The sequence below is a fragment of the Eurosta solidaginis genome, chromosome 3, assembly GCF_040869045.1.
Source record: "Eurosta solidaginis isolate ZX-2024a chromosome 3, ASM4086904v1, whole genome shotgun sequence".
In the NCBI taxonomy this organism is placed as follows: domain Eukaryota; kingdom Metazoa; phylum Arthropoda; class Insecta; order Diptera; family Tephritidae; genus Eurosta; species Eurosta solidaginis.
The window spans coordinates 274,884,138-275,015,995 of NC_090321.1; the positions used below are offsets into that span (position 1 = coordinate 274,884,138).

General features: G+C 38.4%; 2 protein-coding genes across 22 annotated transcripts; one reads left to right on the forward strand and one right to left on the reverse strand.

The window, feature by feature from the left end:
* Positions 1-313: 313 nt before the first annotated feature.
* LOC137245606 (uncharacterized protein CG5098) lies at positions 314-96,565 on the forward strand. 20 transcript variants are annotated; one of them, XM_067776541.1, is made up of 12 exons: positions 21,329-21,551; positions 21,900-22,437; positions 28,743-28,915; positions 29,182-29,322; positions 36,653-36,945; positions 37,758-38,202; positions 38,277-38,427; positions 38,507-39,701; positions 40,647-41,595; positions 43,984-45,456; positions 52,599-53,159; positions 96,472-96,565. In XM_067776541.1, exons 3-11 carry the CDS (start codon positions 28,847-28,849, stop codon positions 53,148-53,150), a joined length of 5,268 nt encoding a protein of 1,755 aa, XP_067632642.1. In that variant the 5' UTR covers positions 21,329-21,551; positions 21,900-22,437; positions 28,743-28,846; the 3' UTR covers positions 53,151-53,159; positions 96,472-96,565. The 20 variants fall into 20 exon arrangements, with proteins under 20 accessions (XP_067632648.1, XP_067632642.1, XP_067632636.1 ...); XM_067776535.1 differs by lacking the exon at positions 96,472-96,565 and adding an exon at positions 22,514-22,771 and having other exon boundaries at positions 52,599-62,191; XM_067776534.1 differs by lacking the exon at positions 96,472-96,565 and adding an exon at positions 28,615-28,678 and having other exon boundaries at positions 52,599-62,191.
* Positions 64,576-108,164, reverse strand: LOC137245608 (serine-rich adhesin for platelets). Of its 2 annotated transcripts, none has more exons than XM_067776555.1 (8): positions 107,968-108,164; positions 107,700-107,796; positions 77,863-77,936; positions 77,689-77,782; positions 77,456-77,571; positions 73,742-74,757; positions 68,754-71,154; positions 64,576-68,527 (listed from the first exon to the last, which is right to left on the reverse strand). In XM_067776555.1, the coding sequence occupies exons 3-8, from the start codon at positions 77,882-77,884 to the stop codon at positions 67,428-67,430; spliced, it is 4,749 nt and encodes a 1,582-aa protein (XP_067632656.1). In that variant the 5' UTR covers positions 77,885-77,936; positions 107,700-107,796; positions 107,968-108,164; the 3' UTR covers positions 64,576-67,427. The 2 variants fall into 2 exon arrangements, with proteins under 2 accessions (XP_067632656.1, XP_067632655.1); XM_067776554.1 differs by having other exon boundaries at positions 77,456-77,574.
* Positions 108,165-131,858: the final 23,694 nt, after the last annotated feature.

Here is a 131,858-nt window from a genome sequence, read left to right on the forward strand (position 1 = left end):
CGCTAAATACTCACATCCCTAAGGATATCTTATAACAATTCTAGCATTGCCGTTGAAAACTTTCATTTTTCGACTCAGCAAAACGCTCTTAAGTTGATAGCGGGGAACATGATGCAATTACAAGGTGACTGACGTTGGCAGCTTCTCTTTCTAATCCGCCATTTTGAACTCCCACTCTGAAACTCAATTTGCCTCTTTGCTAAACTACTTTTTCATTCAGAAGATAAATTCTATTAAAAACCACACAAATCAATTTTTCTAGAGAATTATGCAACGGCATCACTTTTTTTCTCCAATTCCATTTTGTGTTGACTTTTCTATCATTCAAACTTGTGACAATTCTCAAAAAAATAGTTGTTTATTCAACAAAATTATTGAAATTTTACCTAATTTTCTGTGTTAAATGATGGTAAGATATTTTATAATTTTAATAACAGCGATATATATTGTTTTAAATATGTTTTCACAGCTTTATTTACTGGTCTTTGTAGGGATAACGCTTGAGACCCGACGTCGTGCCAACAGACGGGCACATAAACACAAAAACGACGTGCCACCAATTGCCATCACCTCCACAGAGATTGAAGAAGCCACCAAAAAGGCCAAGCCCGTTATATCAATAGGCCCAAACGTTATAGCCTTGTCAATACTAAAACACCTTTGCGATCAGAGTGTAGGCTACAAACCTTTCGTTGAATTCCTTTGCCATTCCCAACAGTGGAAAATGGTAAGAGTAATGCTATACGACAGCATGGCTCTCTTAATAATCGTCTAATGGGTATGGTGTCAAAAGACGTGTTTTCGTCCCAGGATCACTAATCTGAAATCGAAAAACAAAAATTGTCAGTAGTTCAAAACATATTAAAGGAAAACCCTTAAAATGACACCGGGTCTCTCCGAAACCGGGGGTGTTATTCATATTTTTTTTTATGCTGAGCACCTTTCTGCGTTCTGCGGTCCACCAACGGGTTTGGATTAAAACTAAATCCGTGCAAATCCCTTTGTACACAAAATATTTTCCTGTGTACAATATTACAACAGCCACATGAAAAGATTCAATTTCTTTTGCAAATATATCCTCATAGAAACTAAATTTTAATATTCGCGACCCTATGTCCAAAACGCAATGATAATTCCACTACTAAAGCCTGGGAAGCCAGATAATAAAGGTGAGTTATATCGACCGATATCACTCCATTCGCCAGTTGTGAAGACGACGGAACCCGTCCTTCTCCCTCATTTCACTGCGAATTTTCGCTTAGCCTCCCACCAGCATGGCTTCCGCAAAATGCATAGCACTACCGCCGCGCTAAACGCTATAAACACCCAGATAACGGACTGAACTAGAAATAACCCCATCAACCACGGCACGTCACTCCAAGATATAGAATGTTCATTCCTTCCCCTTTGTCTTAAAAGATGGACCGCAAATTATCTGAATGGTCAGCAAGCGGCGGTTCAATTACGGGATACACAACCGCAGCAAAATCCTCAAGTCGCTTGCCGGCGGCACTCGGTAAAGAGAGAAAGAAACTATGCTAACCAGTAAAAAGCAATCATGTGCTACGCGTTTGGTAGCCTTGTCTTAAAAACACACACTGGAAAAGGATGCAGGCCTGTCAAAATGCTGTACTCATAACTGCCACAGCATAACGAAATGCGGACAGTTTTTGCTTAGTTATCACAAACCTGGACACCCTAGCAAAGAACTGCTTGATCTAGCCCAACTGAAAGAGCTTTAAGGGAACATCTCCATAGCACTATGATGAGATCCGGCACCTGCCGACACATTCGTTTGATCCAGACGAGCATAAGCAAGCAATATTCACACAGAATTGGTAAACGCTTTTGCCAGGATGCGCCTGGCGAACCACGTTATGAGTATACACTATCCTACCCTTTCAGAAGAACAGAGCACCAGAGAGAGGTGCCGCATCAGGCACCACCAGCACGAAGGCTTTGAAAAATGAATTATGAATCAGCTTATTAAACTCGGGACGAGAGTTTTGCCCCCCAAATACAGACCAAGCGTGGCGGCGAAGTATCTTACCACGAAATTATGTCTATCTCTAGTAGGATAGGTGTATGTATCACTGCTGTAGCTTAAGTACTCTTTAAGGTAGTCCGGAAGTGCTTCTGCCTTAATGTTGTATATACATATATTTCATTGTGTGAAAGGAGAATAGCTGTTTTACGTTCAGCCATTTAAAAGTGTTCAGCATTGATGAAATACTTGTATCATACCGCGCGTTGAGTATATGTCTCATTGCTCTATTTTGCATTTTTTGTAACTTGTTTAATTGTTAGTCGGATGTGATAAACAAAACACAGGCGCAATATATCAAATGTGGTTCAATGACGGATTTATATACTAGTATTTTATATTTCCCTTTTAAATATTTCCATTTTATTTTCATAAATCCAAATTTCTTTGAGATTTTACTCACTACGTAGTCAACATTATCACAGAAATTTAGTTAGTTAGCAATCGAATTGTAGGTATCACTATCAAAGTAACAATGGTTGGTCAACTAATATCTCTGCTTAAGATAAAACACCAATTTTGCAATATATGTGACGTGGGTGACTTATGTCAAAGGTAGAAAATTGGTAAAGTATGACGGATGCGACGACTAAAACTTTACCCATAGCTGGCGCCAAGGCCTTGCTTGGAAATTATTAAGAAGAAGCAGTCACGAAATATTATAACACCAACCAGAACTGAGCTCGCTCCCCCAGCGGGTTAGGGGGCTAGAATATACCCGCGGTAGGTATGCCTGTCGTAAAAGGCGACTAAAGTACCAAATAGATTCAAGGGGTTGTGTAACGCAACCATGTGGTCATAACAAATCATTCCCGAGATGGTCGGGCTTGGTACCGGAACGTACCGGATCTGCATACGTCGAAGGACCATCAACATCGATAACACTCCCCAAGATCTTCGGGGAGTGTCCTTATGGCTACAACAACAACAACAACTATCTAGTCCGTAATTAACCACAAATCACACACAGAAGATTGCACATTCACGAGTTCAAAATTGCAATGCGCAATCTTGTGTGTGTGATTTGTGGTAATTAGCTATGAACAATAACCGGTAACTATGAATAAATTTTAGAGATGGGGATTTTTTTCCTATACCTAGGACCATCTCCAAGGTGTAATCTCCAAATGGAAGCACAAAATAAAAGAGTAACGTCAAAATTTGACAGCTAATGATATGTTCCAAAGAATGGGACATGAACGCCTAAATTTACTATTATGGATTTGTTGTAGATTAGTGCATGTGTAAACGTAGTCTTAAAGGCCAATTAATGATGACTTATAACCATAAAACCATAACCAGATAAAACAGCTGATCGAACCTACCTTATGGAAATCAATGTAATCCATTAATGGTGCAATACCATAACGCTAACGCCATAACCATACCATAGCCAACCAATTGATTTCTGGTTTTTCGCCATATCCATTACCTAAAAATATTTGAGTTGGTGAATTTACTAACTTTGTGTATACTTTATTTATTGTTTTGGATACGTTTTGACTAAGAGACTTATTTTCTGTGGAATATGTTTGTAAATGTTTGCGTTTTCTTCATTTTTATGAAATTTTCACGATTTTTTGGTTAAGGCACCATTAGTCTGGCGTTGGGGTTAAGGAAGTTTAATCAGTTGATTGCCTAGGCGTTCTTGTGTGCATGTTCCCTTGTTTAGTTAGCAGCAAGTGTGCGAAGCCGAACCATTTCAGCTATTTTCCGTGATTTTGAAATCTGTCTGATGTTTATGAAACTATAAAATATGATCACTTTTAAAATCTTGAACAAAATAATACAATTCTGATTTATATTCTTAAATTCCAGTTATTTCGAACTCGTCATGCATGCATATCTGTTTAATTATTTAAAACAACTAATTACTATTTCAGGATACCTAAAACTTGTTTTAAAAACAGTCCACCGTCACAAGTTTATCCAAGCTGCATTAGTGGAAAATGCATCTATATACAAATATTTTGTGATTTCACTTTGCTTTCTCTTCGTAAAACAACGCGCCATGAAGGTTTTACGTAATGTCGAAAAAGCACAGTATTTTTGTTAATTTGGTTATAATATGACAGCACTAACAAGTTTTATTGGGAAAAAATCTCTTTCTTTGCACAAATAAAAGTGTAGGCGCGTAGTGATAGTCCAAGTTTGCTACAGTTTTTTGTCATAATTTCCCATAAGCTGTCAAAAAAGCTGCAAAGAAAATTTAGAACCTTTTTTTTTTGACTACGACTATGCGCCAAAGTGATTCTAATGTGTCGCTTGTTCTGAAGCAGAGGAGGAATTTTAGTTCTGCGAAGCGGTGAAATGTAAAGAAATTCAAACAAAATTTTATGGTTTTTGTTTTTTATCGGCCTATTTATAACTGACTCATGAGCTGGAATCGAACCTTGAAAAATTTTATTAATATTATGCATTTGTTTGACACACAAATTTAATAGTGAATATATAGTTAATAAGGATAGTACATATTTTATTGCATAGATGGTGGATTTATTCTAAATTAGTGTATGTGTAAATTTGGTCTGAAACAGCTGCTTAGACTAAGTTTACACATGCCTAAAACTACAATAAATCTTCAAAAGATAATCTATGCTTTTACATATTGTAACGAATTTACTTGCATATCCTCTTATTTGCAACCTTCTGCTAAGTTCGAATCACTTAAACTGTTGAATAAATAACTCCAATATTTAATAATGCAAAATGGCCTTTATTAAAGTACTTCACAATAAATAACTCTACTATTGCCCGACAGATTGCCTGCTTAATCAAAACTGAATTCCAGCGCCTCTACATTTGCCGCCTTTTATACTCTCTGATTTCCTCGTTCGCATCTTCTAGGCGCTTCCATTTCCAGAATCTAGTAGTTGGCCATCAGCTATCAAATTTCTCAGCTGTAACTACAATTGCACGATTTTATAGCTTCTCTCATTGCATACTTTCGGGAGTATCTCAGATATATCCATGTGGTCGTGCGTTGCTCTCAGCTGCGTGTACCTACAGCGAGCTGCAATTATTCATCTTTTGAGGTTATTAGTGGACTTACAAAAAAATTAGTATTAGTGCGTACACAAACAAAGAATATCAAGCACTTATATTCATTAAAACACATTTACATAGTCATGCTTCGTAAAGTGAATAACCGCTCATAAGCCACGAAGCAGTTCAGTACTCAATTGTCTTATTGAGCAAGAAAATCAACTGTGTTATACGAAAACACTAATTGGAATCAGTAAGAATAACAGTGAAATGAAATGAATATAGTCATATCAGTCTTCTGACGCTAGCAACACAACCATGTACACGAAACTAAACTGAATACAGCGCTAAAGAAAAACCGATAATAAACGAAGTATACAGTGTATTACAAATGAAACCAACATGCTACTGAGTTAAAGCGACTATGATTTGATTAGTATTTGTCTGTACTTGACTAAGTACACATTTAGAAACAATTTTTTGGCTCATGACTAAGTGCACTAATTTTATTAGTACTCAAAGCAGATCTCTGGTAGCTACATATGTGTAGACATAATGATTGATTCGTTTATGTAGATACATAACGATTGATTTGTGGATGTGCATACAAGGCGCTGCTTAGCATCGGCTTAGAGATGGCGGCACCCCTTAGTGTTGCTAATATTCGTAACACTGCCCTCCACCTAAGTCTGATCGTCCCGATCTGACAAATCTCCCGATCTAAACGCTGCTAGCATCTCCAAATGTACCACTCTTCTACTCCGTAGTTTCCCAGTGGTTTATATGGGGTAGATGGTATCACTGATATTCTTGATCTTCTTCACAACTTTGTACGGGCCTTCCCAACTTGGATGGTCCACCTTTCCGCCGGTGAGAGTTGTATAACAGTACCAAATCTCCCTCCAAGAAACCTTCCGAATTATTGTTCTCATCGTACCTGCATTTCATCTTACTACTCATTATCCTTGATGGTTCCCTGTTGTTGTTGTTGTTGTAGCAGTGCTTCGCCCCACCTAACAGCCGCGACCGATCACAAATTGTCATCAATATCCTCTAACGGGAGTCCAAGGAAATTTGCTGTTTCGTTCCCTCGCACTCTGTTGTTTGGCCAATGAACTACTTTGAAGGGCTTGCTCTTGACGGATTGGCTTCACATACTCAGTATCGTTCCGACGTTTCCCAACAGTGGTGCGTCATGGCTTGAAACCACCCTTGTATTCTTTCTGAAAAATTCTTTCAGTCGTTTTAGTGCGTCCTTTAGGGTTTGTCAATGCCGTTATTTTTCTCGCAGATACTTTTAATTTCGCTTTATTTGGCCCATTCGATCCATCAACCTTTTCTTTTGACTTTCGTGGTCTTTGTCGAGTCTTCTCCACCATGACTCGATTACTACTGAACCCTTTCTCCGAACTGAAGTTAAGTGGTATATCCTGGTTCTCATAACGCATCACCCTTCTCTGCACATCGATCTTGATGTCATCGTCAACCAAGAATTCCACTCCCAATATGACTTCTTCAACGATCTCCGCCACAATGAATTTGTGTAGAACCATGACCTTCCCAATTAAGATTTCACAGATCACTTCTCCCTGGACTTGGTTATGCTCGCCTGTGACCGTACGCAACTTTGCTCCAGGTAAAGGTTTTACTCTCCTGTTGATCAAGTCAGATCGGATTAAGGAATGAGATGCGTCCGTATTTACAGTCAGTACACGCTCCTTGCCATCCAACTTTCCTTTGACGGCAAGACTGTTCGATTTTCTTCCAATTTGCAACACAGATATCACACGACATTCAATAGCTGGGGCCAGTTTTCGCTCTTTACATCTGACACGATCTTGCTCATCTCCTCCAGCTTTGCGTTTACGGCCACCCACATTGTTGGAACTATTAGGACTAGGACCAAGATCGCAATGACGTGAAATGTGACCGGGCTTCCCGCATTTGAAGCATTTGATAACTCTTTCACTCCGCTTTTGCGATCCTTTCAGCGCCTCCAATATTGCGTCTACCCACTCTGGCCTTTCTACTTCCACACGGCGTGCTTTTAAAACTGGCTTCCACAGAAGTGACGCTGTTTCCTGAATCAGAGCTTGTGACACCGTTTCTGCGAATGTTGGCTTTGGGTTTGCGTATGTAGCTCGCTTTATTTCAACGTCCCGTATGCCATTTATAAAGCTCTTGTAAAGTGGCATGCTGATGCCACTCAACTTTGGGCTCGCAGCCCCACGCACACACACACACAACAATAAAGTACTCTTTTCTTTGCTTAATTTAAACTTTTATTTTATTTGGTTTATGTTTGTTTTATTTAGTTTTTAATTTCCAATATATGTGTAGTTTTCGTTTGTTTGTTTATATAACTATTTTTAAACTTGTACACGTTCACTTAACTTTTAGTCTTTTAATTTATGTTCACAAATTTCTTTCTTTTACGTTTCATTTTTCGCGTGTTCGTGTCGTGCCGGCTCAATCCAAACTCTAAACTGTAGAAAAAATACTGACGCTTCAAAAGCAACTTTGCCGGTATGCAAAACGCATAACGGGAAAATCTTATGATGCGATGGCGTGATAGAGTCGACTAACGGAGGATTCAGCCAATCAGAATTCTCCGTCATTCGACTCTTTCACCCAGTAATGCCAAGTGCATACATGCATGGCTGCATCTTTTTTTATTAGAGGGGGAGTTGCCAGATTTAAATGCAGTGACCCAATTTGACACTACATCATCCCCCTTTAGAAAAGAAGAATTTGGCAAGGTGATCAGTCTTGCCACATTCTTCTTTAGGCTTTACTAGGGTTAAGATATAAATTTATAAGAAAATGAAATATGTAAAAAATAATGTTTTCAGTTTGAAGTGAACCGTTACTATTTATATGCTTATTAATAAATTGAGTAAATATATATTTATTAAGTATTTCAATCTAACATATGAATTTTGTACATTAGGCCGTATTAAGAATTAACATTAATAGTTTGTTTAGTTTGGCCTTCATTGGCGTGTTCTTAAAGTAGGTTTATATTTAAAGATTATTTTCGGCTATCAATTTAATTAATTTTTTGTATACGATTTTTGTGTACAATTTTTTCAATTTTATTAGTTTCATCAAAAATTTTTACATTTGGTCCATCGATATTCTTTATTATGTAGGGACCTTGATATATATTTCTATGTTTATTTCTCGGTTCTGTTTCCACTACAACCCTATCATTAATTTTAATTTCTAAAGGCTTAGCCGTTTTATCGTATAATTCTTTATTTCTAATTTTATGTTTATTAATCAAATTTCTTGCCATTTTATGAGATTTTTGCATTCTATATTTTAGTTCTTTTGTATAATTTTCTACATTATAGATCGGATCGATTTGTTCCTTTTGTAATTCATGTGGCATTGTAGATTTTCTGCCAAATATTAATTCGAAAGGAGTAAATTTATTATCAAAAACCGAACTACTTGTAGTATTATGTAAAAATGTAAAATACTTCAAATACGTATCCCAATCTGAATACGTTTCATCTAGATATGCACGTAAATATTCGTTAAAGACTCTATGGTTTCTTTCAACAGTACCAACAGTTTCGTGGTGATAAGCTGTTGAGAAATCATGATTAATTTTTAAAAGTTTTGTTAATTCCGAGAATAATTCATTTTTGTATTCCGTCCCTAAATCGGATCTAATGGCTCTCATTGTACCATATGTTAGTATAAAGGTTTCAAAAATAGCACATGCGATAGTTTTTGCTGATTTATCTGGTACAGCTACTGCTACCAGGTATTTAGAAAAGTCACAAATCATAGTAACAGCGAACTTGTTACCATAGTTTGATTCTGGAAGTGGACCTATTGTATCGATAATCACTATGTCAAATGGTTTACAGGGTGTGGGAGTAAGGACAAGATTTTCTTTTGTTTTTGGTCTCACTTTATTTAAAAGACATTTATTGCAATTTTTCACAAATTTCGCTATATCACGTGTCATGTTTTTCCAGTAATATTTAGTTCTTAATTTGGCATATAACCTTTTTGTTCCGCAATGGCCTCCTAACAGTGGATCTTCGTGATAAATTGTCATAAGTTTTTGTTTCTGTTCAATGTCTGTTACGGTCTCTACAGGGTCCGTCAATATTATTTGTAATGATTTTAAAATTTCATTTCCGCGGATCTTAAAATTCGTAATTGAAAAATTATTGAAAAATATATCATTTTTTGGCCATTCTAATTGTTTAATATTGTGATTGTCGGCTGCTTTTTCCAGCCTCGAAAGTAACTCATCTAAATTCGTTATTTCGTTAGCAGTCACGAATTTAAGTAAATTATATTTTTTATGTTTTAAATGCGCATAAATTTGTAAATTGGAGATCTCCTTATGTTTATTATATTGTATTGTTGATTTTACTCGCGGTATCTTTTTTGAAAAATCGTATGAAAATTTATCATAAACTTGTACTTTATTATCGTTAGAGGTCGTATCATTTAAACTTATTTTTTCATTTTGTAATTCTTGTTGTTTAGTTTGTGATCGCGTTTTAACGGCTAAAACGTGTTTTGTCGAATCTTTAATCTCGTCTATACTTATACGCGAAAGAGCATCAGCCACAACGTTCGATTTTCCTTTAATATATTCAATTGTAAAATTGTATTCTGCTAAATCTAATCTGATTCTAGAGAGTTTCGAGGAAGGATCTTTCATATTGAATAGATAAACTAATGGTCTATGGTCTGATTTTACCGTGAAATGTGTACCGTAGACATACGGCCGAAAATGTTTTATAGCAAAATGTATTGCTAAAAGTTCTAATTCTATGATTGCCTTTTTCTGTTCGGCTTTATTGAAAGATTTTGATGCAAAGCAAATCGGTAAGTCATTATCTCCATGCTTTTGGCTTAATATAGCGCCACAACCACTCTTAGATGCATCTACAGTGATAATAAATTCTTTTGAAAAATCAGGGTATTGTAATAATTGAGGAGACATTAATGATAATCTTAATTTTTCGAAAGCATTTTCGCAAGCATCATCCCAAACAAATTCAACTTTTTTCCGATTTAGACGATTTAAAGGGGCTGCCAGTGACGCAAAGTTAGGTATAAAACGCCTATAATAATTTGCAAATGCAACGAACCGCCTAACAGCGTCTTTGTCTTTTGGCTTATTGTATTTTTTAATTGCGTCTATTTTTGAGTCATCTGGCAGCAGGCCTTTGGAGGTGCATTTATGGCCTAAAAAAGTTACTTCAGAACGAAGGAAATTGCATTTGTTGGGATTTAACTTTAAATTGAATTTTCTACAAGTTTCGAAAACTTTTTCTAAATTTTTGAGGTGATGTGTCTCGCTACATCCGATGACGATAACATCGTCAATGTACATAAAAGCTTGATTTGGCGAAATGCCTGAAAATGCTAATGACATCATACGTGAAAAAGAGTTTGGTGCTATATTTAAACCGAAAGGTAAAACTTTCCAACGAAAAGCTCCTCGATCTGTACTGAAAGATGTAACGTCTCTAGAATTAACATGAAGTGGTATTTGGTGAAAACCAGAAAAAAGATCTAAAGTCGAAAAATATTTGGCTCTGCCAAGATTGTCGAGTATGTCGTCTACGCGTGCCAACGGAAATTTATCTGCGATAAGCTTTTTGTTGACTGCTCTGAAATCAACGCACATACGGTAAGACTTTTGGCCTGTAGGATCCTTTTTCGGCACCAAGATTAAAGGGCTGTTATAATTAGAAAAGCTGGGTTCTATTAAATCATTTCGCATTAAATTTTCGACTTGTTTATTAATTTCTTCACGTTGTGTATATGGTAAACGATAATTTTTTATATAGACTGGATTTTTATCAGTTAAACGTAGCTTTTGTTCGTAAAAGTTATTTAAAGTCATACGATCAGTTTTTAAAGCGAATACATCGGCATATTTTAAGCATAAATCTAGTAATTGTTTTTGAGCATAACTCGGCATTTGATTTTTCAAAATTTTCGTTAATTCCTCTAAGCGTTTTTGATCTTTTGAAGTTTCATTGATTTTGTAGACATTGTAGTTGGTGATATCTTCCGTTACGATATTGCAATTGTTGACATGTTTTACTTCGTCAGTAATATTTAAAATTTTTATAACTGGATTATTTGTGTCAACAATGCACTTTGCCGTAAAAACACCATTACAGATTTCTTGCGAGTCTACAAAAACAGGATTATCGCATTTTGGTAATTTAAATAACCGATAAACTTCACATCTCGGAGGAATAACTAAAGAATCGGTACTCGTGCCGTGTAAAATTGGTATATTTGCGTTATCTAATCCGGTATTAATGGTTATGCTATCGCTTGCGTAATTAATAATGCATTTATTAAATTTTAAAAAGTCTTTGCCGAGTATTCCGTCTGAAGGTATATTGAAATCGTCGTTAACTACATGTAAAGTATGCGGTATTAAGAATTTATATGCAATTAAGTTGGTTTTTAAGGTTCCTAAAGTTGAAATTGTTTCAGGCGTTACGCCTGTTATGTTTGTTATTTCGTTAGTATTAAAGTTACAATTTTGAGATAAACTTGAAATTTTGATTAAAGAAATATCTGCTTGAGAATCTACTAGAAAAGTACATGGTTTGTAGGAATCGCTACATTGAAGTTCAATAAAATCTGAATAATTAAGGTTCAAGCAGTAGATGGATTTTAATATTTTTGAAGAAGATTCGTTTAATTGTCTAAATCGTGATTCCGATCCCCCAGTGTTCGCTCCTGAGGGTCGTTCACGTTTAAAGCGCGTACATTGGCATTACTTCGTGAATTTGAACGTCTATTATTATTAGCCATATCGTTACTACTACTAGGCTGATTGTTTCTATTAGTGCTATATCTGTCATTATTACCTCTATTAGAATTATTGTACCCGTAATTATTATTGTTGTAAATATTTCTATTTTTATTGTTGAATCTCGCATTTGGATTGTTGTACCTATTATTGAAGTTATTACCTCTATAATTTCCTCGAAAACCTGTTTGCCAATTACCACGAGTACGGAATGCTAGTATTTGTCTTTCTTTTACCTCATTATTACGTTCGACTATCATTTTTGCAACTACGTCTTTTGAATCACTGAAGGTAGTTGAAGCCAGGATGGATTTGACCAATTCTGAACGAGTGTTCAACCTGCACACATTCACTGTTTGCTCTACGGCCATTTCATGTGCCTTGGCTTGTGTCATACCTTCAATAATCAAAGAACGTTCCAATGCGTCGGATAGTTCTTCAACGCGCTTAGCAAAGTCTGAGTAATTATTATTGATGACATGTAAAGACGCGATTTTACCAGAAACAACTTTCGAGTTGTCGGGTTTTATTCTATTTCTCAAGGCAGTCTTTATGTCATCGACTGAATTTATTACGGTTGGTAATGCTTCGCGTGCTTTTCCCTCAAGTTTGGATTTCAAAAATGCAATAAAAGTACTATTTAAATTTTCATCTGAGAAGATTTCAATTAATTTTATTTTGTCGATAAAAGATTCTAATGCCAGTGGATCGCCGCTGTAGTTGTCCCTAATAATTGAGGCGCAACTGGTAATGAACACCTTTTTCTGTTCTGAGGTTGCCATGATTGAAATATTGTTATTCGATTGTAAATCTGAAGAATTATTTGTTGAAGGCAAATTGGAAGAATTTGAAGTAGAGTGAGAATCGGAGAAGTCAGTTCCTGACTGAAAATTGGAAGTGCTAGTTAGTAGGTTGTCTGAATTATTAGACGAATTTGCTGAAGGCTGAGTGTTTATAATATTAGTTACTGACTGAAAATTTGAATTATTATTTCCTGCGATATCTGAGTCATTAAATCCTAAAAAATCTTCTTGACGAGCTAGTGAACACCTTCCTTTAGAGTTTGATTTATCGCTGGAATTGCCCTCAGAATCGGACATGTGTTTGAAACTGGGTAATTTTTTTGAAAATTATTTTAAAAGAAAAAAATTTTGTAAATCAGGTAAATATTTTGTAAATATTATTTGAAAATCCTGTTAATATTTGTCGCGTTTGGTATGAATTTTATAAAATGGTAAGTCTGGTTAAGAAAATTATATAATTTGTTTTTTTTTGAAAACAAAGGAACATCCGGTCTGCGGATTTTCTCTAAATTATATGCTAGAGAAATGCCTACCCCCCTTCCGTGCCGAACTTAGTCGGACTTACCGACTGTCCCCCACTAGGTTAGCCCCGCTAGCTAACCAATGGACAGGCTGTCCTAAAAAGGACACTTGGTCTGTGGTTTCTCGCCCCCCAGAATGGGCTTTGCAAAAGGAAATAGGCAAGCGTGTTCCGGTTTTCTTTTATTTTGTGAAAAACCGAAACAGGCTGGTATATTTTTTTGGACTATTGGAAAAAATATAAAAAACCGCACTTGTTTTCACAAGCCTAACCAAAATTTTTCCGAATATACGGCGATGTTTACGACCACATCGCTTTATATTGAAGGTATGAAAAGTATAACGTATATTATATCACGTACGCACCGCTTTTAATAAAATTTCCAAAATGTTTCTATAATTCCTATAGCAATCGAACGAAATGAATGAAAATATTTTATTGTTTCCAAGTTAAATTCAATTTTGTATATGAAGGCAAAAATTTCATTTCCTGGCATGTCAGAGGACGATTTTATTATAAAAATAATAAATTTTTGATTTAAAGAGGCTTAGAAACGGATTTGCTGTGATAAATTCAATATTATTTTAATTTTTCTCAAAACCATTTCGTAGGCGTTTCTAAATGACTTATAAACAAAAATGCACGGTTTTATAAGCTTAATGCAATTTCCATATTATTATAACCACTAAATTTCAAATATTTCCGAGAAGTAACTGGTTTAAATATTGCCAAAACACTAAAGTTTCAAGTAAATTTGCAACGCAAATCAATAGCTGAATATTTGTATCGTTAGGGCATTTGAAATTTATTAGTAGGCACCTTAAAATATATAGTTGTTTATTGCTATGATCGGCCTTATGGCAAAACGCAAAACTCGAAATTTTAAATTTAGTTTACTTTGAATTATTATTCAAATTTTAATCAATGTTGGTAGAAATATATGTAAGAATAATTAGAAATAGAAATAAATGGTTACATACATACATTTACGGCAGTTATCCCTTTCTGCTGCCGTTCTGGTACTGCTTTTTCATGGTGCTGCACTGCTGCCAATATACCTTCCGCTGCTGCTTTTTTTGTTGGAGATGCCTCTGTCGGCGTTTGCTATCCCGGATTTTTCTTTCTCTGCTGATAAAGTTGATTTCACGGCTTTAGCGCCGTTATTTATTCGCCGTTATATTAAATTGTTTCTGGCGTGATTATGTGCCGTTAACCATGCGATTGGCTTTAGCGCTTTTGTTTGCTGTACACACCAGCATATATGTATATGTATATAAGCCAAAACTGCCGTGGCTTTATTATATTTAAAAGTTTTACGAAAATTTGTTTGTAGATAATTTGTTAAGTAGTTTGTATAAATTTCGTGATATTTATGACATATTTGCATTTTTTTTTTTTTTTTTGCGTAGGGTTAAGTTTCCATGTATTTAGTTGAAAATGTCGAAATTTGTTAGGATTTAATATTAAGTAATGTAGTAAATTTTCGTAGTTTGAGTAGAAATTTTGATTTGTTTTCGCCAGTATTTCGAACTTGAACAATTTTTGTAATTTATTGATTTTATGCTTTTGTAGTAATTTTTTGAAAATGGTCCAATAAAGGAGTCCAATGATGAGGCATATACCCACACATTTTGGGTTTCACTCTACGGCACTTCATAGTGTTTTTTTTTTTAGCACATTTATTACAATCTTCACGCATTTTACATATGTAAAATTTTAGACTGTCCAGTTTTTCCACTATATTACAATCTGCAGATTGTGTCACGGTCGCCATGTAAAGTGGCATGCTGATGCCACTCAACTTTGGGCTCGCAGCCCCACGCACACACACACACAACAATAAAGTACTCTTTTCTTTGCTTAATTTAAACTTTTATTTTATTTGGTTTATGTTTGTTTTATTTAGTTTTTAATTTCCAATATATGTGTAGTTTTCGTTTGTTTGTTTATATAACTATTTTTAAACTTGTACACGTTCACTTAACTTTTAGTCTTTTAATTTATGTTCACAAATTTCTTTCTTTTACGTTTCATTTTTCGCGTGTTCGTGTCGTGCCGGCTCAATCCAAACTCTAAACTGTAGAAAAAATACTGACGCTTCAAAAGCAACTTTGCCGGTATGCAAAACGCATAACGGGAAAATCTTATGATGCGATGGCGTGATAGAGTCGACTAACGGAGGATTCAGCCAATCAGAATTCTCCGTCATTCGACTCTCTCACCCAGTAATGCCAAGTGCATACATGCATGGCTGCATCTTTTTTTATTAGAGGGGGAGTTGCCAGATTTAAATGCAGTGACCCAATTTGACACTACACTCTAACTCTTTACCCTTTCAGTATATTCCACGGGTGCGTCCGCATTCGCTAAATGTGCCAGCCTTTCAACATCCGACGCAAACTCTTGCAATGTCTCACCAGGCTTCTGGAAGCGGTTCAGTAGCTCAATTTGGTATATCTGTCTCCTGTGTTCGCTTCCGTATCGACGTTCTACAGAAGCCATCAATGCGTCATAATTGTACCGTTCGTACTCTGGAATAGTCTGTAAGATTTCGGCAGCTGGTCCTTTCAATGCTACGAAAAGTGCAGCAACTTTATCTTCCGCATTCCAATTGTTCACTGCTGCGGTCTTCTAAAACTGTAGCTTGAAGAACTGGAAAGGAAGAGAACCGTCAAAGGATGGTGCTTTTACCTCTGCTCCATACGACCCTTCAAATCATCGACTTCTGCCTGAAATTGCAGCAACTTTATCTTCCGCATTCCAATTGTTCACTGCTGCGGTCTTCTAAAACTGTAGCTTGAAGACCTGGAAAGGAAGAGAACCGTCAAAGGATGGTGCTTTTACCTCTGCTCCATACGACCCTTCAAATCATCGACTTCTGCCTGAAATTGAGCGATTTTTTCATCTTGCGCTTTGATGTTACCCTTGCTGTGCTCCTAACTGCGAAGATATGCGAGTTTCTTGTGCTTTCAACTGCTCAGCCATATATGTCTTCTGTTCTTCTAACTGTGTTTCCATCTTGATTGTTATCTGTGTCGACATTTCTGAAATAAACGTTTCTTGTGCTTCGATCTTTGATGTTATTCGTGTCTCTTGGGATTCCATCTTGGATGTTATACTGTTCTCTTGCGATTCCATATATGTCTTCTGTTCTGCCAGTTGAGATGACACTGTCGATGTTTGAGCAGATATTGCAGCTTCAAGCCTGTGCTCGTAACTGTCTGCGATGTTTCATTTTTCACTTAAATTTTTTTGTCTCCTCGCCATCAAGAGGAAAGACATACTCTTCCACGACATTTCTGAAATAAACGTTTCTTGTGCTTCGATCTTTGATGTTATTCGTGTCTCTTGGGATTCCATCTTGGATGTTATACTGTTCTCTTGCGATTCCATATATGTCTTCTGTTCTGCCAGTTGAGATGACACTGTCGATGTTTGAGCAGATATTGCAGCTTCAAGCCTGTGCTCGTAACTGTCTGCGATGTTTCATTTTTCACTTAAATTTTTTTGTCTCCTCGCCATCAAGAGGAAAGACATACTCTTCCACGTTAATTCCTTCTGCTTCCATTTCCTCTCGTAGTCGTGCCTGAAGTTCGAGTTTAATGTCGGTTGTATTCAATTCACGGCTCTCCAACTCCTTCTTCAGTTGCTGGATCTTCAATTTACTGAACTTTGCCATGTCCAAGTTGTATTTCCAATCTTCGGAATTTATTCAACAATTCCTCTTCTGACACCAATTGCAACGAATTTACTTGCAAATCCTCTTACTTGTAACCTTCTTCTAAGTTCGAATCACTTAAACTGTTGAATAAATAACTCCAATATTTAATAATGCAAAATGGCCTTTATTAAAGTACTTCACAATAAATAACTCTACTATTGCCCGACAGATTGCGTGCTTAATCAAAACTGAATTCCTCTACATTTGCTGCCTTTTATAATCTCTGATTTCCTCGTTCGCATCTGCTAGGCGCTTCCATTTCCAGAATTTACTAGTTGGCTATCAGCTATCAAATTTCTCAGCTGTAACTACATTTGCACGATTTTATAGCTTCTCTCATTGCATACTTTCGCGAGTATCTCAGATATATGCATGTGGTTCCGCGTTGCTCTCAGATGCGTGTACCTACATATGTGTAGACATAATGATTGATTCGTTTATTTAGATACATAATGATTGATTTATGGATGTGCATACAAGGCGCTGCTTAGCATCGGCTTGCAGTTGGCAGGACCCCTAAGTGTTGCTAATATTCGTAACAATATATTCCATCCCTGGCAACTAGTTTACTTCCCGTAAAACTTTTACGTTTCTATTTTATTTTGTGCTTCCAATTAGAGATTAGACTCTAGAGGTGGAAATTTCTAAGAAAAAAAAAATCCGCATCTCTAAAGCTTGCTCATATTTACCGATTATCGAAAATGAAGATAAACTCGTTATATGTAAACTAGGTCTTATGTGTTTTTTTCCCATCATTTTACACCAAAAACCAAATTTAAATTTAAATGTGAACTTTGAATTAGTACACACATTTTTCAAGCCCAACAGTTTATTCAGAATATTTTGTTATGGAAATGAAAATTGCAAAGGGTGTCGGAGTTTAATAATCGATTTTTATGAGTGTCCAATTGTAAACGCTGCGTTGCACAAAATGTAATGGGAAATTCACAAGGTCTCATATTCGCCGTATGTGCTTTACTTTAATCGAACTGCTCAAATCTAAAAATATTACTTTATGAGTAGATCAAATATTGCATCGTTTAAAAATTTTGGCTACCTTACAACTTTGTGTATTACAATTATTGTACATGCCTTAAGGGCCAATTAATGGTGACTTATAACCATAAAACCATAACCAGAAAAAACATCTGATCGAACCTACCTTATGGAAGTCAATGTAATCGATTAAAGATGTCATACCACAACGCTAACGCCATAACCGTATCACAGCGAACCAATTGGTTTTTGGTTTCTCGCCATATCCATAACTTAAAAGTATTTGAGTTGGTGAATTTAATAACTTTTTGTAGATTTTGTTCATTGTTTTGGGTACGTTATGACTAAGGGACTTATTTTTTGTGGAATATGTTTGCAATTTTTTGCGTTTTCATCATTTTTGTGAATTTTGACGATTTTTGGGTTAAGGCACCATTAATTGATCACAATGGAGATGGTTATGGTTACGACTATGGCTTTAAGGTGAAGGAAGCTTAATTGGTCCTTTAACGACATTAAATTTTCAGAAATCGAGAGCGAAATATATCAATAAATATCGTTTATGACCGAACCACAATGAACTATTTAATTTAGGTGCGTTCAACGCAGTTTTATGCATGACAGTAACATCGCCACAATTGCGCAAGATGGTGCGTTTGTATATATTAAGGAACTTCAGACTTGGCAACTGAAATCTATTACACTTTGCCAATTGACATACAAAATTCGCGAAGCACTGTTACAAACATTCTCACTATACAAGAAAAAAACTTGCTAACTTATTCTGTCCCTTATTCATTTGATTAATGCAGTTTTTAATTGCAAAAAGAATTGAATTAGTACCTAAGAGTGTGAAAAGTAATTACACTTGCAATTTGTGAAATCACCCATAGCCAAGGCAAATGCATATATATAATACTTCTATATCAATACCTTCCTATCTTCCTAATGTGCAAATTTTCTGTCAATCATTATTTGCTGAAACTGTGCAAATGTACGTTCTGCGCATAAGCGGGCTTTGTTAGAGTTAGTGAATTGTAGTAGCGTGTGTAAAAAAAGTATTAAAGGGGTCACAACGGGTCACTATCCCCTTTACCGAACTTCTGCAAACTAATTGTTATAAAATCTCAATTTAGTCGATTAAACAATGAAAAGGCCAACAAATACAATACAAGGCTTGATGTATTTAATATTTAAACTTGGGCTGCAGCCATACAAAGTACATTATTTACATAAATAGTAAAACAAAAAAAAAACAAGGCGAAGAATTCATATTTTTGAAAAGAAAAAAATTCAAATATACATGTATACAAATATACTTATACAAACATCCCAGCAAGCATTTCCTTAAAAGTTTTTACAAATAATTTAAAGTGAATTAGCTTGAACAAACGATATAAAAACGTTTTCAAAATTTTACTTATTTTCAGTTTTTTAATGAAGTCAATTTTTGATGAAGTAAACAAAATATGAGTACTGGGATGGCTGCTATTGGTGTTGAAATAATATAAATTTTTTTAGATTTTTTTCTAACATACTCTTTTTCGTCCGTGCTTTTTTTCGTTTTAAAAAACAAACGAATATCCAAATAAAAACTTATTACTTCACACAGCTGTGTCCGGTGATTATTAAAGATGTCATTGCTAAATAAATGTACAATACTAATAGAAGCAAGGCGGCTCGTTAAAATATACATATATTTAATTCCCTTTTTTACAAAAATTTAACGACAGCCTTGAGATTTTGTCTCCTTCTCTCGTTGTATATCTGTACTGTAATGGTCGACAGACTGCACAGTTCAGTAGTAGTGATATAGAAGTATTACATATATGGGCAAATGTCGATTTCTTCTTCTTGTGCTTTACATGTAGCAAAAGTTGAGGATTGCTCACTTTTGTACGTCAGATGGTGCTGGTGTCGCTTGGTCTGCTGTTCTCCATAAAATTTCATGCAATCTACCATCATGCGTAAGACTTCATTGAAAGCATCTATATGAAAAAGTTAATTTTGGCTCGGATATTACATATATTTTACATGTAGCAAAGGTGGAAAAATTTTATCGATGAACATCATGCCATTACATGCCATCTATTCATCTTTCAGCACGTATAGCCCCGTCACATTGTCAAATTTTCATATAGATTGTTTTACTCAAGTCTGAAGTTTCTTAATATTTATAAACGTAATATCTTGGTTGATTGTGACGATATTGGCCGTGTTTTTTCTTACACGAGTAAACTTTTACGTTTGTGCTTATCCTCGCTTATATACTGCTTAGGAGACCCATCTAGCGGCATTGGTTAAACAACTAGCTACAGCGCAAGGTGTACCGAAAAACGGAGACACAACCCTCTGTTGTATGCCTGTGTATAACATGTAGCTGAATCAGTTTCGATGAATTTTGGATACACACCATTTTTATAGGTGAAACATACACATATATTTCAGTTACATCTGAGTATTAAAAATTAGTAGTACTAACTTTATGCGCAGCAATTTCAGAGGTGTATTTAAAGTTTGACGCTTAGAAGTCCATAAAAAGTTTAAGCGTAAACGTATACGCATGTAAAAAAAAAACACGGCTATTGCTGGAAAGCATAAGGCAAGGTGCATACGAGGCTACGCGTCATAGACGCTGCAAGTGAAATTTGTACGTTTTGATGCCGAACACATGTATTTGAACGGCGAGCTACATACGAGGCGTCAGCTGCATGAAAGCGACAAATCATGAAATTTTCGTGTAGCTAAGCGTACAGCAATGTTGGTCGCTGAGCGTACGTACGCTTGAAAAAAAGGAAGAACAAGATGTTTGTTTACATTTTTTTGTATGGAAATTTGTGTAATTAGTTAAAAAATGTTACTTTAGTTAATAAAAGTGCGTGAAAGGTATATTACCAAAGCGAAAAAGGGTATTAAACACCACAACAGCTTGGTTAGACATTGTTGAAGCGTTTAAAAGGCTAAAAAGTGTTGGAAACTAGAAATCGCCCTTATCTCTAGTCCGCGGTGGTTTAAAATTGCCTTTCATAATTTACAAAGGCACGGGGATGCAAAGAACGTTTAATACCCATTTTCCTTTGGTTTCGGGGACGGATATAGCTGAAGATAATTAATTTTTTATTTTTTTTCAATAATTGTTTGCTTTTTGTAGCGACGCTCGAAAGTAGCTTCGTGTGCAGATCTTGAGGCGTATAGAAATTGTAGCTATATGAAATATCTTGTACGCTTCTATGACGCGTAGCCTCGTGTGCACCTTGCCTAAGCTTGTGTTAAACGCATATATCTTATATATTAAAAATTTAATTGTGCCGTGAGAGTGTGGCATCCCTGTTCAGCTACCTACATTCGGTATATGCCCAACAAGCAACCCTGGTGGGATTTATAAAGCAGCCCTGCCTATGAAAATAAATTCATAGAAGCAACACTGGTTACAGAATTTAAGAATTGTGTGCTTGGTTAGCAAAAGAGTCGTCAAAAATATTAAGAAAACTAACAAATTGCTCTCAGAATAAGTGTTTTTTTGAAAATTCTTCTGAAGATGTAAACCAGCATATAGTGTAAAGAAATAAAGATACTTGGTTCGTAAAAATGAGGTGAAAACTTTGATGCAAAACTAGCATTTAGTGAAAAGGTGTTTTTGTTAACACGAAAGGTGGCAGAAAAAGGTATCGTGTGAAAATCTGGTGAAGCGCTCTTGTAAATACCTGAAAAAGTAGTGCACCGAGAGCAAGCAGGCGGCACATAAATTCGTCGTTATAGGAAATTACCCATGGCGGAACGATACAAGGTGGCAGCATGATGACATACCTACAAACAAATAAAAATTGCATGTACTTTGTTTTTGTAAATTCGATGGACAAATGTCAAAATCGTACTGCGCCGGAAGTTGATGGATCAAATCTAATAAAAAAAGGTTTATAATCAGCTGTCCCATGCTGCCACCTTGTATCGTTCCGCCATGAAATTACCCAAATGACAGGGAGATTTTGCCGTATTTAAAAAAACTATTTTAGCAAATGGCAACCCGTTAAAAGAATGATTGAGAAAATTAAGTATGTTGACACATTAAAGGTGATGCATGCAAGTGCGAGTGAGATGTAAAATTGTCAAATCGATGTAAACAAGAATTTGTACAAAAGAAGAAATTATGCGAAAACAGTGAAACGTGTAAAAGAAAGTGTGATTTTGACAAGTGAGATCATGTGGATTGAATCAGCTTATTAGCACACGTTTCGTAGAATACTACATTCCTAAAAAATAATTGTTTTATGCAATATTTTCGTAAATTTCTAAAATGAGATATGTATATTTGAGATAAAATATTGAAAATCGGTTTCAGCCATAACAAGCAATAGTAGCGACGCGAAATCGTACCGTCATGCCATTCGCCGTGTAAAATTCATTGAAATGCAGTCTCATTCATATTCTTATATCTCCTTTATCAGCATTCGCTTTTTGTTGCGGTAGTGCGGTCAAAAGCAAAATTGGAATTAGGAAAATTGAAAAAAGTTGCCGGAGTAGGAAGCAGCATATGAGAATAATTGTGTATAGGTGAGATTAGTGTGGCGTATGGATAAAAAAATATTTCACTAAGAAATCCGCATTTGTATTTTGCTTATTACAAAAGGGCCCATAAATTTGGGTAAAGCAATATAAATAAAAGTATATATTAGCGATGCACAATTCGGGATAAATACCAAGAAGTTAAGTTTAGTGGTGTGTTTGTAAAAAAGTGGTGCCCGTAATTGTGTGTGTTGCTTTTTCGACTGTGTGCTGCTTGCCACAAACCTATGCTAGTGCCGTCTGCGCCATTCACCTTGGTCAATAAACCAAACGGGATTTGTTAAAGGAGTTTCCTAAATCTTGGCATAACAAAACATCATGGGTTTGTAGAAATTCTAATCAACTCCAGGCAAAATATATGTATATCGGGAATACATACATACATATAAGTATTAATGCAGGTTAATTGTAGAACACTTATTTGGTTTAAAATTGGATCAGCTCACTTAGTAAATATGCCAAACACTAAATCCGCCTTGGTATTTTGATAAGACAGTAAAAAAGCGGGGTGCCGGTGTGGATAGCTTGGCACAACATAAAAAAAAAAAATTATGTAAAAAATGGTTAGCATTCATAAGATAGACCATTTAGTTTACGCTTAAGGAAGATTCAACTGTTAATTAAAAGCTTGAAATTACTGCATATGTCATAAATCTTAAAGACACGCCCTTAAAGTTTTGGGGAGTTATCGATGTTGATGGTCTTTTGCTGGATATAAATCGGGTACGTTCCGGTAACAAGGACCATTAAGGTGTAAGTCGGCTCTTACGACAAGCATACCTGCCGTGTGTATATTCTAAGCCCCCTAACCCGTTGTGGTTATTGTGTTTGTACCTTCAGAAACAATTGTCGACAATTAAGAGGAGCGGTTGCTTGATATTGGCAGAACTTTGCGAGACATGAATGCCATATTGTGTGCTATCAACACATTCTGCTAGATAAATTCATCAGCCTCAAAACTTCAAATCATTTGTCAAATGCCTATCCATGAACTTTCTGAACAGCACTAACCCACGTTTTCCATGCCAATCTTCAAGCATATTGTAACGAATTTATTGCAATTCCCCTTATTTGCAATCTTCTGTTAACGTTCGAATCACTAAACTCTTAAATAAATAACACCACTATCCAATAATGCAAAATGGTCTTTATTAAAGTACTTTTTAAAAATAACACTGCTACTGCTCGACAGATGGATTGCTTAAATCAAACTGATTCTCGCGCCTCTACTGTTGGTGCTTTTATACTCTGTGATTTTCTCGTGACATCTTCAAGGCGCTTACAGAATTTACTTAGGTACTGCCATATAATTATAACTACAGATGCACGTGCATAGCTTCTCATATGCGCGTGTATTTGTGAGCGACACTTCCACAATTACAACTGCATACTTTTGGGAGCATCTCAGATAAGATATCTGCATGTGTTTGTGCGTTGCTTCTCCGCTACGTGTACGTACATCTGTGTAGACATAATGATTGACTCGTTTATGTAGATACATAATGATTGATTTATGGATGTGCATACAAGTCACTCTTAGCATCGGCTTAGAGATGACAGTACCCCTTATTGTTGCTAATATTCGTAACAATATGATACGCTTGGCTCCGCCTATCACATCTTTAAAATTCAACTTGTGGATTAGTGTACGCGCCTCTGCAGCCGTTGCTCTTACCAGCCCCAACAAATGACAGCCTAATTTCGCTAAGAGATTCTAGAAAATCAGATAGTCCTTTGCGCTTCTCAAACCGCTCACAAAAAACACAACTTTAAAGGGCTCAACAGTTAAATGTCTTGGGCTAAACTTTGCGCGTGTTTATTTATATGAGCTGCATATGTGGATGATAAATTCCTCATGGTTGAGCTTTTCAAGTTTGAAATATATATGTTGTATTATAATCAACAAGTTTTTCAAAACTTGCACGATAAAACCTTGTGGTAAGGTAAACTTGAATATGCAAAACGATGAGACCAAATCCTGTCAACAGCATGGCTTTAGAAAACTCCATAGCACCACCACCGCGCTAAATGCCATTAGCACCCAGATAATTTAATTAAATTTATTTATTATTACGGCTGTTTAGGCCTAAAACTTAAACTACTAAGTAAAATTCATTATTATATCATTTATTTCTATTGAATATGCTGTTGGAATGCCATGTGATTCCGATCAGCATATTTACTGGCGTAACAAACGGACGAGTCTGGGAGCCAGTCATTTAAGGAAGGTTGGAAAGGACGCGTTTCCAATCCTCCAGGGCTCCCAGCTTAAGGCAACAAAATTTGGAACTTATATTTTTCAATTATATTTGTATTTTAAGCTGTCGGAATGTATTGGTCTCCGATCAACACAGCTAAGCATGTCTTTGGATGTTGGAAATTGAAGTGTACCCAATCACCCCTCAACTTTGTTTAGTAAAGAGGCTGTCGGAACGCATGAAGACTCCGATCAGCACAGCTCAAAATATATTGGGAGGTTGAAAAGGACGTGTTTCCAATCCCCCCTGCTCCAACTTTTGTTTGACCTTATTTTGGTTACACATCATATAATTTTATTGTTATATTAATGCTGTCGGAATGCGAGTGATCCCGATCAGCAACAGTAAATATAGGCTGAAAATACCGAATTCCAGCGAAATTTGTTGTTGGAACTGTCTGGAGTTACTGGTGGCGACTGATTTTCTTTTCCTTAGGGCCGGGTGCATTGTATTTTGCTGCTACCACCCTGCAAAAATCGTTGGACCATGTGGTCCACTGGAGTACTTACCATTATACTCCACTGTAATGCAGCAATGGTCGAACTCATGTTTCTACACGAACATATTGTAAGCCGATCATTGCTCGTTTTTAACGATTGTAATCACTACACGATGTTTATTGAACTGTGGGTACTCCATGGATTACTCTGATGTAATGCGGAGCTGGAGTATATGGTCCCGTCCTAGGACATCGCAATGTTAATTAGACCATATTTTTTGTATAATTTGTGGTTAATTTTGGAGCACTCCGTTGGTCCATAGCGAGTACTCCATACATGCATGCATGGGGTACTCGCGATTTTTGCAGGGCAGTATTACCATTCCCTTTTCACGCTCCAGTATCGGTATGTCATGTAAAAAATAAAAGAAAAAAAACTTTATCTTATTGGAAGGGTTTTACAATGCTCCAATAAACTTTTTTTAAAATTATTGAAGTTATTACTACTTTTTATGTGATTAGGAAGTTCATTGAAATATTTCAGGCCCTTATAAAATATAAATTGCGGTTTAAATCAAAACCCCACCATAGAACAGTACTCGTTGCGCTACAGCTATCAAAAGCTTTTGATACGGTCAACCATGGCACGTTACACAAAATCTCAAATCAAAAAGGTGGACCGCAAATTATCTGGGTGGTCCGGCAGGCATCGGTGCAATTCAGAAACGAAACATCAAAACCAAGAAAAATTAAACAAGGTGTGCCACAGGGTGGTGTCCTATCCCCACTTTTGTTTAACTTCTACATGTCAAAACTACCTTCGCCACCAGAAGGAGTTACTGTCGTTTCCTACGCGGATGACTGCACAATACTGGCCACGGGCCCGGGCCCACAGATCGATGAGCTTTGCAACAGAATGAACGGCTACCTCCCTGATCTCGACTAAATCCTCCGCGACCTTATTTACAACATGGACGTCCCAAATATCGACCATTTTGAACACACAGAAAACCATCTACATAATGAGGCGAGAATACTCCCCATCAGAGAGAGAAATGAGATATTAACCAAACAGTTCTTGCTGAATACCCATAATCCTGGGCATCCCAACACGCATCTGATTGTAAGCCAACACCGCCGAGGAGCTTAAGGAGTCATCTCCGTAAGCATTATGAGGAAATACGGCACCTGAGAACCCAGCCGTATGAAGCCAAAGAACACAAGCAGGTCCTCAGTGAACTCCACAAACAGGCGTCGGACCTTTATGCCGGGAATTGCCCGGTGAATCCAGTACTCAAGGAACAGTACCCAAAACTTGCAGAAGAGGAACGCCACTCCCCAGGGAAAAGCGAGTCACTCTAGCTCAACTTCGATCTGGATACTGTAACAGGTTAAACTCTTACATATCCAGAATCAACCCCGGCATACAAAATATATGCCCCGCTTGCAATGTGTCCCCCACATGACACCAACCATCTATTTAATTGTAATGTGGAACCAACGCCTCTAACACCCTTCTCATTATGGTCCCCCAAGTTTCCTTGGACTCCCGTTAGAGCACATTGATGACAATTTGTGATCGGTCGCACCTATTGGATGGGGCGAAGCACTGCTACAACAACAACAACAACAACAAAATGATACCAAAGCTGCTTAAATTTTTGAAAAAGGATACCACTTCTTCAGTTATTTAATGTTACACAAACGTCGTTAATACAATAACAACAATATCGTTATTCCTTAGAAATACCTTGACATGTTGACCATAGCATCTTTTGAATGCACGTTTAGGCTAGGTAATGGCATATGAAGATAATACAAATAGACCTCTAAGAACATTTCTTTGTGTTCTCCCAAAATAACGCCGTTAACTTTCCCACGGATGGATCAAAGCTGGAAGGAAAGTTTGGTGGGGGACTTGCCAAATTATTGCAGCGTCTTCCAAGCGGAAGTTGCTGCGATTAAGGATGAGGCGGTTGAAATGCTATCCAGTGCTACTACGGTTAGGGAATTGAACATCTACTCTGATAGCCAAGCGGCTATAAAGGTCTTGAGTTCAACTATAGTGCGATTGAGGGTGGTCTGGGATTGCCTCACCTCACTTGCGATTGCATCGAACTATTTGGGTGACACCACCTCTTGCAGTCCTTTTGACCGGGAGTGGAATGCAGGAGGTTAGCCGAAATGATTGCATTCACTAAGCCTCATCTATCAATGGTAATTGTGGTTTTGACAGGGCATTATCAAATGGGAATCAATATACTGGAAACCCCATCCTGCTGCATCTGTATAGAGGATGACGTGGTGGTATCAACGAGTCACTTTGCTTGATTGTTCAGCTTTTGCCAGAACTAGGCGAAAGTATTTCGGTCGAGACTCAGTTAGATCTCCGAAGGATTTATAGAAGGTCGAGATCGTTCTATTAAAACTATATCGTTGCTAACCAACGATAACGACCTTCGACTATTGTCGCAGCTGCAGATGTACAGGAGAGGAGGAGAGTGTCCTGCACCTTCTCTGTCATTGTCCAGCGCTTAGTAGGCATAGGTTGGCCATCCTTGGTAAACCTTTTCTTCATGACCTTGCTGAGGTCTCTAGCTATGAAGTCAAGGCTCTAGCAAAATATATAAATTCCACGAAGTGGTTTGACCCGCTTTAGGAAGGGTAGGGGTCCTCTTTGAGACCCTATAGGGTATTACAATTGTCCCATTGGTGGCCTAAGTAGTGAGCTGATACCATAGTGCCCAGCTCAGCCCTCGCAATTTAACCTAACTTAACCTAACGATTCTCTAAGTAGCTATACGTCACCGTTATTTTTTGTGGTATTACAACGGACCTTCATGATGTCCAATTGAGCTTCCCCTACCAGGGTAAGCTACCACCTAAACTAACCTAACCTTATCTATGTGATTACTTGTCGGGGTTGAGATTATGGATACTCTTTGGGAAGAAGAAAGTATCGGAAACCGATTGTTAAACTCTTTTTGTTTGAAGCTCACAGCTTCGCGGGTTAAGTGTAATCTTATTGAAAGTACTTACTTAATTGGCGCTTAACCGTTTAAACGGTTATAGCCGTCCAACAAGGCGCGCCAGTCGCTCCTTCTCTCTGCCAACCGGCGCCAATTGGTAACCCCAAGGGAGTTTAAATCGTTTTCCACCTGGTCCTTCCAACGGAGTGGGGGTCGCCCTCTACCTCTGCTTCCATAGGCGGGTTCCGATAGAAACACTTTCTTGGCCGGAGCGTCATCTTTCATTCGCATAAAATGGCCTAGCCAGCGCAGCCGCTGCGTTTTAATTCGCTGGACTATGTTGATGTCTGCGTATAGTTCGTACAGCTAATCGTTAAATCTTCTTCGGTACTCGCCATAAATCTTTCGAAGAATTTTTCTCTCTCCTATTGAAATTAATAAAGTAATAATACATATCCTGATTCTACTGATGCCTGTCAACCACTCAATTTGGATTAAGTTTTTCAGTTTAGGAACTTCAACCAATGTTCAACAAACAGATTTCATTGAGAAGAACAAAAGAAGTAATTAAGATTCAAAAATAAAAATTGGTTAATAAGAAACCTAATTTGTTTTGTTTATCCCCAGGCATAAATAATTAAGTATAAATGCTCGCAAATTGACAATATCAACACTAAACATTATTCCAGCCAGAATCATTAAATCTAATTAACAACAACGAATAAGGTGCAATGTCTAATAACAATCCCCATGGACACATAACTCAGCCGACGCAAAATCCTTCATGGAATCATTTGCAAGTAAGTTAGTTTTTTATTCTAGCTGCTTACAAACATACGATACATATTTACTTACATTTGCATTTTCCTAATTTGAAGTCAATAACAAATTACACTACTAACATTATTTGGAAATATGTATAATATTTATTATTACTAATTTGTGAAATGCACCAACATGCATGCATATGTACATACATACATACATACAAACATATATGGCAATCATTATTATTTATATCATTATAATTCTTAATTGTTATATATATATATGTACTTAAATACAGATACCGTCATATATACCAAGACAGCCACAATTGGCGCACATGTCCAACGAGCGTTCCATGGTGCGTTCACCATCGGCATGGCATACACCGGCACCGCCACCGGACTCGCTATATAATTTTATGTCGGCCAATCATAAAAATGTAAATGTAATTAATATATCCCCATACATGCTTTAACGATTTCAATATAAAATAGAATACTTTCTATTTTCTTTATAATTAAAATGCTTTATCTTTTGTCGATCTTATGTCAAAGTAAAGATTTCTTATCATATTTTTTTTTTTTTAATTTGCTTGGCCTTTTTTACTCTTTTAAAGAATAAACACAAATTATAATTATTTACAAATTAATTTAAATTTAAATAAATTTATCGTAAATTTGTATATTATTTTTATTTTCTATTATTTGTTGTACGTAGCTTCTTAACAAATTAATCAACTACCATCTTATGGTCTGGTAAACGCGTTACCATAATTTAATTGAAAGACTTTTATTGTCAAAAGAGCAAGTGTCCGCAAAATGCCTAATCGGACATTTAAAAATGGCGTATAAGTAGCTTAAGTCGATGCTTGTCCCAGAATTTAATTCCTTTTTTTATTTATGGAACGACGTCAATCGGCTTGGGTAAATACTAATCTAGATAAATTAATGCAATAATAAAAACCTTGCGTTAACCTGAAGTGAAATGAAGTTATAGAATTAATTATTATGCTGTTATTGAATTTGAACCCATTCCTTTCTCTTGACTATTTTCCGATTCATCTTCCCAAAGGTTTAGGTAATATACCTGGATCTGGTATGCTTCCGAGCCGGCATCTTCTGGTAAATGTTTAGACTTCTCAAACCTTTGAACAGCCTTTTAGGACAAGCATGCCTACTGGCGGCTGGCGTGGTGTGATGGTAGCGTGCTCCGCCTACCACACCGAAGATCCTGGGCTCATGCCCCGGGCAAAGGTACATCAAAAAATTTAGAAACCAGTTTTTTCAATTAGAAGAAAGTTTTTCTAGCGGCGTCGCCCATCGTCATTATTTGGCAAGCACTCCGAGCCGTTCGGAGTAGGCATAAAACAAGTAGGTCCCATCCAATTTGTACAAAAAAATAAGAGGAGTACGACGCACGCTTCCCACGGCTGCCGGTTCTATGTACCGGAGCGACTCGGGATTTTTCCCGACAAAGGACTGTCATTTCAGCGTGACCCCATTTAATTTGTTGCGTCCCTCCCACAAATTGTCATCCTCCCAGCAGCTCCTTGCAGCAGGACTGCTCCATATTCTCTTACTCCGGGAAGGCATCGAATCCAATCCGGCGTCTCCTGACCCCGGTCCTGAGAAATGGTTTTGCTGCATCTGCCGGAAAAGAATCTTTTTAGGACGCTCCTACTCTGTTCAGTGTGTCTCGTGTAAGGGATGGTTGCATCGGACAGGTTGTTCTGGGCTTGATCCCAAAACCCGACGTCCACGTAACTTTTATAAATCTTTTGTGGCTCCTTGCTGTTCTCGCCCAAGGGCATCCCGTAGTCTACGCCTAAGCCCCCCCCCCCCCCCCCCCCTTTACCTTCCAGCAGCCCCGCTGCTCAGCAAGCCACAACAAGTTCCCGCTGCTGCTCGCGCCCCATGGCGCCAACAACTCAAACAGCTGCTACCACTCATAATTACTACCTTCGTAATAGAGTCGGTAGCAATGCTGAGCATCAGCCCCTGCCCCCGTCTTCTCCCCCCCCCCCTCTTTTCCGGCAGCAGTAGGTCAGGGAAACAGACTCTTAGTCCCTACCTCCGTGTGCACCGTCTGCCAGCACAGAATATATATGTTTGCGACATCCGCCCAATGCAGCTCCTGCCTTGGGTGGTGCCACTTTCCTAGATGTTCTGGTCTCCGCGACCGCAATCCCCCGACGGGTTTCATCGCGCCATGTTGCCAGGTCGCAAACCCAAATCATCCGGGCACCCCAATGCTTGCCCAAGGACGCCCAGTCCCAGGGCCACAACAGCAATTGCGTCCTGGCCTTCCACAATCCAGGCGTAGTCACCCGTCACTTACCCCCACAGTGGCGGTGTCTCCCCTTATGCACTTCAGAATTCTGCAGTTAAACTGTAATGGACTAACTGGGAAGATTACGGAGATAGTCGATTTCATGAAGCGGCACAACATCCGCATTGCTGCGATTCAAGAGACTAAACTCACAGCAAGATCTGCATTGCAGACCTGCTCTGGGTATAATGTCCACAGGAAAAACCGCGAGAGCGGAAATGGAGGCGGCCTCGCGTTTATCATACACCACTCTGTGCAATATTATATATTTGATCCTGGCATCGACCGCAGGGACAATGTCTTAGAACGTCAAGGCCTATCTGTTAGGTCAGGCGACGCAAACCTAAAAATTATCAACATCTACATCCCTCCTGCCACCTGTTGCCCCAGTGGATACCGCCCTAATATCAGAGCCTTACTCACTGGCAACAATCGCATTATCTTAGGCGATTTCAATGCCCATCACGATCTATGGCACTCAATCTTGCGGGCGGACAGTAGGGGCGAGATGTTGGCGGATCAAATAGAAGAAACGAAGTTCTGCACAATAAGCGGAGACGCCCCCACACGTATGGTAGGAAGCTGTCACAGTTCGCCAGATATCTCAATCGTGAGCGCAGAACTCGTAAACTGCGTCAACTGGCAGCCGATGGTAACATTGGCATCCGACCACCTGCCTATACTTATTTCGCTCGAGCGTACCGCCGACTTCATCGTCACCGAAAAACGCAATTTCATAAACTTCAAAAAAGGAAAGTGGGAAGAATATAAATCTTTTACAGACAACCGCTTTGCTGCCGTCCCTATCCCGACCGATGCCCGCCAAGGGGAGCGTGCCTTCCGTAAGGTCATTGAATCCTCCTCGGCACGTTTCATTCCCGCCGGGAGAATTCCCGAAATCCGGCCCCACTTCCCGGCGGAGGCCGCAAACATAGCGAGAGAACGTGACCTTATAAGACAGCTTGATCCAGGCGACCCCCAAATAAGGGATATAAACCAACGCATCAGATTACTTGTGGACGAACACAAGCGGGCGAAATGGGAGGAGCACCTAAGAGGTTGTAACCTCTCTACCGGTGTGGGTAAACTTTGGTCCACCGTAAAGTCCCTATCGAACCCGACTAAGCACAAAGACAAAGTTTCCATCGCCTTTGGCGACAAAGTGCAGTCGGATGCGAAAAAATGCGCGAGCGCTTTCTGCCGACAATATATAATGCATCCTACGGTCGACAAAGATAGACGGAGAGCCAATAGACACGCACATAAACACAAATTCAGCGCGTCACCAATCACCATCACCGCTAAAGAGGTTGAGGACGCCATTGGTCGCGCTAAACCATCCAAAGCAGTGGGCCCAGGCTATGCCAGCCATGCCGATGCTTAAAAGCCTAGGGAAAGAGGGTTTCAAATATTTAGCGCATGTCTTCAAGCTGTCTCTTTCCACCTTTGTCATACCCGAGAAATGGAAAATGGCCAAGGTGGTCCCGCTACTAAAGCCTGGGAAATCAGCTAACATAGGAGAGTCGTATCGTCTGATGTCTCTCCTATCGCCAGTAGCAAAGACGCTTGAAGCCATTTTGCTCCCTTATTTCCAAGCAAATTTGCAGCTAGCCTATAAAATAAACGGCTACCTCCCTGATTTCTCCAGTTTTTTCGCCTCGCGAAACCTGGCATTATCACCGACTAAATCTTCCGCGACCTTATTTACAACATGGACGTCCCAAATGTCGACCATTTTGAACATCCACGTCGATGGCACTACGCTACCGACTGTCCTACACCCCAAAATCTTGGGTGTGACGTTTGATCAGGATCTAAATTTTGGTGAGCACGCAGCCGCAATTGTTCCGAGAATTCAGAGCCGTAACAAAATCCTCAAATCCCTCGCCGGCAGTACCTGGCGAAAAGATAAAACGCTCATGACTACATACAAAGCAATTGGCCAGCCCATTACGTGCTACGCGTCACCCATATGGTCGCCAAGCCTAAAAATTACCCACTGGAAGAAGCAACAGGCCTGCCAAAATACTGCTCTCAGAATTGCCACGGGCTGTCTTCTTATGTCCCCAGAACACCATCTGCATAATGAGGCGAGAATACTCCCTATCAGGGAGAGAAATGAGATGCTGACCAAACAGTTCCTGTTGAATACCCAGAAACCTGAGCATCCCAACAGACATCTGATTGATGAACCAGCACCGCCTAGGGGCTTAAGAAGTCATCTCCGTAAGCATTTTGAGGAAATACGGCACCCGAGAACCCAGCCGTATGTAGCGAAAAAACACAAGCAGGTCCTTGGTGAACCCCATAAACAGGCGTCGGACCTTTATGCCGGGAATTGCCCGGTAAATCCAGTACTTAAAGAAAAGTATCCAAAACTCGCGGAAGAGGAACGCATACTCCCCAGGGAAACGAGTGTCACTCTTGCTCAACTTCGTTCTGGAAACTGTAACAGGTTACACTCTTACCTATCCAGAATCAACCCCGACATACAAAATGTATGGCCCGCTTGCAATGTGTCCCCACATGACACCAACCATCTCTTTAATTGTAATGTGGAACCAACGCCTCTAACACCCCTTTCCTTATGGTCCACCCCTGTTGAAACGGCAAGTTTATTTGGACTCCCGTTAGAGGATATTGATGACAATTTGTGATCGGTCGCGGCTGTTAGGTGGGGCGAAGCATTGCTACAACAACAACAACAAGGTGTACGACGCAATTTGGAAGAGAAGCTCGGCCTTAAATCTCTTCGGAGGTTATCGCGCCTTACATTTTTTTTTATGCCTAGTGGCGATTATGCTACTTTGGACTAGGTAGGCAATTGAAAAGTAAAGTCCTCTCTCGGCGAACGAAAATCATACTGTACAAGTCACTTATCGTATCCGTCCTGCTATATGGGACAGAAGCATGGACCGTGACAACAGCAGATGAAGTGGCTTTGGGAGTGTTCGAGAGAAAAGTTCTTCGAAAGATTTATGGACCTCTACGCGTTGGCGATAGCGAGTACCGAAGAAGATTTAATGATGAGCTGTACGAGCTATACGCAGACATCAACATAGTCCAGCGAATTAAAACGCAGCGGCTGTGCTGGCTAGGCCATGTTATGCGAATGAAAGGTGATGCTCCGGCCAAGAAAGTGTTTCTATCGGAACCCACCTATGGAAGCAGAGGTAGAGGGCGTCCCCTACTCCGTTGGAAGGACCAGTTAAGTAAGTAGGTAAGTGGCGATTATATTATAAGTCGTGTAACCTGCCAGGGATCCGAGTAACAAATCTTCACCCCTTCTCCTGTTGTTGTTGTTTTAGCGATAAGGTTACTCCCCGAAGGCTTTGGGGAGTGTTATCAATGTGATGGTCCTTTGCCGGATACAGATCAGGTACGCTCCGGTAACACAGCACCATTAAGGTGCTAGCCCGAACATCTCGGGAACGATTTATATGGTTACATTAAACCGTCAGGCCATCCCTCCCACCCCACCCCCAAGTTCCATGAGGAGCCAGAGCCTCGTCTGTTAGTGAAACAGGATTCGCCACGGATAGGTGAGGTTGACAATTGGGTTTGGAGAAGCTATATATTTCGCTGGCAACCTGAAAGGGTTGCGCTACACAGCCCCTTGAATCTAGTATTTTAGTCGCCTCTTACGACAGGCATACCTACCGCGGGTATATTCTGATCCCCTTACCCGCTGGGGTATCACCCCTTCTCTTACCTCACTATACAACTAATATTGACTCCTTCTGTTCAGTAGCAACCGGTCTCCCCTATACTGACCGCATATGCAATATCGACGCATGCAAATAAACGATGAAAAAAAACTTAAAAACTCTTCTCTTCTCATAGATAAGTGATAGCATTTCTTATGCCCTTCTACTACCTACATTGTGTTTTTAAGCAGAGCAAATGGCAAAATAACCGTTAAGACGGTTAAGCGGCAATCAAGTAAGTAAGTAAATGGCAAAATAGAAACTCCAAACGAAGTGCTATCTGTGCGAGACAAAAAAAGTCTTATTGCTGTTTTCGGCATTGTTATGCATAACTTTGGCTTTTCTCTTGTTTTTGTTGTTGAAGGAGGACAAAACGGAGTACCTACTGTTATCAAGCAAAACACCTTTTCGTATTGGCAACCACGCAGCTATTGGCAGCCATAAATACGATATAGAAAGACTTCGACAGCGAAGAATCCTTCTCGTCAATGAATGCCATTTTGGACTAGGTAGGCAATTGAAAAGTAAATTCCTTCGAAAGATTTACGTACCTCAACGCGGTAGCGACGGGGAGAATCGAAGAAGATGAGCTGTAAGAGATTTACGCAAACATCAACATAGTCCAGCGAATAAAAACAGCGGCTACGTTGGTGAGGCCATGTTATGCGAATCAAAGATAATGCTCCGGCTAAGATGGTAATTTTATCGCAACCCTCCATAGAAGCAGAAGAAGAGGCCGGCCCCACTTCGCGAGAAGGACCAGGAGGAACGATTTAAATTCCCTTGGTGTTACCAAATGGCGCCAGTTAGTAGAGTGAAAAAGCGACTGGCTTGCCTTGTTGGTCGGTCATAACCGTTTAAACGGTTAAGCGCAAATTAAGTAAATAAGGTTTTATTTTTCGGTCTTAAGTTGTTGTTTTAGCTTCTTGTTTTGGTTGTTATTGTTATTGCATCGGGTCACTCACCTCTGTTCCCACGTTGCAATCCAAGTTGTTGTAGATAAGTAGTAGCGCGATAAAAGACAAAGTTCTGCATAACAATGCCCATAGAGCAAATATCAATACATTTTTGTTTTCCTCTCGACCCACTACAAATAGCATTTAGTTTGGAGTTGTTATTGTCATTCGCTCCGCTCTAAATCACGACGTGGCTCGAGGCAGAGCAAAAGAAATGCTATCACTTTTCTATGCTGCGGTTCTGCCCTAGATCTGTTCAAGTTCAGAGACAGATCAATAGCGCAAGAAAACTATAGAGCAATATAGAATTTTCAATCAATGGTGAAAAAAAGTTAACCAAAAAGATAATAAATAACTTTATACAAATTTATTGCAAAGGGAGACATTTCGTACTTCGAAAGTTCATGTCTTATGCTTTGGATACAAACTTCGATAACGTGAAAATAACTTTTTTGTTTAGGGTTCGGTCAAAGAGGATAAATTATGATGTATAATTATAATTTATCCTCTTTGGTTCGGTCTTTTGAAAAAATGTTTTGGTTCAATATCCATGCAACAACATACCTACAAATACTGCAAACCGTGTTAAAAAGATGCATACTCACGTCTATAAGATTGTACATATGTTTTTAACAGATATTTTAAACTCGGCTTGGGCTACTTTTCATGCAAACAAATGTTTCACTTTCACTATTACTAACTTGTTATATATATGTCTACATATATTTGATTAACATAACATAAATATTCACTCACATATTCTCCACACTCCCTCTAGCTTGAACATCAGATGAACTCCTTGCTGCCCCGTTCGCTTTTACCACCATTCGACTCGATGGATCTATCACTGCAGTCAAGTCGTAGTTCCAGCTCGCCACTAAACAAAGGCCATGGGCCTGGTATGCTGCCACATGAATATGGTGGTCATAAGCATTCAGCTGCACTACAGCCACCAGGGCCACCACCTCATCAACATCAACAACATACACATCAACAGCAGCAACAAGCTCATCAGCATCAACACCAGCAGCAGCAGCAGCAACAATCACATGGACCAAATAGCTATCCAATGTGAGTTAAATATTGTATTAGTTAAAAAAATAAAATATTAATAGTCATTATTTTTATGAAGACTGCAAAAATTAACAAATATTCATGAATAGCAGAATAATTATATTATCTTGGCATTAATTAGTTGTTGTTGTTGTTGTTGTTGTAGCGATAAGGTTGGTCCTCGAAGGCTTTGGGGAGTGTTATCGATGTCTTGGCCCTTTGCCGGATACAGATCCGGTACGCTCCGGTACCACAGCACCATTAAGGTGCTATCCCGACCATGTCGGGAACGATTTATGTGGCCACATTAAACCTTCAGGCCATTCCCTCCCTCCCCACCCCCAAGTTCCATGAGGAGCTTGGGGTCGCCAGAGCCTCGTCTGTTAGTGAAACAGGATTCGCCGCGGATAGGTGAGGTTGACAATTGGGTTTGGAGAAGCTATATATTCCGCTGGCAACCTGAAAGGTTGCGCTTCACAGCCACTTGAATCTAGTATTTTAGTCGCCTCTTACGACAGGCATACCTACCGCGGGTATATTCTGATCCCCTAACCCGCTGGGAGGCATTAATTAGTCAAGCATAGTAATTAAAAGTTGCAGTCAAAAAATTAATCTATTATTTGTAAATGAAAATAATGAAATATTTTATTAAATAATTTTGTAAAATCAATGGCCCACTTGCAGGACGGCCTTTTAACACAGAGTTAGCTTCTCATGTGGAGTTACACTAATACAAATTAGAAGATGAAAAGTTCTGCAACTGGGTCTATATGAAAGTAGTAAGTTGAATTTAACAAACAATATTTAATTTTTTGTGGTCTCTTTCACAGACACAATTTATCATCAAATTCACCTTCTAGTTTAGCGCAACAGCAACATCAACAATCACAACATGCACTTCACTCACAGTTATCAGCGCTACAACAGTCGTCACCAGCTGCACATGGCATGCAAAATGCTACGCCTCAATCGCCAGCTTCACCAACTGCAAACCAAGGCCCCAGCAAGTATATGAATACGAACGGTAATGATTGTGAAGGTATGCTACCGCCTGCTGGTGGTGGTGGAGGTGGAAGTAATTCTGGAGGATCAACAGGAATTGGTGGTAGTAATAACAATGGCTCGGGCAGTAACGGCGGGAGTAATGCTGCTGGCAATAATGGTGGTGGACCAAGTCCTGTACATCCATATATGCGCGATTCGAATGACACGCCAACACACATGGGGGACAGCTATGGAAAGGTAACTCATTTACCGTGCAACTATGAGGCTGAGGTAGGCTGAAGTTCATGGTTGGCTGTTTTGTATTGAAAACAAAATTATTTTTATTTTGATAATAATTAAAATAGTTGCAGTCAAAGGGCGGTCGCGGCGGTGGCGGTACAAAACCCGTTGAGTTGGGTGGTAAAGATTGTGGTTATCTTTCGCTTATATCGAATAAGATGCCATCTCACGCACAACAGCAACATCAGCAGCAAACGCAAGTTTCTCCAAAGAAACGTATGTTAGAAAGTTCATTCGCTTATATCAATATCGGCAATTAATGTATCACTGTTTTTTCTTCCTTTACACCTTCAAGACTCACCAATGCGTAACTATCACACACAACAACAACATCAACATCTTCAACAACACCAGCAGCAGCAAGCATTTAACAATCCACAAACTTCAATGAAACATAATGGGCCTCACACTCCACCTACACCACAATCACCAGTTATGCATCAACAAACTGGTGGACCATTACATGGTATGGATTATAATCAAATGCAACCACCAACGCAGGGCGCTTATCCACCACATCAACAACACCCTCAGCAGCAGCAGCATATGTCACAACATTTAGCACCCCCACCGCCACAACATGCTTTACACTACCCACCACACCCGCATGCACATTCGCACAGTCTTTTACCGCAACCAGCATCACAGCAACAACAACAGCAAGCAGCACAAATGTCCCAAAAAAATCAGCAACATCATGTTACACCGCCACAACAACACTTGCATCAAACAATGCAACAAACGCAACATCAGCAACAACATTCTCTTCATATATCGCCACGCATGCACCTACAGCATCAGCAACATCAGCATCAGCAACAGCAACAACCTTTGCCAACACATCAACAGCAAAAGAACTCATCACCACCAATGCACCAGCAATCTATGAATGCCACCACAACTACTACAACGCACCAACACCACTCAAATTCTAGTAATCTTACACATTTGAATGATATGACGCCTGCTGCTTCCAACTCATCAAGCTCTTCAGCATACAATATACATTCAGCTGATATGAAAAAAAAATCTCCTCACACTGATGGCACTGTAATAGCTGGTCTTTCGCCAACAGCTGCAAGTACCGCTTCAAATAATCCTTATGAACCGAATAGGGGTGGTGCACCTAGCGTAGCTTGCATACCTGATAGCGCTGAGTCACCTTCCCCAGAAGCGATTTCGTCACATTGCGAGTCGATAGACTCCAACAGCAATAGTAGTGGTGGTGGAGGTACCGGTGGGGGTGGAGGTATTGGCGCTGGGGTTAGTTTTAGGCAACGCTTACCTAAACGTATTGGCGAAACAAAGTCAACGTCGATTACTGAGCATGCAGCTGTCGATTTTGAGAGTAGTTTAATACGATCACGGGAAAGAGGTGGCGATGGGCTTCAACAAAATCAACCACAATTGCCAAATAATAACATTCCTAGAAGTCCAAAATGTTCACCCACGGAACAAACGAGGCGAATTTCACCACGAACAAGTGATGCGTAAGTAGTTTTCCAAATATGAAATTATTGTTGGTAAGTTGTATGAAGGTGTCATATAAATACTCTTTATACAGCTTTTGTATTTTTTATGAATAAAGGGATAAGAATATAGAGAAAGATAAGGGCGGCTATCGTGGCGTGCTCCGCCTACCACGCCGAAGATCCTGGCTTCAATCCCCTGGCAAAGTAACATCAAATATTAGAAAAAATTGTTTTTGATTAGAGAAAAATGTTTTTTTAAGCGGGGTAGCCCCTTGCCAGTGATTTGCCAAACGCTCCAAGTGTATTTCTGCCATGAAAAGCTTCTTAACATGTAGGTCCCATCCCTCACATTTGCAGAAAAAATGAAAAGGAGCACGACGCAAATTGGAAAGGAAACTCGTCCTAAAATCTTCTAGGGGGCTATTGTGCCTTGTATTATTTATTTATTTAAAGGAGGATGTACATTAACGCTTAGGTTTTATTGCTTTGCTTTGGAAGTTCAATAGAGCTTTCACTTAAAAATTCTATATGCGTACATATCAATCGTCTATTTTCAAAACCGGCTATCTCCACTCAAGTAATTTTTGAGAAAAATGCAAAAAACTGCTCCTGAGAAACCAATGACTAAAACTAGTTGTGTTTATTATTTTTATGTTGTGATGATAATATAAATACATACATACTACTAATACAAAACAATCAGTTTCGTATATTACATCTAAAAATTATTAAGGCACCATTGGAGATGGCCGATTTTGACTCTAAGGGCAATTTAATTAGAATAATTTGTCTTGAATATGGCTGGTTTTGTTAAGAAATTATTTTAATTTTAAATACAGATGTTTCAGAACATAATGTAATACTTAGCGTAAAAAGTTTAAATTTTGGAGATGGCCGGTTTTGAAAATAGACGATTCATATGTACCATTCATCTAATAATTTTTCGTTAACTGTACGTTACAGAAAACCACCTGCCAGCAATTCAAATAAATCACCACCAATAGCAATGGCAAATCTCGGCTCTGGATATGCACAACATGAAAAAGTGGCTATAGCTTCAACACCGTCATCGCCAATAAGCCAGACAATGGAAAATGGTCGGGTACCGCTAACCGACCCATCTGCAAATGCATCAAGTATGAATACCGACACATATGTAGACTCAGAAGTGGAGACAATTGATAAGATTAGTGCAATGATTGCAAGCACAGCAACTGATAGTCTGGCGCAACGTGTGGATGCGAATAGTAATTCAAGTATCAAAAGTGTAGGCGAACGTGAGAGTAGCATTATGAGTAGTGGAAGTCCGAAAACCAAAAAACAACGTCAGGCACTAAAATTACGCAATGCGGCCGAATACAATTCCAATTCGAATGGTTCAAGTAATTCATTTAGTGGCGCGGGTAATGCACCCAGTCGTTGTATGGCAATGAGTGATAATGCATTGGCTGTTGATGAATTGCATAAAGATCTAATGCAATCAGAATTAGAGCAGGCAGAGACAGCTAATGATAGTAAATCTTCAGCGCCTATCCCAAGAAGCGATCGGAAAAATGACGCTGCTGGTACTATCAATGAGGCGGAAATCGAAACGGAAATGGACATACGACAACCACCGCCCCCATTAAGATCACCTTGTAATAGTCATAGCAGCAGTAGCTCAACAAGCAGTTCGAGTTGCAGCAATTCCAGTCACAGTAGTAATGGTACGAAAACAACCACAACGCCTATGACAGACAAAGTGGTTAGAAGTCAGCGTAATGTTATTGCCTCAGCTGTTATCGTTATAGAAGATGATATGAAAGATATACAATGTGAGCTAAGTGACACGAAACTGCTTGAAGAACTTAGCAATAGCAGAGCAATGAATTTGAATTCACAAAAAGACGTGGTAACTGCTACTTTTGAAGAGGTAAAGTAAAACTATAGCACAAATACATTTTTTGTTGCTTAAGGCGACTTAAGAAAGATTTTAGTAGTAGTTGCCGGGGTATGCGTTGTTTGTAGTTGTATATATTGTTTTTAATCGGTATCCTTCGCGGGCTATTGCAAAGTTATTAACAATAAAATTTCGCCGAACACGGAAATGCAGTTAATTTAAACTTGCATTGCCGTCTAAACACATTTGCCATACAAAGTTTTAAACTCTTTACTGACCTTATATTAGCACTGGTCGAAAAAAGAAATTCATTTAGCCATGTCCGTCCGTCCGTCCGTAAACACGATAACTTGTGCAAATTTTGAGGTATCTTGCTGAATTTTGGTATGTATGTTCCTAGGCACTCATCTCAGATCGCTATTTAAAATGAACGAAATCGGACTGTAACCACGCCCACTTTTTCGATATCGAAAATTTCGAAAAACCGAAAAAGTGCGATAATTCATTACCAAAGACGGATAAAGCAGAATAGAAAGTTATCAAAATTTTGAACAATGGGCGTGGCAACGCCTACTTTTAAAAAGAAGGTAATTTAAAAGTTCTGCAAGCTGTAATTTGGCAGTCGTTGAAGATATCATAATGAAATTTCGCACGAACGTTACTACTATTACTATATGTGCTCTAAATAAGAAATCGGATGACGAACACTCCCACTCTTTAAAAAAAATTTGTTTAAGTAAAATTTTAACAAAAATTGAATATCTTTACAGTATATTAGTAAATTATGTCAACATTCATGCCAGTAATGTTATGGTGCAACAAAATACAAAAATAAAAGAAAATTTCAAAATGGGCGTGGCTCCGCCCTTTTTCATTTAATTTGTCTAGAATACCTTTAATGCCATAAGTCGAACAAAAGTTTACTAATCCTTGTGAAATTTGGTAGGGGCATAGATTCTATGACGGTAACTGTTCTTTGTGAAAATGGGCGAAATTGGTTGAAGCTACGCCCAGTTTTTATACACGCTCGGCCGTGAACACGATAACTTGAGCACAAATCGATATATTTTTACTAAACTTAGTTTACGTAGTTATCTGTACTCACTTTATTAAAAATGGTACTGGTATTAAAAATAGGCGATCCGACCATGACCACGCCCACTTTTTCGATATCGAAAATTTCGAAAAATTAAAAAAATGCCATAGTTCTATACCAAATACAAAAAAGGTATGAAACATGGTGATTGGATTGGTTTTTTGACGCAAATATAACTTTAGAAAAAACTTTGTAAAATGGGTGTGACACCTACCATATTAAGTAGAAGAAAATGAAAAAGTTTGGCAGGGTGAAATCAAACGCCCTTGGAATCATGGCAAGAATACTGTTCGCGGTTATACATATATATATATATAAATTAGCGATATCCGACAGATGATGTTGTGGGTCACCCTGGTCCACATTTTGGTCGATATCTCGAAAAGGCGTCCACCTATAGAACTATGGCCCACTCCCTTTTAAAATACTCTTTAATACCATTCATTTCATACCCAATTCGTACAAACACATTCCAGGGTTACCCTAGGTTCGTTTTCCTACATGGTGATTTTCACTTATTTTGTCTCCAAAGCTCTCAGCTGAGTATGCAATGTTCGGCTACGCCCGAACTTAGCCTTCCTTACATGTTTTAATTAATCTTTGTTTAAGCTCTTGCTTAATTTTTTATTTAGATGAGTTCTTAACTTTGATTTGCTTTAACGACGAAATAAAATTTAATATTAGCAGAAAAAAAATAAAGAATTTTAAAAAGTCAGGAAGCCTAAGCTCGTGCGAAGCTGAACATTATATACCCAGCTTATGGAGAGATGTCATGAACATTAAATAATTGAATGCTGAAATATACTATAAAGGTTATTAAACAGTTCCCGTCGCAACAACATTTTTTTTCCAAATTTTTTATTTTGCGTCATAAAATCAATAATATAACCCATTTTTTTTTTAGTTTTCATAAACATTCGAAATCGAAAAAGTAAAAGTTGTTATATTTGGTTTTTGCCCAATCTATTCTGGGCCATATGATCTGTGCAACATTTTTTACTCCAGTTATCGTGCTAAATACAATCCTTTTCTATGTTGATCATTTTGACAAGAGGTTGTCAATATCCATCTCCATTCCTCTATACCTTTACAATCCTACGTTACCGGGTTAAAGCAATTATATCTTGTTTACAAGTACACCGCCTTGTTCCCCTTTGTTCCCACTTCTTCTTCTTTTCCCTTTGACCGTCCCGTTTGCTCGACTTGAAAGACATTTTTATTGTTTTTCTCCTTTTCCTTTCCCTTTCCCTTTCCCTTTTCTTTTTGCATCTCAAGTATAAAAAATGCACACAGTTTCTCTTTGACTTACCTTAAACTCTTTACAGGTTGAAAATAAACTGGAAGAGATGTTTGCGGGTATTGAAGACGAACCAATTGTTCAAGAACCCGAGAACATTGCTTCACCAGTGCCCGTTAATACAACTGAAGTAGTACGCGATTTAAGCTTGGCCCTGGAGTTATCCACCAATACTAGCACGCCACAAAGTGCCACACCACCCACTGTAACGCCGGATTCGAATAAATTTTTAGTTGCCAGTGTTAACGATAGCAGTGGATCACTTCATGTACGTACTGACGGCCCACCACCGACTAAGGCCGCCAAAAAATCCACATTACCTAGTCCAGTGCGCAACCCCTCTACTCCAGAGAACATACAAACACCGGCTTCGCCTGCTTTTGCAGAAACGCACAATAATGTAAAAGAGCAAGGTAAAGAAAACACGAAAGTTCCAACACCTACACCTACAGTTGCTCCTGGCAGAAGAAGTGGACCGCCTCGACGACGCCTCTCAGTTGCCATGGATACATCAAACTTGCGTTTTCTGTTAGATGATGATGATGATGATCCTGATTATATGGCTGATATACGCCCACAACGTACCAAACGGGGTGCAGCTGCCAGAAGAAACAACAATAACAGCACACCTACCCACAGCGAAAGTCATATAAGTAAAGATTCTATGACATGTTTGGATGATGATGATCAGCCGAGCACATCTGCTGCAGCAGCTGCAGCATTAGCCGCTAAAGCGGCAGCAACACTGAGAACAGCCAAAGAACAAAAATCTCAGGCAGCCGGTGGCGGTGGAAGTGGTAGCAACAATACGAAGGCAACACCCAAAAATGCTAAAACGCGTAAAAAGCCAGAAACGCGCAAGTCTGCCAATCGTGCGGCGAATACAACAAAGAGTGGCGGTAGGAAAAAAGCTACAGGGAAACAGCAGCAACAACGACGGAAGCACCAGCAGAACTCATCCGATGATGAAGCGCCTCTAGCACAATCAACTGCGGCTGCAAATACTGAACAATCAAAACTTAAATCGCCATTTATTTTAGTAAAAAAAGATGGCAGCATAAGCGTGGTGAATGCTCCTTTGAGTGCAGAGGACGTGAATGAGAAGCATGCTGCAGCTAGACAGGTTAAGAAGCCATTAGGCGCCGCTGGTTACGCACATGATCGAAGGAATTTGCGTGGTCTACACTCATCCACGCTGAGCAATAAATACGATGCAGATACCACCGATTCAACGTGGATTTGTGTGTTTTGTAAGCGAGGTCCACATCGCCTGGGATTGGGTGATTTATTTGGACCCTATCTAGTCTCAATCGATTGTGAGGAATATAAGTCGGCGGTAAAAGCACCTGACGCCCTTGATTTGGATATGGCTTTTGAAAGTAAACGAAGGCGCTTAGATATGATAAAGACGCATCCCCGAAATTTGCCAGTGATGCCATCTAAAGCAAATGCAGCAACGATATTAGAAACGACACTAAACGCAGGACGTACTGCGGGTGGGGTGAGTACATATACTTGTCCATATAACCTCCCCACCTTTCGATTATATCCATTATCTTGTCTATTTACATTAATTAATGTTAGGGATGTTTTAATTAGTACATTAGATGAAGAAGCGGTACATTTGACTGGACCCTTCTGTCGGAATGTGCTGATTCCGAATATAAGTCATATTTACTGGACCACACCACAATTTCGAGTAAAAAATCTTGATTTTTAACGGTTTTAAGCAATTTACTCGGTATTTTAGGCATATGGATTTGGCATCAATGTTTCAAATATTTATCTTAATACGTGCACCGCATGGCGGCTTATTAATACCCTTCGCCATTAATCCAAAATTTTGAAATCAAATAGTGACAGAAAAGAAAGCGACCTCATAAAAAAGCAGTAAAATTGAGTGTTCATAATAACCTACTATTCAAATAATAGATTAGTAAAAGTATTTTTATTGATACTAGCTTATACCCGTGGGTTTCACTCCACGTTGCTATAAAAAATATGGAAAGTAAATAAAGCGCCTTTAAAACACTTCTTGTTTCACATTTATAAGCGATATATCTATATATATTTATTATTTGCGTTAACATTTTCTGATGAATAGTTAAATACTGTAATTAGCTAAAAAATTAAATAATGTAATTATATGATTTTTTTAAATTTAATGAAACCAAATTCTGGACTGGTATCCGACCAGAAAGGAAAATATCTAAGAAAATGTCAAAAAAAAAAAAAAAAATGGAACGAACAAAGTGACGTTAGCTACTATGCTTATAACTGAAGAGCGCCTAGACTGATGTCGATGATTCACACCAATTGCTAATGATTATGACCAAAAGATTGAATCAGAAGAAAAATATCATAAATTAGCGAACATACTAAATGGAAACTTAAAAGTTGTGGGAGTTCTCATTCCAAGAATTTCAAAGAAATGATTTCAATTTCTGTTGACAGTGAATGGCAAGTGTGCAAATAGTATGCAATTCTTGCGGTATGACAATCGAGTTTAGCGAGGCCAAGTTTCAATTCTCCTAGCTTTCCTCATGACAATCAATAAATCATAGAACCAATCATTGAGTGTGTTCTGAATATGGGAAATTAATGTTTTTCACACGGTCAACTATATTTCTCATGTTCTTATATCGGAAAAAATTTACTTTGATAGTTTTAAGAACTAAGAAAATAGTGAAAATATCCTTCATAACATGCATATTGCGTCATTATAAAAAAAATTACAAAATCAACACGGTCACAACCCTACACTGAAATTACCTTGAACGTTGGCATATAGTTGTCTCCTATTATATTGGTAGCTTCAAACGTAGTCATTCGGAAACTTGAATTATACATTTGTACATTGGTTAGAAAATGTCATGATTCCGCTGTTGAACCAGAAATTAGTGTTGCTAATGGTTCTGGTGGGCATTGCAATTCCTCTAGCCGAACTTTTCCTGAGGCGCAACACATTCCAGGCGTTTCGCTTTTAAATTTTAGTGCATAGCAAAATGGACATACATTGTTCATAATGCCAATTACCACATATTTATGCATGTATTTCCCAAATGTTGGAAAGTTGCTAAGGTAATCCCAATCCCCAAGCAAAACAAGGAGTATAGACCTATAGCTATTCTGCCTTTCCTTTCCAAGGTCGTCGAACGAATTTTACACTGCCAGATAAATACTTATGTGCAGGATAATAACCTTCTCACAGATTCCCAGTCTGGATTCAGGTCAAATCGTAGCTGCAAAACTGCGCTCCTATCGGTGATAGAGGATATTCGAGAACAAGTTGACAAAATTTTTACTGCTTTCCTAACTCTTCTCGACCATTCAAAAGCGTTTGACTCGGTCGACCACACCGTTCTCTGCAAGAAGCTGGACAACCTATTTAATTTCCCCAACTGTGCAACAGCCCTAATCAGATCGTATTTGGCCGACCGAACTCAGGCAGTAAGTGTTGGTAGCAGAAAGTCTGACTTCGTCAGTGTTTTAAGAGGCGTCCCACAAGGCTCAATCCTTGGTCCCCTGTTATTTGTTTTGTATATAAACGATTTGCCTGGTGTTCTCAAGTAATGTAATATTCACATTTATGCTGACGACGTACAATTGTATGTGTGCTGTCCTAGTGATCGTACCAGTTCGTGTATTAATAACTTAAATTACGATTTGTGTCAAATTGGTACGTGGGCTTCTATGAACGGCTTATGTCTTAACCCTAAGAAGTCGAAATATATAGTCATTCATAGAAGGTCACTAGATAAAAGTGGAATGGAAAATTTAATTTTAGACAACACTATTATAGAATACGTTGACACGGCAAAAAATCTAGGTGTAGTTTTTAACAAAACCTTGACATGGAAAGATCACATCTTCCGCACAGTCGGAAAAGTGTATGGGATGCTTCATACACTCTGGCGTACACAATATTTTACTCCGTTACATATTCGTCTACTAATAGCAAAAGCGTACTTAATACCTACGCTCCTTTATGGTTGTGAGATTTAATCTAATTGTGGTTATGTATGTAATAGGAAACTTAATGTTGTTTATAACAACATTGCTAGATGCGTCTATGGGTTGAAAAGACTTGACCACGTCTCTCATCATGCTTACAGGTTGCTAAACATTTCTTTCGATAACCTTATTAAACTTAAAACGCTCACTACGCTACATAAATTAATATATATGAAGGAACCTGACTATCTGTATCGGAGGCTAAATTTTCTCCAGTCGTTTAGATCTGTTCTCCTTACCCACTTCAGACATCGTATGCTAATATCTGATCGCCAGTTCTTCATTACTTCCATACGTCTTTGGAACTCGCTCCCTTCTAGACTTAGGCTTATAAGCAATGCTCTGCTCTTCAATAAAGAATTAACAAGTTTCTATAATAACCTAGACAATTAAAATACTGATTTCTTCTAAGCAAATGTACTCTATCATTCGTTTATTTATTTATTTATTATTTTTTAAATATATTATTTATTGTAACCTTTTCTTAGCCATAGTCATTAGCTTTGAGTTTCAAGTTTAAATTGTTTCTATTTTATGCCTTTTACTCACTATTTTTCACTAAAATAAACACGTTTGTAGAAGCAGGAAAACTTTAAGAGTGACTCGTGAAATAAATTTTATTTACTATTGCAAAAAGTAAAGCGCAATTAAAAATTTGTAATTTTAAATATTTCTATGTACATATGTATGCATGTCTTTGAATGAGTTTTCTTAATTTGAAATCGCAGGCGGCTACTTGCTGAACAGATAGAACCGAAAATATTCATACAACAAAATCGTTTGGAAACAATTTTGAAATTTGAAATATTTTATGTACATATACATAAGTGATTTGTAGGAAATTTCTTATTGTAAATTAAGTATACGGAATAAAAAAAGTGCGGAAAAGGCAAAAAATATGTTTGTTTAATAGGGAAATGGATAGGGATAGGGATGGGGATAGGGACTTACCTTATATATCACCTTACTAATTTTCAGTAGTCTAACATTAATACTTCCAAAGATATTGAGTATGAAAGATCCCATTTGTATGAGATTTCAAAAAAAAGTTCATAAGACCCATGCGGGGCCATGTACCTGAACTGTGTGTAAGTTTGGTTAAAATCCGTCCACCCGTTTGAGCGTCAAGCGGCGACAGGGAAAAAGCGTTTACTTTTTATAATATGTTACCCGGTCTATGAAAAGGTGGCTTATGACTCAAAAAAGAAATTGCGAGGAGCAGCTGTTAAAGATAAACAATGCATTTCTTCAGTTTCTTAGTAGTAGTATATTCAATACGGGAAAGTCAATAACCTGGGCTATAGGGTCGTTCAAGCCCTATAAGTCTCCGGGCTCGGATGGAATCATTCCTGCGCAACTTCAAAAGTCTTTGGGGACTTCCTGCCGCTGGTTGGCCATCATCTACACTAACTGCCTCAGCCTTAACTATATCACGAAGTCTTAGCACACGGTTAGGGTTATTTTCATTCCGAAGGCCGGCAGAGCCCTCATGACCTCTGCCTACGGGAAAGGATACCTCGGAGGTTACTGTCGGCTTCACAGCATGCGTACTGCAAGGGCAGATCGACGGAAGCGGCTCTCCATTCGATTGTTAAGCAAATAGAGGGGTCCCTAGAACACAAAGTGTATGCTCTGGGTGCCTTTCTAGACATCGAGGAGGCTTTTAACAATGCCTTACCGGGGGCAATCGAAAGAGCTCTGGTGGGCTCTCGAGGCGGCTCTGGTTGAATTTATTAACAAACTTCTATGCGGCAGAATTGTCGCAGCGGAGTAGGGAGGGGCCATAATTAAGAGGAAGGTGTGCAGGGGCACGCCACAGGGGGTGTCCTATCTCCTCTGCTCTGGGTTGTGGTAGTCAACGAGCTTCTTGTGGAGCTGGAGACCAATGGTTGTCGGGTGGTTGCCTATGCCGATGACCTCGCTATCCTAGTCAGAGGCAAATTTCTGGGCACCCTGTGCGATGTTCTGCAGGGCTACTTGGATACTGTGGCTAGGTGGGCTGAATTATGTGGATTGGCGGTCAACCCGGGAAAACGGAATTGGTTCTTTTTACAAGGAGATATAAGATGTCCGATTTCAGAACTCCCTCGATTGGTACCCCCGTTGGTACTTTCTGATAGGGTTAAATATTTGGGGATTGTTTTGGACAAGAAACTGTCTTGGAGACCCAATGTGGAAGATCGGGCCAGGAAGGCCGCCGTTGCCTTGTACTGCTGCAGAGGGGCTATCGGAAAGAGATGGGGACTCTTGCCAGGAGTAGTACACTGGCTTTATGAGATGGTGGTCAAACCGATTCTGCTATATGGGGTACTGGTCTGGTGGAAAGCACTGGGAACGGCGAGCACCTCCAAAATGTTAGTGTCAGTGCAACGGACAGCGCTGATTGGTATCAGTGGCGCTCTGAGAACAACACCTACCTTGGCACTGAATGTCATGCTGAACATACATTAAGTAGATATTACGGGAAAGGCAGCCGCGGCCCGGTCGTTCGTCAGGCTTCGTGATATGGGTTATGGGCTTTCTGACTTCGGACACCCTAGCCTTCTTACTAATTTCGACTTTATCCCGGACAAGACGGACTATTGTGTGCCGATGACCGCTCCCTATGCATCCTTCACCCCAGTCGTTCCCCCGAGGGAGGAGTGGGAAGAGGAGTTATCTGGGGCATGGGACCGGTTAACTTGTTCACGGATGGGTCGAAGTTGGAAGGAAAGGTTGGGGGGGGGGGGTGTCAAGAGCTAAATGTTAGCCGCAAGTTTAAGTTGGCTGATCACTGCAGTGTATTCCAAGCGGAAGTTGCTGCGATTAAGGATGCGGTGGATGGAATGCTATCCAGTGCTACTACGGTTAGGGAATTTAACATCTACTCAGCCAAGCGGCTATCAAGGCCTTGAGCTCAACTACAGTGCGATCGGGAGTGATCTGGGAGTGCCTGACCTCGCTTGCGATTGCATCGAAATATTTTACAATTAAGATTATCTGGGTCCCGGGCCATAGTGATATCCCGGGTAACTGTCAAGCGGATCTCTTAGCCCGCATCGGTACAACTGAACCGGATGAAGATAGCTGTAGGGATTTCGGGATTCCGCTGGCCACCTGTGGATTGTTCCTCCATAGCTGGGCCTCGAGTCAGTTCAGAAAACGTTGGGTGGACATTACGTCTTGCAGGGTAGCAAGATCTTTCTGGCCGAAAGTGGATGGCAGGAGGTCTGCTGAAATAATTGGGTTCACTAAGGCTCACCTATCAATGGTCATTGGGGTTTTGACAGGGCACTGTCCGATGGGTATCCATGCGGTACGTCTCAATATACTGGAAAATCCATGCTGCTGCAGCTGTATGGAGGACGATGAGGTGGAATCACCAAATCACTTTATGCTTGATTGCCCAGCTTTTGCCAGAACTAGCGAAAGTAATTCGGTCGCGACTCACTTGAATCTCCCGAGGATTTACCCAAAGTTGAGATCGGTATCATTCGGAGCTTTATCATTGCTACTCAACGATTCTCTAAGTAGCTAGATCAAGTCACCGTTATTTTTAGTGTATGTGGTATCACAACGGACCTTCGTGTTGTCCAAGTGAGCTATCCTTATTAGGGCAGCTACCACCTAACCTAACCTAACCTAGTAGTAGTAGTTTTTTTTTTTTTTTGAGTCATAAGCCACCTTTTCATAGACCGGGTCACATATGTATAGATTAGAAAAAATTTCAAAGTTTACAAACAGCGATGGTTACTAGGACATGTATTTGAATTTCACTTCTCTATCACTTGCTTCTCGGGAGCTGAGTATTGAACTTGAAATCTCCAACACTCAGACTTTATACTAGTGTAAAGGCCCCTCAGCATTTCATATGGCTAAGTGGTTAAAGACATATATCTTTAGAGCATGTCTCGTTAGTTAAATACAGAAAAAGTTTTTTTAGTAAAATAATGTTGTTGTTGTTGTTGTAGCGATAAGGTTGCTCCCTGAAGGCTTTGGGGAGTTTTATCGATGTGATGGTCCTTTGCCGGATACAGATTCGGTACGCTCCTGTAACACAGCACCATTAAGGTGCTAGCCCGACCATCTCGGGAACGATTTATGTGGCCACATTAAACCTTCAGGCCATCCCTCCCTCCCCACCCCCAAGTTCCATGACGAGTTTGGGGTCGCCAGAGCCTCGTCTGTTAGTGAAACAGGATTCGCCGCGGATAGGTGATGTTGACAATTGGTTTTGGAGAAGCTGTATATTGCGCCGGCAACCTGAAGGGTTGCACTACACAGCCCCTTTATTTTAGTCGCCTCTTACGACAGGCATACCTACCGCGGGTATATTCTGACCCCCTAACCCGCTGGGGGATTAGTAAAATAATCGACTAGTTCTTTGCATTAGTTTTTGTTATCAATTTTTAAATTAGTTCTGCGATCCGTAAAGACGTTGTGGAGTTATTGTAAGCCCTCTGCAACTCCCTTTTTTGCACTTTGGTTCTTTGGTATGCTAGGACTAGTTCCCATAAGAACTCCTTACCCAGCTAGGTTTTCAGAAACACAATTTGCAGCAAACAGGAATTTTATTTTATAGACATTCATAATTTTATTTTTAATGACAAAAAGTAAAATATTGTTATTTATTTACACTCCCTTTTTTAGGGTAAAAAGATGAAGAAACCGCATGATGCAAACTCCGTTCTCGACACCGTGAATGCCAACGCAACAGCTTCAGATAATGATCCCCTCGACTGCACCGCTGATGAAGAATTGCTGCAAAATAATTTTATAGGCATGACTAAAGTTTCGGAAAAGAGTTATGAAGTGTGGCTACATGAAGACTGTATCGTTTGGGCACCAGACGTATTTTTAGTCGGTGTACGTGTTATGGGATTGGATGCGGCTGTGTGGAATAGCACTCGTTATCATTGTACATTATGTAGTAAACCAGGTGCAATTGTTTGTTGTTTGCAGCGTGATTGTAAATTAGCAGCACATGTGCCATGTGCACGAACGGCAGGTTGGAGTTTAAACGAATCAATAATGCAGGTACACTGTCAACAGCATATTCCCGCCAAAGAAGGCGAATCAGAGGCAAAAACAATATTGGGCACAGCAGCATCAACGACAACGACGACAGCAGCGATATCTCAGCACCGTTTGTCAGTTGAAAAAAGCAACGCACAACATCAGCCAGGATTGAAAAATTCTTGAAAATCGAAGGTATGTAAAAACCGCCGTCCACGTGTACGTGCACGTCAAGTCTATGTGCGTCGTAGGCGTTGTTCAATGATGTCGCAGCAACGTCGAAATCAAACACAGCTAAATTAAGCTAAGATAGAACCTGCCATAGGTCTCTCATAAAAATCATATCGTGGCCCACTTGCCAGAGCAATGAATGTGTAGAAAATTAAAAGGTTTTGTTAACAGGGCTTAAAGTTTACTGTTTTAAAGAAAGCCATGTTTTTTTTTACCATGTATCACCTTTTTTCTTTTGGCCGTAAAAAGTGAAGTTTGGTTTTATGTTAAGTACTCGAGATTATAATACAATAAATAACATTCAATTGTTGAACCAGTGAATCCTTTATAACTCAAAATCAAAAAACATATTCATGCTTATAGCAAGAGGGTGGCGACGAAATATGTTGTATGTATGTACATTAGGGTGCAGCATGAAAAAAAGTAAAATTTTTTATTGGCACTATAAAATTAAGTACATTTCAAACCGTTTATAAAGCCCCTCAAAAAAATTTTTTTTCTAAATATGAGTAGCTTTTGCAACCTCTTTGGTTCTTGTAAATTACTAATCGAAACAGAACAAAAACTAATTACTCCCTCGGAATTTTGTTCTCTCGGATTTTTTTACTCCCGTGGAAAAATTCCTCCTATTCTTTTCTCTTATTCCAATAATTGGGAAATAGGAATTTCGAATTTTCGTAGTCAGCTGTTTTGCCATATGACATTTTATTGCGCATTTTTATTTTGGTTCAAGAAACAAAAAAGTTTAATTATTGTGGCGAGATTGTTTAAGGTTGAGAAATAAAATATAAACAATGCAGAGTATTGCATTTCCCAATTTTCCCCCTTAACCGGTTTTCCCTTTGTCAAAAAACTCTCACGGATTTGTTTACTTAGAACTAGAGATGGGAATGGGGTAAATACCCAAATGGTAAATACCCGGTAAATTGGTTATATATGGTAAAAATGGGTAAATACCCAAATATTTACCCAAAAGAAGGGTAAACATAATCTTTTGGAAAATATGTGAAACAAACACACAAATTCAATCGAAAATGTACCCAATTTGTCCTATATTGGTGGGTAGTTATCCATTACGCTATCGGTCGAATTAGTTTTAATCTGTAATCCAGCGTTTTTCAAAAATATTTGGCCAATATTGGATGCCCTTGCCAAAATTTAAGTTTACCCAGTAAACATTTTAAGTCAAAACAAAGAAAAGAACACAAATATTTGATAAATGATAATTTTTGCATGCTAGATTAAAAGCTTTTATGCCGTTAAATAAAAGGCAAAAATTAAATTTTCGTTTACCCTCCTACGCGTTTCGACGCTTTTCTGATTCCTACATTGCCCACTTATTTTGGACTCGTTTCGGATTCTTAAATTATGAGCGTCGTGAGCATGTTTGAGAGGAAGCTTTGTTTGTGTAAATATGTGTACCCTATAAACATTCTCGAAGCGCTTACAGTTCTGGAGCTCAATATGGGTCCGAAATACGTGAAAAATATCAGCCTCAAAAATTCTATTACCTAAGAGTCTTTTATGACTCCAATTTGATGAAATTATGAACAAACGAAAAATATTAAAATCGGTAAACTAGGCAGCTCCGGAATAAAAACTCAGAAATTTTTCTGCGACAATTTATTCTAAATAAATAATTAATTCAACTAATACTTATTTCATTTCTATTTTATCCTCATGGGAGTTTTATCACAATAATTTTCTCCCCTATATGTTTCGCTTCGGACATGTGTCAAAAATTATTACTAAAAGCCCTGAAGTAGTGTCATTAGATCTCAAAATTAGTAGTATTTGAGGCCAATAAGGCTCATATATGATATCGGAAGGAGGCCTGTATAAAACTTATGTTAGATGTAAAATATGAGCGCGCTAGAAGTCATATAGCATTCGCTTCAGGCTCCTAAATGAGTTCATAACGAGTGCAAACGATCCAAGGTTTGGATTCCTTTCAAACTAATTGTTGACTCCGAGTATTTGCTGGGTTGTTTGTTTAAAATCAAAACGAAAATTTTTGAATTTCGTATAAATTTAATTGCTGAATTGTAATTCCAAGCAGCCTCGATTCAAATGATTTTTAAATACCCAAAAAAAAGATACAAAAAGGAATATTCCGGTTATTTTTCTTGTATTTATCCATACAAATGGTAAATACCCGGTACAATCCCAACTCTACTTAGAACACGAGGAATGGCAGAAGAGAACCACTCGCAAGAAATTTTTGTTTAGAATGGGGCCGAATTTGAAAATTTTTTGTTTCTGTGTTGAACTTTTTGTATACCTCAAAAGTTTTTATCTGTGAGGACTGGATAAGCTATTCCTAATTTTTTTAAATCTACTGTCGTCCGAAATAGGTAATTACCTATTTCGATACATTTTTTAATAATACACTAAGTTTGCATAGCTCCCCTAGCATACTAATTAAATTCAACCATTGTTTTCTAATTTTGAATAATAGAGGCATTCTTTAATAGGTCCAGCTCACGGAAATCTTTCGGAAATAGTGAAAAAATCATCGTTTTTTGATTGATGAATTCTAATTTACATACAATCAATAACGACAGCTTGATCTTATGTGAATGTAGTGAAACAAGACAAAATTGGCATAAGTAATTAGCAGCTTGATATGGCTATTTATTTATAAATTTCTACGCATTCGTTAGTTTTAAGCGTAAACTATTTTTAAGCTGTTATGTATTGAGTGCATGTGTCTGTAATTCTGATTTTGAAAAAAAAAAAAAAATTTGTTACTCACAAATATGTATAAAGAAATAATTTGAGAAATGCGAATGGCTTAGATCGAGAGAGTCCGTAACGATTGTTGTAATTAGGGCATCAACTTTTTTTAGAATAATTGTACAACACTCGGAGAACGCACCACTTGCAAAAGAAATCAGCCCAATTCTAAATATTCCCTCGGAATTTTATTCTCGCGATTTTTTTTATTCCCGCGGAAAAATTCCTCCAATTCTTTTCTACTAGGGAGAACAATAATTGGGGAATAGGAATTTCGAATTTTCGAAGTCAGCTGTTTTGTGAATTGAAATTTCGTTGTGCGTTTCTTATTTTGTTTAAAAAATTGAAAAGTTCATTTATTGTTGCGAATTTCTTTGAAATTAAGAAATAAAGTATAAACAATGCACAGTATTGCATTTCATGTCGTTTTCACTGAAATGAGAATGAATTGGTGCCACAGCAACATCAACAGAGGAGCATAAGAAGAAGACGGCGAGATAACACATATCCGCCGGAGTTGCCTCCTTCCATTCAGCAAAGCAATTTTCTGGCGGCCAAGTCGAGTTGAATTCGTCTTTCGTCATACGCCAAAATCTATTTAAGCCTTTTTAAAAAATGCTGGCGCAATTTCTGGATGGCTGCATCAAATATACCAAGAGCTCTTCCGTTGCTTATGATGTACTTTTCGACTTAAAATAAAGAATATTGTCGTAGAATGTACATATTTTAGCACAAATTTGTACAAATAAGTCTTCTTTCTCAAAAGAATCAATTTCCTTTAATTATTTTGATGCATTGCCTTTAATTTAACAAGTGAAAAAACTCCTAAAAAATGGCAGAGAAATCTCTGCCACTCACATTCATAATAATTACTTTTCTCCCATAACCGGTTTCTGCTTTTTCGAACATTGTTCAGAACAGGAGGAAAGGGAGAAGTGAAAAAACTGACAAGGAATTTTTATTTAGAATACGAGGAATGGGAGAAGGGAAAAAACTCGCACGGAATTTTTGTTTAGAATATCTTTTGTTGTTGTTTTTTTTTTAATTAAAGAGGAAAGGAAATTGTTTACAAATGTAAGAAAACGTTTACGTTTTTATGGTTTCTGGACAGCATGGAGCATGGTGGAATAACCGGGTGAAGGAAGCCGTCAATAGCCTTGCTCTAAATTCTTCTTTTTCTGTCGTTCGGCTGTCTGAAAATTTTTCAAAAATGTTGTCCCCGAAAATGTGTTGTTTTTTGCATTTTTTCAGAAGTAAAATTGGCCAATTTTTGTACTTTTTCGCATTAACGCATTAGCTGAATATCGATGGATATAAATATTTTCATTACCAAATATTTAATACCTAATACCTGAGCTCAAGGTAAAATTTTTGGTTGCCAAGACGCCATGATAATGACGTTATTCACACCTGGATCGTTCATTCATTATTGGGTAGCTTGAAGGGCTTTTTTGTGTACTTCGCTCCTATTTTTATGGGTAAAAGGATAATGTGTTGAGTATAGTGCATTAGCTTAGTCTACCTATTATTTATAAACCAGAGTTAACAACCAAGCTGAGGTCGGCGTAGAGATCCAAATCAATCGATTCCTTCACAACATCTATCCTGATGGAAGGCGTAAAGTCATTGGCACCGTAAAAGGCAGATGAAATGAGTCTTGGAGTTTTTGAGAAAGAAGTTCTCTTGAACATGTATGCTTCTTTACGTAGAGCTGTACGAAGATAGGAACTTTGTGCAGCGAATAAAAGTTTAAAAGCTTTGTTGGGTAGGTCATGTGGATACTAGGCATTCATAATATCAGAACTGTAACACCTCCACGGAGTTGGGCAAAAACGGGTGGAGGAAACCTTGTTCCCAATTGCAAAGAAATTCAGATATGTACATTAGACTGGGTCGATTTATTAACCAATATCGCGCCATCGATTTCTCGATACGATTTAAGCTCAGGAAAAAAAGTTCCACTACGCCCCAAAAAAATATAATTTTCGAGCCTGCCAAATTTCATCGATTTTTTATGCATTTTTTTTTTTTTCATTTTCAAGGCTCCAAATCATTTTTTATGTATTTTTTTTCGTGTCAATTGGCAAATGCGAATTTGGTAAATAGAGTTTTTTGAAAAAAAAAATTTCTTTTATGTAGATTTAGAACAATTTTGGTCGAAAAATCGACTATTTTTCGGAGGGTCGAAAATTATTTTTTTGGGTATGCGTAGTGGAACTTTTTTTCCTCAGCCCAAATCCTAACGAAAAATCGATGGCGCGATATAGGTTAACTTTCGTCCATACAAATCGGCCCAACCCAATGTACATACTTTCATGCTCTAGCCTTTAATTCTGATTTAGAATATTTTCGCACAAGGACATTTTTGTTTGAAGTTTTCCAGATCGAAAATCCTAGGTTCAAGTCTAGAGCAAAGCAACATCGAAAATTTGGAAACAAGTTTTTTCAATTAGAAAAAAGATTTTCTCTCGGGAGTGGTTTCTGCAATGAAAAGCCTCGCAGTGAAAATTCATCTTCCTTGAAGAGGCAGTTTGGAATCGACGTTTTTTTTAATCCTTTGTTTTTGTTTTATGCCGCTTCATTTTACACATTTCAAATGCTGGCTACATACCATACATATTTATACGCAGAGGGGCCACAGTCCCTTTTCCAATTCCTCCACTGATACAATATCAATGTTCTGCAACTGCCTGCTAAGCATCATTGCCCTGATAATACTACACATTTATTGATCTATGTATATATCAGATGTCACGCCAAATCTACCCTCTTTGCACTGAAGCAGACTATTTCGTACAAATTAGTGCACATTTCATCCAAATCGCCCAAACGATACGTTCAAAAAACGAGTTGAAAATGTTTGCATATTATAGTTATGTGGATGCACACGCCCTTTGCACGGCTTACCACTTTTGGTTTAAAGTTTTATAAAATCAATAAAGACGTTGAAACCAAATTACAATTACAAAATTATATTTTCCCAATTTTCGTACTTATTATATTATACTGACTGTAATGTTTGTTTCTTTTTTATAAGAATGAATGGAAACTTAAAGAAAAAAAGCTTAAAATTAGCCACTTAATGTTGGACAAAAGTTTAGTTGGCCAAGTTGTTCGTATAAAAACACGCAGGTTAAAATTTTAGGACAGGCCTTTTGCCCTTCATGGAGAGTTTTCGTTAAAATAGTCATTACTACTAACGTCTCTTAAGAGAAGCAACTGGCAATAATTAAATATAAGCGGCGGATTCTAAAATATAGATTTCGTTCTGTTTAAATTATTGAGCCAACAAAATTGTTCATATTTTTGATTGGGTTTTAATGTTCCTATGTCCTAACTCACCTTCCAACATACATCTATGTACATAGCTCCAGTTTTTTTTAAGTCGCCCTGAAATGTTTCTAAGGTTTTTTTTTATTATTTTCCTTAAATTCTGTGAAGCCGCAGCAATGATTAGATCGGCTTATGATAAATTCTTACATTATGGGCTACATATTTGTAGACTCTAGACTTAGTCAGGCACTACAATTGTCAAAGTCCTTTTAATGACGTGATTAAGTGATGGCACAAACGAAGTAATTAATTTGGGTGTGTCTGAATCTGACGTATTTTAGTATAAAGCTTTTACTTTTGAAAGAAAAATTAAATTTGTAACAATCAAAATCATTAAGAAATAAAAATTTCAAAAACTAAATAAAATATTTATCAATACTACACCTTTTCCAGTTTAAGTTCAGAAAATTACAATTCAAGTTCAGAATTTCCAATTCAAATTCAGAAATTTACAATTCAAGTTCAAAAATTTACAATTCAAGTTCAGAATTTTAAATTCAAGTTCAGAAAATTACAATTCAAGTTCAGAAATTCCAATTTAAATTCAGAAATTTACAATTCAAATTCAGAAAATTACAATTTAAGTTTAGAAATTCCAATTTAAATTCAGAAATTTCCAATTCAAGTTCAGAAAATTGCAATTTAAGTTCAGAAAATTACAATTCCAGTTCAGAATTTTCAATTCAAGTTCAGAAAATTTGTCGGGTATTTTTTTTTTTATCCAATGGAAATAAATGTATGTAAGATGGTATCTATGTGTTAAGGGAGCATTGGACATCTTAACTCGTTTAAATCAATTTGCTAGATAGCGAAGAAAAAACTCTCATAAGAAGCAATTGTAATGCCATCCAGCTATATTCTTAGCGTCACAACCATTGATCTGCACTGAGTATGACAGCAGTGATGATGAAGATATGACCACTTATACAGTCAACGGAGCGTCCACACTCCCGGAAGTAACATATAGGTACTGTCTGCATAGATTTTGGCGCCATATCTCAAATTATCATTCATCTTGGATTGGCACTTAATCGCGATTTTGGCAGTTTCGCTTTCCAGCTTTCCCTGTTTCGCGGTATCTGACGGTGATTGGGAGCACCATGAGAGGTCAAGTCTTCCTCCACCTTCGCAACTCTGTGGAGGTCTCTCCCTTCCACTGCTTCCAAACTGATGTTTCGACTGAAGTACTTTCTTGGCCGTAGCGTCATAATGCACTTGTTGGAAAGAATTATCCTCTATTTGATTTCAAGGTTCGAGATGTACACACCTTGAAGAAAACTTGGGGTACACTATACCCAAGCCACCATTTTGGCAACATGGTCAAGAAGCATCAACACTTCCGCAAGTAACAAATAAGTATAAAATTAATTAATTAAAATAACATTTGAAAATTAACACCTTACTTATAAATTTCTGAATTCGAACTGTAATTTTCTGAACTTGAAATGTAATTTTCTGAACTTGAATTGTAATTTTCTGAACTTGAAATGAATATTCTGAACTTGAATTGTAATTTTCTGAACTTGAATTGTAGTTTTCTGAATTTAAATTGGAATTTCTGAACTTAAATTGTAATTTTCTGAACTTGAATTTGAAAATCTGAACTTGAATTGTAAATTTCTGAATTTAAATTGGAAATTCTGAACTTGAATTGTAATTTTCTGAACTTGAATTGCAATTTTTTTAACTGGAATTGTAAATTTCTGAAATTAAACTGGAAAAGGTTTAGAAAAAAGTGAAAAATAACTTTACTGATTTTTGTAATATTTTCTCTTTTCATAATTCCTTTTTCAATTAACAAACCCGTGAGACGGTACATAATGTAATTTAATGTTTTGTGTTAAATTATTTCTTGTATTGCACAAAATACACCACCAGAGACCGTAAATATATAATATAAGAATGTTTATAGCATAAAAACTTCTCAAATTAAAACTAGGTAAAATATAAGCCTATTATCTATACATTAAGAGTAGTAAGTCTAATTAAAGATACGAAAGCTATGTATCAATCAACTATCCAAAATTACATATGTCGACGCCGCGAGAGAGGTTTTGTTAACTACAGTTGTAATTACGTTAATTTCCTCTGTGACAAGTGAAACTGCTTTTTATTTTAACAATTTTAGTTGTAACTGGTATTAAAATTTATATTAGTATAAGGAATATTGTGTACGCATGGAATAAAAATAATTATTATGATATATCCACACGTACATAAATGATCAATTTGTATCATTAAAGTATATATACAAAAAAAAAAAACATATATACATATTACAATACGTTTATATAAAGGCAAAAATCATTGGTAATTATGGAAGTAAATAGAATTCCTTAACTTAAATATAAGATATTGTACACACATCGACATACATACAAACACATTATACATAAACAACTTAATCCAAAAACGTACATAGTGAAAAGCAACTTTAAAAATAACCTACAAAAAACCATTAAATAAAAATATACCGCAAGTTAGTATATATGTATTATAAATAATTTAATTAACCATAATTATTGCAATTTGTACTTTCAATTGTAATTTCACTACATATTGCTACCAATTGTATTTACGTATATCTATAGATTAAAAATGTGGTTTGTGCTATAGGAATGCAGCGATTTGATTAAAACTTATTAAAGCTTTTTGATTGAGTGAACAGCTGTAATTTTTTAATTCAAAATTTATATTAAATTTAAAGCATAAGTATACAAATACATACACTGACTCAAAACTAAATCTATCAGCATTCATTACATTAAAGTGTACATTGAACAAAATAAGTAAAATGTGTATGAAGTCGGCAGTAGCCGCGATTGTGCTAAGTTTCAAAAGGTGAAAAAAGTAACGAAATGATATAAGTAAATGACAAAACAATATAATTGTGAAATAAATAGACTATATGCATATTGTTTCTTTTAACTGATAAACAATATAAATGCGTTGTTTAATTAATGCATGTTCGAAAGTATTGACAAGTATATAAGAGAAACCTCCTCGGTGCTTGCATTTTTCAGACGTGGAATACTAGTTTTAGCTGCGCCTCGCATATACCAGATGTGGAATAATGCAAATGTGATTCAATTGTGTTTTTTCAGAATTAAAATATTTAAAGGTTTGTCGTTAGCATTTGTGACAAATGTGTCAATATATTTAAGACAGCTATAGTATATTCACTGTAAGTTGGGGTCGCCAGAGCTTCGTCTGCTAAAGAAACAGAATTCGCCATCGGTAGGTGAGGTTGACAGTTGAGTTCGAGAAGCTATATATAGCTATAAATTGCGCTGGCAACTTGAAAGTGTTGAGCTACACAACCCCTTAAATATTTAAAGTATTTTAGTCGCCTCTTACGACAGGCATACCTGCCGCGCGTATATTCTAAGCGTGTTAACTCGCTAGTGTCTTGCATCGTTGTAAATGGTCTTGCATAGTTGCATCGAAAATTCCTACCATATGTAATACAACAGCACAAAATACCTGCAAATACACCCGTACAAAATTTTGAGGAATGCAATAATAAATATTAATTTCTTTTAGAATGCAATCTACTAAGCACCATTTCAAAGAACTGATATTTCTTGCTAGAAAACTTTCAGTTAGATTACGAATGGTACTAATGGAAGCTGTTACGAGTTCATAAAAACTGATTAAAATATGAGTTTGTGTGTACATGCGTAAGATGTTCCGTTATCTAACATTGCGCATTAAATTGTTTTAAATAATTCACGAATCACGAGTTGTTTTAAAATTATTTTTTTGTCTGAGCTTATTTATGTAGTGTCTTGTAGAGCCGTTTTTTTTTATGTTTGGTATGGTATATGATATGGTTATTTGCCAAGGTCGCTCATAATCACGTACATTTTCAGGAAAATACACAACTTTGTCACCACATATCCAAAAAAACGTGAAATGCCTTAGTATATAAGTAACACAAAGCACCACAACATAAGAATCTCTTGGTGCGGATTTACATAAACAATTGGTCACTTCAAGAAAGCGGAAAAGCGCTCTCAAAGCTTCAAAACGAAGCAATGCTCCCCAAAGCGGTTATGTATGTATCGTTCATCGGTATGATATTCAGTTGATTAAGGTTGCCACAAATATTTTGAAGTTAATGTTGCCAGCTACTTGTATATTGCCAATTTCATCTCATTCGCATATAGCTAGGTAAATTAGGTGGCAACTCTGCCGTTCCTAGTAGGTGGAACCTTAACCTGGCGAGAGCAGGACACGAACACCGAACGTGCTCAGCTGTTTCCTTCTACAGCTCGCACTTCCTTCGTTTGATATTTCTAACAAACGAAGCCTCCTTCTATCTTCAGAGATATAAGCAACTATGTCAGTCTAATGTCTTAGGATTTGCACATGATTTAAGAAATTTCGTAGACCCGCGCTTCAGTCCTGGCCTTCCCTGTCTGATCGATCTCATGCAACTTCTGTCTCCTTCTGATTTCAACCAAAAGGATTTGGATACCTTCCGTCGATTCATCGAGCGTTGCTGCTTTCATTACCGCCTTAAAGATACCACGGTGATCTGGTAGCCTGTAGGGTCGACTTATTTTTGGATCGACACAGTAAACAGCAGACCCGATTCCTTTCATAAATTTGGAACCATCGGTATGCACGTGCATAGCATATTCCGCCATTTCGAACACAACCCTCCGGTTCTATTGCGGCCCCAAGGAAAGTTACCATCCCATATTAATGGTCATTTAATTCGGATTTTTGGCGGCCGCCGTCAGCGTACTCTGCCTACCACACAGAAGTTGCTGGATCAAGCCCCGGGCAAAGTAACATTAAAAATTTAGAAAGGATTTTGTTCAATGAGAAAACAGTTTTTTTCTAAGCGGGGTCGTCCCTCGGCTGCGTTTTGTATTTCTGCCATGTAAAGCTTCTCAGTGAAAATTCATTTGCCTTGCAGATGCCGTTCGGAATCGGCATAAAACATTTAGGTCCCATCCCACAAATTTGTAGTACAAATTAAAAGGAGCAAGACGCCAATTGCAAGCGAAGCTCTGCCTAAAATATCCTCGGAGGTTATAAAGCCGTCATTGCCAACTCTGTAAAGAACCCCTAAATCATAGAAGGATGCAGAAGATCGATCAGAAAGACCGAACACAGCCATAATTAAAACTTGCATTGTAATATTCTGTTCCGTAATTATTTATACATAGTTTGTCATTATATTTCTTCATTCTTACCTTATTTTTAAAGTTTTACAAATTCCAAATGCAAACGACAAAAAAAATATTTAAAAGTTTCTGATTCGTTTACTTCAATAAATAGTAATAATTCTATGTTTAATTTGTCAATCATTATAAGTACACTTATTCAAAAGATAGTTACTTAAAGGCAGTGCTGCTCAAAAATTTTTATATGGAAGTGCGAATCACAATACATGTACAAAATTGTATGTGCACTGAAACTTTTTTGTATTTAAAAAAATATATTTTTAAAAAATTTTAATTCTTTGAGGTCGGAAAAAGTTGAAAATTTGGTTTCATGTTACAAAATATTTGCTTAAAATATTACGTCAATAGTTATATCACCAACCAGTGTATTCCAAGCGGAAATTGCTGCGATTAAGGATGCGGTGGATGGAATGCTATCCAGTGCTACCACGGTTAGGGAATTTAACATCTACTCTGATAGCCAATCGGCTATCAAGGCCTTGAGCTCAACTACAGTGCGATCGAGGGTGGTCTGGGAGTGCCTGACCTCGCTTGCGATTGCATCGAATTATTTTACAATTAAGATTATCTGGGTCCCGGGCCATAGTGATATCCCGGGTAACTGTCAAGCGGATCTCTTAGCCCGCATCGGTACAACTGAACCGGATGAAGATGGCTGTAGGGACTTCGGGATCCCGCTGGCCACCTGTGGATTGCTCCTCCATAGCTGGGCCTCGAATCAGCTCAGCAAACGTTGGGCGGATACCACGTCTTGCAGGGTAGCAAGATCTTTCTGGCCGAAAGTGGATGGCAGGAGGTCTGCTGAAATAATTGGGTTCACTAAGGCTCACCTATCAATGGTCATTGGGGTTTTGACAGGGCACTGTCCCATGGGTATCCATGCGGTACGTCTCAATATACTGGAAACTCCATCCTGCTGCAGCTGTATGGAGGATGATGAGGTGGAATCACCAAATCACTTTATGCTTGATTGTCCAGCTTTTGCCAGAATTAGGCGAAAGTACTTCGGTCGCGACTCACTTGGATCTCCCGAGGATATATCCAAAGTTGAGATCGGTATCATTCGGAGCTTTATCGTTGCTACCCAACGATTCTCTAAGTAGCTGGATCTAGGTCACCGTTATTTTTGGTGTATGTGGTATCACAACGGACCTTCGTGTTGTCCAAGTGAGCTATCCTTATCAGGGAAGCTACCACCTAACCTATCCTATCCTATATCACCAACATACAGGAGCCAATAAGTTTAATTTTGAAAGTAGCGAAAAATTACATTGATCTCTATCTAGCCTGAAGTTTTGTGGGAACATATTCTATATACATATTAACCTGGGTCGATTTGTATGGACGAAAGTTTTTTGAAAAAAAAATAGTTTTTGGGTCTTGGGGAGTGTTTTGGTCGAAAAATTGACCCTTTCGCCATTTTTTTTTCGCAGGCTCGAAAATTATTTTTTTGGGTATGCTTAGTGGAACTTTTTCCTGAGCCCAAATCCTATCGAAAAATCGATGGCGGGATATCGGTTAATAAATCGATCCAGTCTAATACATATATCGTAGGAATTTGGGTTTCAATAATCATACTAAAAGTGAATGTAAAAATTTCCGCGAATGTTGCATTGGAAATTGAATTTGAACACTCTTGAAATACATAAATGTTCAAATTTACATACATGCATACATTAGCAACAGAGATTACTGAGGTGCTGAAATACCATTTTAATTTAATAAAATGTTTAACAAGTAAATGATAGGTATGGTTACTATTGTGAATGATAACTAAGTGTGATATCTTCTGCATAGACGTCAAAATTCCAAAGAGATTGGATCACCTGATATGTAATTGACTATCGCTGTCTCATTCTGTATCTCTTTCTATCACCCGCTGAAGATAGGCGCCGCCATATTGAACACCCTGTCAAAACGCTAAAAAGTAGCCATATTGAACATCCTGTCAGGCAGTTGACAGATAAGATATCACACTTAGTCATCATTCACAATGATGGTTACTTTACGGTTCCCCCCACTTCCAGTCAAAAAATGTCTCATAACCAAGAAAAATAATAAACCGAATTGAAATTAAAAGTCACAGAAACTACCCCGTAAGGAGAGCCTCTAGTTCAAAATGAGTGCATTTCTACTGCATTCTGAACCACTAATAGTTCGACACCTATCTCTTTTACATGTTTTCAACTGGCGAATTTAACATAGCGATGTCCTAGGCGGTGGAAATTGTCCCCGCTGCTTTAACTTCCACTAGTTCCTAACTATATACAAATTTCTTTTTGGTACTTTTTCGATAGTTACGTACTGGTGGAATAGTGTTGAGAAAGAGGCATACTCATATGTAATATCATATTAAGTTAGAATAGGCTCCTCTTGTTTTGGTACAGTTTTGCTTACATTCTTTGGTCATATGCCCCATATATTTCAGCTCCGCGGTCAATTATCTACATATTTTAATTTTATTTATGAATCAATTTTGATTACACATTTTTTCAGTGCTATAATGTTTTTGAATAATTTGTAGTTGTCAAATTGTTAGTGTAAATTTTTTTATCATACACAAGTGCCTGAGCTTCATACGGGAGGGCTTTTTTTTGCACTTTCATAAGAAATTCAAGCATTTTCGTATGATTCGAAACTATATGTGAGGGCATATGGGAGTGCTATGAAAATTTTTTTTTATATTCAAAGTGTGAATTTGAATCTGTGCCTATGATTCAGGGCAAAACAAAAACAAAAGTGCTACAAGTGTATAGGGGTTGAGCAGCTCTGCTCAAAGGCAATGGCAGCGATGCATTTTTATCTTAAATCTGATTTGGACTATAACTGATATAGGTAAAAATATTTTGTAGAAATTCAGTTAAATTAACTAAATTATCGTCAAGTAAAAAATATGTTAACTACGAGGTTTGTATAATTCTTCTTATGCTCTTTAACTTTTGCTCGACTATGGCGCATAGCCTTATCATTTAAAACTCCGCAGTCGCCTTAAGAGATGTGTTATGTCGTTTGGGAGACGGCCGATACTACTTAATGGCACATCGTAAGAACTTTTTCCACTATAGGACCCGTTGTTTGTATCCTGTTGATCATCCGATATTTCGGGTTCTGCATCCTCCAATACATCAACACGGCGTTGCGCTATAGGTGCTGGTATAAGACCAGGTGTGACCGCCGGTAATTGAATGTTTAAATGGATATCGCGTTCTTGTTGTAAAACGTCGTTATTGCTGACATCGTTAAATGGTGGATATTGAGATGATTGATATTTTAAGATGTTAAATTGAGGCGCTGTGTTAAAATACCGTTGCTGGTGTTGTCGATTTGCTGAGAGGACCTGTGATGCTATCTGCGCTGATTGTTGCTGCTGCTGTTGCTTCGGAAAATAAAAATGTGTTGGTGATGTTTGCTGTGTGTGATATTTTTCTTGTGTAAACGGCAAGTAGGGGTACTTTTGTTGCGAAAATTGTTGATTTTTCAATAGATGCTGTTGTTGCTGCACTGATGGTGCTTGTGCGAACACCGATTGTTGGGGTACATTATAAATCTCGTTAGCAACATATTGTTGTTGAGGTGGGTGCGATAATTTAGCAGCTATGTTTGAAAAATGTGTGCTGTATGATTGTTGTGGATTACGCTGCTGGTACTGTTGCTGCTGATATTGGTGTAACTGCTCTAATTGTTGTTGTTTATATAGAAATTGCTGTTTTTGTTGTTCAACAAATACGTTTGTCTTTGGCGTTTGATAAAACTGTGGTTGCTGACTAGAAGAATATATATCTCTTTGTTGTTCTTTAACATAACTTGTGCTATCTTTAGTTTCAGCTATTCGTCCGAATTTCTTAGTTAAGAAATCATCCAGGGGCAAATACGAAGTACTTGGAGTTGCCTTAGGCGATGGCTGCGTCACTAGCGCTGAAATAACAGACGCGAATGAATTTGGTGCGATACGTTGTCCAACGGCAGGAGCAATAACAATACGCGGCGAAGGAGACGTCGGTGTATGCGGCTTAAAAACTTGTGGCAAGTGTTCTGGTCGTGGTGGAGGTATTAGCTGAGATGGCGCTGTAAAAAATAAGGGGATAATTGAATGGAAAACTATATACTTGAGCCTGGTGTTGAGTCGTCTCAAATGTTCCGTAATTGAAAACCATTTTTAGAAAACTGAAATTTAGACCCTAGTTCAAATAACGGTTTTCGCTCATCGAACGTATGACGATTCGGCATTATAATTTACGTGTAATTACGAATAAGTACATAATTGTCAAATGATAGGAACGCTCGAACTTACCTTGAGCGGGCAGCTTATTATATTGGCTGGTATGCGACTGCGAGATGATAGCGTCATGAGGGAGTTTGTTCACCGATAATGAATACAATTCTGCTGTCGATACGGGCAGATATCCAGGCGTGGCGTGAAAATTCTGTAAAACGGAATCATCAGCAATTGCATGTGTTAGTTCGGTAAAATCGATGAAGGTTGAAGCGTCATTTGAAGAAGCTATAGATGAACCAGAAGAATTGGAAGAGTTGGGAGAGGAAGAGGAGAATGAAATGGTAGAGGTAGGCAAAGAAGGATGCAGAGCAGCAGTATTATTGTTTACAGAGGAAGAGGGCTCAGTGGAAAGGAAATCATTTTGCGGCTGATCAGCTTTGCTAGCTATTGCGTTTGTATGCAATTCAGAATTATTAATTGCTAGTAAATTGAATGATGAAGTGGTTGGAATAGAAGTAAAAGAGACTTCTGGACTTTGTGTTTGTAAATTGTGTGGAATAGCCTCAGTAACATCAGGCACTGACTGCAAAGGAGTTGTAGAAGTAGGATAAGTAGTTTGCGCCTTTTCCGTAGATGATGTCATTATTATAGTAGCTTCTGTGGTTGTACTTGTTGCTGCAGTAATCACAGCAGTGTTATCATCTTCCGATGGTTTGAAATTCGAATAACGGTTAAGCCTACGCGTTGAAATATTGTGTGTCACTTTAGTAACCTCCCTATGTGAGTTGGTTGTAGTTGCATGATCTGTGCTTAATTTTCGGCTAGTTTGAACACGTTTCAGACCAGAGCGCACTTTCTCTGTAGGTTTCGCACCGCTGCTACCCCTAGCGGACTCATTTGCGATTTCACTGGTTAGCTTGCGACGTTTACTAGAAGTATCGGCATAAGGAAAAGAATTTCCTTGTATATTATGGTGGTTATTGCCGTTACGAATATCAACAATGCTCACATCTTTGTATATATTGCGTGTAGCTACTTTTTCCCTTGACATCAAAGAGTCTTCATCTGAATTTGCAACATCAGACGAGCTTGTATGATTAGTTGTCGCAGTAAGCCGCGACAAACGCAAACGGTTTGCCGATACACGCTTTAAATAGCTGCGAGTTATCGGAGTCGAAGTTGTGGTAGTGCTAGAGCTAGTTAGTCTTTGAATCTCAGTTTTTGTCTTTTCAAATTCTTGATCATTCTTATCTTTCTCTTTACTAAGTATGTTTGCTAAATGACGGTGCTGGGTAGAAAAACGTCGATAGCTACGTATGCGTTCTTTGAAGTTGTTAGCCTCGCTAAGGCTATCTATAAAACTGGAGTTTGTATCAGGATGTACTGCAGCTGTAGTTGTAATAGTTGTTGTATTTCGATTACTTAATGTGTCAATATCACTAGAGTTATGCAAGGCATTTGTCGCCTCATCTTCAACATGTATCATAAGCTTTTCGCTCTCGGTCGAGCTTTTCTCACCAGTAACCACTGTGTCAAGTGATTTTTGCACGTTCTGTTTATCACCATTGTTGTTGTGTGTAGTTAATTTGACTCCAGCAATCAAAAGTGTGGCCGCGTGATGATCCGCATCCAATTTATCCTCATCAGCTATTGTTGGGTAAGTGGATGAGTGTGAATGTTCTTCCGCGGGTGCAGGAGTATCTGGGGGAAGGAAAAGTTTTGCTGGTGTTGGGATTGCGTCCGTTATCGATGCTGTTTTATTTGCTTCTTTAGCCAAAATCAGAGACGCACGCGCTGTAGTAGTATCGAAAATCAATTGTGGCTTAGTCGATATACCTTTCGGAACTTCCGCATCCAATTTATCCTCATCAACTATTGTTGGGTTAGTCGATGAGTGTGAATGTTCTTCCGCGGGTGCAGGAGTATCTGGGGGAAGTAAAAGTTTTGCTGGTGTTGGGATTGCGTCCGTTATCGATGCTGTTTTATTTGCTTCTTTAGCCAAAATCAGAGACGCACGCGCTGTAGTAGTATCGAAAATCAATTGTGGCTTAGTCGATATACCTTTCGGAACTTCCTTTACCACGTTGTCATTTCCTTTAAAATTTTCAAATTCGAAGAATGTTGGTGTGTCAGCCGTAGTCTCAATTTTTTCTCTATTCTCTGATGTGGGCAGATTTAAATAGTTATGATCAAAATTGTTTGGCTCTTTACTAAAGTTATTTAGATGCGGTGCATCCGAACTCGTCGACTCTGATGTAGTGTTTGTAATAAGTTGTACTTTTGTATTCTTAGGGTTCTGTGCATTACTAAAACCTGCGTTTGATTCACTCGCTTCTACCGTGGTTGTAAATTGCATGACCTCATCGGAGTTTTCATTGGTGTTTCCTTCAGTAGAGGTAGTCAAGTTTAAACTTTCCGCTTGTACCAGAGAAGCCTTAACTGGTTTGAAGCTATCATCGAAAGGGATCTCATTAGTCTGCATGACCCATGCATGGGATAGTTTAAATGGCGTCGGGTTGGTGTGAAAAGTTGTTGCACAATGTTGATGATTGCAGTTAGAGAGTGAGTATTGATATAAATGTAGAAGAAAGCAAGAGCGAGAAAGTAGAAAATAGATACAGAAAAATTATGAAATATTGTTATGATGTAAGTGTTCTATATGTAGTAAGAGCATGTAAGGCTATTAAATTGATAACTGCTGAAAAATTTAGATAATTAAAAATAAGGAAAGATGAGAAAAACAGGCGAACACCGAATCACGCACACTAAGCTCTGCTTGAGTATATGCACATACGTGAGTACATATATGCATACCTCATGATTCAAACCTGGGAGCCTACTTAGTATACCACCATGACGAAACTGGTCCTCGTTAGAGCATCTAGACTCTTCAAGTCTAATGTTGAGTATATCTGAGCATATGGGATTCAAGGGTTTGATAAGCGCAATACAAAGCTTTACAGCTTCAAAGCTTCCACAACCCAATTGTCAACCTCACCTACGCGAGGGGAATACTGTTACAAATATGAATGTATCACACACATATTTAGCAGGCGAAACTCTGGCGACCCTAAGTTCCTCATGGAACTGTGGGTGTGGGTGGGATGGTCTAGAAGGTTTAATGTGGTCATATAAATCGTTCCCGAGATGGTCGGGCTAGTACCTCAATGGTGCTTTGTTGCCGGAACGTACCGGTCCTACATATATCCAGCAGACGGCCATCAACATCGATAACACTTCCCAAAGTCTTCGGAGAGTATCTTTTTCGTTAATACAACAACAACATCTGAGCATATGTGTGTCAAATGAAGGTAGTATCGTGTTCCGAAACGGGAATCAATGAGACATTTTATATATATAATGTATTATTCTGTAATCGATATGAATTCGTAAGATCAGCCATCGTGCGCCCTATAATCAGATCTTAGGGCGAAACAAGTCATACCTGTTGTATAGTATGAATATCCATATTTATACCTTCAAGATGGCTTAGACCACGTTTATACATCCAGTAATTTACAATAAATAGGCAATAGTTAATCTATGCGTTCAATTATGTCCCATCCGTAGGAACTAGACTATTAGCTGTCATATTTTCACTTTCCTCTTTTATTTCGTGCTTCCGTTTTGAGATAGTTCCAAATGTAGGAAAAAGTCGGCATCTCTAAAATGTCTACATAATTACCGATTATCGACGAGGAGAATTTATATATGTGGTAAATATAGTTATTTAATTACGGATTAGATGTTAAGTACGCAAATGAAGATAATCTTGTTATATCCAAACTACATAGGTCTTAGGCCCACTGAATTGGAGCATCAAAGTTTAAACTAAATCATGCAAAAGCAAATATCTCAAAGTAGAGTGGCACACTGATCTTACGTGATCATCTTCCATATAGACTCCAGATAAGGGGCATTCTTTTGAGTGAGGTAAAAAGTCAACCAGATGGAGATAGTGCATGACATTAACCTGTAACAGTAACCAGATCGAATTTGAGCTAGAGGTTGCTTTCCGCTACTGCGAGTTTAGGGGATAACTCTTAAGACTGAGTTATCAGGTGACGTATTTCCTCATAATACTTGCGGAGATGACTTTGTAAGTCCGTGGGACCTCTTCGATCAGATGTCTGTTGGGATGTCCAAGTTTCTGGGTATTCAACCGAAACTGTTCGTTCCGCATTTCATTTCTCTCCCTTATTGGGAGACTGTTGTTGTTGTAGCGATAAGGCCACTCCCGTAAGGTTTTGAGGAGTGTTGTTAGAAGGTACAAGCCCGATCATTTGTATTATGACCACATGGAACCTTCTACCCATACAACCCTCTCACCCACTAGTTCCATGAGGAACTTCGGGTCGCCAGAGCCTCGGCTGCTAATCAATCAGGATTTGCCACGTGTTGGTGAGATTGACAATTGGGTTGGAGAATCTATAAATTACGCTGGCAACCCCTTCGCCTCTTACGAGAGGCATACCTGCCGTGGTTATATTCTAAACCCCCTGGGCTATGGGGAGTATTATCGCTTTGCTGTGTAAATGGTGTTCTGGGGCATAAGAAGACAAACCGTAGCAGTGCTGAGAGCAGTTACCTGGCATGTAATTCATGTTGAGGGCTTATTAATAACGTTATAAGGTTCCTTTTAAATTAATAAATAAATGCAAGGCGCTATAACCTCCAAAGAGATTTAAGGCCGAGCTTCTCTCTTCCAATTTGCGTCGTGCTCCTTTACATTTTTGCTACAAATTGGCGGGACAGGACCTAATTTTTTTATGCCGACTCCGAACGCCACCTGCAATGCAGAGGAGTTTTCACAGAGAAGCTGTTCACGGCAGAAAGACGTTTGGAGTGCTTGCCAAACACTACCAGGGTGAGGGGAGGCCAATCCTGCTTAGAAAAATTTTCTCCTAATTGAAAAAACTTGTTTCTAAAATTTTGATGTTGGTTTGCCCGGGGCATGAATCCAGGATCTTTGGTGTGGTAGGCGAAGCACGCTACCATCACCCCACGATGGTTCCTTTTAGTGTAACTTAAATATATTCTTGTAAATAAAAACATTCACTTACCGAAAGTCGTACAGTACTTGCTGCCTGTTTTGGTTTACCATATTGATATGGTGATTTTTTGGCTCCTTCACTTTGCGACGTGAAACCGCGACTTAAAAATCTAAACGAACGCGCTTTCTTTTGCGGCGAAACCATTTGAGTCTCAGACGGACTGGACTGCAAATCTTCGGCAACATCGTTAAGCAAATTATTTATATTTGATGCTAAGACAAATTCATCATTTGTCTGACGATGATTAAAAGTTTTCATAAATTCTGGTGGAACTAGTAGATTTGATGGTACCTGCACGTCTTTATTTACCCCGACTACAATTTCTCCTACAATATTGGAGCTCTTATCAGCTTTGTTGGTGCGACCTGGTGGCTCAGCTATAATACGTGCCATGTCGTGCACGAAATCAACACCGGGATCGGAGGATAATTCACCTAAACTGTTTATATATATTTCTCCATTGTTCGTTTGCGTCCCCTGATCCACACTTGTACTTATCGTTTCGGTATGTTGTTGCTCAGTTATTTTATACTGTTCGGCAAATGAGTCATCTTTATGCGTATACTCGTTATAGCCGGCATTTTGTAAGCTTGATTCCAATTGCGTACTTGTAACTGCCTCTTGGTAGCCTTCTCGATTGCTACTCGATTGCTGCACTCCATCCACTTCACTCACATCTAAACCGCTTTCTAATTGTTTTTTGTGCGTATGATGTAATATCCTTGGAGTCTGTGGTTGCGGTCCTTTTGTTTCTAGTGCTTGTAATATTGTTTTAATAGGATATTCCATCATTTGACGCACTTTCTGCATCATATCGGTATTGCTGCCAATTTTATTTGCATTGTTCTTGTAGTAATATTGCTCTGATTCCTCACAATTGACATTACGATACCAATCACAAACGAAGTTCTTTTGACTGAAGAGCGTGCCATTGGGACAAAGAAATGAGAAGCCATTCACACTGCGCGCAGTGTGAGCACAAATACGAAATACTTGACAGCGGGTCTCTAAATCAGCGTAGTAACCTGTTAAAGAATGGTATGAGAAATAAAATGGTAATAGGTTTAGTTTAGTTTATTGGGGACGTAACCTAATTAATTCTTTGGTCTAACAGGGGCTATATATATATGGAAACTGGTTTGTTAGATTTACATTCCTAGATGCCTTCTAAGGCATGGGTAATACGCAATCCTAGTCCTTGTTCACAAAGCTTAATATGTCAGTGCAGATTTTCAGGAAGAAAAAAGATGTATTTGTGGTTCTGAGCAAGCAGCTAAAGATGAAGTTTACCTCGTTGTTAGCCTATGCTTGCAACAGTTTGAAGGAGATATCACATGAAATCCCAGATATGATTGGCACTTGATGTAGGGTTAATGGGTGAAGAGCCCAATACATAGGTCTAGTCAATTGAATGGGCTCTTTATATCTATAATTAAAATAGTGTAAAGTTAGATCTCGCATGCAGATCTATACCTTGGAGTATCCTTGCTGCCATCAAAAGTCGGCCATGGAAGTTTCACATGCCCTTGGGCAATGCAATCAAGTTTTTGCCAAAGTGACATCTGTCTATGGTAAGAGCTACTATCAGCTATGATGAGGAACTCGTTACCTCAATACCTGTCAACGGAATACACTTTCCACTGACCAACTTTGATGCAGCGATAATGGCAATATCCCAAATAATAATAAAAATTACAAGGTAACGACGATCACCCGCACGGACCACCGCCTTCAGTGAATAAAAATCACTGTATACAAGTCCTTCAAATCCAATGGGAATATGTGATGGCCCTTGGAGTATGAAGCAGGACGTGCCATAACGGATTGTAGTGGAATGGACATGGAATGGACATTAATAAAAGTTGGATTTTCCGAATATCGATTTGAGCATGGTTCCATTACTGAACCCGAGCACACATATTCAAGAGACTGTATGCGTTGGTTTTCCAACTGGATGTATGTGTAATTCTAAACTTAATGTGCATAGCAGATACAGATACCGGGTAATAAGGACAAGAATAGGCACTTCTTGTCTTCCAAAACGCTGCTAATGGATATAAACACGACACTCTGAAAGACTTCTTCTGTCGGGAAGCCAGTATAAGCAGTGAAAACAATGTAAGCTTCGAAATCAAGCGGAGAATAACTCCTGCCAACTAGTGCTACTTAGAACTCTTTAGGCAATTAAAAGAACACTTAAAGTCTCTTTCAACGAAAAAGAAAATCACGCTATACAAGTCGCTCATAAATCTGTATGGATCGGAATAATGGGTCCAGCCAAGATGAGCTCGCTCTTGGAATGTTCGAGAAAAAAGTTCTCCGAAAGTATCGATGGAGCTATAATGATGAGCTGTATGAGTTTTACGATAGTGCAAAAAAAGACGTCTGCTGCCAAAAAAGTATTGTAATCGACATCCGAATTTGGTCTTAGTTAAAAGAGGCAGATTGAGGAAGATTTGATCTCCATTGTTAGCATAAGTTAATGCAAAATAGGGATAGCTGACTTTTTACAAAACGCCTAAAACCGCTTGTAAGTAAGGCGCCAATTAATGATGATGATGAGCATAACATAGCACCCGAGTCAGATGTGACTGTCAGCAGGGATTTCGAAATTCGGAGCAGCCTGTTCTTGGAATAGTGGGCGTAATAGCTGGAGATTTGGAACATTCCCCGCTGGTATACCTATATGAAAGAAGAAGGGGTGATATCAAGCCGTCATACCATGATCTGATACCTTGTTCTTTTCATATATAAGGCGATATCGTCCAATCTCTGGGGGATTTTACCACAATAGGTGTCTGCTTCGTCTGGAGTTAGGTCGTTTCAAAGAATCCGATACGCTAAATGACTGGAATCCAGTGGCGTTATTTGATAATAAGGTATCAGAACAGACAATAATAGTGCCCAAGTGCGCTACCCTTAACCTAACCTGTGTGTGATGTTTTGTGATAAACGGCAAATAAGCAAACATCTTTGCGACCATACTTTATCTCACTTAAAATTGAAACAAATAATAAATGCGCGATAACCTCCGAAGAGATTTTAGGCCGAGCTTCTCTTCCGATTTGCGTCGAATGGTATTTGCAAAGCAGACGAGTTTTCACTGAGAGCTCTCTTGAGAAGTACACTCAGAGTGCTTGCCAAACACTGCCGAGGGGTGACCCCGCTTAGAAAAATTTTTTTCTAATTGAAAAACCTTGTTTCTAAAATTTTTATGTTGCTTTTCCCGGGGTGAGAACCCAGGATTTTCGGTATGATAGGCGGAGCACGCTACAATCACACCACTCACTTAAAATTATGTATTGTGAAGGCGACGAAGAGATATCTCACACACACAAATATGTAGTCATCAGCCGAAGTAGTTACTCACACATACACACGCATATGGCTATGGGAGAGGAGTGGACTACAGATATACATGTATATAGCCGGTATTTAACCAAGCATTAGCTACAACTTTTCGCGAAATTACTAGACTTTAGGAGAAATGGGTGAACGGGGAAACCGAGAGTATGAAAGCAGCGCAAGCTGAGTAACAACGAAGCAGTTTTGATTTATATATAATTGTGAAGTACTACTCCCAAAGTAATCTAAATAAAGACCAGTTTGCAATACTGAATATTGGAGTGACTTATTCAACAGTTTAGCGATTCGAACGTTAGCAGAAGGTTTCAAATAAGCGGAGTTTTCCTAAATTCGTTACAGTATCTTAAATTAACCAACCTTCATGTCTCCCGGTACATTTGAAGCCCGTCTTTGGCACCTCATTTAATATGGGGTAATCGACCTCTGGCTCGCCTGGTATTGTATGTCGAAGCTTGAAAAGCGGGTACGCATCGCTACTGAAAAAACATCATTAAATAATAATAACAATTAAAAAAAGGAGTTGATCTTTCAAAAGTATTTTATATCAGATTATCACCGCATATTAATTGCTATTTTTTTATACCAATTACCTTGCATAATCTGATATTTCGGCATCTTCGAAGATACCTCGAGCAACGCACACGCGAGCCAGCGCAACAATCAACATCCAATAATTAATAAAACCTGCGTTTACAGTTTATAAATGATAATATATTTGCATTATAATTAATGTCTTTGTTATATAAATTTTATTTGTAATTTACCAATCGTTTTGGGTTTCCTCATTTCAACTTGATCACAATTTAACTCTTCAAAACTTGATCAACGACGGGCTAATCTGCAAGAAAGAAATTTTAATTAGACAGCGTAATAAAAGAAAAGATGAAGGGATGGATTTAGGATGTCGAGGTAACTATATAATAGGTGTTTTTGGGGCCTTCGGAATAAACATGAGACTATCAGTTGGTTGAGCCTCTGCACCGAGTAGGAAGAATAGGCAGCGATCGGCTGAAGGTGACAAGCCTGCTTTTAAGTGTTGGAAGGGGAAGCGCAAAGGGCCCTGTCTCAGAAGAACGAGGCAAACTAGTCGGTTTTCATGTCCTGCACTCACCAGGCCAAAGCTCCTGCTACTAGAAGCGACAGACAGTCTCGAGTCAGTTAATAAGGTAGATCCAAGAAAACTTTTGATATTCACCAAGATAACATAGTTATTTTATAACATAACTCCTGGTACCTTGTTGGGATTTTTAATGTTTGGTCTTCAAACAAATTCTGGTAACACTATGGACACAATCAGTCTATGTAAGGTCTTTATTGACTTGCCAGTTCAACCTAACAAAACCTGTCATTCCGACTAGTTTGCCTTATTGTTCTGAAACAGGGGTCTTTGCGCTTCCTTCCCCTACCGTCACTTAAAAGCAGGCCTGTCCACTTCAGCGGATTGCCGCCTATTCATCCCACTCGGGGCTACTTCCTCCGCAACATCCGCAACACCCACACAGAATCAAGAAACGCTTGTAGCAAAGTGTTTGCCAGTGAACTGTTTTCAAACTGTTTTCATTGTCTCGCGTACCTACGGCAAGCGCTCGTTTTCGCCCCCAAGCGCTGCACAATTATTAATGCTGCCCGGTATTGTGAGAGGGCTCTCTTTATTCTCTATCTTATTCCTATCTTAGGTACAGTGCTTTGTTCGGGCTCGCAGACTGCTCCTTTAATAAGTATATTGATATATAAGCTTCTGTGTGGCTGCATAGCGGTATGGAGTTCAGCTAAGCCCTGATCCCTTCGGCAAGGTATGGTCGTACAGCTTCTGCTAACAATATTGACACATTCTTTATTGAACTCGAGGTCAAGCTTACTAAACCCTCATTCCCTCCGCTCTGTGCTCTTCTTAGATTTGATAAACTACCAGTAGGAAGAAATGTGGTTATAAGCCTCGGTTCAAAGATTGTGCTTTCACTTGCAGTATCCGTGATCAAAAAAGGGATTTTATAAGTTTGCCCTAAGCACAAATTCAGGTCATGCTGCTAAGATGTTTTAAATTTCATGTCGTACATGTGCCCTGCAGATGACCTCGTCCTAATATTATTGAGAGCATATTGAATGCTGAGTAATCTTGCAGTGACTATGCATTTATAAAATTGACTATGGCCCTTAGATACCACGGCATGGGATAGGTAGGTTACCTCCCAGGTCCCAGGTAGCATCAAACATGTGATGCTTTATAAAAAGTTTTTCGAAACGGGGTTGCCCATCGGTATTGGTTGCCCAAATCCTCTCAGTGTATTTCTGCCGTGGAGCTTGTCAGGGACAAACAAAAACAAGTAAGAAAGGCTAAGTTCGGGTATAACCGAACTTTACATACTCAGCTGAGAGCTTTGGAGACAAAATAAGGGAAAATCACCATGTAGGAAAATGAACCTAGGGTAACCCTGGAATGTGTTTGTATGACATGGGTATCAAATTAAAGGTGTTAATGAGTATTTTAAAAGGGAGTGGATCATAGTTCTATAGGTGGACGCCTTTTCGAGATATCGCCATAAAGGGGGACCAGGGGTGACTCTATAATATGTTTGTACGATATGGGTATCAAATTAAAGGTATTAATGAGGGTTTTAAAAGGGAGTGGCCCTTAGTAGTATATGTGAAGGCATTTTCTAGATATCGACCGAAATATGGACTAGGGTGACCCAGAATCACCATATTTCATCCCTTTTTTCGTATTTGGTATAGAATTATGGCATTTTTTTAATTTTTTGAAATTTTCGATATCGAAAAGGTAGGCGTGGTCATAGTCAGATTTCGCCCATTTTTAATACCAAGAAAAGCTCAAGTTATCGTGTTAACGGCCAAGAGGAAGGGCAGACTGTGTATAAAAACTACGCGTGGCTTCAACCGATTTCGCCCATTTTCGCCAGAAAGCAGTTATCGGCATAGAAGCTATGCCCTTACCAAATTTCACAAGAATTGGTAAATTTTTGTTCGACTTATGATATTAAAAGTATTTTAGACAAATTAAATGAGAAAAGGCGGAGCCACGCCCATTTTGAAGTTTTCTTTTATTTTTATATTTTGTTGCACCATACCATTACTGGAGTTGAATGTTGATATAATTTACTTATATACTGTAAAGTTATTAAAGTTTTTGTAAAAATTTGACCTTTAAAATTTTTTTTTTGAAGTGGGCGTGTTCATCATCCGATTTTGCTATTTAGCACACATATAGTAATAGGAGTAAAGTTCCTGCAAAATTTCATCATGATGTCTTTAACGACTGCCAAATTACGGCTTGCAAAACTTAAATTACCTTCATTTAGAAGTGGGCGGTGCCACGCCCATTGTCCAAAATTTTAAAAATTTTCTATTCTGCGTCATAAGGTCAACCTACCTACCAAGTTTCATCGCTTTAGCCGGTTTTGGTAATGAATTATCGCACTTTTTGGGTTTTTCGAAATTTTCGATATCGAAAAAGTGGGCGCGGTTATAGTCCGATTTCGCTCATTTTAAATAGCGATCTGAGATGAGTGCCCAGGAACATACATACCAAATTTCATTAAGATACCTCAAAATTTACTCAAGTTATCGTGTTTACGGACGGACGGACAGACATGACTAACTGAATTTTTTTTTCGCCCAGATCATTTTGATATATAAAAGTCTATATCTATCTCGATTAGTATATGCCATTACGGATTACCATTATGCGAACAAAGTTAATATACCCTGTGAGCTCTGCGCAGCTGAGTATAATAAGAACATTGAAAACTGGAACCTAAGCTATACCAGAAGTCTTCGGAAATATATCGCGTATTGAAAATTTTTTAACCGTGATATATATATATTCGATAGTACTGGTGCGAGGCTCATTGACAGTCGTCTATACTGCCCTGTAAATAAATCGGCTATGAAAACATGCCTGAGCTTCATTAGCTTTGAAATACGTTTTATAGATTAGTCAAACTATTTATTTACATGTGTAAGCAGAGAAATACGTCCAAATCAAAATAAATCGAAATTATCATATAAACAAAGTTTTCTAAGCGCGCATCCGCTTTGACATCGCAGCATGCAATCAATTTATTACCTAATCACATGCAACAATTCCATCGACACAAAAGAGAAAGGCCGGTAGAAAAAGTAAACACAATAAACAACGGATTCGGAACAACCTTTTTTATTTGAAGATAAATTTTGAATGAATCAGCTTGAAACAGTAAGCGATCGTAGCTGCTTATGGTTGTTTGTGCATTGTGCGCTTGTGTGGCATTCGTTTAATTAGGTTTGTTTGGGTTTTGTGCCAACACCTTTCTTGTAATATTCAGTTATTTATATGGCATATCTAATTAAAGGTTATTTCGAAACATACTTCCCATCACACCTTCATGCATTTTATGTGAGATGTAAAATGAAAACAAAAAAATGTTATTAAATAAAAAAAAAGCAAGTAAGGAAGGCTAAGTTCGGGTGTAACCGAACATTACATACTCAGCTGTCAAATTACAGCTTGCAACACTTTTAAACTACCTTCTTTTAAAAGTGGGTGGTGCCACGCTCTTATCTACTTACTTAATTGGCGCTTAACCGTTTAAACGGTTATGGCCGTCCAACAAGGCGCGCCAGTCGCTCCTTCTCTCTGCCAACTGGCGCCAGTTGGTCACACCAAGGGAGTTTAAATCGTTTTCCACCTGGTCCTTCCAACGGAGTGGGAGCCGCTCTCTACCTCTGCTTCCATAGGCGGGTTCCGATAGAAACACTTTCTTCGCCGGAGCGTCATCTTTAATTCGCATAACATGACCTAGCCAGCGCAGCCGCTGAGTTTTGATTCGCTGGACTATGTTGATGTCTGCGTATAGCTCGTACAGCTCATCGTTAAATCTTCTTCGGTACTCGCTATCGCCAAAGCGTATATGTCCATAAATCTTTCGGAGAACTTTTCTCTCGAACACTCCCATGCTTCTGCACTATATAGCAGAACGGGAACGCTAAGTGACTTGTAGAGTATTATTTTCGTTTGCCGCGAGATGACTTTACTTTTCAATTGCCTACCTAGTCCAAAGTAGCATTTATTGGCAAGAGTGATTCTTCGCTGGATTGCAGAGCTGGTGTGGTTGCTAGTGTTGATGCTGGTTCCCAAATAAACGAAGTCTTTTGCTATTTCGAAATTATGGCTGCCAACAGTAGCGTAGTTGCCAAGGCGCATATGCGCTGACTCTTTGCTCAATGACAGCAGGTACTTGGTTTTGTCCTCATTCACCATCGAACCCATCTTTACCGCTTCTCTTTCCAGTTTGGAGTAAGCAGAACTAACGGCGCGGGTGTTTAGGCCGATGATATCAATGTCATCAGCATATGCCAGTAATTGCACACTTTTATAGAATATTGTTCCAGAGCGGTTAAGTTCTGCAGCTAGTATAATTTTCTCCAGCATCAAATTAATTCTCGTGCTGTCGAAGGCGGCTTTAAAATCGACGAAGAGGTGATGTGTGTCGATTCTTTTTTCGCAGGTTTTTTCCAAGATTTGGCGCATTGTGAAAATCTGGTCGATGGTAGATTTACCAAGTCTGAAGCCGCACTGATAAGGTCCAATCAGCCGATTCACGGTGGGCTTCAATTTTTCGCACAATAAAGTTGGCAGGACCTTATATGCGATATTAGTAAGCCTGATTCCGCGATAGTTGGTGCAGTTTTCAGTATCCCCCTTCTCATACATCAGCGCCCGCGGCCTTGTTGTCTTTCAATCTGTTTATTGCTATTCTGACTTCGTTTGACTAATTTTCTATTCTGCGTCATACGGTCAACCCACCTATCAAGTTTCATCGCTTTATCCGTCTTTGGTAATGAATTATTGTTTTTCGAAATTTTCGATACCGAAAAAGTGGGCGTGGTTATAGTCCAAATTCGTTCATTTTAAATAGCGATCTGAGATGAGTGCCCGGGAGCTTACATACCAAATTTCATTAAGATACCTCAAAATATACTCAAGTTATCGTGTTTACGGACAGACGGAGAGACATGGCTAAATTAATTTCTTTTTTCGCGCAGATCATTTTGATATATAGAAGTCTATGTCTATCTCGATTAGTTTATGCCGATACGGGGTACCGTTATGCGATCAAAATTAGTATACTCTGTGAGCTCTGCTCAGCTGAGTATAAAAACTACAATATGAAACCGAGTTGTGAGCCTTTATATTGTTACCAATATTAGCAAAACTAAGGGGTGCTGCTATCTCTAAACCGATGCTGGGCAGCGCCTTGCATGCACATCCATAGATCAATCATTATGTATCTACTCGGGCTCAGTTGTACATATTTATGTATGTTTGTTTAATGGTGTGTTTAGTTTATACTTATATTTAAGAATTCATGAGCTTAACACCGGCTAATAATAATTGAATTTCAATTATTATGTTTTCTAAGGGAACCGGAAAGAAAGAAACATTTACTGGCATATTGCGATGGATCTACATAAACGAATCAATCATTATGTCTACACATATGTAGGTACACGCAGCTGAGAGCAACGCACAAGCACATGCAGATATATTATCTGAAATGCTCCTAAAGGTATGCAATTGTGATTGTGGAAGTGTCGCTTACACATACAAGCGCATGGGGTATGACAGAAGCTATAAAAATTATACATCCGTAGTTGTAGCTGAGGAATTTATAGCTAGGTTAATTCTGGAAGCGCCTAGAAGATGCCTCGAGGAAATCACAGAGTATAAAAGCATCAGCGGTAGAGGCGCTATGGGCAGTTTCGATTAAGACGCTATCTAGCGAGCAATAGCAGTATTATTTTGAAAATGAGTTTCATTTAAGCTATCAGTCAGTTTGGTTACTAAGCAAGCTAGTTGCAAAGTATAAGTGTTATTGTGAAGTACTTTAATAAAGGCCATTTTTCCATTATTCAATATTGGAGTTATTTATTCAACAGTTTAGCGATACGAACGTTAGCAGAAGATTGCAAATAAGAGGATTTGCAGTAAATTCGTTACAATTGGTGTCAGAAGTGGGATTGTTGAATAAATTCCGAAGATTGCGAATACAACTTGTACATGGCAAAGTTGAGTGAGTTGCGGATCCAGCAACTGAAGAAAGAGTTGGAGAGCTGTGGATTGAATACAACCGGCAATAAGATTGAGTTTCAAGCGGGTACGAGAGGTAATGGAGTCGCCAGGAATTGATGTGGACGAGTATGTCTTTTATCCTGATGGGGACGAGACAACAACAAAAATTGAAGAGAAGAACGGAAGTCCGAGTCCAGTCGCAAGCGGCGAGAATAATGCGATATTGGCTTTGTTATCACAGATATCGGCAAAAATGGAAACACAGGAAACACGCATAACAGAGATGTCATCACAAATATGGCATCCCAACTAGAATCCCAGGAGAACCGTATAACATCCAAGATAGAAGCACAGGAGACACGTATATCCGAAATCACAGGAGAAACGTATAACGGCGAAGATTGAAGCACAATTGGATGACCAGAAAACACACATGGCGTCACAAAGTGCAGAACAATTAAAAGAGCAAGAGGCACGCATAACATTACAACTCGAAGCCCAGGAAGAGCGTATCTCAACGAAGCTGGAGGCACAGGAAACAAAAGTGTCATCGCAGCTGGAGGCTTTTAGTGAAAGACAAGATAAAATAGAGGCCGAGATGGATGCTTTGAAAGATCGTATACAGGAGTTGCAACTAAATCGCCCAGCAGTTTCAACGAGTAATCGAAAGGTAAAAACAACATCCTTTGATGGGTGTGCTCCTTTCCAGGTCTTCAAGCTACAGTTTGAGAAGACCGCAGCAGTGAACAACTGGAATGTGGAAGATAAAGTTGCTGCACTGTTCATGGCGTTGAAAGGGCCTGTAGCTGATATTTTACAAACCATTCCAGAGGGCGAACGGAACTGTTATGAAGCACTGGTGGGCGCTCTAGAGAGACGATACGGAACTGAGCATAAAGGACAGATATACCAAATGGAGTTGCTGAACCGCTTCCAGAGGCCTGGTGAAACATTGCAAGAGTTTGCGTCGGATATTGAAAGGTTAGCACATTTAGCGAATGCGGACGCACCCGTGGAATACACTGAAAGCGTAAAGATTCAGAGCTTTATAAATGGCATACGGGACGTCGAAACAAAGCGAGCTACATACGCAAACCCAAAGCCAACATTCGCAGAAGCGGTATCACATGCTCTGATTCAGGAAAAAGCGTCGCTTCTGTGTAAGCCAGTTTTCAAAGCACGCCGTGTGGAAGTAGAAAGACCAGACTGGGTAGACACAATATTGGAGGCGCTGAAAGGATCGCAAAAGCGGAGTGGAAGAGTTATCAAATGCTTCAAATGCGAGAAGGCCGGTCACATTGCACGTCATTGCGATCTTGGTCCTAATAGTTCCAACAATGTGGGTGGCCGTAAACGCAAAGCTGGAGGAAATGAGCAAGAGCGTGTCAGAAGTAAAGAACGAAAATTTGCCCCAGCTATTGAATATCCTGTGATATCTGTGTCGCAAATTGGAAGAAAATCGAGCAGTCTTGACGTCGAAGGAAAGCTGGATGGCAAGGAGCGTGTACTGACTGTAGATACGGGCGCATCTGATTCTTTAATCCGATCCGATTTGGTCAACAGGAGAGTAAAGCCATTACTTGGAGCAAGGTTGTGTACGGTCACAGGCGAGTATAACCAAGATCAGGGAGAAGTAATATGTGAAGTCTTAATTGGGAAGGTCATGGTTCTACACAAATTAATTGTGGCGGAGATTGTTGATGAAGTCATATTGGGAGTGGACTTCTTAGTTGACCATGACATCAGGATCGATATGCGGAGAAAAATTATGCGCTATAAGAACCAGGATATACCACTTAACTTTAGTTTGGAAAAAGGGTTCAGTAGTAATCGAGTACTGGTGGAGAAGACTCGACAAAGGCCACGAAAGTCAAAGGCAAAGGTTGATGGATCGAATGGGCCAAATAAATCAAAACCAAAGGTACCTGCGAGAAAAACACTAGCATTGACAAACACTAATGAACGCACTAAAACGACTGAAAGAATTTTCCAGAAAGAATGCAAGGGTGGTTTCAAGCCAGCACGCACTACTGCTGTGAAACCTGGGGACGATACTGAATATGCGAAGCCAATCCGTCAAGCGCAAGCTCTACGAAGTAGTTCATTGGCCAAACAACAGAGTGTGAGGGAACGGCCCAGGGCAATGAGAAGTAAGATGAAACACAGGCATGACAAGAACTTTAATTCGGAAGGTTTCTTGGAGGGAGATTTGGTACTGCTATACAACCCTCACCGGCGGAAAGGTGTTCCATCCAAATTTCGGTGCAGTTGTGAAGAAAATCAGTGATACCATCTACCGCATACAAACAATTGGGAAACCACGGAGTAGAAGAGTGGTACATTTGGAGATGCTAGCGGCGTTTAGATCGGGAGATTTGTCTGATTGGGACGATCAGACTTAGGTGGAGGGCAGTGTTACGAATATTAGCAAAACTAAGGGGTGCTGCCATCTCTAAGCCGATGCTAAGCAGCGCCTTGCATGCACATCCATATATCAATCATTATGTATCTACATAAACGAATCAATCATTATGTCTACACATATGTAGGTACACGCAGCTGAGAGCAACGCACAAGCACTGGCAGATATCTTATCTGAAATGCTCCTAAAGGTATGGAATTGTGATTGTGGAAGTGTCGCTCACACATACAAGCGCATGGGGTATGAGAGAAGCTATAAAAACTATACATCTGTAGTTGTAGCTGAGAAATGTATAACTAAGTAAATTCCGGAAGGGCCTAGAAGATGCCACGAGGAAATCACAGAGTATAAAAGCATCAGCGGTAGAGGCGCTATGGGCAGTTTCAGTTAAGCACGCTATCTGTCGGGCAATAGATCAGTTTCATTTAAGCTATCAGTCAGTTTGGTTATTAAGCAAGCTAATTGCAAAGTATAAGTGTTATTGTGAAGTACTTCCATTATTCAGTATTGCAGTTATTTATTCAACAGTTTAGCGATACCAACGTTAGCAGAATATTGCAAATAAGAGGATTTGCAGTAAATTCGTTACAATATCATCCCATATATAAACTAATTTAATTAGCTCGAAGTACAACATTGAAAGACGGTAAAAGAGGCTGTCTATCGTTTGTCTGGATATAAAACCAAAGCTTGTATTTGAGGGTATCCGGCACTTTACGTTATCCTTAATAAAATTAGTTCAATCAAACGACTCACAAAATGTATATTGATGCCCAGCGTGTAAGGGGGCTTAGAATATACCCGCGGCAAGTATGGCCGTAAGAGGCGACTTAAATACCTAAATAATTCAAGGGGCTGTGTAGCGCAACCTTTGGCAACCGAGGTTATGGGTGGGTGTCGAGATGACCTAGAAGGTTCAATGTGGTCATATTTAATCTTCCCGAGAGAACAAGCCGCATCGATAACACTCCCCAAAACCTTCGGGGAGTGTCCTTATTGTTCCAATAATATCATCAACAGATGCATTACGGTTTTCATTGTATCCTTAAGAAGCTTCCTGATCTGGAAGCAATATCATACTACCTCGCGTTCGAGCTATCCTTCGATGTGAGGTTCCCTCAAGAAAAGGAAGAAGGGTTGTGAGTAGAGTAATTTCGCTTTATAACGATGACTTTAAAGTCGACAGTGGTGTCGCGTCGACGGTTTTATCGCAACATAAGATCATACTCTCTTCTTATTGTGGGTCTCTGGTAAAATCTGCACAGTTATAAAATTACCAAATCTGAAGCAACAATCACTTTATTGACTGTGCACTTTAGTACTTCACATAATGCGCCACATAAATCCTTATATGCAATATAAAACAGGCTGATTTCAAGGTAGTATATATGCATATATTATATAAAGCCTACTTGAATTGCATACAGCTGGCATATGCTCGTCTAACCGTATTTTGTGTAAAAGTTAATGCATGCTTTTGCCAGTTTTTTGGCTCTGTGTCTAACAAATTTGGGTCAAAACCGCTGGCTCCGGCAATGTGTTGTTTTTTGCGGTATATTGCCATTCTCCTTCGTCTTAGTTGGGTGGAGAGATGTTTATTTCGGCGTCAAAGATTATTGTATTGGGTTCATCTTCCTCTTCTTTTTGTAGCGACAAGGAGACGCCCCATAGGTTTTGGAATATTGACGCATATCGATCAAGTACGCGCCGTAAAATAGCACCATAAATGTACTATCCCAACCATCTCGTGAAAGGTTTGATGTGATCACGTTGAACATTCTAGGTCATCCAACCACCTTCTTTCGGGTGGAACTCTGAATTGTCAGAGCCTCGCTTGATAGATAAAGAGGACTCGGGCAGGTGAGGTTTAAAATTGGGTTCGAGAAGCAACACAGTGTGTTGGCAGCCCCTTAAAAGGGCTTCGCTACACAAACCTTTGAATTCCAATTTAAGGTTTATCATCGCTATCTTGCACTGAGATGAAGAGTTCCCTCGATAGCCTCCGCCCTTGAAACATTCCGTCATTCGCCAGATTTTCAGTTAGAGTTTTCAGATATTATTTCTAAAGCCAGCTTCTGAAGCTCATCACACTCATTCCGCTAGGCATTCAGGTGAGTTTTGCTGTGACAATTCAATATCTGAAGACATTGCTGAGCAGTGAGACAAGGCTTTGCGCCCAAGCATCTACGTCCCAAAGATGAAAATTCGACACGGGGAAGGACTTCGACTAAGAAAAAAATCCAGAATATTGCCTAAAAAGGGGCTTTCGATGGATCTTAGACATGTTATATCTAGCGCCAGATATGTTTACCAGTATCTTTTTTGGTAATTACGTCTTTGCAACTTTTGCAGTAGGCATTATGCAGAGTACCCATTATTTCGCATGCATGCTCTAGGCACGGTACAGAGCGCTATTGGTTTTTGGGTGTCGGCTTTAGATATAGTCAGTTTACTCCTTGTTTATCTCTAATTGTATTCTCACCAATGGCGGCCGCCGTGGTGTAATGGAAGCGTGCTCCGCCCACCACACCGAAGATCCTGGGTTCACCCCCCTGGCAAAACCACATCAATAGAAACAAGTCTTTTCAATTAGGAAAAAGTTTTCCTAAGTGGAGTTGCCCTTCGGCAGTGATTTGGCTAATACTCCGAGTGTATTTTATCCATGAAAAGCTTCGCAGTGAAAACTCGCAGATGCCGTTCGGAGTCGGCATAAAAATATCAAATAGGTTTCGTCCCGCCAATTTGTAAGAAAAATTTAAAGGAGCACGACGCAAATCGGAAGAGAAGTTCGGCCTAAAATCTCTACATTTTCTTTCCATTCATGTTCCTCGATGCACGCCTTCCAGTTTTGTTTACAATCGCTCGATACTTGGTACTATTTGATAGGGTTAATCGCTGGCCCCTTAGCTTTGGCAATTCAAAGGTAGGTGGTGTGCATTTTCCCGTGAAGTGTTGCAGATCCGTCTTCTGCAGATTTAGCTTAAGGCTCAATCCTTGCACCCACCTTCTAAGTTTTTCCAACGTTCTCTCCTTCATTTCGCTCATCACGGAATGGAATGATTCCGAAATCATGATCAGCACATCCTCAGCGTACGCCAAAATCTTCACACCATTTGTGTCGAGTTTTGCTAGGATATCATGACATGATATTGACCACTGGCGTATTAGGGGAAGCGATGTTTGAAGTATTTGGTTTTCTCACTTATGCCAACAGCGGGTGTCGCAGATATCAGCTTAAATGCTCTAGCTAAATCATGCTACGAAGACTTTTCAGTTCAAAAGGTATCCCTATCGGTATTCGAGTTGGCAAGAAAAAATTCGCAGGCCACCACTTAGGGCAGTTTTCTCAAGTAAGCTTTATTGCTATCTGTTTGATAAACAAATTCTTTATCTACAAAACTTGTTTTTGTAGTGCAGATACATTTTAAAGTTCATATGAGAAAACATCCCTTAGTTGGGTAGCAAAGGGTCACGAGGACTTTCTTCGTTTTTCGAATAGAAGCCAACTTCTCGTTCTCGGAATATTAGAGTTAATCGGAAAAATTTAAACTTCCATTGTGTACGCCCTTCAGGTTAACTAGTATTAATGTAATTTTATTTAACCCACCCTAATGCTACGAAACGCTTCAATTTCTGAAAAAAACAAAAAATATTTTATGTAGCTTAATACGCTCATAACTTTAACATTCCTTTAAGTAGTTTAATACCCTGGAAGGTATTTTTATAAAAGAATTAAGAGCCTATTAACTCTAACACATTGCCTTTAGCAGCAACGAAAAAATGTTAACACAACTTGGCTTTTGGCTTTTCTGCTATTCGTATAAAAAGCACCGAGTATGTACGTATATCTAGATATTTGTTTTAATAATTTACCATTTAACATAAAATTCTTTGGCAGATGATGTGATTGATGATATTTTAATGAAATATTACTAAGATATATAAATATACTTGTAAATCTTTATATATGCATGCATATTGCTAACTTAATATTTACGTAGAATATGTGGGAGCCAAAGTGCCATCATTTAAGCTTTGTGACTGTTACCAAAGATATAAATACATATACATATCTTCGTTTGTTGAAATGAGAGTAGGCTGTTTGGAAGCGTATTTTAGCAGAAGCAATAAATTGTAGCTGGCGGTTATTAAACAATTTAAAAAATTGCCGCTTTATTCTTTAATAAAGGCATGAGTACTAAGTACTCGTGAAATTCGATGTGTTAACATGCAGATATGCGCCATTACTCAATTTTACGTGCGCATATATACATACCGAAGTATGTTTTTATATTCTATGTAGGTATGTCAGGAAGCAGGCTATGAATGCTTTGAAAGAACCACTACATTCTTGTATATTTAATCCATTTTAAAAGATTTTTTTGATACATTTTATTTTTATTATGTTTTTTTTGTCCAAACCACTATTATTTGTATAAGTTTTTGGGCTTTTTACTATTTAATTTAATTGCTTTTCTTCCTTTGAAATATTCTCTGTCTTCTAAGGTCAACGGTGTTATTAGAAAGGTACAGAAATCGAAGAGCTTAAGGCAACTTGTGATACAAATTCATTGTCACTTTATTGAAATACATCTTCTCAAATTGTATTACTCTACCACTTACTTATATACAAATATTTATGAATATATTTGTAAACAAAAACTTGCTTACAATTCTGAAGTATCTGAAGATTGTAGGTATACTTTGGATAGCATTGCATCTGTATTAAAAGTGTTAACCAAATGATGTTACTTATCAGAGGGAATAAATAGAATAAGTTCGATTTTAGTTTCTAACGAAAGACTTAAGACACAAACTCTATAGAACAATTGATAATAGTTGCGCAGTGTAGTGTGTGCAGTACGTGTGCTGAGTACTAGTGTGGATAGTTTTCACGAAAATATTCGAAAACTTCGTACTCGATGCCTTCTTATAAGTTATGAGTACAATAGCGAGTAGTATAAAGTATAAAGTATAGACGTATAGTGTGGAAATCAAATATTGAACATGACAAAATGAAACGAGATGAAAAAGATTGACATCTAAAATAACTCCAAACAATTGTGGGTTTTATATATTTTATACTTCTTTCACCAATGGACATTACGGAATGAACTTTTAAAACACTTTAAGCCGCTAATTTTGTTTCTACAAAGCGAAAGGGGGTGCCTATATGCTGCTATGACGGAACTTGCTTTTCCCGCAAAACGTATACGTCTGTGCAAAATGACGTTGAGCAACACCGTTAGCTCAGTCAGAATCGGGAAGGAATTGTTGGTGTATTAACGATATAGATACTTCCCAAAGCGGCCACTGTGGTGTGATGGTAGCGTGCTCCGCCTATCACACCGTTGCCCTGGGTTCAACTCCCGGGCAAAGCAACATCAAAATTTTAGAAATAAGATTTTTCAATTAGAAGAAAATTTTTCTAAGCGGGGTCGCCCCTCGGCAGTGTCTGGCAAGCACTCCGATTGTATTTCTGCCATGAAAAGCTCTCAGTGAAAACTTTTCTGCCTTGCAGATGCCATTCGGAGTCCGCATAAAACATGTAGGTCCCGTCCGGCCAATTTGTAGGGAAAAATCAAGAGGAGCACGACGCAAATTGGAAGAGAAGCTCGGCCTTAGATCTCTTCGGAGGTTATCGCGCCTTACATTTTTTTTTTTTTATATTTATACTTCCCAAAGGTTTTCGTGAGTGTTATCGATGTTAATGATCCTTTGTCGGATACAGATCCTGTACGTTCCGTTAACAAGCCTTAACCTTAATATTATCACATTCATCATCACGCCCCCACCCCTAGTTCCATGAGGGACTTGGGGTCAGCGGACCTCATCTGCTAAATATGTGTATGATACATTCATATTTGTAAAAGGATTCCCATCGCGTAGGTGAGGTTGACAATTAGGTTGTGGAAGCTCTGAATCTATAAAGTTCTGTATTGCGTTTATCAATCGTTACCGCGATATTCGGGCTGGCTTTTTAATGGCGCTTGTAACGTACATTCCGACAAAGGACCACCAATATTGATAACACTCCGCAAAACCTTCGCGGAGTGTCCTTATCACTACAACAACAACATTTACATATGTCATCCCATATGTAGGGACTTGTCGTCCATATTATGTTGGGCGAAGTCCAATGGATCAATGTTTCAACGCTTTAAAATCATAAATGTTGCCTATTCCTACGAAAGACGTTTCAAGCCTTCAAAAATCTACAATAATTATTGGTAACTCTAACATGAAGACCTTCCATAAGGTCAAGAACCTATTAACACGGTGATGGGTAAGGTATATGGCACCTTGCCAAGACTTTTAGCGAATGTCAAGGTCTACAACTTTTTAATAGACGAAAACCTGCTTAAGCCTTATAAAGCGAGATATTTTCGAAAAACAAACAAAATTATGTATGGTTTTTAACCGAAGTACCTCAAAATTGGCTTCATAGTACATACATACTAACACTTATCTTTGTATGTGTCGCTCGTACGTTAATCAAATCACGCACGCTTTGAAAACATAAACATATTTTGCACATAAAGTACTTGAAACCACATTACTAAAGTATTAGAATATTTTTTCCGTTAAGTAAATACTATGACATATGACATGATTCTAAAAAAACACTTTTGAAAAAAAAAATGCTTTTATTTATTTATTTCATAGCCTTAAACAGTAAGAAAATTGCAAATATATATTTTTAAAGTCATTAACATAAAATATTTACAGAAAGGGTTATTCTAATGCAAATGGGTGGAAAGCTTAATATTCGTATGAACTTTACAAAACCTTGTTTTTTAAAGTGAGAATGTAGACATACATACATAAATACCTTGTTAGTGTTTAATTACATTCTTATATGTTTTGTTCGTTTTTTTTTTTTTTGCTATTTTTGGCTAATTTGGTTTTACTCAATAACATAATTGGTATATTGATCAGCGCAAAATTTGTTTCTTATCTATTATAAATAATTAAAACAATAGTAATTTAAATATTAAGGCCTTGTAAAAATTTAATTCTGTATGCATACCAGGCTATTATTATCAAATTAACAGATCCTCAATCATTCTTTACTTAAAACTACATATAAACGTATTAGCATCTATAAAAAAAAATCGTATTAAATTGTTTAAGCAATCATAATTATCTACACAAAAAGTCAAATAACAATTTACGTATCTTGTAAAAATTATGAAAGAATCACTTACGAAAAAAGATAAAACGTACCACATAGCTAAGGGTGATAAAATAATTAGAGTAAAACATGTTTCATGAAAATATGCTGAAACAAAATAGCGTTAAAGGATTAACTAAAAATAGCTATTATGTTTGTTTTCGTTGTTCGAAAAAAAGCATAAATTCTTAACGTTTTGCTTGTTTTTATTCGAGGGAATGGGAAGAAGGGTCCCGAAAAAAATGACGATGGTGTTTCAAAATGTAATGGCAGTCCCAACAAAATTCATAAAAATAAACAAGGCGCGCTAGCCTACGAAGAGATTTTTGGCCGAGTTTCTCTTCCAGTTTGGGTCGTGCTCCTGTGTTTTTTTTTTTTTGTAAATTTCAGACGCCACTTTATTGGTTTTCTTTGCTTTCTTTTCCTTTATTTCCTCTCATCTCCCTTTCTTTCCTTTCCCTTTCTTTCCTTTACTTTTACCTAATTTTATTTTGTTTTGTTTTCTTTTCTTTTCTTTTCTTTTCTTTTCTTTCCTTTTCTTTTCTTTTCTTTTCTTTTCTTTTCTTTTCTTTTCTTTTCTTTTCTTTTCTCTTCTTTTCTTTTCTTTTCTTTTCTTTTCTTTTCTTTTCTTTTCTTTTCTTTTCTTTTCTTTTCTTTTCTTTTCTTTTCTTTTCTTTTCTTGTCTTTCCTTTTCTTTTCTTTTTTCTTTCATTTCGTACTTTATTTAATTTTGTGTTATTTATTTTTTTTTAAATTCATTTCATTTTATTTAATTTATTTAATTTAACTTAGTTTCATTTAATTTAATTTAATTTTACTTTTTAATTTAATTTAATTTTATTTTATTTCATCTTTTTTATTTTAGTTTATTTTTTCGTTATATTTTATATTATTTTGCTTTATTTTATTTCTTAATTTTATTTTTTACATTTTCCAGTATTTTATTTTTTTGTATTTTGTCCTATTTAATTAAATTTTTTCAATTTTTTTTTATTTTATTTTAGTTTACTTTACAGTGGTGTGCTGGTAGCGTGCTCCGCCTACCACACTGAAGATTCTGGGTTCATGCCTCGGGCAAAGCAACATCCAAATTTTAGAAAAAAATGTTTTTAATTAGGAGACAAGTTTTCTAACGGGGTCGCCCCTCCGAGTGTACTTCTGCCCTGAAAAGCTCTTAGTGAAAACTCATCTGCTTTCCAGATGCAAGTAGGTCCCGTCCCGCGAATTTGTAAGAAAAATTTAAAGGAGCACGATGCAAATTGGATTTTATTTTATTTTATTGTATTGTATTTTACTTTGTTTTGTTTTATTTTGTTTTATTTTATTTAATTTTGTTTTATTTTATTTCATTTTGTTTTATTTTATGTTATTTGATTCTATAATATTTTATTCTGTTAACTAACAAAGTAGTTGTGAGCTAATTTTTTCATCTAACAAAACGGATCAATACACCAATTTGAATATTCTTTTTTGTTTTTGTGAACACTTCATATCAGCAAAAAAAATTACATATTTTCTGATTCTCGCGCTATCTATATATATAAAAAAAGTGTACATTTTGATTGTCACTCCATACCTCGAGAACGGCTCGACAGATTGCCAGGAAATTTTTAGGAAAGATACAGGAAGGAGAGATGATGGTTAGTTGATTTTGAAATCCCAAATCGGTTTAGCCATATATATATAAAAATTAAATTCTGTGTGTGTGTGTGTTCGCTATGGAAACGTATTTCCCATACATCAATCATCACCAAATTTTGGTTATGGCTTCCTTCGATCAGCGGGAAAGTTTTAGGCTAAAAATAATTTCGATATATAAAAGGGGCGTGGCACCTCCCATACAAAAGGAATCTTTAGTAATGCATAACTGTGAAGGTATACGTGCCAGAACATTGAAATTCAGTAAGGAGTTATATGAGGTCAATCCCTAACACCACCAAGAAAAGGCGAAATTGGGAAAAAGGGGGCGTGGAACCTCCCATTCAAATGGAATCTTTGGTACTGCATAACTTTGAAGGTATACATGCCAGAACATTGAAATTCAGTAAGGAGTTATTTGAGGTCAATCCTTAACACCACCAAGAAAATGTGGAATTGGGAGAAAGGGGGCGTGGCACCTCCCATATAAATGGAAAATATTATACTGCATATATCTGGATGTCGTAATGGTAGGATAATTAAAATTGGTAAGGAGCTATGTGACGTTAAGTCCTAAAACCGCCAGCAAAATGTGGAATGGGGAAAAAATATGGCTGCCGTACAAACTTAAGTTATTTTAACACCTAAAGTTTGACCGGATTGTTGAGTTTAGCTGTTATGCATTTTGGACGTTTAGTAATCTGCCGCTGCTAAAAAAATTGTTTAGCTTCAGTCTATCTACATCTTCTATAAAAATCAAATTCTGTGTGTGTGTTCCCTATGAAAACGTGTTTGCTATACTTCGATCATCACCAAATTTTGGCTCGAGGTTCCTTCGATCAAGACGAAAGTTTTTCATATTTCAGAATTAAGAATTTTAAATTTAAATGTTTTTGTTTTTTGGCTATGCGAAAGAACTATCTTAGCTCCCAAAAATGATCATGTTAACAAAATTAATGATCGCTTTCAAAATCAATTTCCTGTTGAAGTGACGAAATATAAATCGATCGACACAGTTACAGATGAAGATAAAAATGTGAATTATCCAAATGAATTTCTATACTCCTTAGAACCAAAAGGAATGCCTGCGCATATATCAACTTTGAAAATTGGCTCACCAGTCATGCTTCTTCGGAATGTAATCAAAGCAACAATCATCAGTGGTAAAGCAATAATATAAAATAAGATACAATAAGATACAAAATAAAATGTTTTAACAGAAAATTTCACCAAATATGCGTACAAAATTCAATTCAATTTACAGAACAATAAATTAAATTATCAACAAACAAAACAGAAAAAATAACGCAACATCCATTCGATCTCGGGCGTTACAACGTGCGCCTGGTAAAGCTAGTACTTCCAATAAAACAATTATGTACACGCTCTTCGTTGATTTGCTGAACGCGTATTCATGATTAATAATCTGACACCTAACATATTTGGACCGTTCAAAAGTTAATAAAAAGTAAAAAAACGAATGCACATAAGTTTTGCATAGACCATGGCGGAAATATACAAGGCAGCAGCACGGAACAGCTGATTTGTACTTTTCTAATCACAATTTTTTTGCTATATAATCGGCGAACATTTCAATGTATATATTTTAGAAACTACATCGTTACAGTGCCCTGAAATGTATATTCAAGCAGCAAGAGCATTTCTCAACACTAATTAATATTATAAAAAAAAAATTACGCTGTATTTTATTATTACCTTTGGTAAGTTAAACTAGCGCATTACCTCTATACCACTTCGGTCGCCGTTATAAAAGCATTAATATTTATGTCAATTCAGAAGAGGAACACTGAAGTGAGAACAAAAAATCTCATTACCCTAGGCTCATTATACTAAGCGCGGTTCACCTCCGGCGAGATTCGAGACGAACTTCTCTTCCAATCTGCGTCGTTATCCTTTTTAATTTTTCCTACGGGTTGGCGGAACGGTGCCTACCCTACGGATCCCGAAAGGCAGCTACATTTTCACTGGGAAGCTTTTCATGGCAGAAAAACATTCGGACAAAACGAAATTTTTTTCTAAATTTTTGATATTTGATTCTGATTTGTAGTATAAAGTGAGTTGTAAAGCGTGCTTAATTAATTGGTATAATCTGTACTGCCATATTTTGGTTTGATTTATTGCTTCACGTTAATCATATCGATTAAATAGGCGACTTTTACTACAAAATTTTTTTAGGAGAACAAGAGCTTTTACAACGAATTCCGCGCCTTTAGCCGATTTTTGTTTTAAACTTGTAAGCTTCTCTGCTTTAGAGATTGATCTAAGACTTTGAAGGTCATTTTCAAGCTCTTTATTTGTAATATATTTTACTTTTAAAGATGTGAAACAATTGCTTGCCTTAACTTTGTTGCATTGTCATTCTTACATACTTAAGTTCGAAAAGTTATTCAGTGAGTGCCAATGGCTACAACAGTGCCAACAATTAAGTGTAATTGATGTTAACAATATCTTAACACAGCTATCGGTTATTCAAATAATTCCATCTTCTTTTAGCCAGCAACGCCAAATTGTGAGCGGTTATACTTAGGTGTGCGTATATACTTACACACATAACGGCTCGTACCATGTATATTCGGAAATTAGCTTCCTACATATATAGCGGTTTGGAAGAACGGTTGCTGCAATAGGCCTGGAAGGAACCTCTCCCATTCTTTCGTGACAATGCAAGCTGCAAGCTTTAAGTGAAGGCGATTACCTATTATCGATTTCTTTAACTTGATACTGGAAAATAAATATAATCCGAGTAGTGGAACAAAGGCGCTAAAGAATTATCTATTTCAAGAATGTGCATTAGTACTGTCTCACCTCACCTTATAAGCGTCTTAAAATATCTTCAGAACTTTGGTCGTTGATAGCAACAGATGGAAGTTAATTCAATCCAGCCGGAGTCATCATCTAAAAAGTGAGAACTCGATGGTAGAAAAATAATCTTTTTGAGTAAGATTTGGTCGAATATTGTTTCAAGCCATTCTCCATCGCTCCACTCGAGATTTGTAGCATGGTAGGGAATATACCATCTGGGCCCGCCGATTTAAGCTTGGAAAAAGTCTTCTTACCCCATTTGATCTTGGTATCATTCACCAAGCCCGGCACTACCCGCTCGTTGATCGAAATGTGCATCGAGGTGCGCTATAAGCGACCCTTCACTACTATGTGACCAATCCCCATTATATTTCCCCTAGCTAGGACTTTTTCTCAACCGCGATATGAATTTCGCGCTAGTAGATCCTCAACATATCTTTATACTCGTCCCTGCATGCTTCGCTATCCGGGAAAAGGTCTGTTGAATGCAGTCATAAGTGAAATTTATTGGATTTCTTCAGTTCTTTTATAGTTGCAAACTCCGTGGGTTATCCCAGTTTTGTTTTTTAATGTTCTTGTGATTTCGTACACTCCGTTGATCTAGGGTTTACCTATCCGTTTCGCTATCCGCGACCTTTGCCAGCTGAAACACTTTTTTAATTGTCTACCTAAAAGACTCAGCTTCTTGCTCCACCATGGCGGCTTTGCTTTTACTCTGAATTTTTTAGGGGAAAAGCTCTGTTGACTGCAGTCATAGGCGAAAGTTATTGGATTTTTTCAGGTCTTCTATATTTGCAAACTCCGTGGGTTATCCCTGTTTTGTTTTTTAATGTTCCTGGGATTTCATCCAGTCCATTGGCCTAGGGTTTACCTATATATCTACCTTATTTAGGGAGATGCTGAGGCTGATATACGCATGGTATGAAAAGGATGGCCAATCAAGGACTCTCCAATAATACCTTAATATATTACGTTTAAAGCTCAATATAATGTTAAGAACATTGGTGGATGTTTGACCAACATATGTAGGGGCACTAACCCTGTTGGCTATCTGCAAATAGCTTTGCCGGATGTAGAAAAATAGAGACTCAACAATAAGGCCTCAACGCATATAAAAGAATGCTGGAGTGTACATGCGGCCTATCACCCTCTCTCTTTCCCATTAGATATTTACAGCGATTGTTAAGTCCATCCTTTACTATGGAGTACTTGTTTGGTGGTGAACCACTCAAAAAAGAACATTTTTCAAAAAATTATATGGATTATGTAGGCTATCAATGTAGGCAATCATAGCATAATAGCCGATGGCTGCACTGTATGCCATTATGTACATATCACCTGTAGACCTGGTGGCGAAGAACATGGTATTAACAACTGCAACTAGACTAGACGCTTCGATGGGTCTCTTAGAGCCACGATAGAGGTGGAAGATTTTCGCAAGGGCACTCATATGGCAGATGAAGCGATACACGTGTATACCCAAGGTTCCAATGTGATGAAAGGAGTACGGTCTACGTTATACTGCACAGATCCAAGAATAAACAAATCCTACAAACTGTCAGATTACTGTAGTGTTTTCCAGCTGGGAATTGTAGGCGTGACGAAAGCAATAGAAACATTGAAGGAAAATAGCTTAAACTGCAGCCGCGTAAATTTTTACATTGACAGCCAAGCAGCAATTAAGGCTATAATCTCTGAAAGCACAATATCTAAAATTGTGTTATAGTGTAAGCCAGGGGCGTAGCCAGAAAATTGCCTTGGGGGGTTGAAAAAAAATGTTTCATAAATAAAAAAAAAATGTTGTCTTTAGCTTTAACATTAAAGTACGTGTATTTAGAATATGATATGAAAAAGGTTACATTAAAAACTCAAGCGCATGCGTCGGCTTTTGTTTGCCATTTCATCTAAAACTTCATCAACGGTAATAATTTGATCACGGTGGGTGCTTAGTGATGCACAGCCATTTAATCGATTTTCACTCATCGTGTTTCTCAAATAGTTTTTAATCAGCCTAAGAGGTGAAAAAGATCTCTCGTTCGTTGCCGTTGTTACTGGAAGCGTGCACAAGATTTTCAACAACATGTGAACATTAGGAAAAGCCATAGAATCGCATTCCTGTAATATTAATCATAGATAAATTGATAAAAAAAAACCGAAGTATATCCTTCAGGAATAAGTAGAATTCATGCTTTTTGAGCGTATGCATGAGACCTAACGTATACGTATATAAAATTCAAAAGAAAGAAACTGATCGAATAGAAAAAAATTTTATTTAAAAAAGTCATATCTAAACGGAAAACACTAATGTGTTTTTTACATTTTAAAATGTGAAAAACACATTATTTTTTCATTTATCAAATTATTTGAATTTTACATTTTCGAAGTGTGTTTTTGATATGAAAAAAAATGTAGATATTACATTATAATAATGTGTTTTCCACATGGAAAATAATGTCAAATTTGCATTATATTTCAAAATAGGAAATGTGTACTTCGAAAAAATGCTGTAAATTTAACATTATTTAAATGTGGAGAATAAAATCAAAGAATTAGTATCGTTTAGTTCGGCAAACAAACAGAACCGTAAGCAATGTTTATATGTAGCTTGTCGCCGTGACGCAGAAGAATCATGCAAATATTCAGACGCATGGACTTTTCATATTTGCCTTTTCATTCCGATGAATGTAATCGCGGTTGAGGCAAACGAGCAAACGCCTGAATTGATTATATTCACGCATGCAATAAGTTGGTTGATTTTAAATCAATGTCGATTATGTTCGTTTAAGCAAGTTGGATCATTGAATACGATCATGTTGCCGAAAGTAATCGAACGTTGTTGTGTTCGATTTTTGCTGTTCTCTGATATGTTACATTTGTATATTTAATAAATTGCAGAATTATTATGAAACAGAATATGATTAAAATATAAGTGTTCACTTCGTACATACATATGCTTGCATATTAAAAATATAATATCACCAACCAAGTAAATACGTAGCAGAATTATAAAAAAATTTATTAACATAGACATAAAAACATCAAATAATTGAATTGTAACGACCTAAAAAATCAAATGATCCTTTGGCAAGGGGTGGGTATAAACCCCCCCTTCGCTTCGCCCCAGGTGTAAGCAGTTTCTGGAAAGAATTGGTATAAAGGGAAATATAATCTATATTGGGTCCCTGGGCATATGGGAATAGATGGAAATGAAAAAGCGGACGATCTAGCAAAACTAGAGGTTGCAATCAGATTGGGCGAGATTAAAAGAAGGCAAAAGCTGCACATAATCGGCCAAGCAGGAAAGGCGTGGAACCTTAGATTAACAACCTGGAGTAACGACCTAACTCCTATCATTGAAAAGAGGGGATTGTAGCTCAAGATGACTATTCTGACTGGACACTACATTCTGGCGTCGTATGCTTTTGAATGTGGCCTTGTCACTAATAACAGATATAGGAAGTGCGGGTTAGAGGAGGAAACGACCGAGCACGTTTTGTGCTGATGTCCTCCGCTCGCAAAGCGAATACTCCAATTATTAGAAGTGGCACAGCTATCACATCTATAAGCAGCAAGAAACATAAGTCCTGAAAGCTTCTTATATTTGTCGAGAAGACGAAGTTTATTTAAAACATAGGCCATGGTTACTTAAAGGGCACATCAGTTTGGTCGTTTTCAAACTTCTGGTAACACTATAGACACAAGCAGTATATGAAAGGTCATAACGGACCAGCAAGTTCAACTTTACTAAACCTAAGTTAATTTCTAGATTATTCTAATTAAAGATGGAATATTACGCATTTTCATGATCAATAAAGAAGATGGAATTGCCAAAAATTTATTCGGACATCACGAAGATTAAAAAAAAACAGGAATAAAGAAAATACAAATATGCATTTACTTTGCATAGCAACACCAAGAATACGTGTTTTTGTTTGTTTTTCAAACAAATTTAGAAGCAAACCAAATTTAGACAAAAGGAAACAAATTAAGAAATTCTATATCTATTTAGAAATTCCTATTATCTATAGGAATTTCTGATGAAGCCATTGTTTGTTTCGTCGATTCTTACAAACATACATAAGAATACTTATTTACTATTTTAAGTAGTGTACTTTTAAATTTTTGTTCGTGGTGTTTGTTCCATGACTAGTCTGACGATATCATACCACGGTTGCCACACCATGTTTGCATTTGGGACCAAAATTCATCGAAAAAAAGGACCAAATCTCAAAAAAAACAGACCAAATTTTTGTTTTATTTTATTGGTATACAAACAATTTACCAATTTACTAGAGTGTAGCATGCGTTGTTAAGTGTAAAAATTTTAGAACGTTTCCATGGTTTCTTATGTAAAATTTTTATAAATATAGCGAATAGGAGGCACTTGCAAAGATTAACAAGTAAAAACGGGACTGTCTTCGGCTGTGCCGAAGACTTCGTACCTTGAACAATGGGGCTGAACAATAATCTTATCCCGCTCGTAATCTCCAATAATCGGATGTATAAGATAAGAAATATATAGTGAACAGATCTACATACCTTAACGATTTTTAAGATAAATATAAAATAAAAAACAGGTAGGTACTTTGTGTAAGGATGCAAAGTTTCAGGTTTTTTGTGGTCTGCGTGTAAAAACTATGACTACGAATCACGTATTTCAACAATATATGACGTAAACGTAACTATTTGATGAAATTTGATGAATTTTGAAGCTTCTAGCCGTAAAAAGGGGGCAAAAATTAGAGTTTATATGGGGTATATAATATATATACCACCGATCTCTATGATTTTTTCAGACAATAATATATGCTATATACGTAAGCATATCGTGAAATTTGAAGCAATCTAGCGATAAAAAGGGCAGAAATTGCGCACAGTTTCTATCTGAACAATCGGTTGTATGAGATATATACTATATATACCACCGATCTCTATGATTTTTTCAGACAACAATATATGCTATATACGTAAGCATATGGCGAAATTTGAAGCGTCTAGCTGCTAAAAAGGAGCAGAAATTGCGCACAGTTTCTTATCTGAACAATCGTTGTATGAGATATATACTATATATACCACGATCTCAATGATTTTTTCAGACAACAATATATGCTATACGCGTAAGCATTTGGTGAAATTTAAAGCTTCTAGCTGTTAAAATGGGGAAGAAATTGCGCAAAGTTTCTTATCTGAACAATCGGTTGTATGAGATATATACTATATATACCACCGATCTCAATGATTTTCTCAGACAACAATATATGCTATACACGTAAGCATTTGGTGAAATTTGAACATATCTAAACGATTTTTAAGATAAATATAAAATAAAAAATAGGTAGGTAATCTGTGTGAGGATGCAAAGCTTCACGTTTTTTGTGGTCTGCATGTAAAAACTATGACTACGAATCACGTCTTTCAAAAATATATGACGTAAACGTAACTATTTGATGAAATTTGATGAATTTTGAAGCTTCTAGCCGTAAAAAAGGTGCAAAAATGACAGTTTATATGAAGTATATAATATATATACCACCGATCTCTATGATTTTTTCAGACAACAATATATGCTATATACGTAAGCATTTTGTGAAATTTGGAGCTTCTAGCTGTTAAAACGGGGCAGAAATTGCGCAAAGTTTCTTATCTGAACAATCGGTTGTATGAGATATATACTATATATACCACCGATCTCAATGATTTTTTCAGACATCAATATATGCTATACACGTAAGCATTTGTTGAAATTTGAAGCTTATAACTGTTAAAAAGAGGCCGAAATCGCAAAAAAAATATATATACTATATATATATACTATATATACCATCATATATATATTATATATATCACCGATCTCTATGATTTTTTGACACAACAATACTTACTATATACGTAAGCAATCTGTGAAATTTGAAGTTTATAGCTGTTAAAATGGGGTAGAAATTGCGAAAAGTTTCTTATCTGAACAATCGGTTGTATGAGATATATACTATATATACAACCGATCTCTATGATTTTTTCAGACAACAATATATGCTATATACGTAAGAATTCGGTGAAATTTGAAGCTTCTAGCTGTTAAAATGGGGCTAAAATTTGCGAAAATATATATATATATATATATACTATATATATATACTATATATACCACCATATATATACTATATATAACACCGATCTTTATGATTTTTCCAGACAACAATATATGCTATATACATAAGCATTCGTTGAAATTTGAAGCCTCTAGCTCTAAAAATAGGGCAGTAATTACGAAAAGTTCCTTATCTGAACAATCGGTTGTGGGGGATATATACTATATATACGACCGATCTCATCAATTTTTTCAGGCAACAATACGTGCAATATACGAAAGTATATGGTGAAGTTTGAAGCTTCAATCTGTTAAATTGTGTAAGATATTACAAAAATCCTCTTTTTCTGAAAAATCGGTTGTATGGAGGATATATGCTATAGTGGTCCGATCCGGTCGGTTCCGACAAATGTCTAATCGGACACCCAAATACACCCGTTCACCAAATTTTGTCAAGATATCTCAAAAATTGAGGGACTAGTTTGCATACAAACAGACAGACGGACATGGCTAAATCAACTCAGCTCTTCAACCTGATTATTTCGGTATACTTAATGGTGGGTCTATCTATTTTCCTTTAAGGACTTACAATTTTCGGTTTCGTGACGAAATAATATACCATTTCATTTTCCATGAAAGGTATAAAAATCAGGTATCTTTAAAGTTTAACTGTGCAATACCGGAACCGGACGACATTTAATCAGTACGGGAAACTAATCAACAGTGTTGTTATTGAAGTTTAGGAGGTTCTGCAAGCACATACAGGAAAAATTTAAAACAAACCACTTCCGAAATCAAATCTCTCTTGCATTAGCTTCAAAAGCTGAATATAAAAATAAATTTTTTAATCGCAATTCGTTATGCATTTGTAAAGTTATCATTTTAAAAAAGTAAAACGAGAAGTAACGCTTTCAAAGTTTTGCATAGAATTTTTTGTAAAAAATTTTAGAGCTGTTTTTTTGTTTGGCACGTTGTACTTCACAAACTCTCAGTATCCCTCGGTATGCTTGAATATAAATTAAGTGAGTGGTAAGCACACTCTATATAAAACAAATTAGTTTCATTATTTTACCTTAGTTTTCAGTTCATTGTCGTATATCTTAGAGACACTCGTGTTTTTAAAATCAATTTTTTATCTTGACTAGTTATAAAAATTTATCACGAAAAGGTTTTGATAACCAATTGAAATATCTAACCAACTAAACCAGACTTTTTTCTGATAAGTGCGTTGTTTCATCAAAAATTAATGACTATATGTTTGTCCAAAGCCCCAAAACTTCTCTTTTTAATGCCTCGCCTAAATTAATGTTCAAGGTGAAATGTCATTATTCTGCTACATTTTATTGACTGAGCAATTTTTGCGGTTATAATTCCATTGATGTAAATTGAAAAAGAAAGAAATGTACTAAAATCGTGGATACTACCTAAAAAGGACCAAAATTGCAGAAAAGGGACCAGTGGACCAAATGGGGTTGGAAGGGACCATTTTTGGTCCAAATGGATCAAAGTGACAACCGTGATCATAACACCAATTTCTACTAGATCAGAGGAAGCTCAGAGCTGCAACATTTGACGATAATACTAGTTCTAGAAAAATGGTTGACCAAAGCTTACCAACAGCGGCGGAGAGATCGCAGAGGCGAAAAGATTGTCTGTGTATGCTTTATATTGGCCCCACTTTCCTTTTTTGAAATCGATGAAAGTGCGTTTCTCAGATCTGATGAATTCCGCTGATCACTGAAGCGAGGAGAGTATAGGTAGGTGGTCGCGTGCCAACGTTACTATCGGCTGGCAGTTGAAAATTTCCTACCAAACATATGGTGGCGCACCCGTTTATCGTGCAAATCACCGTATCCTCTTGTAGATCAGTATGCTACTACAGATCATGGTGGGCAATTAAATCGCCTAGAATTATGCGATTTTCACCAGTGAGTACTGCGCTGACGTCAGGCCATTGTTCACTGAGGCAGCAGGCGACAGGGGGGATATAGATGGTGATTTTTAAATTCGCATCGCCTGATCAGACAGATCTTCCTTGGCGCTCGAGGGCATTGTCCCTGCGGGCGATGTCGGGTTCAAATAAATTATACTACACAGAATAATGAGTAAAAAATTCGAGTCCGCACCCATTGCCTCTCTTGCGATATTTTCCATGGACGTTGTAGTAAAACCAGTTTGTTTGGTTGTTGTTGTCTTCAAAGCAGTTTTTGCAATAAGCCTAGTCTCTTGAATCATAGCTAGGAGGATGTTGTCGACTGTTAATCCACCACAGTTTAATTGTAATACTTTGAAGTGCGACGGCGAAGGCATCGCCACTCTGCGGGAAAGATACGGTGTAGTGCGCTTGGGTGGTATAAGGCTAGGTCGCATGTGCTGTTGGGGCCTTGACACTGGGTGTCCCTGGGAGAGTGCCGGGGTGCCCGGTGCTGTTGCGTGCGCGGCTTGGCAGCCTAGTGGTGCTAGGGGGGATATATGCTATAGTGGTCCGACCAGGTCGGTTCATACAAATGTCTAAATGAACGCCAAAATATACCCGCTCAGTTTACGTTAAAACAGACAGACGAACGGAGAGACAGACATAGTCTATGCTTTGTAGTGTCAATATGTATCTTTTAAGTTTGTATCCGACACCGACCATATCATGGCGGTTTTTAACTTCCATTGGAAGAGACTAAAATATCCTTCAGGAAGAATGCGAGGAAAGCCTAGACAGTGGTAGTGGTATTACAATCTACACAGATGGGCCAAAAAAATGGAAAAGAAACTCACAGCATCTGTAGAGGTCTATGCCAAATGCAGGGTAGCCAGACAGGTCCGCATAGTACCGTCCCAGACATCAATGTAACAATCTTTGTCGACAGCCAGGTCGCCTTAAAGGCATTATAGTCCAAAGTTATAAAGTGGGATATCGTGCGGAGGTGTCGAGCCTCGCAGGCGTTTATAAGGCACCTAAATGTCTCCCTCAGCTGGGTCCCGGCGCACAGCGATATTGAAAGTAGTGAGCTTGCTGGGTTACATCCTGGGGAAAGTCGATGAATATGAGATTAGGGCAATGGACTAGCTGTGGACCAACTGGGGTGATTGCATAGTGTCAGGGTCCTTGTGGCTGAGTTTGCATATGAAAGGAAGTAGCTTCCTTCTCAAACAAAACAAACCTGCATTGAGAATACTTCCGGGTGTCATCACAGCCAATGCCAAAGCTCCGACGGTGGTGCATATACCAATAAGCTCTCTCTGCAGAAGCTGTCAGGATGAGGAGGAAGAGGAGTCGATTCCGAATGGACAACAAATTCTGCGATTGGAAGTGTGGAAAACTCCCATGCACGTCCTCTTAACCTTACCTAACATAACCTTATATCTTAAATTGTATAAGCAGCAATGCCATACCTCCACGTTTGATACGGCTTTCGATAATTTTGGATCCGCAGTAGTTATCCAACGTTCACACAGTTAATTCGAACAATAGTGACGCGTACATAGAACCCTGCAATTATTTAAATTGTTTATCACTGTATTTTTTATTTTCTTTATTTAATTTTGGTATTTTTTTTGTTATCAACACTATAAAAATTATTATTTTTTTTTCTTCAAATTATTTGTACGTCATTTGTTATTTTTTTTTTAATCTAAAATTTAAAAATTAGTTAAAAATCACCTCGTTTTGTGTGAAGAAAAATTTTATTTTAGTTAAATTTTTTTTGTAAATTTTCAGAGCGCTTAATAACAATCCTTGCGATTAATTTGAAAGATCAAATCATAAGTTAATTAATTAATTAGCATAAAACGCACTAATCGAAGCGTCTTGTTTCAATTTAAGCGACGCATGCGCGCCCGAGCTATTCAAACTGTGCCGGTGAAAATGCTAACTTGAACTAAACTGAAATTTTGTGTTAACTGAATTATTGTGGTTGAAAACGTCCGGAAGATAGGAGCACAACAAATAAACAACAACAAATGGAATGGAAATACCAGCAAAGTCAAAATTTAAAAGAAGAACAACAACAAAGAGAGCCGCGGTATCAAAAAATTTGGCAACAGACGCAACAAGACCAACAACAACACGAGCAACAAGTAATTCATTTAAATGAGCTGCCGCAGCCGCCAACAACGGAACAACAAGAGCAAATAACACAAAAATTACAAAATATTTCGCAGCATCCAGCTTTATCAAAACGCCAAAAACAAAAAATCAACGAAAAGAAACAAGGCGATTACAACAACAGCAACAATAATCATAACAATCACAAAAACAATAATAATGAAATACCTACAACAATAGGTTGCGTAGTGAATGCAATGGCAAGCGCTGGTGTTGCTGTTTTTATGGGTGTTGTTGGTGTTGCTATTATGGCTGCTGACCTATAACGAACACAGCGACAAAAATGACACCAGCAGCAATTAAAACAACAACAACTAGCAATCAAAAAGTGAAATGACACACACCCCGTTCTCCAATACGTCTTATATGCTTCCTAGCGTACCACATACTTGTAAATTAATTAGCTGCGCTGCATGGCTGCGTGCATATGAGGATGTGTGTGTGTGTTGGTGTTATGAAACTTTAAGTAAAAGTAAAAATGTCTCCTGCTTAAGTTCCACTTGTTTAAAATGGATCTGATGGTAATTAAATATGTGTATAGCTGAAGCAGGTGTGATTGGATTTTAGGCATTTCGACATTTTTTGTAAGTGTTTCCAACTCTAAATATGTGCGAATTTTGTAAAATAAAGATTATAGAAATAAGGACGAGTAAAGGAGTATAATATTTGTATAGTGTTGCACATTCCCCCTTTAGACCTGGTGGCGAATAACATAGCGTTAACAACTGCAACGAGACTCAATGCATCGGGGCAGATTGAGCGCAGATCAAACGGCCATGGTAGTATAGCGTCATCAATTATTAGACAGACTACCTAGTTCCATGCCTGTGCTTCGATGGGTCTCTTAAAGGCACAGTAGATTTTCTAGGTTCACGCAAGAACGCTCAAATGGCAGACGAGACAATACACGTGTACACCGATGCTTTCGTAGTAATGGGTCTGCGGTATACTACGCAGATCAGGAAATAAACAAATTCTGCAAGCTGCCAGATCAATGTGTTGTTTTTCAAGCGGAAGTAGTAGCAGTAAAACACTAAGGGAAAAGAGCTTAAACTGCACCTGCGTCAGTTTTTACATTTACAGCCAAGCAGTTATTAAGGTATAGCATCTCAGAGCACCACATCTAAAAAATGTGTTATAGTGTAAGAAATCCTTGGAAAGCGTCGGACCAGGGAGAAATATACATCTAAATTGGGTCCCTGGGGATATAGGAATAGATGAAAATTAAAAAGCGGAAGCTTGTAATGTTTATGCTCGCTAAATAATTGATTAGCTAATTACTAACCCAAACACCGGGTTGATGAAAACCACTTCACTCAGATTGTCTGCACTCTTTTAAAGGAAGGTTCCCATGAGGTACAATCGGACTTAGCAACATACTATATCACATTAAGTGAAAGGAGCGAAGTATTAGATGCACCCATATTTTTGTCATTGTGGCGGAATAGGGACTTCGCCGCACAGTGCTGTCCTTTACGCTTCAACAAGAAAATTTTCTGCTCCATGCGTCAACATATAAGGATGAGGACGTCTTTTATTATAAAATAATGAAAACATCCTGACGATGCACCCGCCAAATCTCAAATTATTTGGCAACTTTAACGCAAGGATGGATAAGCAAGGGCTATTTTGTCCCACAGTCGAAAAATTCAGCCTTCAAGATATAATCTCTTTCAACGGGCTGGGGTTGATTTACTCAATTTAGTTGATGTTTTCTCCACTGTACTTTCATAACAACTCACTTTGAGCAATCTTCGTCCTAGCCGAGGGGTGGGAGAACATTTCTCATACACTATGTGCCTCCGCTGGGGACGGGATTCGACGAGCTCGGTGTAATAACTGGTTCAATAAGGAATATTGCACCGTGGTGCGATGAGCACTATAACGTGAAGAGAATAATGAATAATTACGCTGAGTTCAAAAATCTTCCGATAATGGCTCATAGGAATAATGCCTACTAGAACATCCGACGTATGATGATCTTCCCAGTTTCCCTAAACTGCGCCGTATACAACGAAATAAACCTGCTTGAAAGGTAAAGTAAAGAAGAACAAAATCAGTCTCATATTAAACCCGTCCTGCTGTATGGCTCCAAATCATGAACGTTGTCGAGAGAATATAGATTTGCCGTTAGTGCCGGAGCCGTGTGTTCTCTTTTAAATGAGAGTTAATGTGATCTAGTATTCCATAACTTGGAATGACCTCTCCTGTGCACATTAGCGTGATCAATAACTTTCATGAAAAGAATAAGGTTTTGGAGAGATCGACGGATACGTATCCAGTACGTTTCGGAAACTAGCACCATTAAAATACTAGCCCGACTATTTCAGGAAAGCTTTGATGTGATCAACTCAAATTGGGGTCAGCAAGGCCTCGCCTTCTAAATATGTGTATGTTGCATTGCTATTTGCTAGAGGTATCGTTTTCTGTAGGTGAGGTTGACAACTTAGGAGAAGCTGAGTAGCTTACTTAATCAATTGGTGCTCAGCCGTTTAAAAACACTTTCTTAGCCGGAGCGTCACCTTTCATTCGCATAGCATGACCTAACCAGCGTAGTCGCTGCGTTTTAATTCGCTGGACTATGTTGATGTTTTGAAGGAAGGTTATAATGCTTGGAGGTCTAAGAAGATTCTGAAATTGGCCAATAAACAGCAGATGCTTCCGAAACAGAGTTTATTTCTATCTGAATATACATACATACCTCCGTTAAGAAAACTGCCGACGATTCCGTTAAACGGAGGAACAACTCGCGATATAAAAAGTAAAAGTGAGCTTTTTAAGTTTTGCTTTGGCAGTAACTTGTATATTACTGACCTAGTTCTCATGATCTCTACTAAGCGTAGTCTCGTTCCGCACATGTTCACTTTCCTTTTCATTTGACGAATCGGTCATAATCATGCTGAGAGTAATTGACCCACGATAAAAACCGTTGAATACGCATTATATAAATGCAGACGACATGCATAAATACATTGCATAATATACTACCGAAAACTGATAAACTCAGTCTCAGACCACCTGAAAAGTAATGAAACAACATAAATGCTGCTAAAAACGCATAATTTTTATTTACTTTTATTGCTATACCCAACCAACACTTTGAACTACAATTCAAGTGCACATCTAAATATGGTAATTGGCGTCATTTATTTCGTCTTGTGGCGCCCCTTGGAAACAACAAAAGAAGTGCGGGTCACTTTTTTCTAATAAAACGCATTTTGGACGCAGACAACACGCTACTTTTTTCAACCTTCAGAAAAAAACAGCATTCCAAATAAACTTGCTTCTGTTATAGATCTACTGAGTCATGGTGAGTTACACGAATAAACTTACCTTTCAACTTACGAACAATATTCAAAATGCTAATTGGATGTGTTACGCATTCAACTTGGTATGATTTGATTCATTGGGTTTCTTTATTACCATCTTTCAGTTGATTTTTATTGCCACCTACTGCAGCATTTTATTTTTTATCAGAGTCCTAGAATAACTCGCAATCATTTAGAAATGTGTAATAATACCAGTTATGGAAGAATGCTTTCGACTATGAAATAACTAGGTAAGAGAGAGGGAAAAAGTTCATGAAGGTAACCCAGTCAAAAGTTTAAGTAATATACATAGATTCGGGATCCTGTTTAGCAAAATAAGATATTGGTATTAAATAGTTGGGAACTTTAATCAACGGTTTTTGATGTACATATGAAAACATTTGTTTGCAGACATTTTTTTAAATATTAGTTTATTCAATAATTTGGGAAAAATTGAAACAACGTGAAATCAGGACGGACAAGGCGACAGTTGTTTCGATTATACCTTGTAAATCTCTTCAAAGCCTTTTCTCCCGGAAGTGGGACACGAACCCGCACTCCTGCGATGGTTGAACTGTTACGAAGATATTCAGCCAAACCATGTCTTTGTTGTTGTACTTGTACAAACCGTGTTTCAAATCATACCTTAGGAATTGCTTTCCATGTTCGCTCATCGGTTTAGTAAAGTATATTGTTTGTTGGATTGCACTGGGCTACTGTTTCCTTTACGTTGCATCATGCATTATCTATTGGATTGAGGTATGGAGACGGTGCCAGCTATTTTCATGTTCTCAACCCTATTTTGGGTTATACTGTCATTTAATATGCCGTCTGACATATTATCGACTTCCTCTTGCTTGTCCACAGTATGGTTCTATATTTCTCGATGGGCCAATCGAATGGCGCTTTCAGAAACTTAAGCCTTTGTGCGACTTGTGCTATGCGCGATGAGGGCCTACAAGATCAGCTGCGGTGGTATCTATTGAATAGTGTGCTCTCATTGTTTGTTACATCATCAGGTCGAAAATTCTCCGCAGCGAGAAGGTGTGAGAGGTGAGTGTTTATTTAGTAAGGAAGTAATCGACGCCATTGCGAGCACTCTCTTCGCTGCATAGGGGTGGGGTGGTGGGTTCGTATGTTGCCAACAGAGTCGATATTTGATTTCGTGTCCTTTGAAAAAAGTAGGTTAAAAACCGTATAAAGCACATAAATCTAAATGATGAAGTGCTATCTTTATAAGAATTATATAGTTGTGAGGCACTTATATATTTAAATGGAGCCCATGATTATAAAATTACCAGAGAGTTGTTCTACGAAATTTATTTAGGGTGAAAAGAAAGCGAACCGAGTTGGTAAAGCTTTTATGTTGCATTAACTAAAATCTCAGAATGTGAAAATTTTCTTTAAGTGAGAAACAAAAATGATACTTTGATTAACAGTTATTTTGGAGTGCTATCTTTTTATACTCAGCTGAGCAGAGCTCACAGAGTATATTAATTTTGTTCGCATAACGGTACCCCATAACGGCATAAACTAATCGAGATAGATATAGACTTCTATATCATAATGATCTGGGCGAAAAAAGAAATTCATTTAGACATGTCCGTCCCTCTGTCCGAAAACACGATAACTTGAGTAAATTTTGGGGTATCTTAATGAAACTTGGTGTGTAAGTTCCTAGGCACTCATCTCAGATCGCTATTTAAAATGAACGAAATCGGATTATTACCACGCCCACTTTTTCGTTATCGAATATTTCGAAAACCCGAAAAAGTGCGATAATTCTTTACCAAAGACAGATAAAGCGATGAAACTTGGTAGGTAGGTTGACCTTATGACACAGAATAGAAAATTAGTAAAATTTTGCACAATGGGCGTGGCACCGCCTACTTTTAAAAGAAGGTAATTTTAAAAGTTTCAAGCTGTAATTTGGCAGCTGAGTATTTAATGTTCGGTTACACCCGAACTTAGCCTACCTTACTTGTTAATTCTTCGCTTTTAGTTTGAAGTATACTATTGCCATCAAAATGTAACTTCAATATTTATTTAATCTTTTGTTTTAATAAATCAAAACTTTAGGGTTTTTAATCTTAATTTATCTCTTTTTTCCATATACATTTTTAAAACCAGCGATTTGTTTTCCTTTGTTATAGTAGCCCGACTGTGCACTATTTATGTTTACATTGCTATTTATCTGAAACCGTAGATCCGGAATGTTGAAAAATAAAGGAAATGACGATTATTGATATTTAATACAAGTTTTTATTAAAGCAGACCAGCGCATGGCGAAAAGCAAGTAGGAAAGTAAGTTGGTAGAGATGCCCGTGTAGAGTTTTTGACCTGTAACAAACTATGGCCTTTTGATGTATAAACATCTATCTTCGCGGTATGGGGGAATCCTTAATGTAAGCGTAAGATGTAAGTGCAAGCGCAAACGTAGTCTTTATAAGAAGTGTGCTATATGAGGTATACATGTAGGAATGTGAATGCAGGCGTAGTGGGTATATGGACTACTAGAGAATGTATAAGTGTACGGTCAGAGTGTGATATTGGTTTGCTGTATGGGAACCAGGTACGTGATAGAGTCGACATGAGCGAATCACACAGCAACTCAAGTCAAACATGTCTGTTACATATAAATTAAAGTTTCTGAACATATCCACAATTTTCGTGCATGCAAGTGCTCTAACAGATATACACACTGCTGTTTTGTTGGAAATAAATAGCCAGAGCACACATATACAAATGCGTGACTTTTATGACTGATACAAAAAGGGTTTACAAAAACAAAGCACGTGGCTGGTATTCAGGTTTAAGTTGAAATTAGTTTCTTTATAGGGGTTTGTCCATCTTTTTACATTGTTGGTTGTTACATCAAAGGTTTTCCGGTTATTGGTTTATGATTAATAATATTTGTTAAATTGATTTTATCACAAGTAGGCGGTGGCACGCCCATTTTAAGATTTTTTGTGTTTTAAAAAATTGTATATATGTAAAAAGTGAGCGTGGTTATTATCCGATTTCGCTCATTTTAAATAGCGATAGGAGATATGTGCCAAGGAACACAAATATGTTATGTTATAGGTTCCTTGGCACTCGGATGATAAAAACACCAATTTTTTACATATATAACATTTTGGAAAACACAAAAAACTTGATTATTTAGTAATTAATACACCTAGAAAGTTGAAATTTCAAATAAGATATCTCAATATTTACTCAAGTTATCGTGTGCATAGACAGACGGACGAACGGATATGGCTAAATCAATTTCTTTTTTCATCCTGAGCATTTTGATGAATGGAAGTCCATATTTACCTCGATTCATTTATGCCGTTAGGATCAACCGTTATGTTATAGAAGTTAATATGCTCTGTGGGCAAAAAATAAAATAAAATAATAAAATAAAAATAAAATATTTAAGAATTGATGAGCTTAACACCGGCTTATAATAATTGAATATTCAGTTATTATGCTTTTCTAAGAGAAACTGGGAAATAATAAGTATAAATTGAACACACCGTTAAACAAACAAGCATATAGTAAAATAAAATAAAATAAAATAAAATGAAATGAAAGGAAATAAAATAAAATAAGATAGAATGAAACTAAATTTAATCGATTATTAAGCGATGAGTTAGCCTTTTTGATCGAAAAATGTTGGGTTTATCATTCGAAAATTTTCGCTATGTTATCATTTTCTTATCGGAGTGTTATCGAAAGGTTATCGATTTTTTATCAATAGGTTATCGTTTATTTATCAAAAAGTTATCGGTATACTATAAAACTGATTTCAATTTGTTTTAGGAAACTCATAGATTTGTTATCGAAGTGTTACCGATTTGTCATCGGCGTGTTATGGAAAAGTTATCGATTTCGCTATCAAAAACTTATCGAGTTGTTAGTAATTCGATATCAATAATAAACCTATAATAAAACAATTACTTTTCGGTATCGCATGTTATTGATAAGAAACTGATGCAGATCTACTCAGAAAGCCCGTAACTATTTGTTTCTGGTAGATTTACCACTATTGTGGCGTACGTTCGATCCCTGGGCGAGCTCTAGTTAATTTAAGGACACGAGTTTCCTAGATGTAAATCTGTATGTTTTGGTATAAAAAAAATTGTTTATTGCGCTTTGGCTCTTAATATTTTAGAATAATTGTGTTTGGAACTTATTAGATTTCGTGCGTTTTTATTTATTATATTTTTATAGAACAAATGGGTTGGTACCATTATTTCAGTGACCCTGGAAAAAGTGGTTGGATCATTTGTACCAATTTTTTTACATTGGTACTTCAGTATGATGAACTATCGTGGAATCAGCCTTCTTAATATCGCATATAACGTCCTTTCATATGTACTGTGCGAAAGATTGAAGCCCACCGTGAACCGGCTGATTGGACCTTATCAGTGCGGCTTCGGACCTGGTAAATCTACCATCGGCCAGATTTTCACACTGCGCCAAATCTTGGAAAAAACCTTGAAAAGATAATCGACACACATCACATACTGATAAGGAGCTGCCTATATATGTCTGAATTTGGTTTCCCCGCAAAACTTATCCGGCTGTGCAAAATGACGTTGAGCAACACCATCAGCTCAATCAGAATTGGGAACGACCTCTCCGAGCCGTTCGAAACTAAACGAGATTTCAGACAGGGTGACTCACTATCGTGCGATTTCTTTAATTTGATGCTGGAGAAAATTATACTAGCTGCAGAACTTAACCGCTCTGGAACAATATTCTATAAAAGCGTGCAATTACTGGCATATTCTGATGAAATTGATATCATCGGTCTAAACACCCGCGCTGTTAGTTCTGCTTACTCCAAACTAGAAAGAGAAGCGGTAAAGATGGGGTTGATGGTGAATGAGGACAAAACGAAGTACCTGCTGTCATCGAGCAAAAAGCCAGCGCATACGCGCCTTGGCAACCACGCTACTGTTGGCAGCCATAATTTCGAAATAGTAAAAGACTTCGTTTATTTGGGAATCAGCATCAACACTAGCAACCACACCAGCTCTGAAATCCACCGAAGAATCATTCTTGCCAATAAATGCCATTTTGGACTAGGTGGGCAATTGAAAAGTAAAGTCCTCTCCCGGCAAACGAAAATCATACTCTACAAGTCACTTATCGTTCCCGTCCTGCTATATGGTGCAGAAGCATGGACCATGACAACATCAGTTGAAACGGCTCTGGGAGTGTTCGAGAGAAAAGTTCTTCGAAAGATTTATGGACCTCTACGCATTGGCGATGGCGAGTACCGAAGAAGATTTAATAATGAGCTGTACGAGCTATACGCAGACATCCACATAGTCCAGCGAATTAAAACGCAGCGGCTGCGCTGGCTAGGCCATGTTATGCGAATGAAAGATGATGCTCCCACCAAGAAAGTGTTTATATCGGAACCCGCCTATGGAAGCAGAGATAGATTGCGGCCCCCACTCCGTTGGAAGGACCAGCTGGAAAATGATTTAAACTCCCTTGGTGTGACCAATTGGCGCCGGTTGGCGGAGCGAAGGAGCGACTGGCGCGCCTTGTTGGACGGCCATAACCGTTTAGACGGTTAAGCGCCATTTAAGTAAGTAAGTAAGTACTTCAATATGAATTACTTGATCCAGCTCATGAGTAGCTTATTATATAGTTTTTTGAGATTTTTTGAAGAATTCTCGCCAGCAGGTGTTCCATGGAGTACTATGAAGGCGTATTCAAAACTGGAGTAGGTGATCCTGGTTTTTGACTTCGAAATGTAAATTGGACAATATTTCTTATGCGTATAAGGATCAAATATGGTGTACTCGTATGCTCATAAAATACTGCGAAAGAACTCCTTAAATCGTCATTAAGGAATAAACGAGTATCCACAGCATATCCTCATTCATTTAAAATTAATAAAATTTTCAGCTCAAAGACATTAAAAATTGGATTAGTTATTACGTATTGCTATGCAATGTATTTGAATGGCTGAACCATGGGCTCAACAGACTGTTTTTTCTACTCATAAAGACTAAGGTTGCACTTATTGCGTTTTGGTGTGGTACTCCTCATATATAAAATCGAAAATTATAAATTTTATAATCAATCACTTTCGATATCAGAAACATAAAACCAGGTGTATTCTTACGTAAAATTCTGTTTTTGTTTGTTACAAAGCCGCATCTTTAAATTGTAATATAATTTGGGCCAAGCAGTGCAATTCGCCTTAAATAAGTGACAATAATAAATATTTGTTCAATTCTCAATAGACAAGTAAAGGTCATGATAAAAGTGATAAAAGCATCAATTACAGAGTTTATAAATGTATGTCTCTGTTTTACTCGAAGCAATTTTATGGTTATACCCAGCGTTCTTTTTGTGAGGTATGGAAAGTATAATAATATGTTCATCATACAAATTACACTGTGTAATACCAAAAAATACCTGTGAAGTGATACCATTTTCTTAGTAAATCTTGGAGATCTAAGAATAAGTGCATATAAGATTTTCTCCGGAAACCCCAAAATCATGAATTACGGGTAAAAAACCGGTTTTTACCGCCAGCTATATATAGGTATAGTGAGTTATTTAACGAGTCTTCAATAATTGCCGCTAGATGGATCTAACTCTCCTTAGAGCGCCTAGCCTAGAGAGTTACAAACCAGCATACATACAATTGAAGCTAATATCACGCCTGTGTTAAAAATAAAATAAAAATTTGGCCGCCTTCTTAATCGATAGTGAAATCTTCGAAAAACTAAAGTTACACAGTTAGATAATCTGGTACCACATGTATTCCGATCAAAATGCATTGAATCCGAATACGCCATCAGAAATGGTCTATCGGGCTATGATGCGGCCCTAACCTCAAAAAAAGTGCAATAGCCAGAGATTACTTTTACGAAGTTAGGGCCGATGGTGGATTTGGATCCCGAAGGATGATCGTTTGGTAAGCGCATGTCCAACATATAACACAGTAAACGACTTTCAACATTCCTCAGATGAATATGATCAAATTCAACTAAAACATACGCTAGGTTTAAAAAATGTATATCCGTTTAAGACTTTTGCATTTATTTGCATTAAAATATTTATTTATTTTATTTTGAAATTGTTTCTGCCAAGATGATTGAATAGCAAAATGAAGTTTCATAAGCATAAGATGAATCGAAGGCGTAACCTACTCCAATAGCTAATGTCGTTCATATTACAAACAAAAAAAAACAGCTTCCGAGTTCAAGTGGCCAATAATCATAATGTGATTTGTAATTGCTTATTTGTGGAAGCCTCAGTGATAAGCAGGAAATATAGTACAAAAATAATAAGCAATAACGCGACCAAAGATTTTTCTATCAACGCTTATGACACTAAATTCGTGATATACAAAAATGCCGATAAATAACATGTTAGCTTAAGATTACACGAAAATTTCTATTCACCATGTAAAACCACGTAATTTAAAAAGGCTGCTAGCTTCACTGAAGCATAAAATATCTTTATCTACAATTCAGGTTGCACATAGACTCTTCCATGAGTTTTCGATCTGATGACTTAGAGACCTATTGGGCTCAAAATCGTCTTATAGTCCAACTTTTAATTACTCATACTCTCGGATATGTTCTATGTGAAATAATTCTCATCTCATCTCCATCTACATAAGTACAAAAAATACACAAGCCTCCAACTCATATTACGCAATAATGAAAGAGCGGTGATTTATTATTCTTGTTTAATAATTCTCGAATAGAATCATTTATTTTTAGTTGAAGCTTTTGTTTGACGAATGATTAGTCACAGTTCAGAAGCGCAAAAGATCTTAAAGGTTTCTGATTAATTGTATCTAAGAAATTTATATATATATGTAAGCTCATTATAAATGTAACATAACGGTGTAAAAACTTTTTTTCAGTATTACCATTTTAGCTTTTTTCAAACTAGATTTACATTTTTTTCTACGTTTAGCTTAAAAAACCCTCACTAGAATAGGTGCGTTGGTGTGAGGGCTTAGCCGAACTCCATACCGCCCGACTATGAGGCGGAGCTGTTTAGGACTGACATCTACGCCGTTTCGCCTCATAGGAGGGCGGCGGGATGTCGGAGAACTGCCAATAACTGCCAACCCCTTAATCCAGGGTGTTATGCGGACCGTGCCTATTGGACGATTTGCAGCCAGTGGATAAATTCGGCTGTATTCGAACGGAGCCTTGCCACAGTAATCGGCGCTGCTGTGGCTAATGGTTCTTTCCCCGTATATAATACTGGACCGCTGAGCTCGCCATATCGGGCAGGTGGTCGTACGACCTAGATGAATGTAATAAGGACGATGATAAGAGGAGGGCTGAGTCGCAAGCCAAGGACAACAAATACGCATTAAGCGATGCGTCGGACTCGGGGAGCGAGAGTGGTGCTAATTCAATGAACTCCGTGTTGGAGAAGCACACAAATGAAAATTGAGTAGAAGAGTGGAGAAGAGTAAAGAGCAGAGGAAGTAAAAGAGCTCTCTCGCAGTACCGTGCAGAACTAAAAATTGTACAACGCTTGGGAGCAGTGGTCGACCCAACAGAAGTGGAGATGGAGCGCTTGGAATGGGCCCCTGAGGCGGTAGAAGTAGGTCGAAGGCAGTTCAAAAGGTTTATTGCGAGAAATCCTCGGTTCTGCAACCGGTACGAGGAGGAAGAAGCGTCGAATGGCAGAATGAAGAGGCAACGTTCGGCGGAAGGCGAGAAGCCTGCTTTGAAGAGGCAGGATGGGCCCAGTCCTAGAGCCGTGAGGCAGGGCAGTGGCATAGACAAGACAAGTAGGCCCAAAGCTGTAAGACAGATGGGCCCCAATAGCGAGGTAGCAACTACCTCGAAAGCTGTGAGTCAGAGGGAAGTTCCAACTACGGAAGTAGGAGATAAGCCAAAGGGAGATAACGCTAAAACTCCGGTTAAAGGTGCTAAAGGGAGTTAGCGCTAAGACTGTGGCTTTCTCGGAGATGCCAAAAGGAGATAACACTAAGACTCCGGCTTTTCCCGAGAAGATGAGTGATATGGCAAAGCAGTCACTGACTGTGGCGCTGGTTGATCGTAGCAGTCCTTTCGGACAAATGACTACTGAAAGGTGGAGATCTGTGGAAAGGGAGCTTATTAGCTTAATGCTTAAGAAGATGCGGGAACGACCAAGTAAGCCCCTTCCAGCCTTTGATTCGGGGGGATGGTATAATGGTGTGAAAATGATAGCGTGCGACAACATCGCGAGCTTGCGGTGGCTGGAGGAAGTGGTTCCAAACCTCCAAAGGCAATGCACGAACGCGCGGTTTGAGGTGGTGGATAAAGCGCAAATCCCCACGGTACCAAAAGTTAAGGTATGGATACCATGCGTGATGAAGTCGGTAGGTACACTGCGACTTCTGCAGAATAAGAATCCGAACATACCGACACAGGATTGGAAGGTACTTACTGTATCTCGGCCTACCGAGGAAGGTGAGTTCTACATCTTCCAAATAAGCAAGCAGGCGGAGGATATTTTGTACACGCAGCTTGGCAGAATGTCCTTTGGCACTGGCAAAATTTAGATGCGACTCAGGAAAAGAAGTCCCGATGATAAAAATCATAACACGCTAGAGGTGGGAGAAGTCGAAAAGGACCTCAAAAGCCTAAGGGAAAAAAAAAAGGTGGAGGTCTCCGACGTCACCACGAAGGTGTTAGAAGAGGACCAACCGCCAAATGGTGCTGTGACTCGCACAGAAGAACACCCGGCACAACAGTTACGAGAGGCTGAAGGCGGCCTCGAATACTCTAAGCCAAAAGGGCAAGGGGAGGACGACGACGTCACGACGAAGGTGCTGGAGGGGGCAAACAGCCCAATGGTGCTGCGAGTCCTACAGATAAACCTCCAACACAGTAAAGTGGCGTCAATCGAACTCCTCCTAACCCTTGAGGAGGGTTCGTTTGACGTGGCACTGATCCAGGAGCCGCGGGAGGAAAGGTTTCTGGACCTTTTTACTACGCGCAAACGGAAGGACGGGTGCGAGCTGTAGTAATGGTAAGGAAACAGCTGCATTCATATATGCTGCCTAATTGCACTACTGAGGACTTCGTAGTGGTGGTCGATGAGCAAAAGAATAAGCAGGCATTTATCCTGGCGTCCTGCTACATGGCCCATGCTGTGGAGGTTCCACCGATGGAGTGCAAAAGGCTAGTACAGGAGGAAGGGCGCAAAGGGCGGTTATTCATAGGCGCAGATGCAAAGGCGCACCACAATACGTGAGGAGGAGCAGATACGAACGAGAGAGGCGAATCTCTATTTTGTTACATCCTGCAAAGCAATTTGCAGATAGCCAACAGGGGTAATGTCCCTACATACATTGGTCCAACATCCAGCAATGTTATGGATATTACATTGAGCTCCGAGCGTGATATAGCAAGGTATGATTGGATGGTTCTTGATAGACCATCCTTCTCCGACCATGCGTATATCAGCTTCAGCATCCCCCTATAGAGGATAGAGAACGAGGAACCTTTAGAAACCCTTGGTAAACGAACCTAAATTCCAGAAACAGCTGGGACAACCCAAAGAGGTTGCCAATGTGGAGGAACTGGAGGAGTCGAATGAATTCCTAACAAGGACGCTTATGACTGCGTATAACAAAGCTTGCCCTCTAAGAAGATTCAGAGGAAAAGCAAAGCCGTCATTGTGGAGCAATGAGCTGAGTCTTCTAAGGCAGGTAAAAGAAATGTTTAGGCTCGCAAAGACCGTGGAAAGCGAAGCGTTTTGGGACGAGTACAGGGATCTACTGAGGATCTACAAGCGTGAAATTTCCAGGCCGAAGAGGATCTCATGGAAAAGTTTCTGTACGGACATAGAGTGCTCCAGCGAAACAGCAAGGTTGAAAAAAATCTTAGCAAAGGGAAATATAGTCCAGGGCCTAGTAAAGAAGAGAACGGGGAATGGTCACGTAATAGTGAGAAATCCCTTGAGGTGCTTCTCGACACACATTTCCCATTGGGAGACGGTTAGGAGAGGCAGCAGACATCACTCATACTTCGATCACGGAGCGGGTAGTGCCGGGCTTGGTGACCGATACCAAGATAGAATGGGCAGTGAAAACGTTTTCTGAGTTTAAATCGCCGGGCTCAGACGGGGTATTCCCGGCCATGCTACAAGTTTCAAGTATGACGGTCGAGGAATGGCTTAAAATATTATTCGATGGGTGCATAAGGCTGAATCATGTACCGCACTCTTGGAGAACTGCTCGTGTAGCTTTCCTACAAAAGGCGGAGAAGATCGGTCACGAGTATCCCAAAGACTATGGACCCATTAGCTTAACATAATTTCTACTCAAAACCTTTGAGAAGCTGATAGATGTGTACATAAAGTCCAACGTGGATGAAAAGCTGCTCTCCACAACACAGCAATCGTACAGCAAAGGCAAGTCGGTAGACACCGCATTGCATAGGGTGATAATAAGCATAGAGAAATCTTTGGAATATAAGGAGTATGCTCTAGGAGTCTTCTTGGACATTGCCGGGGCTTTCAATAATGTTTCTAAATGGGCGATTATGGATGGTCTTAATTACATTAAAGTACATCCCGCCTTAATCAGATGGATCGGCTGCATGTTAAATTGCAGGAAGATTACATCACAATGGGGATTATACGAGGCCACGAAATCAGTGGACAGGGGCACGCCGCAGGGAGGGGTGCTGTGGACGCTGGTCATCAACCAACTGCTCAGGCGATTCGATGAGGGACCCGTAAAACTTACGGCTTACGCATAAGACGTTGCAATTGTCATAATTGGAAAATGCCTTCCAACGATTAGTTCTTTGATGGATCGGGCGCTTCGGGATATTCATACCTGGGCATCTAATGTCGGGTTGAAAGTCAATGCGGAGAAGACGGATATGGTCTTGTTTACAAAGAGGTACAAGGTTCCAAATTGGACCAGGCCTTAAGTTAGAAGGGGTGACCTTACAGGAGAAACCTTGCACAAAATATCTAGGATTCATCCTAGACAGTAAGCTGTCATGGAAGCTCAACGTGGAGGAGAGGGTGAAGAAGGCCTCAACAGCACTCTATGCATGTAAAAGAATGCTGGGGTGTACATGGGGCTTATCGCCATCTCTTTCTCATTGGGTTTTGACAGCGACTGTAAGCCCTATTCTATACTATGGAGTTTGTTTTTGGCCACACAAAAAACAACATACCTCAAAAAATTAGAGGGGGTATGCAGACTATCGATGCTTAGAATTACGGGAGCCCTGAAAACAACCCCGACGGGTGCACTGTATGCCATTCTGCACGTTCCACCTGTAGACCTGGTAGCAAAGAAAATAGCATTAACAACTGCAACAAGGCTCGGTGCCTCGGGGCAGCTTAAGCGCCGACCATATGGCCATAGTAGTATATCGTCATCAATCACAAGACGAACAGACTACCTGATTCCCTATCTGCGCTTCGAGGGAGATCTTAAGGCCACAATAGAGGTGGACGGTTGGCGCAAGGGTGCGCAAATGGCGGACGAGGCGATACATGTGTACACCGATGGTTCAAAAGTAGTGGAAAGAGTAGGGTCTGCGGTATACTGTGCTAATCCGGAAATAAGCAGATCCTACAGGCTGCCGGATTACTGTATCGTTTTCCAAGCGGAAATATTAGCCGTAACCAAAGCAGTAGAAACCCTGGAAGAGAATAGCTTAAGCTGCAACCGTGTTAAATTTTATATTGACAGTCAAGCAGCATTTAAGGCAATAATCTCGCATAGCACAGCATCTAAATCCGTGTTCGAGTACAAGCAGTCTCTGGAGAGAATCGGCACAGGGAGAAGCATACATATATATTGGGTCTGAGGGCATATGGGAATAGATGGTAATGAAAAAGCGGACGAACTAGATAAAAAGGGCGCATCCCATGAAGCTTTCTCCGTAGACGTCCCAATTAGACTGAACGAGATTAAGCGAAGGCGAGAGGTGCACATGCTCGACCAAGCGGGAAAGGCGTGGGTTCAAGTGCGGGGCTGTAAAGTGTCGAAGATTATGTGTAGGTCTTACAACCTTAGACTAACAAAGTTGCTTCTATCATTAAAAAGAGGGGACTGTAGACTCATGACGAGTATTCTGACTGGACACTGCCTTCTGGCGTCACATGCCTTTAAATTAGGCATAGCAGGTGTAGGAAGTGTGGGTTGGAGGAGGAAACGATCGAGCACGTTCTGTGCTCGTGCCCTGCACTTGCCAGGCTAAGGCTCCAGCTATTAGGAGTGAAAGAGCTGTCAGATCTAGAAGCAGCAAGTGGTTTAAGTCCTAAGCTTCTAGTATTTGCCAAGAGGACGGAATTATTTTCCACTTCCTTCTACCAACAGTATTGTGGCTATGAAGATGCATTGTAGTTAATTTTTCCTGTGACGAGACCGAATGTCCTCAGTCACCACAATATATACCTTGTTTTGCATCGAACCTATGAATTCTGCATTGGCTAAAACATAGTAAAAAGTTGCGAGATTGGAGAGACTAATTCAGCGATTATTAATTATTTAGTTTGCGGTAACCCCGCATTATGGGTTAGCAGAGAACTTTTAAGTTTCATTCGAGGGCACACACGTTGATGTATACTTCTTATCTTATCGATCGATTGTTATTGATTTAGCAATGAATAATAGCTACTAGGGTGCAGTTATAATTCCTGCATGAGTTTCAACCTGTTCAGAAAACTTATGCGTCTAATTCATTGATAGGTCCTTTTAGAATTTGCTCCTAGCAATCAGGCTTATCGGTTTTACTTTGCTTCCTAGCGTGGCGTTTCTCTTACTTTTTCATCATTTAATTTAGACAGATATATACTCTGTTCATCTAATATGGGCATGCATAAAAAGAAATTATATATTTGAAAATGTGCTCCCGCATGTGGAATTTCCGCAAACCCTTTTACCTAAGTAACAAGTTTAAAGGAAGATATTGTAACGAATTTACTGCAAATCCTCTTATTTGTAATCTTCTTCTAACGTTCGTATCGCTAAACTGTTGAATAAATAACTCCAATATTGAATAATGGAAAAATGGCCTTTATTAAAGTACTTCACAATAACACTTATACTTTGCCACTAGCTTGCTTAATAACCAAACTGACTGATAGCTTAAATGAAACTCATCTATTGCCCGACAGATAGCGTGCTTAACTGAAACTGCCCATAGCGCCTCTACCGCTGATGCTTTTATACTTTGTGATTTCCTCATGGGATCTTCTAGGCGCTTCCAGAATTTACTTAGTTATAAATTTCTCAGCTACAACTACATATGTATAATTTTTATAGCTTCTCTCATACCCTTGCGCTTGTATGTGTGAGCGACACTTCCCCAATCACAATTGCATACATTTAGGAGCATTTCAGATAAGATATCTGCATGTGCTTGTGTGTTGCTCTCAGCTGCGTGTACCTACATATGTGTAGACATAAAGATTGATTCGTTTATGTAGATACAAATTGATTGATCTATGGATGTGCATGCAAGGCGCTGCTTAGCATCGGCTTAGAGATGGCAGCACCCCTTAGTTTTGCTAATATTCGTAACACTGCCCTCCACCTAAGTCTGATCGTCCCGATCAGACAAATCTCCCGATCTAAACGCCGCTAGCATCTCCAAATGTATCACTCTTCTACTCCGTGGTTTCCCAATTGTTTGTATGCGGTAGATGGTGTCTCTGATCTTCTTCACAACTTTGTACGGACCTTCCCAACTGCACCGAAATTTGGATGGAACACCTTTCTGCCGGTGAGGGTTGTATAACAGTACCAAATCTCCCGCCATGAAACCTTTCGAATTATGTTCTCATCGTACCTGTGTTTCATCGTACTACTCAATACCCTGGTTCGTCCCTTCACACTCTGTTGTTAGGCCAATGAACTACTTCGTAGAACTTACGCTGGACGGATTTGCTTTGCATAATCAGTATCGCTCCGACGCCTCACAACAGTAGTGTGCTCTGGCTTGAAACCACCCTTGCATTCTTTCTGCGAAATTCTTTCCTTCGTTTTAGTACGTGCGTTAGGGCTTTTCAATGCCAGTTTTTCTCTCACAGGTACCTTCGGTTTTGATTTGTTTGGCCCATTCGTTCCGTCAACCCTTGCCCGATCTGCTGCCTTTGATTTTTGCGGTTTTTGTTGGATCTCTTTCCCCCGCACTCGATTACTGCTGAACGCTTCTTCCAAACTGAAGTTAAGTGGCACATCTTGGTTCTCATAACGCATCACCCTTCTCTGCATATCGATCTTGATGTCATGGTCAACCAAGAAATCCATTCCCAATATAACTTCATCAACCATCTCCGCCACAACGAATTTGTGTAAAACTATGTCCTTCCCAGTTAAGACTTCACAGATCACTTCTCCCCGGACTTGGTTATACTCGCCAGTGACCGTACGCAACCTTGCTCCAGGTAATGACTTTACTCTCCTGTAGACCAAATCAGATCGAATCAAGGAATGAGATGCCCCCGTATCTACAGTCAGTACACGTTCTTTACCATCCACATTACCTCTGAAGGTAAGACTGCTCGATTTTCTACCAATTTGCAACACAGATATCACAGAGCATTCAATAGCTGGATCTAGCTCTCGATCTCTACATCTTACTCGCTCTTGCTCATCTCCTACAGTTTTGCGTTTACGGCCACCCACATTGTTGGAACTATTAGGACCAAGATCGCAATGACGTGCAATGTGACCGGGCCTCTCGCATTCGATAACTCTTCCACTCCGCTTTTGCGATCCTTTCAGCGCCTCCAATATTGCGTCTACCCACTCTGGCCTTTCTACTTCCACACGGCGAGCTTCGTACGCTGGCTTACACAGAACCGGCGCTATCTCCTGAATCAGAGCTTGTGGCACCGTTTCTGCGAATGTTGGCTTTGGATTCGCATACATATGTAGCCCGCTTCGTTTCCACATCTCGTATGCCATTTATGAAGCTCTGGATTTTTACCCTTTCAGTGTATTCCACGGGTGTGTCCGCATTTGCAAGATGAGCCAATCTTTCAATATCTGAAGCAAACTCCTGCAATGTCTCATTTGGTTTTTGGTAGCGGTTTTGCCACTCAATTTGGAATATCTGGTTTCTATGCTCGCTTCCATAACGTCGTTCTACAGCAGCCATCAATGCTTCATAACTGTTCCGTTCGTACTCTAGAATCGTCTATAAGATTTCCGCTGCAGGCCCTTTTGATGCCACGAACAGTGCAGCAACTTTATCTTCCGCATTCCAGTTGTTCACTGCTGCGGTCTTTTCAAACTGTAGCTTGAGGACCTGGAAAGGAACAGAACCGTCAAAAGATGGAGTTTTTACCTTCGTATTACTCGCTGAAGTAGCTGGGCGATTTAATTGCAACTCCTGTATACGACCTCTCAAAGCATCCACCTCGGCTTCAATTTTTTCCTCAAACTGCGTTATTTTCTCGTCCATACGCACTTCGAGTTTTGATGATATACGCGCCTCTTGCGCTTCGAGTTGTATTGTTATGCGTGCCTCTTGCTCTTTCAGTTGTGTTTCCACCTTTGATTTTATGCGTGTCTCCTGTTCTTCAAGTTGAGGTGACAGTTGAGATGTTATATCTGTCTTTTGCGATTCCAGTTGAGATGACATGTTGGTGCATATTTGTGATGACATTTCGGACATTTGTGCCGATATTGCAGCCAATATCATGTTCAGGGCTGTGTTCGCCATTGTCTGCGGTGTTTCCTCCATTTTTGTTGTTTCCTCGCCATCAAGATGAAAGTCGTACTCTTCCACGTCAATTCCTTCTAATTCCATTGCCTGTCGTAGTCGTTCCTGAAGTTCTAGTTTAATGCCGGTTGTATTCAATCTACGGCTCTCCAACTCCTTCTTCAGTTGCTGGATCTTCAATTCACTTAACTTTGGCATGTCCAAGTTGTATTCGAAGTCTTCGGAATTTATTCAACAATTCTTCTTCTGACCCAATTGTAACGAATTTACTGCAAATCCTCTTATTTGCAATCTTCTGCTAACGTTCGTATCGCTAAACTGTTGAATAAATAACTCCAATATTGAATAATCGAAAAATGGCCTTTATTAAAGTACTTCACAATAACACTTATACTTTGCAACTAGCTTGCTTAATAACCAATCTGACAGCTTAAATGAAACTCATCTATTGCCCGACAGATAGCGTGCTTAACTCAAACTGCCCATAGTGCCTCTAGCGCTGATGCTTTTATACTCTGTGATTTCCTCGTGGCATCTTCTAGGCGCTTCCAGAATTTACTTAGTTAGTTATAGGTTTCTCAGCTACAACTACAGATGTATAATTTTTATAGCTTCTCTCATACCCCATGCGCTTGTATGTGTGAGCGACACTTCCACAATCACAATTGCATACCTTTAGGAGCATTTCAGATAAGATATCTGCATTGCAATCGGCTGCGTGTACCTACATATGTGTAGACATAATGATTGATTCGTTTATGTAGATACATAATGATTGATGGATGTGCATGCAAGGCGCTGCTTAGCATCGGCTTAGAGATGGCAGCACCCCTTAGTTTTGCTAATATCCGTAACAATATTTTTATGCTCAGCTAAGCAGAGCTCACAGAGTATATTGATTTTGTTCGCATAACGGTACCCCGTAACGGCATAAACTAATCGAGATAGATATAGACTTCAATATATCAAAATAATCTGGGCGAAAAAAAGAAAGAAAATTTGGACAATGGGCGTGGCACCGCCCACCTTGTAAAAGTCAAATTTTAACAAAAAATTTAATACCTTTACAGTATATAAGTAAATTATGTCAACGTTCAGCTCCAGTAATGATATGGTGCAACAAAATATGTACAAAAATAAAAGAAAATTTCAAAATGGGCGTCGCTCCGCCCTTTTTCATTTAATTTGTCTAGAACACTTTTAATGCCATAAGTCGAACGAAAATTTACCAATCCCTGTGAAATTTGGCAAGGACATAGCTTCTATGACGATAATTGTTTTCTGTGAAAATGGGCGAGATCGGGTGAAGCCACACCCAGTTTTTAAACACAGTTGACCGTCTGTCCTTTCGCTCGGCCGTTAACACGATAACTTGAGCAAAAATCGATATATCTTTACTAAACTTAGTTCACGCACTTATCTGAACTCACTTTATCTTGGTATTAAAAATGTGCTAAAATCCGACTATGACCACGCCCACGATATCGAAAATATCGGAAAACGAAAAAAATGCCATAATTCTAGAGCAAATACGAAAAATGGGTGTGACATCTACCATATTAAGTAGAAGAAAATGAAAAAGTTCTGCAGGGCGAAATCAAAAGCCCTTGGAATCATGACAGGAATACTGTTCCTGGTATTACATATATAAATAAATTAACGGTACCTGACAGATGATTTTCTGGGTTACCCTGATCCCCATTTTGGTCGATATCCCGAAAACGCCTTCATACATATAAATAAGGGCCACGCCCTTTTAATACCTTACATTTGATACCCATGTCATACAAACACATTGCAGGGTTACCCTAGGTTCATTTTCCTCATGGTGACTTTTCTTTATTTTGTCTCCAAAGCTTTCAGCTAAGTATTTAATGTTCGGTTATACCCGAAATTAGCCTTCCTTATTTGTGTGTAGTAGCTCCATACCATCAATTATGGAGTGGTCTTTTTCTTCTTTTCTTTTATGCTCCTACAAAGATCTGGCATCGAACTAAAGTGATAACACTATTTTATTTTTATGAAAAAGCGCTGAACCCTGGATGTACGATTCAGATAGTACAAAGAACAGCTGAGACATTATTAATTTAATGTCGCTATATTTTTCATATCGGTTAATGTGCACTTGTTCGTCTTTGCCACCATGGTACTTGTAAATTCCAGACCATACCGCAAACATTTCACCAGGACAAACATGTTGCCCTGATTTGTCGCTTTGACTTGCACAAGAAGAAGTGGATATACTCCTTGTCCATAAGCCATGGCTGCATAGTAGCGGCGGAAAGGGTTATTAATTTAGAAGAGAAAATATAACTACTGGTGATGGCTTCTAAACAAGGAGCAAAAAGAAAAAATGTGACGACAATCAGCTTTGAAATGGCTACGGATATCTATGGGTGAGTTAGTAGTATATGTCCCATAGCAATTAAATGTGGTCGTCACCTACTGTATTGAGCGAGATCTAGCCATAAGCAAGCTCAGTGACTACTGCCAACCGCTGTGGTGTAGAGCGAGGGCTCGAAGAAAGATGGGAAAGGGTACGCCACAAAGGGGTACTCTTTTTTGTTCCCTGATTTGGGTCGTGGCAATGCCAAACCTGCTTCAGGACATTGTGGTAGGGGCTGTTAAGTGGCGGCTTATGCCGACGGCCTGGTAATTCTTGTAAGTTGTAAATTTCTCAATACACTCAGGGGCGTTACGAACGGTTACCCGGGTGTCGTGATCAGGTCGTTCGAATCATGCAAATTTGCTGTCAGCCGTAACAAAGCGGTTCTCGTTTTGTTTAGGTAGAGTAGCAAGATTCCTAAACTTGGATCACCCTTTATTGGGAATAGGACTAGGAAAACTTCGGTTACCCTTACTGCTGTCGAGAGGCTATAAGCAATGCTGGGGGCTCTCCATCTAAGGATGGTGCATTGGCTGTACGATATGGTGATGAAGTCGATTCCCTTCTATGGCGTTCTAGCCTGGTGAAGAGTAGAAGACACGGTCAATAGGTTGAAAGCAGTGCAGCGATTCGTTATGGTTGGAATAAGTAGGTCCTTTCGTACTATACCAGCACTAGCGCTAAACGCATTGTTGAACTTGTACTTGATTATTTCTCAGGGAAAATGGCCACAGCTCGGATGGCAATACTGATTCGTGACACGGGATATAGGCTTGTGAACTATGGGCACTCCAGTGTTCTGAGTGACGTGTTGAACCTGTTTACGGATAGGTCCAGTGGGCGAGAGTGTTTGGATTGAGTATTTCTCCATGAGCGCAGTGTTAGTCCTTTAGCCGCCCTCTAAGAAGACTCAACTCCTTGCTCCACCATTACGGCTTTGCTTTCCTTTGAATCTTCTCAAAGGACAAGCTCTGCTGTAGCCAGTTGTCAGTTGTTGGTGAGAAGAAATTGTTGCACTCCCCCAACTACTCTACAGTGGTAACCTCTTTAGGTTGCCCCAGTTTTTCT

Excerpts from the sequence above, each read along its gene's own strand:
- LOC137245608 (XM_067776554.1), bottom strand. The coding sequence starts at position 77,884 with ATGAGGAAACCCAAAACGATTG. Across the intron at positions 77,783-77,862 it reads GAGGAAACCCAAAACGATTG|GTTTTATTAATTATTGGATG; the intron begins GTAAATTACAAA and ends CTGTAAACGCAG. Across the intron at positions 74,758-77,455 it reads ATGTACCGGGAGACATGAAG|GTTACTACGCTGATTTAGAG; the intron begins GTTGGTTAATTT and ends ATTCTTTAACAG.
- LOC137245606 (XM_067776547.1), top strand. The coding sequence starts at position 28,847 with ATGTCTAATAACAATCCCCATGGACACATAACTCAGCCGACGCAAAAT. Across the intron at positions 28,916-29,181 it reads CTTCATGGAATCATTTGCAA|ATACCGTCATATATACCAAG; the intron begins GTAAGTTAGTTT and ends ACTTAAATACAG. Across the intron at positions 38,428-38,506 it reads GCAAGTTTCTCCAAAGAAAC|ACTCACCAATGCGTAACTAT; the intron begins GTATGTTAGAAA and ends TACACCTTCAAG.